This window comes from Eubalaena glacialis, chromosome 18 (genome assembly GCF_028564815.1).
Source record: "Eubalaena glacialis isolate mEubGla1 chromosome 18, mEubGla1.1.hap2.+ XY, whole genome shotgun sequence".
NCBI classification, from domain to species: domain Eukaryota; kingdom Metazoa; phylum Chordata; class Mammalia; order Artiodactyla; family Balaenidae; genus Eubalaena; species Eubalaena glacialis.
This window is the reverse complement of record NC_083733.1, coordinates 32,180,022-32,324,200: the sequence shown is the minus strand read 5'-3', so window position 1 is coordinate 32,324,200 and position 144,179 is coordinate 32,180,022. Positions and strand designations below refer to the sequence as shown.

The 144,179-nt window shown below is 39.9% G+C and overlaps 1 protein-coding gene across 2 annotated transcripts; it reads right to left on the bottom strand.

Moving 5' to 3' along the window:
- Positions 1-37,121: 37,121 nt before the first annotated feature.
- TOX3 (TOX high mobility group box family member 3) lies at positions 37,122-143,597 on the bottom strand. 2 transcript variants are annotated; one of them, XM_061172902.1, is made up of 7 exons: positions 143,272-143,597; positions 69,288-69,353; positions 64,961-65,215; positions 48,874-49,143; positions 44,555-44,782; positions 42,845-42,925; positions 37,122-38,873 (listed from the first exon to the last, which is right to left on the bottom strand). In XM_061172902.1, the coding sequence occupies exons 1-7, from the start codon at positions 143,356-143,358 to the stop codon at positions 38,145-38,147; spliced, it is 1,716 nt and encodes a 571-aa protein (XP_061028885.1). In that variant the 5' UTR covers positions 143,359-143,597; the 3' UTR covers positions 37,122-38,144. The 2 variants fall into 2 exon arrangements, with proteins under 2 accessions (XP_061028885.1, XP_061028886.1); XM_061172903.1 differs by having other exon boundaries at positions 64,961-65,212.
- Between the last annotated feature and the right edge of the window lie 582 nt (positions 143,598-144,179).

The following is a 144,179-nucleotide window of genomic DNA, read 5'->3' as shown; positions in this document are numbered from 1 at the left end:
CTATAATATATGACTTTAACAGTGTCCAGTTGGACCTAAAATAAGTAACAATATAAAAGTCTTGAAAAGCTAAGTGTAAGGAAGATCAGATCTTGAGGGTAAACATTGAACTGTTCTCCCCAGCCACAGAGAATTTTTCTTCCCCCTCAAGCACACAGTGAATAATTTATGAAAATTGAAGATACATTATTTCACAGGAAAAAAAATAATAGTTTCCATAAGATAAAAGGAATACAGATAACATCCTCAGAACTTCTTTCAATAAAACAAGAAATTGACAATAAAACTAAAAAAACGGGCTTCCCTGGTGGCGCAGTGGTTGAGAATCTGCCTGCCAATGCAGGGGACACGGGTTCGAGCCCTGGTCCGGGAAGATCCCACATGCCGCAGAGCAACCGGGCCCGTGAGCCACAACTGCTGAGCCTGCGCGTCTGGAGCCTGTGCTCCGCAACGGGAGAGGCCGCGATAGTGAGAGGCCCGTGCACCGCGATGAAGAGTGGCCCCCGCTCGCCGCAACTAGGGAAAGTCCTCGCACAGAAACGAAGACCCAACACAGTCAAAAATAAAAATGAATAAATAAATAAATTAATTAATTATTAAAAAAACCCCAAAAAACTAAAAAACAAGTCCTCCTCTCTCAAATTAAAAAACACTCCATTTAACATTATCAGGTGAAAGTTGAAATATAAACCAAAAGGGCATAAGTCTTCATGTTTTTTTGTTTTTTTTTGACCGTACTGCAGTGCATGTGGGATCTTAGTTTGCCGACCAGGGATCGAACCCATGCCCCCCTGCATTGGAAGGTGGAGTCTTAACCACTGGACCACTGGGGAAGTCCCAAAAGGGCATAACTCTTTAAAAATTAAATTACAGAAAATGCTACCTGTCAGAATCTCTGGGGTACAATTAAAGTGGTGATCAGAGAAAAATTTGTAGCGTTAAATATTTATATCAATTAAAATGATGCCATGAATAAATTCCCATCTCAAGAAAGCAAAAAAAAAAAAAACTGAAAAGAAAGCAGAATAGCATAATAAATGAGATAAAACCCAGAAAAACAATAAGTAAATCAAGTACAATTTCCTTTTTAAAAAAACAAGATACACAAACCACTAGATAATCTAATCATGATGAAAAGGCTGGTGGGAGGAGGTGGGTTGGATCCAAATACATAAAATAAGAAATGACATGTGGGAAATAGTGAATTAGTCCTGGACATGTTAACTTTGAAATACTTGGGGGAGATCCAGGTGGAGATGTCTACAAAATGTGGGTATGTGTGTCTGAAGCTCAGGAAAGAGGTCCAGGCTGAAAATAGGAACTTATCAGCCCACATAGGTGAGTGAGTGAGGTAGACTATTGTCTGGCTATTTCCTGTTCACTCTTAGGTCCATTCTTCGCCCCTTACCCTCTAGTTGTAGGACATTTCCCGAGTGTTGTTGACTACTAGCTTCTGCCTGGCTTCACCCAGTGGGATACCCTGGAGGAGACGAGGGCAGAGATGGGAAAAGTCAGGGTATTGGTGCCTCTGCTTACAGTCACTTCTTCCACAGTGGTTGCCTCTCCTTCTGTGGCTCTAACTCCCAGCTGGGCAGCCTCTGCTGTGACTCCAGCTTCCACGGGCAGCCCTGGCTCTGGGACGTAGGTATTGCCACCTGCTCCCATTATGCCTCCGGCCCTAGGAGTGATGGAGGTTTTCCACTGTTGCAACTCTCTGGGTTGCCTCAGCTCCCCCATTCAGCTTTGCTGTTCTCCCAACCCTTTTATAACCAGTTGCCCTTATTAACTTTTCTTCTGTTGGACTATCTGGTATTGCTTCTATTTTCTGAGTAGAGCTTGAGTGTCAACTTCCCACTGCTGAGCAAAAAGGGAAGAATTAAGAATCCAAATTGAGGAGCCCCAGCATTCAAGGGTCAGACAATTGTTCTTGTGATTCTTCCTCTTTCCCCCATAACAAAGTGGTATTTTAATTGGTGTCTCCAAGAAACAAAATGTTGAGTGCCAAAGGAGAAATGACAGGGAGATACTGGGGGGGGCTGCCTCTCAAACTCCTTCACAGCATCCAGGGCAGTAGCTGTCTCTTGGAAAAGGGACCCTCAGCCAGACAAAATATTCCACTCAGTGGCTGGACTGGGTTGTGTTTATAATCTTAATAACACATCAGCTACATCAAGTCAGCCCTACTACCTTAGTTATCATTTAATTGCCTGTGGTTTATATCTTGCATATTCAGTGGTTATGTGATTGAAAACTTAACCATTAAGCCACTTAAGTAAGAAAGAAGACAAATATTAACACACACTGCATGAGAAACTCGGATTAAATAGAATGATTTTACATCTCATCAGATTTTTTTTCCACAAACTACTGAATAAAGCTTGAGCACACATGCTGAGGGCGAATTCTCTTCAACCTGAGCTTAACTATGATTTTTTTCCCATCGATAGATCTGCTTACAAAATCATCTATCTAAATGTGCCTCATTAACCTGGATTTAACTGTGTTGAGTACCTGGGGATCCCTGATGTTTCTGGAATTGATTATCTCCCCCCAGGTGAGTCTCAAAGAGCTCTGGGCCAAGGAAACTTTAATGGATCTGTTGACGTTTCCAAAGATTTTAAATTCCAGTCCCTCTTCCCTGACCACTAGTGCCCAACCATTTTACTTTTCCTGAGGGAGTTACAAATCACTTTATCTTTGCCTCCAAGCAGAAACTATGACCTAACAGGGAACTTTGACCTTCCCAGAGCTGCCCCAGAGCTCCTGCAGCCCATCAAAGGGGTCTGGTGGTCTCAATGATAGATGACACTTACTGCAGTCAGGAAGTGAGTAAAAATTAATTGTGCTTTCAGGAACTGTGCAATGTGGTCCCTGAAGGATGAGGAGCAGGCCCTTAAAAGGCAAAGACCATAGGACACCCACTGGCTCTGTTCACAGCTGCCCAAGCTTCCTGGGCAGTGCCCACAGGTGCCTTGGTGGTGGACGCTCCATGAGGGCAGGGGCCCATTCTGCTTCAGTGCTTCCAAAGCCTGGCCCATAGCAAGTGCTCAAAAACTATTTATTGAATGGCTGAATGAATGAATCTCGAGCAACACTAATGTTACTTATTTAGAATGGCACATAGAGACACAAACTTTCAAATCTGAAGACACTTAGAAATCGTCTCATTTCCTGCCTTCCCTTTGGAAGCAAATACGGCATCATAACCAGCCTCTGGAATCAGATGACCACTCCACAAGTAGAAATGTTGACTCTGAGTGAGTGACTAAACTTCTCTAAGACTCAGTTTCCTCATCTGTGAAATGGGATAATAAATGTAGGTACATTACAGGGCTGTTGTAAGAATTAGATGATACACCACACATTATTAACTAAGAAGAGTGGCCAGTCCTCAATATATATTAGCTCTCATTACTTAGGTCAGGGAATTTGGTTTAAGTTTAGTTTATATTTTTTTTGAAAAATGGGAACTTTTTTTCCAGACAAAATATTGATAGAAACCTCACTAATATATAGCAGATTGGACCCTGGTAGACTCTGATGGGAGTGGGGAGTCACAGATCTCTAGTCAGTTTTCTTCTTGTCCCCGGAGGTGGCCCCAGAGTCATTTCCAGTAAAACCTAAGTTTGTGGAGAAAATCTTATACTGTATTTATCTGGATCACACTTCTCATTCCATAGACAAGGACAGTACCCTCAGAGAGGGGAAGTGACTGACCCAAGATCACACAGCAAGTCTCTGACCCAAGTTTCCTGGATTTTCCTCTCTGCTTTTCCACTGCCTCCAGACTCCAGACCAGCAGGACCCTTGAGAGTAAAGTAACTTATTCCTTTCCCTCTATAAATATCCCTTGTTGGTGTTAGACCAGCTCATTTAGGTTTCTCCGTGATTAGGAGTCCTAATGCTATTTGCCTGCCTGCAATGTCCACTCATAGTTAGTTATTATTTCAGTGTATTATACCAAATAACCTTCTGAGATGCATAAAGACAAGGTAATACCTCGCATTTGGCATTGAGGACACATCCAGTTTCAGTGTGGTCACCTGCCCTTTTCTGGACTTTGTAGTTTTGAAAATATGCCAGAAATGTAAGAAATCTTTAGGAAACCTCACAATAATGGTGACTTACAGAATGCTTTCCTCTAAGATCACAAATAAAATAAGGATGCCTGATACCACTACTTCTACTCAAAATTGTAATGAAGTGCCTGGGTACTGTAATAAGGCAAGAAAAAAAGGTTAGGAATTTAAAAGGAAGAAATAAAATAGTCACTATTTACAGAAGACTTAATTTCACATAAGGGAGATTTTTTTTTAATTGACAAAGCATTAGAATTAATTAGTGAATTTAGCAAGATCTCCGTTCGCAAGGTTGATACACAAAATTCAACTGTATTATTAGCTACCAGCAACAAAGAAAAAGAAAATAAATTTTTAAAAATTGACTGAAAGCTTCAGGATTTAAGAATAAATCTAATAAAAAATATGTAAGACTCCTGTGGTGACAACTACATGACATTGAGAAATAGTAAAGATAATCTAAAAACAATGACTTAATGAGTACTTTGATGTTGTATGCCAGCCACTCTGGTAGACTGAGGATACAGTGGTAAGTGAAAATTAGACAAGTCCGTATGCTCTTGAGCTTGCAGTCTAGTGGGATAACCAATAACCATTAGATAACCATGCAAACTAAATTTGTCATATTGCAAATGTGGGAAGGGCTACAGAGGATGGTACACGGTGTCTATGAGAGCTTCAGAGATCTGCCCCAATCAAAGAACTAGGGAAGAATTCTCAAGCTGAGCTCTAAAGGAAGAAAATAAGTTAAATAAGTGAAGAGAAAAGAACATTCCAAACAAAAGGAGCAGCATGTGCAAAAACTTTGTGCAAAGAGCAAATATGAACCATAATTGAATCAACCATTCTTGGTATTGATGGTTATTTAGGTCATGTGGTAGACTGCCAAAGAGACTGCAAAGATTCCCCTCCCTTGGGTAGTACTCTATTATATGGACTCTGGGCTACGCCATGTGACTTGCTTTGGTCAATGGGATGATAGCAAACGCTGATACAAGTGGAGACTTAAAAAATGTGGTACGTTGGGGCTCTGTCTCTCTTGTTGCACTTAGAACCCTGAGACCACCATACGAACAAGCTCAGGCTAGCCTACTGGAGGTTAAGAGACTGCATGGAGGAAAGAGTAGCTATCTCAGCTGACCATCCAGCCTGCCAACCTCCAGACATATGAGGGAGGCCATTCTAGGCCATCCAGCTGCAAACTGCCAGCTGACCTCAGACATAAGAAAGTCAAAAAAGTGTCAAAAGCCAAGTCAGCTGAGACCAGAAGAACGACCCAGCTAACTCACAGAATCATGAGCTAAATAAAATGGTTATTATTTTAAGCCATTATATTTTAGAGCAGTTGTTAGGCAGTAAAAGCTAACTGATGCAGGTTGCCTGCAGTTTTCTGTTCTGACCAGCAGTGCTTTAGGAAATGTCTTTGCATATACATCTTGGTACACCGGGCACATAGTAAGCCCCTAGTAATTGGTACTATTATTGTTATTTAGATAAATTAGGGAGTTGCACAGATGAAGAAACTGAGATAGAGCTAAAGTAAACTGAAATACCAAACTCATACATGGGGAAGGAGATATTTGGGATTAGTAGCCAGGTCTTCAAATCCAATTCAACATTCATTTAAATCCATCATCGTCTTATCTTGCTAAGTGGAGAAAAAGCAACACAAATTTCAAAGTCAAAGATCAAAAAAGTTTGAATTCAGTTTGCTGGGTTTCAACCAGTCTACATTTTTTAAAACGTGTGCTGTTTAATCCTGACAGCAAACCTTTCTTGTCAGGAAGAGCGTTCCAACAAGAAAGACCATTGGGAAGGTTGGCTTCAGTTTCAACAGAGAAATATTGCTGTGTCCGGGGAAGGAAATGTAGACAAGCATTTCCCCCAACCTGATTGGTCTAATGGTAGCCACAAATCATGAAGGGTTAAACAAAAATAATGAATTCTCTTCTGCAGGGAATGGTAAAGTTTATTTTTTGTCCAGCCTGGGGAATTACAAAAATATTATTTTCCTGGAACTTGGAAGGAGAGTTCGGCAGACAGTATGAACTTCAGGAAAATATTTTTGCCATTAATGATGTCATAAGCAAAAGAGTAAAATAAACTGTTTATTATCACATATAAAATACTTTTGATCAGTCAACTGAAAAACTAATTTCATTTTCTCATTACACTGCCTCAGGCATCCTTTAACATCAATTTTTATTATAGCAAAAGCAAGGAAATTAAAATGATCAGTTAGGGTGCTGAGAGAAACATTTGCTTCAGAATTTTTAAAAGTAAGAATAATAAAGCAATGAACCTCTTTATCATTCATAATAATCACAACTCATCTGGTGAGGGAGGAATTCTGCTCCAAGGGTCTAGAATACCATCCCACTATAATCCTCTCCTTGAGCCCTTGGAACCCTCAGGGTTGCTCAGCACTGAGAGAGATGGCAGGGGCCCTGTTCATGTATCTTGGAGAGACTGTGTTGAACTTCCAGCCCAACTGGCTTGATGTTTCACAGATGGAACCAGGTGGGAGGGTGCTCTATTTTCACCCAGAGAAGCTATGCCGAGGACTGGGGAAGCACGAGCTTGGTCTCAATCTTTTGTCCCAGAAGCTGACATTATGGAAGAAAAATAACTTGATAAAAAATAAGAAGTTAGGAGACATATTTTCTGAATGTGGCCTTGCCCCTTACAAACTATGTGATCATGGGCACCATTCACGAGCTGAGTGTCCTGACTCACCAAGGTGTTAGAAAGCATTAACAAGGTATGTATGTGAAAGCACTTTGAAAGTAATAATCGAAGCCCATTTTACAATGGTTGTTGAGATAACAAGGCCTTGGCTGGGGTGGACCTGGGACTTGGCTGCTTCTAGTGGAGGATCATTGAATATGTACAGAGCTCTTGCTTTTTGGCTATAGAGGATGAAGTTATTCTGGTGTAGCAATGGGATGAGAAGGGAAGAAAGAAGGCCTTGGCAATGGAGTGATGACAGAACCTCTGGCCCCTCGTCAGCTGAACAATCTGATTGAGGGCCCCATGGAAAGACAGACAGGGAGACACTAAAAGAGCCATGGCTCCATGAGACTTGCGTGAACGTCCTGGTCCAAGGTCTGGATAACAAAGCTGTTGAGGGGTCTCGTCTCTGACCCACTTCTCCACACACACAGTGCAGCGTCAGCAGTCAGATGCCGTTACATTTCAGGAAACACAGGTGGTGATGCAAGCCTTGGCAAGATGGCAAAGGCAGAAGGAAATGAGGAGACTGGCTCTTCAGTACACATAGCCTTCTCTGCCACCCAACCCCCCCAAACCTAATATTTCCCTTATTATAACTGCTGTGGCTGGTAAGAATCTTAGCTAAGGCAAAGCACTCTGGGTACACACAGGCCCAGTGGAGAAGCACTGTCCTCTGAGAGCTGAACAAACATCCCCATTTTCCCAATAGTCAAGGCAGAGATAAATTTTGAGCCTGTACAGCCTAAGCAGCTCTGTATGCCAGGTAGGAGCCAAAAACAGGACAAAACCCTGCCCTCGAGGATAAATCAATCTACTAGGGAGTCAAAACTGGGGCGTGACATGACTTCAAGAGCAAATAGCAAATATATAACTGTGTGTTTCCTGTTAGGAAGGATTGACAATGCAGAGTAGGGGACGGTATCTTCTCAGAGGAGGACAAAGCACGCTCCAATACATGAGACCTTATTATTGATGTCTCCTTTATTTTACTTTTGTCCCACTCACCTCTGAGAAATGTGTGTTGGTTGTACTCCCATTATAAACTCCAAGGAAGGACTTGCTGATGGATCACTATGTCCAGATGCTCAAACAATATGGCCAGTGAGGTGTCCTTATCTCTCAGCTTTGCTTTCCTCAGCACTGGCTCCATTCTCAGACATACGCCCCCATGTGATTGGCTAACCAGGAGTTCCAAACTTACATCCTTCTAGCATCATTCCAAACTTACATCCTTCTAGCATCAAAGAAGACTTCAAAGCAACCCAAGTGCCCATCAACAGAAGATTGGTTTAAGATGTGAGATATATATATATACACACACACATATACATAATGTGGTATATATATGGTATATATATATATATATATAATGTGGTATATATAATGGAATATTAGTCAGCTATAAAAAAAGAATGAAATATTGCTATTTGCAGCAATCTGGATGGACCTAGAGAATATTATGCTTAGTGAAATGTCAGACAGAGAAAGACAAATACTATATGACATCACTTATATGTGGAATCTAAAAAATAATACAAATTAATCTATATACAAAACAGAAAGAGACTCACAGATATAGAAAACAAACTTATGGTTACCAAAGGGGAGAGGGAGGTAGGGAAGGACAAATGAGGAGTATGGGAGTAACATGTACAAACTGCTATACATAAAATAGAGAAGCAACAAGGATTTACTGTATAGCACAGGGAATTATACCCAATATCTTGTAATGGAATTTCTATAATGAAGTATAATCTGCAAAAAAACAAAACAAACAAACAAGCAAGAATCACTATGCTGTACACCTGAAATTAGCATTAACACAGTGTTGTAAATCAACTATACTTCAATTAAAAAAAAAGAAAAGAAAAAGAAAAAAGAGAAGGCTTCCTTTTTCTCATAGTTTAAACTCAAATTCTAGAATTGAGTCTCTTTGGCCCTGGATGGCCTGGCTTGGGTCAGGTGCCCATAAGAACCAGGACAATACGGTATTCTGATTGGCCAGGTTTGGGTCACATAACCTTTCCTGGGGCTGAGAGAAGGGTGGTTTCTCAAGGTAAATAAGGTGCCCTTACTGGTAGAGGATAGCATGAAGGCAAAAATCAGCAGATGGCTCTGTAAGCACCAACAATTATGCTTCACCCTTTCCAAGTTTTCATTAGGGCTCGGTGTAGAGCCTGAAGTTCATTCAACAGGCACAAGCAGGTACGGGGCAAGGACAAAACAATCCTGTTTTTCTCCAGCCAAGATCGCCCAACCTGATGAAAAGGATGATTAATCCAGCTGCCTCCCAGTAATCCACCAGCCCATTTGGGAACCATCTGTCCACAAGGCAGCCCCAATTAAAGAGGCCTGTATTTGTTTTTTTGGAAAATGTTATGATTTTTCAAGTAAACAGTAGAAACTTCATAAAGCCATGAGATTTATTGAAACTGCCAAACTGTCTGGACTTGATCAAACTGGTTTATGCTGGTTTCAATGTGTGCTCCATTCTCTCCATTTTATTATCATAAACAACAATTTCTATTTATTTACATAGGACCAGAACTTCTCTTTATGTTTTTCACATATTATTTCATTTGATCTGCACCAAATCCATGTGTGGGTAAGTACCATTGCCGAGCCTGCGTGACCAAGGGGGGACACTGGCAACCTAAGTGATGAAGGGTTTCCAGAGCTCAACTTGGTGCCAGGCATGTGCTGCTTGGAGCCCAGTTCTCCCCACTGAAAACCACGTTTGTGCTGGTGTAGTCTGCTGTGCCTTGTAACACCACTCACATACCCTCTGGCCTCATTCGTCACCAGTACAATATTAAAAAGAAGGAATAAGTGAAAGAAATACTTGCTCATTTTCCACGCTTGGGATTTGTGCTACTTCAGATGTAGACAGCCAAGGTCATCATTATATTTCATTTTAATCAATCAGCAATTTATTGTTTTTATGGAAAAAAAAAAAAACACTGTCCTAAACACTCTGGTAGGATACACAGATGAATAAGAAATACCACTTATCCTCAAAAAGCTTGATGCCTAGTTGTGGACACAAGACAAACTTGAGAAACATTTATATATGCTTTTGTAAATTTTATAAAAATTTAGATAGATGATAGACAGATGATAGATAAATAGATAGATAGATACGGACAGGTAAAAATGTTTGAGAAAAAGTAAGTGAAAAGATGGCCCTACACAACTCACAATAAAAATTCGACACAAACTGTACAGAGGACAAATGAAAAATGGGTTCAAAGAAAAAATGGCATCTAAAAAATTCACCCTTTAAAGACCCTTCTTGCCAAATCAAACCTGTTAAATGACAGCAAATTGCTTGTAGTTCAGGGTTTCCCCCAAGACCAGGTCAAGAGTTGGGTCCTCCTAAAAAAAAATCACAAACCCTATCCCTTAGGCTGTTTATGAACAATTAGACATTGTATTTTAAGCAATGAGTTAATGATGAACTGAAACTGTTCTCAAATTTGGAAGTGCACGGGCTTGTCTTTATTAGTTAGTCATAAGCCTCGGGAAGACATAAACCTTGTTTTCTACCTTTTTCTTCCCTCCTCACCATGCCCAGAAGGAGTCTGTATCCACAGCAAAAGCTAAATTCTATAAGACTGGTATTGAAATAAATCTAATTCAGCTAATGAGCTCTAAGTACACGGCTGCTTTAACCATGCAGTGTTTAGGGAAAACATTCCCTGAGAGGCTGGCAGAGCTCAGAGCTCAATGGGAAGCACACCATCAATTTCAGCTACTTCCAGTAGCCTGACTCTCATTTGGTCTCACCTTGAATTTTCCACCTAGCATACTGTGGATTACCTTAAAAGAAAGGGAGAGATGAGTAGCTTGGTTGACGAGAGGCTTACTCTAGACCCTTGGGGTGGGGAGATATCTTTAATCTCGGTGGTCCCCACCCTACCCTTAGACACCTCTCATTCATGGTCATTTGAATCAAAAAGGGACCTATTTCCCATGGACAGCAAATTCAAACAGATTTGAGCACCAAGGACTATGGGAAGATGCACCCTATTCATGCACGGAATAAATAAAATAATTGGACTCTTTTTATTAAATTCAATGCTTCAAAAACTTCCATTTTTTTCTCCTCCTCTACCCTGTTAAATGCTTCCACTTGTGCTTGTAAGATCTGTGCTGAAACTGCCTTAATAAATTATATCTCTTCCGAGCAATGAGTTGATCCAGCCTTGTTTGGTACATCTGTTATAACACATCACAGCCTCCCATAATTACTCTTTTATTTAATTCTACACATTCTGATTAGCTGTGTCGGTTCCAGGCGAGTACTAGGAGTGTGGTAAGTGCCCTTCATTCAAAAAGAGTTCTTCAGAACAGTGTGAAGTGAAATTAAAGTAATTATTAAGTCATAGAAACTAAATGCAATTCCACAATCGGCAGCAGGGCTGGCAAATAGCTAGCACGCCACAGTAAGAAGTGTTCAAGGCCTCTTTCTGCAATAACTCCTAGTATCTGGTTCTCGACAATGACATGCAGTGAATGAAGAGGCAGGAAAACATAGAGTTGAGGACTGCTTGAAGATTTAAAAGGAGCCTTCTCCCAAACACTGATGGAAACCAGAAAAGCAGCCGTCTCAGAGATAGAGCTGAAGTGATGTGTGTGATACTGTGGCTGGACAAGCCTGCCTTCTTTAGCCCTTCTCTTTAGTTTCATGAATATTCTGTGCGCCAAGAAGCTTTTAGTATAGAAGAGACAATTAAATTCAAGCTTTTCACCATTGTATCTCTTGCACCAGAGCGAGTAATAGGGCACAGGGCAATAGACTGAAATTAGATTGTAGCAGAACATGTGTACTGACCTTTTCTCAGAGCAGATCTATTTACTTTGTGCTGCAGCTCCACTTGTAGGAACTGATGTACTCCTAGCTGGAGTAAAGGTTAAGAAATATGTGCATCTTAATTCATCTGGATTTCAACTCTGCTCTAGTCCTCTGCTTACCTTGTAGACCAGCATGGATTGGCTTCAGTGAACCTGAGCATGCAAAATTGTTTTGAACTTAGTCCTCCTCTGGTTCTTCTGTTATTGTGTGCAGTGGTTCTCAAAGAGGGGTCTTCAGAGGCAGCGTTAGTGTTACCTGGGATCTTGTCAGAAATGCAAATTTTGAGGCCTTAGGCCAAACCTATTGAGTCAGAAACTCTAATTCCACAGGCACTGCCGGTGATTTTTTTTTTTTAATTAATTTATATATATATTTATTTATTTTTGGCTGTGTTGGGTCTTCATTACTGCGCCCGGGCTCTCTCTAGTTGCAGCGAGCGGGGGCTACTCTTTGTTGCGGTGCGCGGGCTTCTCATTGCGGTGGATCTCTTGTTGCGGAGCACGGGATTTAGGCGCGCGGGCTTCAGTAGCTGCGGCATACGGGCTTAGTTGCTCCGCTGCATGTAGGATCTTCCCGGACCAGGGATTGAACCCGTGTCCCCTGCAATGACAGGTGGATTCTTAACCACTGCGCCACCAGGGAAGTCCCGCTGCCAGTGATTTTGATGCACACTATTGTTTGAGGACTCTGTGTGTGTGTGTGTTTTAACCCTTCAAGTGCTTTTAATGTGCAGCCACTGATGTAGTTCACTGTTTTCTAAAATGTGGAATGCAGCAGGTACCACTGGTGACACACAAATATTAAAGATAAGACGCTTTGGGTGGTCTGGAATATGTGATTTCAAATGACACTGGAATGCAATTTTAAATAATATTGAATCTCTTAGCAAAAAGTTAATCCTTTTCAAGCCTTCTCACTACTCAAGAAGACTCAGTTTAGTACTAATAGGCTCTCTAATATCTCTCTAACACTTGATAATCTCTCCTTTAAATAAAGACGTACCAGGACTCAGGCTCAGAACGTTTAGCGTTCAATAGTATCAAGAGAGAATATGATTAATATCATTATATTTTATTTGGGTTATCTGTGTAGGTTGCTTTCTATTTATCTCAAATGATACCAGTTTTTATTGTGATATAAATTTCCCTTTCAATTATTTTTTTCTGAAAGGAGAGTAAATGAATTTAAAAAGAAATACTAAGTAAATCATTTAAATAATAGAGTACGAATGACTCTCAAGAACTCACTTACAGGATAGGGAGGGCAGGCAATTTCCAGGGCTGTACTCCATCAGTAGAGATTAAGCCTAATTTCCAATACAAGCTCAGCCTGTATCTCCAGGCCTTGACCTTCAGAAAGATGACCTAAAGCCTGAGACATTTGCCATCAGTAAAGAAAAATTCCATTCTGGTTACTACACAAATTACTAAAGTAGAAAAGTGACTCACATATTTCAGAACAATTTCTAATCACAACATTTGAAATCAAAAGGGTTCTGGATTACCCAAAAAATTAAAATATCAGCAACAGTCAATTTCTCCAAATTCAGATTAATTGAATTTGGGTTGGTCTTGAAGAGAAAACTTATGTTTTCTAATTTTTATAAAAGCTACAAGTTTTTCAATATACACCTTGGAAAAAAACAGAAAGAAGAAAAGTATCACATCATCTATATAAGTACAGATGTCCCTAAAAGGGACTATTAAGATTTTGGTCAATTTCCTTCTAGTCTTTTTTTCTCCATGAGATTGTAGTACCAATATACATATAATTCTGTGCGTGATGGTGTAACTTTTTCTTTTATATTTTAATGAGGATTGTATTGTGTGAATAATAAAAGAATAAATAAATGACTTTATAATAAGGGTTTCTATGTCTACATTTTCTGTATATAAAGTATATCTCTTAGCTTTGCTTTGGGCTACAAATAACAGAAAACCTATCTCAAATTGGCTAAAACAATAAAGACGTTTATCAGGTCACATAACAGAAAGCCCAAAGTAGAGCAGACTGCAGGACTTTGACATCAAGTATCCAGGTTCTTATGTCTTCCGAGCATGGGCTCCATCCTCAGACTCGTAGTAAAAAGTTTCAACAGTTCTAGGTATCAAGGCCAGCTTTCCACGGAAGAAGAAAACAATCTCTCCCTTTAGACCTTTCTTAGGAAAAAGAAAACTTTCGGCAGAAATTCCTCCAATAGACTTCTCACTTCTCATGAAATGGAGTTGGATTTCATGCCCACTTTTGACCCAGTCACTCCCTGGTCAAGGAAAAGGGCATACCCTGATTGGCTCACACCAAGCTTCTTGGGCAGAATGTATTTTGGTGAATCAACTGCCATTCCCTTCAAAAAAGGAAAACAGGTAGGGAGGTCTTTTTAGTATATTGACATAGCAAATAGTGTGGTGCAATGTTTAAAGAAGATATTTAACCTCTCAATGGCTAATTGCTTTTGCAAAGGGCATAAAATTTAACTAGCCTCTAGATAACTTTGAATCCCTCTCTGCTTTGGTCCACTCTGTTTCTCTAGCTTTATTTACTCACCATTTCCAAGATATTTTTACATTCTAATCAATGTTTATTCTCTCTTGTTCCGTGAACACAGCATTTTCTTCCCCGATGATGTCCTAATCAAGTTTTACTTCAACTGCCACTCCATAACCAACCGCTTATACTTACTCATATTTATAGAGCACCTCTTAAACAGCAACGCCCCCGTCCTGTACATTTGTTGATTTACCTCCTACAGCCATGTCTTACATTTTTCTATCCAATATCTACTCTCCCATGTGTCTTGCTGATGGCACCCTAAATTTCCATGGAGAAATACCCCTAACCAACTGTCAATCCATGTGACTCTAGCCTCTGCTCAACAGAGAATAAGGACCAGGCAGCCCCAAAGACTACTTTAAAGAGGGACACATGACCCAATCAGAGTCCATTGGGCTGAATCTCAGAAATTTTGGAACTGTTTAGAAGAGAGAATTTGCTTTTTGTTGGGATTGCTGATGAGATTTAAATCTGGAAATCCTGGCAGGTATCTTGCTACCAAAGAGACAGCCTGTCTGGGAATGAAGGCAAAGCAGATGTAAATCAAGAGATGGAGAAGATGAGGGACTTCCCTGGCAGTCCAGTGGTTAAGACTCTGTGTTTTCCACTGCAGGGGGCATGGGTTTGATCCCTGGTCAGGGAACTAAAATCCTGCATGCTGCGTGGCAGGGCCAAAAAAAAAAAAAGAATAGCACTGAACATCCAGGATCCAGCTATGCCTAACACACCTAACACCTCTGGGCTTTCAGCTGTGAATCAAAGCATTTCCTTTTTCACTTACCCCAGTTTGAATTTGATTCCACCACTTGCAAACAAGACAACCATGGCTAATATGGCCCCTTCTTCATCATTCTAATTCTGTCCATCCTTAAAGCTTTAGTTCAAGTACAGTGCCATCTCCTCCAAGAATTCTCCTCCATCCGTTCTAAGCTTCACTTTTCTCTCTTCTGAACGCGTAGCACCCAACCCAGAAACAGTTTCAGCTACTTATGGCCTATTGTGCCTTTTATTAAAAAATGAGTTTTAACCCTAAGTAAAATATTGCAGGCAAAAGCCATGTTTCACTGAGCTTTTGTATGCATATCATGACTTGAAATAGAGCTTAGCACATAGTAGAGACTCCCTTATTTACTGTATGACATTTTTTAAAATAAGCTAAAGATGCTAACTATGCATACTTGAGAAGAGACCAAGATGTTATTGGACTTTTCAAATATAATGTGAGTTTCCTGCTATGACCCAAGAGGACACACCTGTTTCAATCTCAGAGGGAGGTCCTTGAAAATAGAGGCCCCAACCACAGCTGGCATCTACGTAAGTTGAAGAAACAAAGAAAAAAGATGAAGGCCAAAACATCCCTCTTATGAAATTAATGGAGACCAAGGTGGAAGATGAGCCATCAGGAATGACAGTCCCATGAGTTTACTAATCCTAAAGCCCATATCAGAAAGAGTTAACTATCTAGTCTTGGCAGCACTGGGCCAGAGAAGCTTCCCTTGGAGTGAAAGGAGAAGCAGGGAAATCATGCTCCCTGCGGACAGCTCACCCCCAAGAGGAATAAAGTCAGATTTGAGCCTACCGCAGCCAGTTATTCCCTTCATATTTACAATCAAATATGTCACTCTCCCTCCCAAAGGAAGGGATGGAGAGGAGAAAGCCAGAGATGCCACATCTGAAGCGTTCCCTCCACCTTGAAGGAAACATCAAGGGCAGGGAAGAAGCATTCCCAGCCCCAAAATGTGCTCATAGCCACTTACCTTGCTCTAACCTTAGGGGCACGTGACTGATGGTTGCTAATGTCTCCTCTTATATTCCTAGTGGGTGAAAAAGGTTCTCCAAGTGATTTTGTGGAACTAGTCTAAGAGACCGGGTGATACCAATGAGGAGAAGTAGACACAGTGTCACTTCATATGAAAAATTTCTCCTCTTTCATTATTTCCTGGCTTTTTCTCCTTCAGGGTTTGCTTTCTAAATCTTTCTTTTCCATGTTTTTGGGACTATGCTGAAGTGGAATTTTATGCTTCAAGAAGAGACTTGATGAATCATGGAAAGTGTAATTGACAAAGAATTGGCATGTTTTTCACTCTTCTTTTTTCTGCATCAGCTGAATAAGATTAGTGTCTTACATGGATTATTTTTTCAATAATAGGGAAGGCTATGTTGGCAACAAAAATTGCAAAACAGCAACATCATAAGCTTGCCTAACCATCCAGTGGAAGAGAATTTCAACTTGAAAAGCACTCTTGGTCCAGCAGACCAAGGACCTGAGTAACAATTACAACTGACATCATTAAACATTCACTTTTTTTCCTATGGAAAAATCAGATCCTCTAGGATTCTTAGAGGGAAAAGCAGAAACATTAGGGGAAGACCTTACATAAAAACCTTTCTGTAAAGCTTGGATGGCACACATGATTTTGTGAGACATCCGAGTCACATGTCATTAATCAGAAATGACAGTCTTTATTCACATATATTTGACTGAAGCTGCATAATTTTAGACTCCAATAGGTCTAGATAAATGACCCTAAGTATTGTACTTTTTCAAATTGACAGTGATTGATGATAGAGGAAAAAAACAAATGCTGAAAAGGAACCCTGAAGTAAACATTGAAAATCAGTTACACTACCTTGGGGGAAAAAAGTTTGGGGATTTTCTTCACGACTTTTCCTCTTTCTTAGCATCCCTACCTCTTTAATTTTCAATTTCATCATTTGCGCATTGCCAAATGATCCATATTACAACTCAAATCTCAATGAAATACTGTGACTGATTTAGATATGCTTGTTGAAATAGGAAGGAAAGATAATGACTAATAAAAATTCATCCACTCAACAAATATTTCCTGGGACTATTCTATATACTAGGGATTCAGGAGTAACTGAGAAGGATACAGTTTTAGTTCTTCGGGAGCTCACATTTTAGTGGAGAGAGACAGGCAATATCCAAGTAAACAAATAAATAAATGAGATCATTTCAGAGTGCTAAGTTGCATAAAGAAAATAAAATAGAGTGATTTAACAGAAAGTGATGTGGGATTTTGGCTGAATAGGAGCCAGGTTTTTCAAAGAGCATATTATGCAGAGGGAGTAGCAAGTGCAAAGGCCCTGAGGCACAGACAAGCTTAGTACTTGGAAAGACTAGAAAGGAAGCCAGCATGGCTCCTTTAGTGAGTAAGATGAGAATGGTAGTAACTCAGGATGGAGAGGTGGTCAGGGTTCAGATTATATAAAGCCTTTTAGGTCATTATAAGGATTTTGGGTGTTAGGCTATGTGAGTTTTTAATAAAGTGGAAGGAAGACTCAATCCTATTAAAATAATATCTATAAACCATTGGACCTTTATATGCAAGGCATTGTGCCAGATAACACTACATTTCCATTATTGTATTACCTCCTTGCAAAGAAAGGGTTATCATTGCCTTTTAAAGATAAGGAAATAAGCTCTGAGTAAGATCACAGAGCTAGTAAGTAATGAAGGCAGGATTCATATTCAAACTTCAATCCATCTAGTTCCAGAGTCAAACACTGCCCACTACCCTACACTGAGTCCCATCATCTGTATTTTCTTATTTTCACAGAAATATTAAGGAACTAATAACACACATATACCATATTGTTGCCCTTAATTAATATATAAGAATGTTTATGGACGTGGATAGAGTTCTCTTTATCCCCTGAAACTAGTTAATAATTATTTACATTAAACCTTCCCAGTTCAAATTACTCTATGGCTTCTGTCTCCTGACTGCACCCCGACTAATACCCATACCATTCATAGCCACATCCCCCATCCTGCCTGCAGTGTCATATTGTTCACTGGTGTAATAAAGGCTCTAAAAAGTACCAGTTCAATTTTGTTTAACTATCAATAACTTTCCCAGGTTTATTTGACCATGAGACCTTTTAAATAGCTGAATACTTGTTACTCAAGTACCTTAAAGTGCACAGTATTCCACAATTCAGTTTCAGAAATGCTGCTTTGGGGACTCATCACTAATCTAATTAATGTTTCCTAAGAAGGTAAAAGTGCTCACAGCCTCCAAAGGTATTAATTTCAATTTAATACATTACTGAATATCTAAAATGTTCAGGATACAGAAAGCTTAACAATAAATGGAGATGGAAATGTGAAAGGTGAATGTGAAAAATGCCATAGAGAATTTCTGGTGGAAAAAGAGAGGAGTGAGCAATTCATCTTGACTAGAGGAAATATCAGGAAAACATGCTTTTTGGAAGCAGGGATATGTGAACTCAATAATAGAGGATGAGCAGATTTTGACAGAGATGCATACAATGGATTGGGAAAGGGAAGAAAAGCTGACATATGAAACAGGATGAAAAGAGGTATAAGCACTAGTCAGGACTCTTACGCTACAAATGACAAAACCCAACTCAGTGGCTTCAGGAGAAAAGGGAATTTATTGGCATGAAGACTTGAGAAGTCCAATCTATGATGCAGGCACCTGGATCCAGAGACCTACATCATGTCACCAGATTCAGGTTGACTCTCCCATCTCTTGGTTTTACTTTCCTTGGCTGGACATCATTTTCACCCCTGGAGTGTCTCTCCTAGAGTTAGCTGCAATAAACTTATGTTTGTTCCTGAGCAACCTGAGTTAACAAAGAGATTTTTCCAACCCTAGAGATCTAGACTGTGACTGAGTCACATGCCCATCTCTAAATCTAACCCTGTGACCAGTAACATGTGATGCTCTGTTTGGCCAGGGCTGCTTCACATGTCCATCTTTGGGGCAAGAATGGAGTCACTAACACCCATACCACATAGAAAAGGAGAACCAGAATTCAGTTACCAAAAGAAGAGGAATAGCTACTAAGCAAGCAAAAAACCTTACAGATTCTACTTCACTACAAATATAGGAAAGAATAGATGAAATGATGCTACATTTGATACTGAGGCTGATGACCCAAAAATTAAGGCGAGTCTTGTCCATACGTGAAATCATGATTTAACACGTGAAAAATAGAAAAGTCATAATTCACTCTAAGGCACACATCAACTTTCTCAAACTACCAACAAAACTGGGGGTGGGAGGTGGGGGAATCCATAAACGTAGATCAAAGACAGTTTCACGACAGCAGAAGAGACATCGAGATTTGAAGCTTTTCAGAAGTCATGGGGTTAATTCCACTCTGGTATTTTTTTGAGCAACTTTGACTGATGACACTTTTATGGGGAGGATGATAGGGACTTAAAAGTAGGACAAGATGATACTGCTTCCTGACAGTGGGTTCATAAAGCTGATATTACATATGCAGGTGCAATACAAAAATAAGGACAGCAAATATTGCCCCATTTGAATGTTCTTTCTCAATTCCTCATTACCCAGGAGCCTTAATATTAGATTAACAAACTAAAGCTGCCACAATGCTGATGGGCCCTGGTGAGGAACTGCTAACAAGATGTGAACACGCTTAATAAAATGACCAACTCTTGCTGATATAGAGCCAACTAATTACCTGCCACATAGCCAGGCTGTGTTCTCCTGGCTGGAATTGATAGCAGGCTGTCAGTGTGAGAGGGGACAAAAAGGCAGTTCAGGGCTGAGGAATAAGAAGAAAGGGTTGATATATTACAGTGGACACTGTTACTTTGTATCAAATTATCTTGGTTTGCCAAGAGCCACACTGTCAGGCAAGTCCAAACTGGTATTTTTAGGGAAATCTAGAGTGACTTAGAATCCAGCCACATACCAAATATTCGAGAGGGGGTGATGAAAGCTACTTTAAAGTTTGGCTTTCAGGAACAGAGAAAAGAGAAAGTATACTAGTGCTGTAGAACTCAATTCAAGAAACATATCTTTTTGCAGATATTCTGTACTCTGGGATCCTAAAATATGCATACATTACATTCCTGGTATAAAGAGATTCCTTCTTGCAAAAATAATGTCCATTTGGGAAACCTCTGCTTGTTGCATTGCTATTAATTTGAAGATCACTGAGTTGCAAATCTTCTAGTGTTTAAGACTGAAGTTTAGCTAGAGATTTCTGGTTAAGTAAAAAAAAACTAGCCAAGTAACATGACCACTGGAGTTTGCCCTTTGGCAAGAAAATCCATGTGCATTTAGTAGACTCACCTCACTTAAGTAGGCAGAAGCTACCTCCCAGTGCCTGGGAATTAAGAAACTTTGAATGAAAACTGAACAACCCACTGACTATGTGCTCAAGTCAAGGCATTTGGCCTGCTGGCCTTTCTTGACCCAGCTGTCAAACAGGGGATCATGGTGCTTTTTTTCAGCCACATGTTTATCTCATACATCAATGTTACATCCAAAGATGAACGTTCATTCTCAAACAAAGGGGATATTGACCAAGAGAGCCTGGGGCATTGGCAACTTTCTGAAAATAAAATGATAGGAAGCAAAATAAGGCAGCAGACACATAATAATAGTTCACATAGGTCTGCAAAACAATAGCTACAGTTTGTTCATTTGCTTAAAGGGTCAAAGTCCCTCATTTATCATGTTTTTCTCCTTTCCAGGGCAAATGAATGGAGGGCATACTGTAGAACGGAATCTTCTTTAATCAGCTAGTGGGTTTATTCCATTAGCCCATCTACTTCATATTCATCGGTAACGTCTTTCCTCCTCCAACTTCAGCATGTAATACCCTTTGGCTGGTCCCTCAAGACACGGTATATTTCCATATTAGCAGCCTTTCATTGTAAGTAGTAAAAACTAACTCTGATCAATTAAAAGACAAAGGAGAATGCATTAGGCTTATTTATGGAATGAAGTGTTGAACATTCACAAGAATTTGGCAAGGAAGAACCAAGCCTACTATGGAGATCCCATAGAGGAAGTTCCAAGACCTTCTCTTAACAAGTGTTTTCTAAATCAACGTGATGATAGGAATCACCTAAGATTCCTTGTTAAAACTATGATTCTTGGGTCCAATCTGGACCTCCTATATCAGAATTTTTCAGGGAGTAGCCTGAAATCTGCATACTTAACAGAAAAGACTAAGAAACACTGAAAAGTGGTAATATGAATTCCACTCCATTGGCCCTCTGGCTCTGTTCCAATTGGCAGTTCCAGGAAGGGATAATCTGATTGGCTCACCTGGGGACAGGTGTCCCTGATCCATCAGCTATAACCAGAAGGGCTGTGTCAGAGGACTCTGTCCTATGCATCAAGAGGCAGTTCCAAAGAAGGAGAAATCGCGAACAGCAGGGAAACCACCACTAAGTCATTCTACCACCAATAAAATAAGCCGAAGTGTGTAGAAATTCCTTATCACGTCTTTACAATGCATCCAGAGTTCTGAAATATTATATCAACAATTTTTAAAAATTATGAAACAGAATTGTGCTGGAAAGTTGGAGGAAATGTCCCATTTGCAAATCCAACCTGGATTAGGAGTTTGGATAGAGCAAGTGGAAAGAAATCAAAACATAGAGACTTAACAGTGACAAATGCAACATCGGGGACATCATTTATGTTATGTAGGGCCAACCCCTCTCCCCAGTCCCCAGGCCCACACCCTGAAGTGTTCCCAAATAGGAATGCCTCCCTACTGCGCTGTATGGAAAGCATCAAGTCAGTGGACAAGCCTGGGACAGACCCAACACCCCACTCTCAGCTGGCTTTAGGGATGTTACCTTCCATGTCTTCTGCTCTTCCCCCAGGAGGCCCCACAAAGACTGATTTTGCCAATAATGGCAGCTTTACAGTCTTCTTTGTCCACAAGGTCTTAGTCACAGTGAACATTCAATAGATGGCTTTGCTGCAGGCGTACTTTCAAATGCCAGAAAAGCATCTGACGATGTTGGATGTTTGGAGAGCTATTGTTTGGAAGATTACGTGCTGTCCCATGTTCAATCATTTATTCGACAGCCAAACAGGGAACCTAATGGGAGGAGGCAAGTGAGGCCTGGGTGTTTCAGTGGATGTTGCAGGGAAGAATTTGTCTCCTTATTTTATACGTAAAACCAAGGACAGGGAACCTGAACAATCTGCAGGTTATGTGGCCTCACTTTGAGGGACAGGCTACTGGAATAGACTCTAGGCAAAGCCCTCACTTAAAAGGCAGGCTGAGGGCAAGAGGCTGAGGGCACATTCCCAAAGCCAGAAAACTAATTTTGGCACACAGCAAAAGCAAGTGTACCCTTTCCCTGGACTCCTGCTGGATGCATTGTATCAGCCAACTTTCTGAGAAGAATTTCCTTTGCAGAAAGTATTTTACGTGCACTGTTCATGCCATCCAGTGTGCACTCTCTCCTTCTGGCAACAGTACTCTGGTTTTCATAGGGGAAACATCTCTCCCTGTTCTCAGTCCATGTATTGATACTTCCAGGGGAGTTGAATCTATCCTCTCCAGGGATGAACAGGTGACTTGAGCTTAACCATTCAGAGCAGGACATTGCGGTAGTCCACAGTGATTGGTTTATGCTCGGGCACAAGACCCAATCAGAACCAAATTAACGCAGTGAGATTTTCCTGGGATGGTGAGAGGGTACGTCTTTTCTTCCGTTGAGAATGCCAGCAGTAAGGATATCGTGAGCTGGTACTTCCAAGACTCAGTGAGTGGAACCTGAGGATGCAGATGGCACAGTAGACGGCAGAGCAAAGGCACAGAGAAAATGAGCCCTGACTAGTCTATGACTTGTTTGTGCTCTTGGCACCAGCTGAGCCTGAAGCCAGTCCTGTCCCTGGACTTTTCATTTACTCAAGCAAATAAATTCCCTTATTTTCCCTTGGCCAATTTGATTTTGGGTTTTTATCTCTTGCAACTGAGAGTCCTAATTAAAACAGGAATGAAGAGAATAATGCACTTTGTTCATCCTGTTTCTTTTTTATTTTTTTTTTAATTTATTATTTATTTTTGGCTGTGTTGGGTCTTCGTTTCTGTGCGAGGGCTTTCTCTAGTTGCGGCAAGTGGGGGCCACTCTTCATCGCGGTGCGCGGGCCTCTCACTATCGCGGTCTCTCTTGTTGCGGAGCACAGGCTCCAGACATGCAGGCTCAGTAGTTGTGGCTCACAGGCCCAGCCACTCCGCGGCATGTGGGATCTTCCCAGACCAGGACTCGAACCCATGTCCCCTGCATTAGCAGGCAGATTCTCAACCACTGCGCCACCGGGGAAGCCCAATCCTGTTTCTTTAAAAACTATCTATTGAGCACCTGTTCTGGGTTTCTAAAGAAGTAGAAGGCATCGTCCTTCCACCAAAATTTGCTTCGTCCCTGAAGGAAAAGACAATGTTCATGCGTGCACAAGGTATGGGGTCATTTCTACTTAAAACAATGAAGAGGGTCAGTATACCAAATGATATACCAAGGGGTTGAGGTGCTACAAAGAGAAAGATCAACATGGAAGGTAAAAGGAGGTTTTCTTGGAAGTGAGATAAGCTGGGTTTCTTCCCCCTTATGGGCCTGGCGGAAAGGGCCTAAGTTTGACATAGCATTAAGTGCTTTGCTCAACTCTGTAATCCTCTTTGGTGCCACTGAGAAATCTAACGAATTCAGCTTCCCCTTCTCATGTGCTCTTTGGTAAGTTGGATTTGGGGAACCATTCCAATGCTCCAGAGGCTAGTTCAGATCAGCTGAAGTCATCTTGTCATCCCTCTGCAATAACGGTTAGGGAATGAACTATTCTTAAATGTCTTACTATTGATTTCTCATGAAATTATCCAGAAATCAGTCAACCAACATCTTTAAGCATTTTTTGTGGACCTAGCACTTTCCTTGGTGGTGAGGGTATACAAATGGTCATGTGTAAGACATGACCCGTGTATTCCCTGCGATGTAAAATCACTAGTGACCTACACAACAAATTAAAAGAATCTTTAGGTGCTTATTTGGTATTAACTAAAGAGCAGAGGTTGGTTCAAGGAGAGGGAGGTCAAAATGTAAGCTCCCTAAAGACAGGGTTTGCATCTTAGGCAACTTATTCCCACTCAGTACAATTCATGGCCTTACAGAAGGCACACTCAGTGGATGGATGTGGATTGAACAAGGCTTATTGAAGGTTTGCTGAGAGTAATATTTGGAAGATACAAGCCAGGACGATGGGAAATGCTCCACTTCTACTTGTGAGATTCTGTCACATGGGAAAATACGCTAAACTGTCATTGAAAGACTGATTGGCTTGGCTGAACTTCCAAACCATTCTGTACATTCACAAGTGAGTGAAAGATGGTTTATGAGATGCTAAGTTTCTCCCTATTGGACTCCAAAAGCATTTCTTCTTTCTAACCTTTAACTTTGCCCTTCTCATTAAAGATCAGAAATAGGGCAAAGATTGTAAAAGTAACTGGGACATAATTGCCTCAGGTAAAGGAAGTCAGAAGTCTTAAAGGACAAGTGACTTTCTCCTGCTGTGGGAATTTCCCTGGGTCATCTTACACTCACGTACTGTATTCTAGCCAATACCTGAATTACCATTACCCTTTCACAGTAAATCATCCCAGCATATTTTGGAATGTCCCTCGTTGTCCAGGAGTGGTTGGGTAGAGTGAGAATATGTGTGCTCAGCCTACCTTTCTATGTGTCCAACATTCTACTACAGCCCTCACCAAACTGTTTCATAATTACCTTTGTCTATAATTGCCTAGATCTCCTTGCTTCTGCCCTTGCTGCCCTATAGTTTATTCTCAACCCAGAATGATCTGTTTCAAACATAAGTCAGATTGTGTCATTCTACTGCTCAAAATTCTCACTCCCTTTTTCACTCAGAGGAAAAACCCAAGTCCTAATAATGGCCTAGAAGATCCTGTACCAGTTATTCTCAGGGGAATAGGAAATTAACAAAACCTAGGGAGGCTTAAAATAAACAAACAAAAACAACATCTAAGCTGTACCCCAAACCACTTACACCAATCACTGGAGCTGTTATTTGTTTTTAAAGGTTCCCCAGGTGGTTTTTTTTTTTGTTATTATTACGGTGAATTTTGAACGTACACAAAATTAGACAGAAAGTATACTGACATCCATAACTCAGCTCCCACATCTCGTAACCCATGGCCAAAGATGTTCCTTCCCCATCCCCATCCACTTCCCCCATCTTACATTATTATGGAGCAAATCCCAGACATCATCTCATTCTATCTATAAATATTTCAGTAAGTAGCATGAAAAGCCAAGGACTCATTTTTTTCCAACATAAGCACAATATCATGATCACACTTGATATTGTGTGATCAGGAAAGAAATTAACAGCTATTGTGATCCACTGTAAGGACTGAGAACCATCACCCTACACGGCCTGACTCCCTGCGTCCCGCTTGGAGTTCATCTGCTTTCTTCCACACTCATTCCCCTGCAGCCACACTGGCCGCCTTGCAGCATCTGAAACACACCAACTGTCTAGAGCCCTTGCACTGGCCATTCTCCCTGCCTGGATGCTTTTCCCCCAGATGGACATCCATTTTTTCCCTTGCCCATCATCACTCTCTCTGTGAGGCTTTCTTTGACTACTCTATTCATAACTGCCGTCCATCCTCTACTCATCCCTTGATACCCTCCCTATCCCCCTTCCCTGCTTCTCTTCATCCACTGCATTTGATACCCAAATTCTTATTGAATTAATAAAACCATATCCCCAACACAATGTAATTCCATGAGAGAAGTCACCATGTAATTATTTGTTGAACAAATGCACGAGTGAATGACTCAATTGGGTAATATTGTACCTACCTGTGAACCAATGAGATGGTGGGATAAAAGGTAAGAAGTAAAATAAATACTCTACTTCATAAAGATTAGAGAAAACCCATACAATTTGTAAACATGAAAAGGTAAGACTGATTAATAGGTAACGCATTCACAGAGAGCTATTAATGGAAGGTAGGGTGTTGGAAATAAAATCCTAAGCTCTGAGGTTAACATCAGAAAGGACAGCTGTTCTCTTTTATTAACAGTCCCTTGGGCTGCTTATACCAGAGAATTTAGCCAGATTGGTAAAAAGGGACACCACACAAGACAGTCATAAAGAAACAGTTAGGACTTCCCTGGCCGTCCAGTGGTTAAGACTCTACGCTTCCACTGCAGGGATCACGAGTTTGATCCCTGGTCGGGGAACTAAGATTCTGCATGCCGTGCAGCCAAAAAACAAAAAAACAAAAAAACAGCTGTGATATATTGATCAAGCTTAGTAGTACATATGCACGTGTTGTTATACGTTCTACATAGAAATAAATGGAGTGTGCAAGACCGGGTTCAAGTAGGCAAAACCCCAGCATCCTTGTTCACTAAGCATTCATATTCTCTTTTGCAGGAGAACCTGATCTCAGGGCTCATTGTATGGGCTGCTGCTCTCATGGAATCAGGAGCATTCCTGGCCATCTGCCAGGTGTAGGAAACAGCAAGACGGTTGAGAATTTCTGAAAGGTTGGGGCTGCACACAGGCATAATACAGTACTAAAGCCATACTTCACTACCTTCCTCTTCTAGGGCCAAGGAGGACGATTGGAAGCAGTCCCTTTGGAAACCATACTTAAAACAGGTTGTTTCAGTCCAGACTTGGAACATTAAGTATTGGCTGCCGATATAACAAGAGAGGTAACGCTTACTCTCCCTGGCTGCTAAGGCACAGACGTCATGCTTGTTGGTACCTGGTGGGTAAATATTCAAGGGCACCATCATTAGGGCAACAGGTGGTGGAATTGCACGAATAATGGTCTCCCGCCTGGCACCCACTCCTCTGCCTTAGGAATCATGGAAACTAGAGGGGTGTCCAGACAGGAAAGATGCTTCTCACTTCTCAACGATAACATGGTGCACCTTGGAAACCTGTGATCCTACTGTAATAAAGACTCCAATCATCAAAGCGTAGCAGTTACCTTTGAGAGTCTCAGGCAAAAATTCAGCAGTGGCTGCCCACCCATGAGTCGGAGAGAGGGGCAACGGGAGAGCTGTATTCATTTCCATGCCCAATACACATGTGTTGGAAAACAAGTCTCTCACCAAAGTCTTTTGTTCTGTAATTTACTTTCCATGCTCTACTGTTCCATGCAAGAAGAGCCGCCGAGTTCTTTGTAAATGCAGGTCTGCTTTGTAAATGCAGTTAAGAGGAAATGAAGTTTCTCTTAAAACCCTAATGAATTTTCTTTTTGGCTGTTTTGCTTAGGGGTGATAGGGACCTAGGCTCATCATTTTTTTCCTTTTAGAAGACATGGGTGTTTATGTATATAATGATGGGATGTCTGTAGATTCACTAATTCCATCCAGAAACATTAAAATAAGCATTGGGCTGATGTGCAATGGCCACAATTTGGCCCAACAGAACTTTCTTTTGCTGGTTTGGAGAAAGCTGAAGAAATGAGTACTTTCCACAGAATAGACACATTTTTTTTTTTTTTCTCTTCTTTTACCTGTTAAAATAGTTATTTGCATCCACCCATTCACCTGGGTGGCCTAATGCAGTAAGCTCCTGAAGCCCCGTGGGTGACTAGAAAGTGAACTTACTGCTGGAGGTGAGTTAGGGTAAGTGGGTCTCCCAAGGATGCAAAAAAGAGAACCTGGCCTTTTATATTTGCAATTTTGCCAAACCTTGTATAAGTTTGTAAACATCATAAAATATGTTACAATGTTTATAGCATATGTCTCTTATTGTTAAGAACTATTGTGAAAGTAGGAGCAGAGTCTACTTCTTAAAATATTTTTTATATAATAGTTATGGCATCCAATTATACAATAGTAATTGTGAATAATTATACCAAACCCCAGTCTGTTTTATGACTACTTCTCACGCTGAGCTCGTATACTCTATATAAACACCATCTGTATCAAACATAAAACTCTTAGTTGTTCTAAGAACACAGGCTTACAAAACGTAGCTTATTAGTTCTGGAGCCAAGTAGTTTCATGGCTATTGCCCGGGTGCCCACAAACCCCATGAATCCAATGATCTCCTTCTTCTCAGGCTCCGTTCTATTTTTTTGACTCAGAGCCTAGTTACCTATGTGCTCAGGATCCTTGTGGGAATCGTGGCCCACGTGCCCAGACCACTGACACGCTCCCGCAGAGGTTTTGCTTATCATTGAATGTGCTTACTTTGCTCTGCAGAGTTCTGTTCGTTTTCTATATATGCGGTGGTGATTTAAGCACTTGAAGTTGGTCAAGAGCAGTGCTTCCTGAATTTCTCTTGGTCAAGTGGTATCGAGGTCTTTGGGTGCCAGACTGTTCCTCCAGAAATCTCCAAATGAAGGTTTCCCCTGAAGATGCTCCTCATGATGTAAAAAGTTTTTAACAATGAAAGGGAAGAGCAACTTGAAAAAACATGACTCTGGGCTCTGAACAGTTTTTGGTTCAAGAATTTAAACCATAAGATCCAGCAATCTCACTCATGGGCATATATCTGGAGAAAATTATAATTCAAAAAGATACATGTACCCCAATGTTCATTGCAGCACTGTTTACAATAGCCAAGACATGGAAACAACCTAAATGTCCATCGACAGATGAATGGATAAAGAAGTTGTGGTATATATATACAATGGAATATTACTCAGCCATAAAAAAGAATGAAATAATGCCATTTGCAGCAACATGGATGGACGTAGAGAGTGTCATACTGAGTGAAGTAAGTCAGACAGAGAAAGACAAATATCATAAGGTATCACTTATATGTGGAATCTAAAAAAATGGTACAAGTGAACTTATTTACAAAACAGAAATAGAGTCACAGATGTAGAAAACAAACCTATGGTTGCCAGAGGTGGAAGGAGGGGGAGGGATAAATTGGGAGATTGGGACTAACATATACACACTGCTATATATAAAATAGATAACTAGTAAGGAACTACTGTATAGCACAGGCAACTCTACTCAGTACTCTGTAATGACATCTATGGGAAAAGAAACTAAAAAAGAAAGTGGATATAAGTATAATTGATTCACTTTGCTGTATACCTGAAACTAACACAACATTGTAAATCAACTGTATTCCAATTTTAAAAAATGAATAAAAATAAAATAAAATACTAAATTAAAAAAAAGAGAAAAGATAATGTGCACCCCAGTGTTCATTGCAGCAATGTTCACAATAGCCAAGACATGGAAGTAACTTAAATGTCCATTGACAGAGGAATGGATAAAGAAGTTGTGGTATATATATACAATGGAATATTACTCAGCTGTAAAAAAGAATGAAATAATGCCATTTGCAGCAACATGGATGGACGTAGAGAGTGTCATACTGAGTGAACTAAGTCAGACAGAGAAGGACAAATATCATCTATCACTTATATGTGGAATCTAAAAAAAAATGATACAAATGAACTTATTTGCAGAACAGAAACAGACTCACAGACTTCAAAAACAAACTTATGGTTACCAAAGGGGAAATGTGGGGTGGAGGGAGGGATAGATTAGGAGTTTGGGATTAACATATACACACTACTATATATAAAATAGATAATCAACAAGGACCTACTGTATAGCACAGGGAGCGCTAGTCAATATTCTGTAATAACCTATATGGGAAAAGAACCTGAAAAATAATGGATATATGTATATGTATAACTGAATCACTTTGCTGTACACCTGAAACTAACACAACATTGTAAATCAACTATACTCCAGTATAAAATAAAAATTAAAAAATTTTAAACCTCTTGTAAATCAAGTACACTTCAATTAAAAAATTAAAGAAAAAAAAGAATTTAAACCTCTATAGACAATTACCTAACCACTTCAAGAATCTGACCTTCATATTTTGTCCAAAATATGAACAATGTACATATTTTGTCTCCAACGGACAAATAAGTTGTTATTTGGCAATAGACAAACTTCAGACATGACCAACAAATAAACAGAAATTTCTTCACAGTAATTAAGCCCAATCCCAAAAAGATCATTTGTTCCCACTGTAAAAAGTCATTGTGCTTTGACTGGTAATTTGTGTCCAGCAGTTAAATGAGCCCCAGATGCACATTTCTGGGCTCTTGAAGATCTAGAAGCAAATATTATTGCCACCTTTTTAACATACTAACGTCTTGCAAATTTTCCCTGATAGAAAGTCCTGATCTTCTTGCTAAGATTTTAGAATTTATGCTGCAAGAAAATGTAATAATTTTTTGGTAAGAAGTTTTCTCCAATTAGCATAAACAACGATGATTTTATTTTCTACATGCAAAAGGATAGTGCATTTCCCCTATGGAATTAGGTTCTGCTTTGGAAAGAACTGTAGTTGTACTCACATTCCTTGACCAAAATATTCTGAATATCATTAAAAAGTTCCATGCTACGTATGCCAGCCTTTGGACACAATTTATGAAAATGGTGCAAGTCTTTCCAGGTAACTGTCCAAATGGCCAAAGATGGATATCTTAATTTGGCATCCAAAAAAGCACACAAGAGGTCAGACTGTATGTAGGTAATTTCCTCAGATGCTATTATTTGTCCTCCGGGATTCCACATACTCAATATGAATTACAGAGGAGAGGATTAAGAGTGGGCAGAAAGGGTGAGGGTGGAACAGCAGGCCTGAATGATTTGGCCAAAGATCTTGTATCAGATTTGCAAATTACCAATGAAGACAGGTTTACAGCATGACATCATTTTTGCTCATTGTGACAAACTGGAAATTAAGGCTCCCTCTGCAAGTCAGAGGAATGACATTTAACAAGGAATGTTATCAAAAGACTCTTACTTGGTAACAATAGATCCTTGGAGGCAAGGCAGACTGACCAGAAAGAAAAAGTAGGCCAAAAATCTGAAAATAAACATAAGACCTGGATCTCAAAATAACCATGATCCTGTTGACTCTGTATAAGTCACTCAAACACCTTGTGAATGAAAGCCTCAAAATATTCGTTCACCAGAATGCTGGCACCTGGTATTATGGTTGAATATGTTAGAACGTTATTCATTTTTATTTAACCTTAGCAAGTGATTGTTTTCAAGGTATCTTTAGAACTCTGTTCATCTAAAGTTAAGACAGTAATAAAATCTTGTGGACAGGGGACATAGGATTGGAGGTCCTTACTCCCATATTTCCTTTGACAAGTGGCGACCTGTAGTAAAACACACCCTACTTAGCAAGGGGCCTTGGAAATGAAGAGATAACTTATGAAGCAGGGCACAGGGTCACTACCCATAATCCCTAGGGAGACGCGTTCCCTATCCTGTCATTGATTTCCCGTGTTCAATATTGATTCACCAGATTCCTTAAATAATGCGTAACAATGCACACCTACCTGGTGTTTACCCATCTCAATCTTCCCTGAAACCTGCTTTTTCTCCCTTTATAAACACATAGAGAAATATTATGCTTTGGCACTTTTGTGGCACCTCCAGCCCTAACATTCGAAGCCCACAAGTCAAAGCTGTTTGCCCGAATACAAAATAATTACAGAGAGATCTTGGTAGGGAAAACAATCAGACTGGAAGGTATTCACACTGAAAAAAGTGCCATGTGGCATTATGCCCCATTGAGAACACGGGCTAGGGGGCATTCACTTTGGTTTACTGCCTGACTAGCCATGAGGAAAACATGGATTAATTATTCTCTTTGGTACTGTGATGGATTTCTGCCATCTATCTATCTATTATCTATTTATATTTATCTATCACTCGTCTATTCACACACACGTATTTATTTACACATCCTACATACAAATATATGACAGTTATAAATACATGTCAAATATATACACCATACCTATACAAATATTAGAAGGTAAATGAAATAACAGGTCTAGAAGGAGAAGATTTCCATTTCAGTTCTGACTGTGTCTCTTATAAGCAAAGAGATACTGGAACAAGTCACAACCCTCTCTGTGCCTCAGTTTCCTTTTGTGACATGGGGTTCACTCCTGTCCTATCTAGGGAGGGAACTAAATGAGAGAATACACAGAAAACTGCTTTGAAAAGTACAGAGTACTATATAAATGCTGGGGATATAATGAGATGTTTTACAAAAGAACATTATTCCTCTGCTAAGAAGTGTACATCCACATTCACGTTTTCTATCTGTGAATGTTCTTCTTTGAAATTAAATTGGGACCAGAACCAACATCCCTCCCAGTGCTGCCTGAGGTTTTACTCAAGCGAAAAAGCAAGGCCTTCTTTTTATCATTCATCGCATTTGAGTTCAAGCACCGAGAGGTACTTTTTACCAGTGGTGAAAATAGCTTTCTTTTCACAGCAGAAACACAGAAAAGGATCTCCCTCTGGATGCTAATATAAGGATGAGGCTTATTCTGCAGTTGTCACCAAAGATGCCTTGATTCGGATTTGTCGATGGTGTGTTCCTGCACCAGGAAGTTGGGAGTGGTGTGAGAGCGCGCGTGAAGCCATCACTTTATTTATTTATGTGAAAAATTAAAATATTGAGATACGTTTTCAAGTGGGTATCTTGTTCCATTTTTCATTTGGCTTTTAGTGCCAACCTGATACTTCCTTCTCAAAAGTGAGTTAAGATAAAATCCTTCGTGCATTCAGTCAACTCTGATCCTACATTCCTTACTCAGACACCTTCAGTGCTTTTTGAATTAAGCACAAGTCCCCGGCCGGGCGTACAAGAACTTCTACAAATGTAATCCCAAACCTCCTTTCTAGCACTTTCTCCCGCTCACCTACGCCCAAAGCACTGTGTGTCCAATTTGCTGTATTCTCTCTCTCTTTTGTACTTTTGGCCTCACCGTGTGGCTTGCGGGACCTTAGTTTCCCAACGAGCCCCTGCAGTGGAAGCGCAGAGTCCTAACCACTGGACCGCCAGGGAAGTCCCTATTTGCTATATTCTCTACTGCTGTTTTGATGGTGACTGTGCTTTCAACCCAGGTGGCTCTTCTCCTGTTCCCCCTTGTCTGGAGATGCCTCCTTCTTCTACCAGGATAGGACTTCCATCTCGGCCTGGTGAAATGCTACCTAACCTTTAAGGCACATCTTAAATGCCAGTAATCCCATGCAGCTTTTCCTAATACCCCTAACCAGTTGCAATCTCTTCCCTTTCTAAATAAATAGTGATTTTCTCAGATTACCAAAAAAAAACACACACAGAAAAACAACCCACATGCGTTCTATATTGGCACACTGATCATCGACTACTGGGTGCTTTCCCTCACCACAATGAAAAAATAAAAGCTCCTAAAGTTACGGATGGCTTTTATTTTATTTTTTTTAAGGTGTATTATGGAAAATTTCAAACATATACAAAGTCAACAGAAGGCCCTGTTTATTTTTGCATCTCCTTCGGGACCTATCATAGTGTTTTTGCATGTAGCAGAAGTAAATTTAAGTAATTAGGGCCTTAGGCAAAGAGAGCTGTCGGTCTGCAGATCTGACTCCATGTTTGCTGGATGGTTAAGCTTTTCCTCGGTAACACACCAGCACATACAACCCACACGCCTGTAGGATCACAGTCAACACGGGTTAAACCCATTCACCAACTTTCAAAATTCAGGGTAAGTGCTTATTCTCAGGGTTATGTCAGAGAGTCAGCAAAGCGAACTGTGTCTGAGAGGATGAGGAGAAAAACTTCGACGGTTAAGAATATTTTCTAAGAGAATTCTAATCTGGTTGTGTATCTGTGTGATTTTCCAGGTGAGGCACATTTCTAGTAAATGTGAAATATTTGACAGATAACCTACAAGTGTTAGGGCTCTCTGCACGTGTCAGTCTTAGCCTTTCTTTTTTTTTTTTTTTTTTATAAATTTCTTTATTTATTTATTTTTGGCTGTGTTGGGTCTTCGTTTCTGTGCGAGGGCTTTCTCTAGTTGTGGCAAGCGGGGGCCACTCTTCATCGCGGTGCGCGGGCCTCTCACCATCGCGGCCTCTCTTGTTGCGGAGCACAGGCTCCAGACGCGCAGGCTTAGTAATTGTGGCTCACGGGCCTAGTAGCTCCGCGGCATGTGGGATCTTCCCAGACCAGGGCTCGAACCCGTGTCCCCTGCATTGGCAGGCGGATTCTCAACCACTGCGCCACCAGGGAAGCCCAGTCTTAGCCTTTCTTTACCTTGCATTATTAACTGACACAAAATATCATCTTGAAGAATCCTCCCTTTTCCAAACCCTCACCTCAGACCCTTAATTCTACTATTTTAGACAGACTTTTAAAGAAATTTTGTGCCTACTTAGCCCATTAATTTTTGCTATTACTGTGCGTGTGTGTGTTTTGGGGAGCAATGAAATCCTCCAAGCAAACCAGAATTCTAGAGTGATAGCTTACATGCCCATGCTGTGTCATCTCCGGTTAACTCAAATTGACTGTACACTTTGTTCTTCTGTGAGTGCATGGAAGATCAATAAATACGGGGAAACTCCAGCCCAGCTCCCCACTTTCCCATCCGATGCGAGTAGGTCTAGGCGGATCACACTCCTGCGATGTGTGTGCCACAGCTCAGGCAGGCAGGTGGTGCGGGGACACCACTCAAGCTTGGCCTATTCAGTCCCGAGTCCTGTACCGCGCATTCATGCATAGCAAAACACCATCTGGTCCTATTTTGCCTTTAGCAATCACAGCTGACCAAGAACGATAGTAACAGCTGTTGCAAAACAAAAGCCAGACAAAGGGGGTGGGGACGGGGGCGAAGGAAAGGTTAGATGGAAGTCCAGTGCTGAAAAATGCTCCATGAAGTGAGAAATGGGAAAGAAACCATTCAGATGTCTGAATGGACACAGCAGAGGACTGCTACTTAAACTTGAGATATTAATCCATCTGTCTAGAACGCTTTCAACCCTCCGTCGGGTGGTAATATATTGCAGAAATTATGCTGCACGAAGGCATTTAAGCTTCTGTTCTTTGAGTCGGGAGCTAATGACCCCGTGTCAGCTAAAAACGAAAACTCCTTATCTTCTTTCATCATAAGGCAGGACCGGTTAATGCAAAAAAGAGAGTCTGTTTAGCCAGAGTAATAAAATAGTGTGCACATGGCAGGAGAGAGAAAAGGTGTGCGGTGGAGGACGGGGTGAGGGGGGGAGCCTCGTTAATGTCTGTGGACCACTTAAGAGGGAAAGCAGTTAGGCCGTTTAGGTGTCCCGCTAATCAGATACCACATTACTCATGCCTATTTTTCATTACCCTGATTCATTTCTGACCTGTAAAAGTACACCACGTACTTACTTATGTCTCAGAAATAGGAACCAATCTTGTGTACAAAGTGAAATACAAGTTGACTCATAATGTGCTTTATCGGATCCTGAGAATAATATGGTAACAAGGTTGGGGAATTCTTTTCATGATTCAAGCTTTTTGACATTTTCAAGACATAGTTTTGCCTGGTGATTAATTCTTTAAACTGTAGTAATTAAGCTATTTTTTTTTCTTGAAATTGACCATCAATGGCTTAGCAGTATTTAATCAGATGTGATAAAACCCAAGATTTATAAAAATCATTTAATAGATGATACAACACCTGCTTCTAACTGCAAACAGTTGAAAACAGACTTCATTTGCAATTCACTCTTATCACTAGTGACATTTTTTTTCCGAGCAATACTTCATGGGTTTTCAAAATGACAATTACAGAACTAATACACAATTACTGTCACATGTAGTTTAGCAATTAATTTTGAAGACATTTGTCTAAAGGTTTCACAACAGAATATAAAATGGTTCTTATTGTTATGTAATGTTAGTTTCAATTCACAGAAAATCTTTTACCATCAGCTCTGCTTCTGATGGGTTTGATGCAAGCAGCTCATTTCTTTGTGGAATACAATTGCTCCCTTGTAGATGCGATTAGGCATCATTCTTAGACTGTTTGAACACTGGTACCTGTCAACTAATACATCTTATGAAAAGCTTCAATTTAGACATAAATTTTCCTACAGCCAGAAATCTATAAATTTATAATTAGAATCTCTTGCTGTTCAATATTTGTACATAATGCAGGGGACGAGAAGATTATGAAATATTGAAAGCTGAATTCATTATTCATAGCCCACAACATACAGTAAATATTCTTTGAAATACAACAACTTTGAGGAATCCATATTCCATTATTTTTTGAATGTCTTGCACACAGTAGCCATGGATACCCCTACTCACACCCTCATTTTTTTCCAGATTAGAATTCTGGTCAGGGTTGACACTTGCTGTTTTTAATTTTCATTTTATCATAAGCAGTTGAAGACTGTTGCCAGTGGTAATTTGCAATTTTTATCAAGACCTCTTCATTATAGCTTCTGACAGGACAGATGCTGTAATTAATCATGCAGGACAACTGGGGATAGTGGTCACACTGTTCTCAAAGAGGAGTCACTACAGAGCAGGAAAAGGGGGGAAGAAATGGGCACCGAAATAATTATTTTGGCTTAAGAATTAGCATTCACCATCTATTTTAACAGCAATAAAAACACAGTGCCAGCTAGTCCGAGCCCCAAATAGACGACACGTGCTTTTTCCTCTATACTTACCTTGCCCTTGCATCTTAACAAAATGATAATCATAAAAAATTTCTAATGGTTCTATTTCTTTTCCTTTTTTTTTCTTTTTTGGCCGCACTGCTCAGCTTGCGGGATCTTAGTTCCCCGACCGGGGATCGAACCTGCGCCCTCGGCAGTGAAAGCGAGGAGTCCTAACCACTGGGCCGCCAGGGAATTCCACTAATGGTTCTATTTCTAATGGTTTATTTGTTTTTTTACAGGCTCTGGTTTGGGGCCATGCAATCCACATTCTTGGCTATGAATCTCTTATTTCCAGTTGAAAATGGAAGAAGATGCTTGGGCTCAAACACAGGTTGGTATGGGACCTATTTCCCCCATCTTCTACATACTCAAGGAACCAAAAGTGAAATTTGACATATTTTATTTTGAAAAGTGAACAGTAGTTGCCTGGTTGTTGCATCAAAATACAGTCTGCAGTTTTTACTGAAATGTGTTTATTCTATAGCAAGATAAAAGCATTTTTGTTTTAGTTAAGCAAAATACAAACAACTTAATTGCTGCTATCATAACTCATAAAAAAGTATAAAACAGCATAAAAACACAATAAGCAACGTAGCAATGAATGGTTTATGTCACCAGTGTTTACGTTAAAGCCTCGTTTATGAAAACTTTACAACACATGATATGAAAACTTACAACTTTGAAAGAAAATATTTACATTGATTATTCAGATGCGGTGCGCCTTTTAAATATTCTACCGGTATTACATCATAATAAAAACTCTTGCTCTTTTTTTTTTTAAATCTTAACTTTTGTAATAACTGTCTCCATTTAAGTGCATTTCCCTTTTAAAAATACAGTGTTTTTCATTTTCGAAACTTGTCACTCAAAACACAGAATATAATATTCACATTCTTTTCTTCTAATTGGAATGAATATAATGGGCTAACAGTGGTCATAGATATTGTTACAACATATACTGTGGCTTGATTTGGAGAAGTCATGGGTAAAAAGTGAAAAGGAGTCAATAATTGAAACTAATCACTTGCATTTTTTTTTTTTTCTGGAGAGATTTAAGGAAAAAAATAAGAGCTTTGGCAAAAGTCTGTGATTTACGTTATTTTTTTCATGACAAAAAAATGCCATCAACGATTGACGTCATACAAATGTTTGTATGAAACTGGATTTTCGTATTTCAGGTAGTTACGACTGTGCTTTTTATTTTTAGGGCTTCGGAAGTTCCAATCGCCTTGAAGTGTGGTTTCTTCACTTCGGGAGAAATAAGGCCATTTGCTATGACTCAGAGAGGCCAGTTTATTATAATCATCAGTATGTCCCAGGATTCATTAAACGGTTTGATTCACATATTGTAGGTAGAGCCTGAATAAATAAAAAAAGGCATCACATAAAAGAGCACAGCTTTTCTTGTTTAAAAACAAAGTGGTTTAGAGTCAGCTAGAAGATGATTTTCAGCTACACTGTAGTTCTTATTGCCTATCTAATAGACACTTGAGAGGACCGCGTGATCTTTTACACATTTCTGCATAACCAACACCGACTCACGAGTTGCAGCCACACATGGTTTACTCTCGGACGCCACTCTCCTCCAGATGCGCAAATCCGCCTGCCACGTGCGTCTTCAGAAAATACTGACCTGCGATAATACTTGAGTCTGTGTCTGAGACTGTATCTGTGACTGGTGCTGCTGAGAGGCTGGCTGGGGGCTCCCGATGGCGGGGATGGGGGATGTAATCTGGGAGGTGACAGGGGAGTGCTGCCGAGGAGAAGGCTGGGATTGATGCTGCATGTGCTGCAGCTGCTGCAGCTGGAGATGCTGCTGCAGCTGCTGCTGCAGCTGCTGTTGGTTGATTTGCTGCTGGAGGTGCTGCTGCTGCTGCAGGTGCTGCTGCATGTGGTGCTGAAAATGCTGCTGCTGCATCTGCTGCTGGATCTGCTGATGCATCTGGTGCTGCTGGAGCTGCTGCTGCTGCATCTGTTGCATCTGTTGTTGCTGCTGCTGCTGCTGCTGCTGCAGCTGCATCTGATGCTGCTGGGTCTGCACTGAAGGGCTCACTTGGGTGGAGGACGCTGAGCCCACCATGGAGCTGATCAGCGGAGCCCCAATGTTCGATGGCATGTTGGCTGCGATGGTGACCGAAGTGACGATCTGGTTCATGGGGAGTCTCATGGTTAAGGGTTTGGGAGCGATTGACCTAGGGAGCGATTGTTGGAGAGTCTGAGGGGAGGCCGACACTGTTCCGTGCTGAGACAGCGGAGGGTTGAGAAGGAGGGAGGAGGTCAAATTGGTGGACGCCAGGGTCTGCTGAACAGAACGAATGGTCTGGGCTTCTGCTGATTCGGCAGCAGCCTGCATTTTGGGGGAGAAGGTTGGAGGTATTTTTAGTATTGTAAATTGATGAAAAAAATGGCCACCATTATTCATGCTTCCCTGAACCCAAGCACTTTGTCACGTGACTTTATAGCTCCTTCCAGAGGTGGAGTGGAACTCCCCACCCTTTGAATCTGGGCTGGCCTGGCACCTTTGCTCTGGTCAACAGAATGTGATGGAAGTGAGGCTTCAAAGTCTGTCTGTCTGTGTCTCTCAGAACCTACCACCTCGTGATGACAGCCATGTGGCCCAGTTACCCACTCAAGAGCCAGCTCACTGCCATGTAGGTGTATGAGTCCAGCACCAACCCCCTGATGCTGACTGCACACAGACGAGCAGGACTAGCTGAACCTGCCGAGTCTTGGCCTAGACTTAAAGACCCAGCTAGTTAAATGGCACTTTCTGGGATAAATGCTTATCTTTTTAAGTCATTGGGCTTGGGGCTGGTTGTTACACAGCACTATTGTAGTAAAAGGTGACTGATACATATATTTAAGAGTAACAATTCTTTAGCATTTAAGTCTGAACTAATGTCACCACCAAGAACCATTTTGAAAGACAACAGAGTATAGACTGCCTGAGTTCAAATCTAGCTCAACTACTCAACAACTCTGTGGCTTGAGGCAAGTTAATTCACTCATCTGTTCCTCAGTTTCCTCATCTATAAAATAGCATTATATGGTATTCACCTTGTATAGAGGTTGTGAGAATTAAACCACCTCATATTTATTAAGCATTTAGAACAGTGCCTGGCCTACAGAAAGCACTTCGTAAATGTTAGCTATTTTCATTAATTAACAATTACTACTACCAGAAAACAACTGTTACCAGAAAACGCCAAAGCCCTGTATATAATAATCAAAGCCATGATTATTTATAACAGTGCTCACTTGAGTATAAGAAAAACATAACTGAATTCTTTAGAGACACTAAATTGAAGTACTTTACAACTTTAGAAACATTTTTAGTTTACCAAATATTTTCAAAGATTTCCAAAATTCATCAAAGGAGTCATACATAAAGGGAGAAAGTTCAGCACTCATGTGACTGCATAACCTGTTATAAGATAAACAGATGACCTGGGGCTCAACATGGAGAGAAACTGCCTAATATATTTTGTACTAAAAACACATAATTACCTCCACAAAAATAAATTATTTTAAATGCAACTGGGATTAGGAATAATTCCTCTTAAAGACTATTTTTTTCCTCTTATTCTTCATAAAATTTGGGTTTTTTGTAGGGGGGTGTGTACGGGGGGGACCTTGGCGGCATCAAGCTGCCATCCACTCTCTTTAATGATTCTGAATGTTTATTTCTAGATTTTTACTACTCACATTTATAAAATCTACTATTAGAAGAAACCTGAGGAGTGACCTTACATGGAGAATCACTCAAGGTAGAAAAAGCCATGGCCGATGGCTTCTGTTCGAACACCTGATCAGTGTAAAGCTCCGTCCATCGGTGGACAGTTCTCTGGTTTTGTACAAAAGCTCAGGGGGCGCTGCATGTTACTGGAGGGTCGTGTTCTGAAGCCTTTGGGTAAGAAGAAACCTGCAAATACTCATAATTATCTTTTAAAAAAACCATTAAATCACCCACAAAGTAGAATACACACAGTCTTCTACATATAAACATGAACATTATTTTTATATACTCTAATATTTAAAAATCGCCAAGCCAGTCTTAAGGAAGAAACTACAAGGAAAGTCTATATTTAAACACCTGGGCAATCACACCATTATGCCTATGAGATGCTCCCCTAGTGGAGAATGGAAAAGGGTGGATGGCTGTGAAGAGCTCCTGCTCGCCTGCCGGGTCTACTCCCTCACGGTTGAATATTAAGCTTCTATTAATTTTGTTGGTTGTTGTGAAGATTAAAAGTGATAGCAGAGGCACATCTTAAGGGAAAGTCCCGGGCTCTGATTGTAGAGACTTAAGTTAAATGCACATGTGATGTTTATTATTTCTAATGTTGAGGCTGAAATCTCGCTCCCTTGTAACCTCACTCCTTGGATGAGTTCTTCCATCCAGGGCACAGAGATCAAGCTTAGGCTTCCCTTCCATGATGGCTCTTATATTGGAGGACCAAAATCATACGCCCCCAAATCTTTGCTTCCATGATTCTTTCAATTATTAAGTATTATTGGATTTTCGGTCCTTACCATCGTGGAGGCAACCTGCTGGAGGGCCTTCAATTGGTCAACCATTGGGAACCAATTCTTTAGATGTGATCTAATCAGCAAGCTGTACAGTCAGATGCTGCTTCCTGTGAGATCACCATATTAGCAACTATTTCACACTTTGGGTTCAGGTTGAAATTATTCTAAATTTATACCTCAAGGACTATTTTAGTTGCCTGTCATGCCTCTGACTATAAATTTAGGGTGCTCTCAACTGCACTTACCTAATGAAAAAAACAAAACAAAAACACCCCCCCCCAAACAATCTGGATTTATTCTTTTTAAATTCCATCCTATTGAATAGTTTTTTAGAATCAAAGGAATCAATCAATCCATTCGGAAACATTTCCGAATCGGATTTTAGTATCCAATGTAAAACGTTTAAGTTATCCCTTCTAAGTCAGTCACAGACCTGATCAGCCCAATCATGGATGCTATTTCCAGAATGCCTTTAGAGTTACTGGCTCTTGGCTTAAATCCATGTATGATCAATTATTCATGCTCTAATGCACAAAGGTCACCTATACCTGCTTCTAGGTAAATGAATGAATAAACGATCCACGTAAGAAGTACATGCACATTGTTACTCTATTCATGTCACTCCGTCTAATTAGCCATCAAGTACACCTCAATTCTTAACATCTGTGGCCCACACATTCTACCAATGTGCAAATCTGCATCCAGAATAGGTTTTCTACCAATGTGCAAATCCCCATCCAGAATAGGTATATCTCTCAATGTGCACCTTCCAGAGTCTCAGAAAAAGCTTTTGCTATGGACCTGATGAATGTTTTCTCTTTCTAATGAAGTGGGAAGGGTCGTAAGAGCTATACCTACGAGGTATAGGAGTACCTCTCTTGATCTGGTTCTGAGCAGCTGCCGACGGTAGATCTTACAATTCCGGTGAAGACGAGAAAAGAGGGCTAAACCCTTTCTAAATGGCTCTGCCGGCAGCACTGACCATGCCCTGAGGCCCTATGTTGTACTCTGAGGCAACAACAATGACAAGGAAATGGGATCTCTGCTTGCCAGGGGAAATACATCACGAGCAAAAACATTAGTTCACATTATCCACCCCAAAGCCTCTCTAAATTCTAGGAAGGCTAAGGACAAAGTTAATTAAATGTTAAAAATATAAGGTAACAGCTCATGCTCCTTTTGGATCAAGGTAATAATAATCCAGAGTGACATTTGCTTTGGACTACTGTTGCATTTTATAATACATCAGGGCCCATTGTATACTCTATGTATAATACATGCATACATGTCTTTTTTAAAGTACTCGGAGCATAATTTTATTTTAAATAATCGTGAGCCTTATTTATTTATATGATGTGGAAGAGTTTGGTCAAAAACGCAACATTCTCTATTATATTATATCCTCTATCATGCAACCATTGGAGAATTTATGACCTGATGTCCAAAAATGCCTGACAAAAATACTTCTCAGTTTAAATAGAGGACATTAACACAGATCTCAGTCCCCGACGGGAAGAAAGGGGCTGTTTGAAATCTGTCTAAATAGCTTCAACATACATATATAGAGATCAGTGACTCTTGGAAACAATTTGGATTCATCAGCTTGAATGAACACTTATTTTCCAGGCCATCCTTGGGGTGATCTCTAAAGGGAACAAATAAGTTTATGAGTTGTTCGAGATGCTATTTTTTTTTTTTTAATCAACTCGAAGAGGAGTTGCATTTATGATTTCAATGCTCCAGGGCTCCTAACTCTCTCAGACACTGGCCGCCCCTGTCCGGATTTACCTTAGAAACGAGGCTGGCCCTATATGCAGCCAGGGCTTTCAGGTATTCTTTTTTGGCGGCTTCCGTTTTCCTTTTATAGACCTATTAAAAGACCACAATTAGCACCACCTTTAGCACACACATTCTCAGCCATAAAATAACTGCTGGGCAAATTACGTTGCAACAGAACTCACATAAAAAGTTGGTCTCCCTGGGTTTGATTTTTAAATGTAGAAACACACACACAGATATTAAAACAAAATGAAACCCTGCCACCCTCACTGGGGCCCAACTCTGATGTTTACTATGGCAAACAGAAAAAGATTTCAGGTTGCAGCACGGAATTCATGAGAGTAACAGCTAAGGGCCTCCTGTTTGGGCAGTAAATAAGGTAACAAGGATGAAATTTGTGGCAAATGGTTTAAATTATAGAAAGTTAACGAGCTTCTCCATCCATGTCTTCTTTCCTTCACACCCATCTCTAAGCTGAAACAAACCAGAGGATGAAAAACCAACAATAATAGGGAAAGTGTGTGAAGACAGAAGAGAAAAGATGGAGGCCTTTCAACCTGGGTTTTCTTTTGGAGAAAAAAAAAGAAAAATCAGAGATAGTGAAAGATGAAAGATTTCCATTAGTGAGACCAGTGAGTTCCATAAATATATTCCAGTATGTTAAACCTCATTTGGGCTTCCTTTTCTTAAACCGTGGTGTCTGATGGCTGGCTGTTATACCAAAGTGCAACTATCCTTTTCTCCAGAATTTAAAAGTTAGATGCAGCAGTTTGCCAGCCCCCTTAGGATTACGTTTCTAGGGTAGAAAATCAGTCTGCCGCATAGAGCATGAAGCTCAGTGCCAACAAACAGGCAGATTCTACAGTTGTACCATCCCAAGGTAACCAGTTGGTAGGAATGAGAAGAAAGAAAGGAAGGAAGAAAGAAAGAGAGAGAGAGAGAGGGAGGGAGGGAGAAAGGAAGGAAGGAAGAAAGAAAAAGAAAATCAAGGGTTTTCCACTCCTTATTCCTGAAACAATTATTCTGGTTTATTACTAATAGGGGTCTATTCTTGTGAGGATATGGAAAATCAACGCCTATGAATGGTCACTGGAGCTTCATGCAAGGAGCCAGGGGAGGACTGAGCCCCAAGGAAACCATTCTTCTCTCCATTTGTGTGGAGGACTTGCACGAGGAAAGATGGGAAGCTGGACCCCAAGGAAGTGTCTCCCACCAGCATGGCTAATCTCTCAATGCCTCTCATACAGCCACGCTTTCAAATGAACTTGGAATAAAATTTCAAATGCCCGATGACAATAATGAGACACGCAGAGTCAGCTTCAAAGTTTGGAAACCCCCCAGGAGAGCACAAGAGTTCAGAAAGATGATCAAAAAAAAGGCAAGCAGGATGGACCTAATCCCTTTGTAGTGCCTTTTTTGAACAAAGGGGGGAAAAATTCCACATTATTTAAAATGAAAAGATTATCATCAAAAGTTTATGCTTGCAGGATACTGCCTGGATCTCCTCCAACTCTCTTCTGAATGGGTTCTGAACACAAACCCTTAAGGGAACTGAGAAATTCATATAACTGCAGAGTGGTTTGGGTTTATATGTTTGTGTTTTTTAATTCCATAGCTTAGAAAGGCTTTCATGAGAAGCAATCATATTAAGTGGATGTATTCACTCAGAAAAGGTGTAAAGAATAATCTTGCAATGACCATGATGGATCTTTGCCTCACCTGCTTTTGTTCTTCTCCAAGGCTGTCCCACATAGATGCTACGATTTTTGAGACCTCTCCAAAGGTTGCGTTAGGGTTTTGACCTTTAATTGCAGCCTGTGTGTCTCTGAAAAACAGGGCATATGCTGACACTGGCTTCTGTGGCTCATTGGGATCTTTCTTTTTCTTTTTCTTTGGAGTCTTGGGCTTCTTGCCAGAATCTGGAGCAGCTCTTTTCTCTCCAATGGCCTGCAAAGCAGGAAGAAAATTCACTGCCTAGAATGTACTTGCAGAGAATGCAGAAAGACTTACTCAGGTCCCCAATTGTTCTTTTAAGGTTTTGTTAAACGTCATCAACAGATGAATTACCACCAAATGTGGGGGAGGGGTAAATTTGCTTAGAGTTAACTGGACAGCAGAGATTAGCATTTAGAACATTGATTAATGAGACCCAGAAGTATCTTCAATACATTCGCAACATATGCTCTAAATAGCAATTATGAATAATGAAAAACAGAACGCTCTGTACCAAGTAATGCCATATATATATGGGCTACACATGTACCCATAAACAAAATATTTTACATTTTCAAAGGTTTTAGAAGTAAACCTAAATACTATTCAGGATGTTGATCATATTCAGATATTTTATATAAGGTCCCTTAGCCATAGAGGCATACCATATGTATGATCAGTCTGAACTGATTTTTTTGAGGCTTGGTCTTTTATTTTACCAGAATATGACTTTGCTAATGGTCTCCGGAAACTCAAATGGAAATTAGTTCTAATCCCTAAGCTTGCACAATAAGGGAAAGGTCACTTTTATTTTCTAAAACAATAAAAAAACTTCCTAAAGAATAGGATAACAAGAAATGTAAAAATGTCAAAACTCTAAGTAGAGCTAGAAAGGAAATTGATACTCTTCATAAAATTAAAAACCTCTAAAACAGCAGCAACAGTAGATACTTAAAATCGCCAAGGCTAAAAAGAAGACTAATAAGATGATGTTTATTATTACATATAGTAAGTAACCCTGCCCACAAGAATTCTGGCCTAGAGACGCTCACACATATTCACAATGAACTCTGAAACTGAAACCATAGAGATGATATGGGTACAGTTCCCCAAATTTATATACCACTGAGCTCCAATACGCACCTGCTACCATCATCTAATTTCAACAATCATATAAAATACTCATCAGAGAAGCAGGGGAAATGATTTATCAACCTTGTTTTATCTCCCCCTAGATTATGATATGACTAGATTGGAGATAATTTTGCAGTTAACTTCATCAAGAATGCTGAAGTGTTTGACAAAATCTGTTTCAAAAGCCAGCCTTGGGCAAGATCAACAGAGATAGATTCAAGTAGTAACAGATTGGCTTTTAATGGCCTTGAGTCTTGAATCTTAATTCAAATTTTCCAAGAGTATTATTACTTTCTGAAAGAGGGTCATTGGGAACTTAATCCAATTACTAGCATTCTTAGGGAGGAAACTGATAAGCAACTTTTCTTTGAGAGCTCTGAACCCTCTAGGTGTTAGGAAACCAAGAGCCTACTTGTTGGTAGGCCTCTTGTTTGTACTGAGTGATAACCACACCCATACTTTATACAAGTAGCTTATGCACTTCAGTAGGTGTTAAGCTAGATCTCATCTCTCCTCCAAAATGCCATCTTTCATAACTCACACAATTAATTCAATAAAATTCTGTAGACCTCATAGTCTTTTTTCTAAATCCTCAGAATAAGTGCAACTTGTTTAATCTAGTTAATGAATCTGAACTTGCAAGGGAGTCAGATGTCTTTTCAATTAGAGCTTCAATTGGAGCCAAGTTTTCCTTCAATGAAAAAATATTACGTTAAGTCACATGAAAAAAAATATATACAGAGAGTTTTCTAACTGAGTCAAACAACTCTATTCTTTTCTTGGAAGAGAATTTGGCACTGTTTGCACCAACAATACCCTGACCAATGGCAAGATGAAAGTTATTTCCAGTAAAGCTTTTTCCAAATAAGAAGAGTTCTATTTCACTCTTTGTAAAACAACATTCAAGTGTTGACAACCTTTGATGTCTTTCTTGGACAACCATGACTTGCCCTAATCATCATTAGCTTTTAAGAATAAACCCGAAATGAAGAATCTCACAGTGTAAATAAAAGCTCAGAATTAATTCTCCTAAAGAAACTTCTGCATAGTTGACTCAAAGGGCTGTGAAAAAATGGAGAAATAGCTTTACCCAAAAGACATAATCAACAATAATGTTAATCTTCCTTTTTCAGCTAAGTTGCTTAAGAGATATACTGGATTCCTTGTCTTTACACAAAACCTAGACCCTGGCTTAAAATGGAACAAGCTAAGAGTCACATAAAAGGTTCTCTTTAGAGGTGACAATTTCAGATTGATACAGAGGTAAGTATTAAGATCAGCTGGAATGTGAACCAAATGAAAGGACTCCATTTGAACTGTGTAATAGCCAGTTGTAACTCAGCTGTATCTTATACACATCCCTCGAGTTTCTTTATTACTTCCCACTTCATCCCACTGAAGTCCTTGTGAGTGTGAGCAGAGACTGCTAAGTGCATTTCCCCACCTTGTGTCCAGTGGGGAGTTAACATAATGGGATAGACCAAGCCCTCTTTCTTAAAATCCCTGCAACATTTCTCCTCTTTTCAGCTAACCTCCCTCCTCTTTTCATCACCCGCAATCTTTTCCAGCTCCTCTTCTTCCATTTCTATTTAAACATAAATGATGCTCAAGGTAAAAATAAATGATGCTCAATGTTCTGGCCTTGTCTTGCTCCTTACGCACGCTGAGAAATCCTGATTACTTCTATGTGCTCACATCTATGTGCAGATGGTCCCCAAATCTATAGCTCCATCTCCAACAGACTGAGTTCTAGACTCACATGGAAGCAACTCAAATTCAACCCCCTACCATGTCAAACTCTCATCTTCCCCGTGGGGAAAAAAAAACAACACTCCTCTCTTCCTAGGTTGAGCCTCTCCATTTACTGATATCCCCGCTGGCTCTCAAACTAAAACCCAGTGTATCTTTTATTCCTTCAAATTCCAGGGGATCACCAAACCTCAATAGATGATTCTTTCTCTTGAATGTCTCACTAATCTGGCACCTCCTGTCCATGCCTTCCTTTGCTAAAATAAAAGCAAACCCTTCATAACAAAAGGACGTTTTAATTGAGTTCCTTCTCTCTGGTCCCTCTCTTTATAACACATTCTATATACAGCCCAAGTTATCTTTCTAAAGCATAAATTTGCTTATGCCATTCCCCTATGCAAATAATTAATCAGCTCTCAACTACCAACAGGGGAAAGGCTACCACATTTCAGTCATTTCTTTCTTCAACTCATTTCTTTCTTCCCCCATGTCACACTGCTCACGATACCCATAAATGGACACGCAATTTCATTGCTCTTTCTACCAGAATGCTGGCCTCTCTCTTCTGCCTCACAAACTTTTATGTATCCTCTTAGACCTAATTCAAACATCACCTTCTCAATAAAGGCTTCCTCAAATCACTCTCCCAAGCAGAATCGATGACCATCTCAGCACACCAGATACATCAATTATACCTCTAATCACATCTGGAGCTAGTTTTAAACATTGCTATTTGTTCCCAGTGGGAAGTCCCAGGGGCAATAATTCTCTTAGAAATCTTTGTATCACCAGAACGAAGTAAAACGCCAGGCACAGAGTAAGTGTACCACACATAATTAATAAATGAGGAATGAGTAATTGTGTACCTACAAGTAAGTTCAGTGAAACAGAATACTTTTCTAGGCATTCAGAAAAGTCATACCTGCAACTAAGTTTTTACTACACCTTGTGCATATTTGAATCATGTGTCATTTCCCTGACAAAAGCAAAGATGTAAAACGACTGGAACTTACTACGTGATAAACCTCGTCAAAGGTGCAAGACTGTCCAATGGGGCAGCAGTTCAGCCAACTAACCAGATGCAACTTCCCTACCTGGACATTAACTTAGAACCAGAGCAGTTCAGAATTTCTGGAAAGTCTAGTGCAAGCCTTCCCTTTTGCTGATTTAGGAAAATTAAGCCTACAAGAGTTAAGTGACTTACTCAATGCCTTACAACTAATAGGAGAAGTCAGATCTTCCAATTTTCAGTTGAATACACTTTCCACAGAAAATAAGTAAATATAAAAGAGTGAAGAAAAAAATTAAACCACCATAAATTCAAATGCTACTCCAAATCCATGAAGCAAAAGAAGGTACTACTGTGAATGAAATTCAAACACATGTGCATAGGGTGATTTCCAATTCTCTGGTAGGTTATATACCAAAGGCAATTAACTCACTCTGTTGGATTCATCAGCATCCTCTTCATTGATGGAGCTAGAAGGGGAGGGAGTCGCCGATTTGCTCGCTGGAGGTGAAGGAGACGTGTGGGGCACACTGGCACCTCCCAAATTCAACCCCAACTGGGTGCTGAGCTGAGACTGGTTGATGGTGGTGAGCTGGGCAGGAGGCATGATCCCAGAGCGAGCAGCATCCGTCATGTGGACGATGGACCTCATGATCAGGGAGGGATCCTGACGGTATTGTGAAACTTGTGTGTGGCTCTGATCCTAAAGGGGCAACAGCAAGGGGGGGAATTCTTAGTTTTCCCAAACATCAATGAGCTTACAGGGGTTGGGAACAAAATGGGGAAAGGGGATCAAAAGGTACCAACTGCCAGTTACAAAATAAGTACATCATAAGGATGTAATACACAGCATGGTGGCTGTAGGTAACAGGACCGTATTGTATATTGGAAAGTTGCTAAGAGAGTAGATCATAAAAGTCCTCTTCACAATAAAAAAAAAACCCTTTTCTGTAACTGTATGATGACAAATGTTAACTAGACTTACTGTGGTGATAATTTCGCAATATATACAAATATCCGATCATTACATTGTACACCTGAAACTAATATAATATTAGATGTCAATTATACCTCAATTAAAAAAAAAACAATGAACTTATAATGTCAGCAGTTCCTTAGATAGGTTTGACTTGTAATTTTGATAGGTCTGACTTATCTCAGGATAGCTATTAATTATCTAGTTATTATCTAGTTATTAATTTATTAATTAGAAGGACTCATGCCAGAAAGCTGAAAGGTCAAAAGCACAAAGCCCAAATTATCCAGCCTAGTCTATTGCACCAGAGAACTATCACTGGATGACTTAACTAAGTGATAACAAAACATTACTAGCGAAGGGAAGAGAAACAGCCGCCTCTTGCTTCGTACTGAGGAAACTGATGACAAGGAAAGGGTGGAAACAGAGGTCTAACCCTTTCAGGCTCACCAGTTGGTTTGCCATCCTTCTCCGGCACAGTTCTGGTTCTATTACCCTTTCCCCAGCTCTGCAAAAGGGGAGAATCAGTTCTCTATTTTATCCTCCCAGGCATGCCTATGCCATATAGAGAGGATGGGCTAGAGAAGCACAGAGCAAGCATCCGTTTGCTTCAGGGCACCCTCCCTGTAAAACCCTCTGTGGTTAACCAGAGGGTCAGTCCAATTCTGAATTACATTGTCAAGGGCATTTGGAAGTCATTCCATGTCCTCAGGATTGGATATCACTTTTTTCATCTTAAACCTGCTTTGTTTTCTTCTGTTCAACCCATCTGATTTAATGTACTAATGAATTTTTAAAAATATGTATAAGGAGGAGGTAAAGACAATCAGAATTAGCTTCTCTGAAAGTTACTGCCGTCACTTCAAACGTAGCCTTCTCTGTTTTTGGGCAGTCATATAAAAGGCTTTAGAGTTGCTTCTTCTTCATCTTTTAATTCCAAAGAATCAAAAAATGAAGACATGCTTTTCAAATGACTTACTTTAAGACTTGTCATTTAGAGTGAGTCTGTGATTTTCTTGAAACCAAATTCTCCTGACTCACAGTGACCCAGAATCTAATTTTATACACAAGCCTATGAATTCCTCTTTTGAATCTTTCTGATAAGGCTTATTTTGCTCTTTAAAGACACAAATGAATTTTAACTTGGAGCATTTGGTTTCTTAATCTTAAATATTATAATGCCACTAAATAAGAAGCCAGAGCTATCAGTAGGAAACTAGTTGAATAAATCATGATCGACCATACTACAAAGTATTATGAAGCTTTTTAAAATAATGAATTAGATTTATGTGTATTGACCTAGAGAAATGATTCTCAATTTTGGCTCTAATGACATTTTGGACCAGATAATTCTTTGCTGTGGGAGCTGTCCTTTGCATTGCAGGATGTTAACAGTAACCTTGGCCTCCACCTACTAGATGCCAGTAGCAACCTCCCTCCCCTCACCAGTCATGACAATCAAAAATGTCTCCAGACATTGCCCCCTGGAGGGCAAAACTGCTCCCAGTTCTAGAGAACCACTAATCTAGAGTGATATGCAAGATACAGCAAGTGAAAAAGCAAGTTGCAAAATAGAGTACAGCCCCTTTTTGTTAAAAAAAAAAAGTGTATAAACAATGGTTGCATTATATCGGATTGGATTGGAGGGGTAAGGAGGGGAGCATCTTAACTTTTTCCATTTACAAAAACACAAAACAAAAAAACAAAAACTAAAACACTCTAGTTAGGAAAAACTAAAAAGGGGGCTTCCCTGGTGGCGCAGTGGTTGAGAGTCTGCCTGCCGATGCAGGATACACGGGTTCAAGCCCTGGTCTGGGAGGATCCCACATGCCGCGGAGCAACTGGGCCTGTGAACCACAACTACTGAGCCTGCGCGTCTGGAGCCTGCGCTCCGCAACAAGAGAGGCCCGCGCACCGCGATGAAGAGTGGCCCCCCCGCTCGCCGCAACTAGAGAAAGCCTGCGCACAGAAACGAAGACCCAACACAGCCAAAAATAAATAAATAAATTAATTAATTAAAAAAAAAAACTAAAAAGAAGAGACAAGTAGTTAAACTAGTCTGTAGCTAATTGCTAGGGTTTAATATTAAACATACAAATTTTCCACTTCTTAATGATTTCTGAGTTACCAAATTCCTGTGGAATCCTGGAGAAATGTGTCACTCATATCAGAACAACCCCAACTCTTCTTTGTCTCACTGACAATATCCTTTTCCACTACTCCTAAAATATTACATTCTCCTGGCAGGCATCCTTCTGCAGACTTGTATGACAAAAGTGGATTTTACGCTATCAGTTTGTCCTAATTTCTTTTTATTAGCATTCTTCACACATTTAGCTATTTCTCTTCAAAAATCTGAGCTGACTGTCCACTCTTCTGCATTCTTTTAAAGTTCCACCATTTCTTGCTTACATCACTTCCAGCCCCCACTCCTGGGATTTAAGCTATCTTATTCTTTTCTTTTTTTTTTTTAAACATCTTTATTGGATTATAATTGCTTTACAATGGTGTGTTAGTTTCTGCTGTATAACTAAGTGAATCAGCTATTGTATACATATATCCCCATATCCCCTCCCGCTTGCACCTCCCTCCCACCCTCCCTATCCCACCCCTCTAGGTGGTCACAAAGCACTGAGCTGATCTCCCTGTGCTATGTGGCTGCTTCCCACTAGCTAGCTATTTTACATTTGGTAGTGTATATATGTCCATGCCACTCTCTCACTTCTTCCCAGCTTACCCTTCCCCCTCCCCGTGTCCTCAAGTCCATTCTCTACGTCTGCGTCTTTACTCCTGTCCTGCCCTGAGGTTCTTCAGAACCATTTTTTTTTCTTTTTTTAGATTCCATGTATATGTGTTAGCATATGGTATTTGTTTTTCTCTTTCTGACTTACTTCACTCTGTATGACAGTCTCTAGGTCCATCCACCTCACTACAAATAACTCAATTTCGTTTCTTTTTAAGGCTGAGTAATATTCCATTGTATATATGTGCCACATCTTCTTTATCCATTCATCTGTCGATGGACACTTAGGTTGCTTCCATGTCCTGGCTATTGTAAACAGAGCTGCAATGAACATTGTGGTACATGACTCTTTTTTGAATTATGGTTTTCTCAGGGTATATGCCCAGTAGTGGGATTGCTGGGTCATATGGTAGTTCTATTTTTAGTTTTTTAAGGAACCTCCATACTGTTCTCCATAGTGGCTCTATCAATTTACATTCCCACCAACAGTACAAGAGGGTTCCCTTTTCTCCATATCCTCTCCAGCATTTATTGTTTGTAGATTTTTTTGATGATGGCCATTCTGACTGGTGTAAGGTGATACCTCACTGTAGTTTTGATTTGCATTTCTCTAATGATTAGTGATGTTGAGCATCCTTTCATGTGTTTGTTGGCAATCTGTATATCTTCTTTGAAGAAATGTCTATTTAGGTCTTCTGCCCATTTTTGGATTGGGTTTTTGTTTTTTTTTTGATATTGAGCTGCATGAGCTTAAGCTATCTTATTCTTAATTTTAGTCTCCAAATACATCTTTCAGAAGGCTTTTTAAAAGTCCTTTCAGACTTCTTTAAATCTAAGTATTTTAAAATATCTACAGGCCACTCTAGAGTATTTTAATTCTGACTGAATAATAATAAATTAGTTAACTGGCATGGTCATGAAATATGAGGATACGATTTACACAGTTTTCTCATTAACTGAGGAGTCTGTTTTCTTTACTTCTATGCCCATGAACATCAGCACGTATAGGTACTTGACTGATGCATCCCAGACCTACAGTATTTCAGAGGAATCTCATGGTCACACAGAAGGCGAAGGAGTTAGTTTTCTTGGCTTTATCAGCTCTTCCTGAATTCCACCTGCAATTTATGCCTTTATGATGGACCTGGTTGCCTGAGAGTTCCTGTTGACAAACAGCCAAGGTTCACAAACAAGGAACATTGACTGTATGTTTACTCGGGGCCAGGATTTGTGCTAAGCTTAATATGCATTTTCCAATTCAATCCTCTAACTTTCTGAATTAGATACTATTATACCTATTCTTGGCTAAGAGTGATTCCCTAGGCTACCGAGCTGGCTGGTGACTGCTTGATGGAGAAACTATGCTCTAGGGAGCCATGGTGCCACCACAGTGGAAGCACGTACTGACGGAGAGAGAGATGAATGGGGCTCTGAGCTCTGCACTGCCACCATCCATCCCCCTTTAACAAAAGCAATTCAGTTTTCATTTGTTTTATAAATTGAGATTCCTCACATTTCACCAAGAAAAAATGGGTTTTCCTGAAGCGGGACAGTGTGAAAACCACTCCTGAAGCATACTGGTGGTGGGGCTAAGGTCTTGCCAAAACTTAGAGCCATCTACATGGTCTTCAGATCCAAAGAATGCTGGCCCACCTTTTCTAATCTCCCACAGGACAATACACCAAGGACCGTTAAAATATTGTCAAGTAACCTCTGAACCACATAATCAATGCATCAAATTGTGCTAGCATTTACCACAGTACACAGCTCTCCAATAATGACTTCCTATGTGTAAGGATTACAGTATAAGATTAATGGTGAAAGTATCTCTTTAGAGAGTCAAGTTCCTTTAGGGCCACCAATTATTAACAACTTCCTTGGGGAACCTGGCGATCCCGAAAAGCTCCAATCATTTTCTATTTAAAAAAAAAGGTAACCTTTAAAAGACACTTCCTTGGATCTTAGGATTTCTACCTAAAAAGAGAAAGATGTTAGCTCAGTTGAAAAGTGTTTATTGAGCACTTACTATGTGCCATGCCAGGTATCTTTGAAAACTAGAAAATTACCATATGATTCTTTTAAACATGACTCTAATTTAGAAGGGACTGATGAATTTACTATAACAAAGTGTAAGCAAGAATAATTCATATATACTCCTCCAAAATAGCTCACCATTTTTCCTAGTAGTACTGACATGAGAAGAAAATGTATAACCATGGATATAGCCCAAAGAACTTTAATGCGTTTTTGAGACTTCCCTGGTGGCGCAGTGGTTAAAAATCCGCCTGCCAATGCAGGGGACACGGGTTCAAGCCCTGGTCTGGGAAGATCCCACATGCTGCGGAGCAACTAAGCCCGTGCGCCACAACTACTGAGCCTGCACTCTAGAGCCCACGAGCCACAACTACTGAGCCCACGTGCCACAACTACTGAAGCCCGTGCACCTAGAGTCCGTGCTCCACAACAGGAGAAGCCACCGCAATGAGAAGCCCGTGCACCCCAACGAAGAGTAGCCCCCGCTCGCCGCAACTAGAGAAAGCCCGTGCGGCAACAAGACCCAATGCAGCCAAAAATAAATAAATTAATAAAAAAAAAAGATATTACATAGATATAGACTGTATCTCCCCACACTGTACATTAAAAAAAAAGAAATTTAACGCATTTTTGTAAATCATTACGTTTCACTTATTAAAATTAAGCCTTGAAAGATTTACCAATGATCACTGAAAGGCAAAGCAACTAGTGGGTTATAAGAGATTGCTATTAGCGCATCCAACAATAAGGACTGAATGCTGGTAGCTTCTTCAACTCCTTTCACAATTATGTTTCATATGGAGAGTTTACTTGTATCACTTCCTAAACTGTTCATCATTTGGAAACAACTCATTCTCTCTTCTTATCTCACTCTGTCTTCTAATTGATAATATTAGATAAGAATTTCTCAACCTCTGCAGTATTGACATTTTGGTCTGGGTAATTCTTTGTTGGGAGAATGCATCATATTCTTTGCTTACAATGCACCTTGAGCATTGTAAATGCTTAACAGCATCTCTGGTCTCTACCCGCTAGGTGCCAATAGCCTCCCCTCCCCCACAGGCTGGGACAACCATATGTCTCCAGACATTGGCAAATGTCCCCTGATGGGCAAAATCCCGGTTTGAGAATGACTTTATTAGACACATATAATGGAAATCATCTTCTTGAGGGGGAGGAGGAGGGAGTGTCCAAAGATTAGGTTCTGTCTGTGAAAACAGAACACATGTTCATAAACAAGATTCAAACTGTGATTCTGTGAAAAAAATAAGCTATACAAAAAAAGAAATTATTCTGGGGAGGGTAGCTACATTTGATTAAGTCAGCAAGAAAGGCCTCTCCAAGCTGACTTTTGAGCTGATACCTAAAGAATGAGGAGAAGCCAATCAGGAAATGAGGAGAAAGTATGTTCCCAGCAGAGGGAAGAGCATATGCAAAGTCTGAGGTGGGAGAGGGCTTGGCACTCTTGAGAAATGGAAAGGAGACCCGTAGAGGTGGGAGCCGGGTAGGCAGGGTGAACAGTGAAATGCAATGGGATTGGAGAGATGGGAATGGGCCAGATCATGCAAGGTGGGGAAATCAGGGGATGCTTCCTTGCAGAGGTGACCCACTGGGCTGAGATGTAAAGGAAGAGAAGAAGCTAACTGAGCTAGAAAAGAGGGAAGAGCATCGTATGCAGAGAAGAAGAACTTGTACAAAGTCACGTGGCATAAGGAAGCACATCACGGATAAGTAAAGGAGAGGTCAGCATTACTGGCCAGGAAAAGCAAGGCTCGCTATGAAGCTGGAGAGGCACGTAATGGCCAAAGTAACAGGCCTTGTAATCCATCCTAGATTTTATTCACGATGTAGAAGGATGCCACTCAAAGTTTAAAGGCTTGGTACCTATCCAGTGATATTACTCATTCCAGTAAGTATTAACTGATCAGGGGACTTCCCTGGTGGTCCAGTGGTTATGACTCCGCCTTCCAGTGCAGAGGGTGGGGGTTCCATCCCTGGTCGGGGAACTAAGATCCCAGATGCCTTGCAGCCAAAACACCAAAACATAAAACAGAAGCAATACTGTAACAAATTCAATTAAGACTTTAAAAATGGTCCACATCAAAAAAAAAAAATCTTAAAAAAAATATTATCAACGGACAAAGGACTAATCTCCAAAATATATAAACAGCTCATGCAGCTCAATATTAAAAAAACAAACAACCCAATCCAAAAATGGGCAGAAGACCTAAATAGACATTTCTCCAAAGAAGACATACAGATGGCCAAGAAGCACATGAAAAGCTGCTCAACATCACTAATGACCAGAGAAATGCAAATCAAAGCTACAATGAGGTATCACCTCACACCAGTTAGAATGGGAATCATCAGAAAATCTACAAACAACAAATGCTGGAGAGGGTGTGGAGAAAAGGGAACCCTCTTGCACTGTTGGTGGGAATGTAAATTGATAGAGCCACTATGGAGAACAGTATGGAGGTTCCTTAAAAAACTAAAAATAGAATTACCATATGATGCAGCAATCCCACTACTGGGCATATACCCAGGAAAAACCATAATTCAAAAAGACACATGCACCCCAGTGTTCACTGCAGCACTATTTACAATAGCCAGGTCATGGAAGCAACCTAAATGCCCATCGACAGATGAATGGATAAAGAAGATGTGGTACATATATACAATGGAATATTACTCAGCCATAAAAAGGAACGAAATTGGGTCATTTGTAGAGACGTGGATGGACCTAGAGACTGTCATACAGAGTGAAGTAAGTCAGAAAGAGAAAAACAGATATCGTATATTAACGCATATATGTGGAACCTAGAAAAATGGTACAGATGAACCGGTTTGCAGGGCAGAAATAGAGACACAGATGTAGAGAACAAATGTATGGACACCAAGGGGGGAATGCGGCAGGAGGGGTGGGGTGGTGGTGGGATGAATTGGGAGATTGGGATTGACATGTATACACTAATATGTATAAAATAGATAACTAATGAGAACCTGCTGTATGAAAAATAAATAAAATAAAATTCAAAAAAGAAAGTATTAACTGATCATACTTCATGGGCATCCATCAATTGTGGACAACTTGGATTTAATTATAAATAGTATAAATATATAGCCTAACACCTCAACTTATGTTTTGAAGAGTACTCAAGGATTAATTTTTGCAATCAGAAAGGTCATTCAGAATGGGCAGGCCATGGACTTCTAACAGGAAGCACATTGCCTTCTGTCTATAAGTACAATTCAACGAAGCCTTTGCACAACAATGCCTTGATGGTTTGTGTATGTCTTGGTAGGGGGAGTGCTCAGCTGAGGCTTGCTTCTCTCTCTACCTGATGAAAGAGCCTCTTTGTCTTTTGTTTTTTTAAAACAGGAAACCAAGGAATGGGGGATTTGGAGTAGAGGTCCCCCGTTTTCTTAAATTGCCTGAAATCCAGTCTATTATTGAACGTTAATCGTTTGAGCGAACGGTTAAATATCTGAATAATTTTATATTAAAAAGGAAACTTTACATCACCAGCATAAATTAAAAACTGGAATCATCATAATCAATGGAATGCCAGATAAATACTAAGTAAAGGAAGTATTGAATAATTCCATTACAGTCCATCTAAATATGCAGATCTGCCTAAGGTTCTGAGCCAGAGTTCTGCTTTCTCTTTTTTAAAAAGGATGAAAGAGAGATGTGAAAGACTCATTAGCCCCAAACTGAGACTTCTTTCTTGACTTAAGACTGAAAGAGAATGGAAAGGTGAAAAAACGTCCCTACTGTGTAAATCACTGTGTTATATTACCATGTCCATACTTCATATAAGATATGTGGGGTTTGGGGGGATGGGAATGGGTTGCTCTTATTTCTTTAGCCAAGAAAACTCTCCCTCCTCTACATATTCAAATCTTTTTCACTCCTACTTTTGGCCTGGGAGCAAGGACCTGTCCCTCCACGAAGTCCTCTCAGAGTGAATTTCCCTTTCCTTCCCATGCCTGGAATTTATCTTTGTGATGCATACTTGGTGATACATAATCACACATCCTCCTGTTTTGCGTATTTGTTTCTTTTACAAATGTAAGATATAAGCTTTCGAATAGATTTTAAAATTTTAAGTATCACACCTTATTCTATTTTATTTATTGATATTTTTACTCAGTTCAATGATGCTTACTTCCATCTGAGTTGATTTTATCACAAAGGATTTTTAAAAATCTAACATGCAAATGTATTTAATGCACCTTCCATCGACATTTACAAGTAAATATTCTCTGTAACACTGCAACGTCAGGTTTTCATAATAAAGGGTAACATCTAATTAAGAAGCAGATAACCCAAATATATTAGAAAGTGCGACTAAATACATTTTCACTATGAGCTTTTTTAATCAATATTTCTTGAGAAATGGAGTAATTAATTATCAGTAATAAAAATTGCTTTGTATTAATAAATATCAGAGAACTACAAATAGGAAATCCAGTAATTTTATGCTCAATTATTTAGTTATGTCCTATAGCGAGGTTAAAATTTTATTTCCGAATAAACAATCAATCAACATTTACGCGTAGCGAGTGCATTCCTAACCCAAATAGAAACTGAAACAAACACAGTCGTGCCAAATACACCAGTGATAATTACAGACCTGCATACCCTAAACGTTATATTTATCAAAATATCTGCACCGAAATAGATACTTTTTACTTAATAACTACTCTCAGGGTTATAATCAAACATACCTACACATGAAAGTTTTGTGACAACCAGTCTTCCCCAAAGTTAATGAATAGTTTCTTAGCAAAATAAAAATTTCAAGAGTTTATCATAAAACAATGGTATTTTCTTATGTACCCTCTAACTCCTTTGTTTTACCAAGGAGTCAGCCCTGTGTTGATTTTATTCAATCCTAAATTAAAATTTTAAAGAGGAATTCCATTTTTACAGCTGTTGATACTTTTTTAAAACATTTGTTAAAAAAATTTATTTATTTATTTATTTTTGGCTGTGTTGGGTCTTCGTTTCTGTGCGAGGGCTTTCTCTAGTTGTGGCAAGCGGGGGCCACTCTTCATCACGGTGCGCGGGCCTCTCACTATCGCGGCCTCTCTTGTTGCGGAGCACAAGCTCCAGACGCGCAGGCTCAGTAGTTGTGGCTCACGGGCCTAGTTGCTCCGCGGCATGTGGGATCTTCCCAGACCAGGGCTCGAACCCGTGTCCCCTGCATTGGCAGGCAGACTCTCAACCACTGCGCCACCAGGGAAGCCCCAGCTGTTGATACTTTAAACCTCCTCCCCACCTCCATTTTTATTTAGTATTAAAGTACGCTCTTAATAACAAATAAATATTCTTTCATTATCCTTTCATTCATTCACATATCCCACAAATATAATATTTATTGAGAGCCTCGTGTATTCCAGCCCAGACACTGTTCCAGGCCTGAGGATGACAGTAGCAAACAAGACAGATGAGGGGACAGGACAGGCCGTAAACAAGCAAAGGAGACCGTTTCTAAGGGTGACAAGTGAGGGCACAGTACAGGAGTAACTCTCATCCCTCTAAAAACTGTTTGAGCCATCAAGCCAGTTTTATTTGGGAATCTGAGTGATGTAGAATGGTGTGTCTTCTGTCCCTAACCCACAGGGAAATACTGCCAATGCTATAGATTATAACTGTAGAGGATATATGTTAAAAACAAGATACAGGGAACTAAACCATAGCCTAACTTTTTAATAACACGTTTCCTTGAATGGGATAAATCAACCAAGTAATCACGTGTTGCCCTTCACAAGAGCTAATTGGGTTTTGTAGAAGTTTGGAACACGCCCTCCTTTAATACATGATCCTAAAGTTAACTCAACCTTAAAGACAACACTCATATGTTCGGGGTGAGTAGGCATTTCCAGGCCGAGAATAAAGAATATTTCTTTTGAGCTGTGTATGGTACAAGGCTATTTGCTCTACCGAGAAAGGCAGCTCGTAAAATGTCTGTGGCTTGGGTATTTTGGGCAGACGATTGTCCAGGTGTAGCAACAGTTAATTAAAGTCGACTTTGGACAACATGCCTCTTTGAAGCAGTCATCAGACTCCGAATTTTTCTGTTACATGGAAGAGACACTGCTGACCAAGAACTCAGTTTGATAAATGATCAGTCGCTAATGATTAAGAACAATATATAGCACCTAGTAGGTGCTCAGCAAATGTCTGCTAGAGTTAATATGGTTTTAATTATATACTTTGGCCTTGGAACAGATAGGTCCCATTCCACTCAAAGTAAGTTATTTTGCTTATATAAGATGTGTCTCTTCTATTGTTAATTTACCATAAGAATACATTTCGACCATGACCCGACCAAAAATAAACATTACTGAGTTAATCGTTCAATTTGTATGAGAACTTGTTGGTCCCCCCAATGGCTAAATGGTAATCGTCCTGTGGAATTTAGCTCTGCAGCCTCTATTGACAATGGCAATGAACCTGTCCATAACAATAATAAGGGCTTGTTTTAATAGAATGTTCCATGCATTAAACACATTAATGACCCATGAAATAACTGTTTTATCTGTAACACATTAAGCTACATTGCTAAAACGATGTATTAATTGAAAAGTCTGCGATTTCTCTTAACGTAAGATTTTGGATAGTACAAAAATGGCATGAAAGTTATTTTGTGAAAATAAAAATAATTCAGAATTAGACCCCTAGTAAATGACTGTACGAAAAATCGAAACTTCTAAAATAAGCCTGGTAATTTTAGGAGTATTATTTTGATACATTCTTATTTTTCTGATCAAAAATGATGTCTGTCTGGATTATGACATAAGAGCTTTGTGAATATTTTAAAAGCTGGTACTTTTCTTCTCTGTGTGCATACCTTCTGTAGGACTTTTTTCTCTCTCATTCCCTTTCCTTAACGGGTACAGAGACTGCCATACCCAAATTTAGCTCCCTTACTTCCATCTTTGTCAATTTTCTAGTACTATGTTTGATATTATCAGAGCACCAGTAGTGTTTTCTATAAATATGTGCTATCGCAATTAAGTCCAAAGCAATATCAAACAGGAAACGTCGCTCTTCCAAACACGAAACATAATGCACGAAGAAAAAGTATGTGAATTATCAGTGTGTTTTATAAATTCTCTTTTGCGGGGCATACAAAATATCAGACTAGAGACAATTATTTTACTGTCTGTTTCTTGGATATCAAAGAGAATTTTGAAATTCATCAAAGCTAACCTTCTGTTATGTACAACAGGCTAAGCTGAAAAGAATGTTAACAAGTTCAATTTTCATTCAATCAGCACTACTGCTCTCTGAAATGTTTCATTGCAGGAAAGAAATAAAAATAATCTATATGGTAATTATGAGGATGAATCCCCCAGTAACTTTCAGCTACATGAAAGGTCAGTTCTATTCAAGATATTTTATCAGTCCCCTGCACATACTCCTGTCCTGTCATTTTAAATCTGAACAGCATTTTATTTTCCCATTTACTGCTACCTGCAGAATTAAGTACTTAAGCCAAATAAGAAAAAAAAAAAAAAAAAAAGAAATGTTGAATGCTGGCAACGGCTATAATAGCATAGAGATAAATCGTTCAGCTGCTCTCTCTCAAGCCTCTAGGGCTGCAGATTTTTCTTCTCCTGGTGCACTGTGGGTATTCAAAACTTGTTCAACATGATTTCATTTCATTTCAGGCACTGCCTGAGAAAACTAAATTACAGAATCAATCATACAGAAGGTCAGAGTGAGACTTCATTACAAGTATTGCATGCTTGCATGAATATCTTTCATTTATGACTGACCCAATATGTCACAATAGCTGTCTAGTAAAAATAATCCACTTTCTGAAATTGATGTACTACTGATGTCAATGCTACTCAGCAGGCTGGGCAGATTATAGAGAGGTGTTAAAAAAAAAAAAAAGAAAGAAACCCTTTGGAGCGCACGTTGTAGATTTTTAGGATTGCAATCTTTTGTAGATTAAAATAATTTCCAGATGATCATCTGAACTGACAATAATGCTTAGAGGTAAAGAATTTTTAACCAAACTATGACTGTTGATTTCAACTTGCCAGCGACATCCTGTGTGAAAATACACATATCCACAACAAGCAAATCAAGGTTGTTCTTTGAAGTCACAAATGCATCGACTTTCAATTTTTTCAACAATTCGCTTTTGAATACCAGGGCATTATTTGCATATTTTGAAATGGGAATGCTAATTATTAGACTCTTTTTAATCCTCCCTTTTCTTTTTTGTTGCTGCTTTCTGTTTTTTAAATATAATGGCAGAAACTTAAGGAAGATAAACATGTTGTGCTGGTTGCCAACAAAAATGCAGCTAATCAGTAATGTGACAAACTGTCACTCTTTCTAAAGGAAAACCAATGAAGCTCTGAAGAAAAGCTGGTTCAATACCCCATAAACAAGCTGGCTTTTCATCTTATATGAAAGTCTTAATTCACCATAGCAATCCTTAACAGACAGCCATATTCATTTGGATAATAAAACTTCTTACTTGCATAAGGTATGATAGCCGGTGCACACTGGGAAGCCGAGTGCATGATGTATAAAGTATTATTTATTATTTTTCTGGTGACCTTCCTAAGGGAAATCTCCGAGGAGCTGCTGTGGAGCATTATGATGTCGCCAGCCACCTCGGTACCCGGAGGGAAATATAGAAGAACCTTGACATAACCTATTTTTAACCATGCCTCTGGCGATTCTGAATTCAAGTTTATAGGTGAACATGTCAGGTAGTACATAGAACAAAGCCAACGACACATTGTATTCATCATAATTCTGTCCTGGTACATTTTATTTTTTCCAACATTTGTGATTTAAAATCCCATGACATTTCTTCAAGGTGAAATTCTACTAGAATTTTCAACAAGATTAGTTTGTTTCCAGCCAAAATAAATATCATTCGGGTTCAGCAAAACTTCAGAAAGGCACCAATAAATGTGATGAGGTCCACGTAAATACCATGACACCAGCTTGCACTTGGCTAAAGTACTCATACTTTTAAAAATCAATGAAATAAATTCAACGGCTTGAGTGATTAGCAATACATTACACAAGAAGCATTAAAAATTGAGTCCTCTCTTCCAATGCCAGTCCGTGAAAGCATTGTTCTTTAAGTGTATGTGAATATCATAATTATTTTATGATTCCATCTTTAGTTCTTTCCAATATAGTAAATTCAATTGACCATGAAATGAAATTTCATAGTCAAAATGCCTCCTTTACACTTTTTTTTATAGCAGCAATAACAGTTTTATAGCTTTAAGGCAAGGTAATTCATCAGATGTTTAATTTAAAGGCAGATTCTTATATTATTAATAAATATTTACCAATTTAATAAAGCACACATTTTAGCATGCATTATATGGTCTTTTAACTATTTCCCTAACTTAAATGAGCCTCGCTGAGCATCTATGAATAATGGTGAACCCTGGGCAAACTCTCTTGGTGACTAAACACCCTTTTTATTTTTATTATTTTCCAGGCACAACACTGCAAGGCTGATTATAGAGGAACAGAGGACAGAACCCTCCCTTCCAGTGTCAAAGGGACAAAAATGTAAGAAAGTCCAGAGGAAACAATTATTTGTGACGGCGAGGAACGTTTATGAATACTTAATGACCATTTCCCGACTGTTCCCTGCATTCTTTTCTGACAAAAAAGTAAAAATAAAAACCCTGATGTTCAGCTCAAACACAAAAGATCACAGGCAAAGAAAATTATGTTACCGCAATCCTATTTGGGAAAGTAATCTTATATTTCAGAGAGCACACTGAATCTTCGCACTGCTAATCCACTACATATTTGGCAATCATCTGTTGTTATCTGGGGAATTAACAATGAAACCAATAAACATCGCTGGCATGGTCATAATGTGCACAGAAATATGTAAACAAGCAATAGGAATTGTTTTTTGTTATACCAACACATCTGTTTCATTTTATCAGGGTTAAAAAAAAAAGCCCTATAAACTATTAATCTTGTTTTAAAATGTCTGCCTAGTACCTCACCTAGATAGACACAAATGCATTATATACTATGGTAGAAAAAAAAAACAATCCCAGCAGAAGAGTTTAAAATACTTAAGCAGATTTACTCTGGTGATTGCTAACTATAATTGCACACTAAGAAAAACAGAACCAAAATTATTGCATTAGTAACCTTGGCTCTCTGGAGGGCCTTACTTGATGTTTACGACAATAAATACCACAATTAGGTATATTTCACACAATAACCCGCTCTATATTTTTCTCTGCTGGTTATAAGCAATTATTCTTTCTCCCTTTCTCTGTACCACAGTTTGATATTTCATCTCAGGTAGGAGCAAATCATGTATCATAAACGTGATGCTTTAATCCAACAAATGCGAAAGACCCCGGGCACTTGATAAGGGCTTCCATTTCTAAAAACTCTCCTGGCCAAACTTTCAACTCAAGTACACCTCTTTGTCAAACCAAAGGCAAGGGAAGATGGGCTGCTTTCAAACCAATGAATCAGACTCCTCAGAAACTCATTTCAAACCAGAAGGCTCTTGTTGGGTCCTCCTCTTTCAAGTCAACCAACCCTGCGCTCTCTTGTCCCACACCAGGGATTAATCCACTACCTGCATTTAAATGGCATTGGGAGGAACAATCCACACGTCCACCGGTGCATAGGCACGAGCATGTTTTAGAACATGGGCTCTCAGATTTTTACGCTGAGAAGTACAAACAATAACTAAAACACTTTCAAGCAGTAAATTTGCTGCCTACCATATGCAACCCACTGCTATGAAGCACGCCATCTTGTTCCACGAGATTTCTTGAGATTGTAATGGAAGGAAGATCCAGGCTTTGAGGGGGAAACTGGGGCGTGAATTCACTTCCCTGGGAAGGCAACGGATCGCTGAGGCCTTGAAAAGGTAGAAGTACATCAGGCATGCCCAGAGCGGGGTCCGACTCTGGAGGCGGCGTGATCGGGGGTATTTCAAACTCCTCATCCCCGAGGCTTGGTGTATGGAACGTCTGCTAAAGGAAACAAAATACAGATATCTTCATATTCTCTTCCTATATCTTATTTCTCCTTGGAGGGAAAAAGAAAGATTTCGCATGAAAATACTACATAGCTAGGCCAAATATTTATTTCTCAAATGAAAATATCTTAAACACAGATTTCCATATATAAAGTTTTGCTGATCATTCTGATTAAAGATTTGAGTCTCATTATCATATGATTTTAATGGAGTATCAGTATTAACAGTTTTTTAATGCGTACTTAATTAGCAACATCTGTCTTTGTTGTTAGTTGCAGCACCAGCGACATTAGATTTGGCTATATAACAAATTGCCACTTTATTGATATGTTAGTGAAACGGCTCAAACGCTTACATTATCCACATGCTTCATCAAATGCTGACGATTTTGTGGAGCACACACACAACATTAATCCAGAAGTGAACATTACACATATTTACTTTCTGCCACAACATATAAAACAAGTGATATTGAATGTATGGTTTGCTTTTTAAATTTCCTTATTGGTATATTCTCAAGTGCAATGAATGCTTCCATGGAAATTGTTACTGTCTGTAATAAAGCATTTCATATAAGGATTATCAGAGTATATATGTCTAGGGCTTTTATTTAAATTGTAAGGAGAGTTATTTTCTTTTATAGGAAGATTTCGATATGTATTTATCAGAACACTTTTCTTCCAGTCTTCAGCTTTTAAAGACCATAGAACGAGCATAGAGATATATTGATAGAAATGTTCTAATTCCATGGATGTTGCTCAATTACCTAGACAAGTGTTATTTCTCAAGACCTAAGTAAATAATGCATTGTTTTCTTCATGGCTACTTAGATTCTTAAAGATAGTGTTTTCACATAGGGCCTTGGGATGCAAATCAGGGCTGCCTTGCTGAACCTCATGAATTATCTTTCTTAAAATAGAACTTGGATTTTGTGGGGAGAAGGGTCAAGGTCTAGAATATTTTTTTGGTAGGGTGAAGGGGTTTGGGGACAGCTCAGATACTTTTTATTCCTAGCTCAGAGGGTCAACATTATAGTTCATTTATTATTAATAGTATTTTTTGAAGAATGAATTGGTGCCAGATAATTTGAATCTGTTGTAACTGGTTAAAAGAACTAATTAAGAGCTGAAAATCATCCTTCTTCAAGCTATCAATGATGATGTAACTTAAGAACCATTTGAGAGAAAATAGAAACAAACGCAAGGGGAAAAAAAAAAAAAAACATTTCTTGCCTATAGAACCTGTCAACTACTATTTGTATCTCACCAGAAATAAAGAGGTCACAAGCTATGGGAGTCTATGGCAGGACAATTGAACATCTTGAGGTTCTTAGCAGATTCAATAGATGCAAAACATTAGAGCATAATAACACATTTGAAAGCTAGAATGAAATATTAGATTTTCTGACATTTATTCTAATAATGACCCCCCAAAGGATGTCAATTTCTGACTGTGGTACCCCGAGTTCTCAAACACAAAGGGATGAATTGGCCACAAGCGTGGTTGGCTAATGAATGTAACCCTATGGCTTCATTTGCCGTTATTTTGGCACTAATGTGGTCTAGTAACAGATGCAACTGTAATTTGTGACTCATTTGCTACCCCATTACTGCTTAATGAAATCTAACATATCACATTAACAATACGGATAAACACTCATTCTTGATATGTGGCATTTGGCTGTTTTCATTACCACTGTAATTAACACTTGAAATATTATTTCAATAAATATTTAAAGTACTTTAAAAATGGTCAGGGTAATCATGACACAGACAGAAAACATAAAGCAAATGTGTGAATTTCAAACTCAGAGCATCCTGGTCCCCGTAGTGTTATCTACAGGGCGATATCTATGGGAAGGGAATCAGTTTCAGGCACAATTTCGACTTTACAGCATCAAACCTAAAGTCTTCCTGAATTAGTCTGTACTCATTAAAATGTTAAAAAAACAAATAAATTTACTTTTAATGCAGTGATTGGGAAATTAGGCACATACTATAACATAGTGCATTAACATTTACTTGGGCTTTATTTTTTGTTCAAGAAAAGATGTACAGTGAAATAATTATATAAGATTACTTCTTAAATTCTAACATGTCTTAAGTGAGGCAGTTAAAATTAAGGAGGTTGTCATTTTTATTTTTGTTAAGGAATAAAGAGAGATCTTACATATTATGTGTTCCTCCAGTACATTTTTTTAAAGACAAATTAATTTTGAGCTAGAATTTAATATATTACTATTTCATAACCTAATAAAATAATACCATAATATTATATTATATAACTAAGAAAATGCTAAAATCTTAAATGACTTTTAAAGAGGGGTAATCCATTAAATATAAAGTTAAACATTCCTTAGAGAAAAGAGTAATCACAACACTGGTTATCTGAGATAATAAAAATAACCAAGTATGGCAGCAACCAAAGAAAAAGACATTGACTTTTGCAACTATGCCATATGACCAATATCAGATTAATCAGTTAGAGTTTATATGATTACTTTTTACAGATATTGACTTTCCAGTGTTTACCTTGTACATGTTAAAGTAGTATGTACATGATTAAATACCATCTGTACTGAAATGTTCAAAACATTTGTTCCTTTTGATAAAAATGCAAATCTGGAGAACTGTTGTATCAACATATAACAGCCAATGTCTGACACGGTGAATTATCACAGCTGGAATTAAATTGTCTCTGAACAGCTGCTGGCAGTAGAGCTTTCATCAATGTTTGATTCAAATGTAGGGAAAAAAATCCTACAGAATGAAACATCATGTTGTCCTTACAGATGGGGTTTGTGCTCATTATCACAAACAACACAGCAGCCAGTGCCAAACAATATCCCCTTATCTAGGCAGTCTCCTTGGTTAGAGAGATGATGGTCACTGCAAAAATGATTAATCTACGGATACCCTTAGTTCTCGATTCCCCAACTTTTTCTACTAATTTCTCCAAGTTAATTTCTTCCATACCACTTGCTTCCCTGTAACTGAGATCATTTACGAAGCCATTATGATTTTCATTCTCTGGGGTCAAGCTGGTCCAGTTTCCTATATTTGAATGTATTTGGAAAATGAAGACTTTTTATTACAGGAATCACAAGAGGAAATGTTCCATTTGGACCAATTTCACTTCTGCTTGTTCTTGTTTTAAAATCTTAAATCTCACACGGTCTACCATTTTTAGGAAACCATTTCTTTTTTTAAAAATTTGTATTGGAGTATAGCTGATTCACAATGTTGTGTTACTTTCTGCTGTACAGCAAAGTGAGGCAGTTATACATATACATATATCCACTCTTTCTTGATCTAATCAAGATGGAGGTTGTTCTGGAGGGCAGGCCAATGAGACCAAGACAGCAGCCTTAAGTCACTAAGTAGGGAAGGCAGTGAAAACAGCAACAAAAATATGTTTGTTCCATGGGCACTGGTAAACTGCAGACAAACTCAGAGCCACCATGGTGTTGCATTTCAAATCCATCGATTGATTTTCCTAGCTATAGCCGAGTCTTGGAGCATGCCCATTCATTCATTCATTCATTCAATACATATTTATTGAGCATCTACTATGTGCCAGGCACCATACTCGGGTGTGGGAATCTAACAAAAACACTCATTTTACACCACTCTCACTGAAGACCCCAGAAATTGTAATACTGTTCTGCCACACTGTTCCCAAACCATGTCAACTTAATGAAATTATCCCCAGAGCTGTGTGAAGTTTAAATATTTTCTATTAGGAGTCCCTTCCATCCTAGTTTCCAAATATAGTTTGGATAGATATTCTATCCTTTCTTATATATTTACTTTTGCTTGCATCTATATTCTTTTCATCAAGAGATGTGTATGTGAATTACTAACATTCCTAACAGCCTATGGACGAGTGATAAAGACTTGTCAGGTTATTTTCTCTTCCAATAGGTTTTTCTCGTTTTTCCTCCAAAGTCGTTACCTCGTGCCACGTAATAACAAGATAAATTCAATACTTGGCTTTTCCCTTCAAGCCTGTTAAATGATCTAAATAACACACAAAACATGAACAGATACCTTAAGGCAGACACCTACCTCGCTGGCTGCAAAGAAAGCGTTGTTTGCTTCAGCCATATTCATGTAGTTATTGTTATTTCCAAACTGAAAGAAAACAGATCGTTTTATGTTAATATGCAGCATCATAAAGAATTCTGGGGGTTTACTTACTGCTCAGATGGGATCTGGAAAGAATGTTGGTGTTATGAGATAAAAGGGTGGTTTCACTCGGACCAAATGTGAACTGTGACAGATTGCACTATGCTATATGCTGTCGGCTGGTTCCCTCAGAAAATAAAGCACCGACTTAAGCTAACGCGATAATTCTAGAAAATAGTGTTGTTTCTCATCGAGACTAATAGCAAAGGGAGACAACTGTAAACATTTGGCCAACTGGTCACTAGTGGGTGTTGTTTATCGAACTAGCATTTGTCAGAGGTTAGCAGGAAAAGAGTTTCCAAGAAAATCACCCTGACACATTTTTAAAGCATGTTGGGATTTCATAGCTTACTTTTCAAGAACAGATGTCACAAGTGTGGGTAGGTTAAAATGTGAATTAAAGTGAATAGAATTCAATTCCCAGGACTCAAATTCTATTTTCCCGTGAATGGGGTGTGGCATGAATATAAATAAATAATAAGACTAAAGAATATTTTTTAAATCTCCAGAGTTTAAAATGATATCTGTATCCATCAGAGCTGTTGAAAACAGTGGTATTTAATCTCTCAATGTAACATTAAGTGCAAAGAGGTTTAAAAAATAAGCGGGAGCCTATGAACACAGCAATTTTTATTTAATTCCCTAACACAATAGCCCATTCAGGCCATCACAAATAAGACTGTATCAGCATTTCAGACATAAGCTCTTTCCTTCTAGAGACCTGTTATCAAAATGTAAAACTTGGATTTTGGCAGAAACGTATTTTCAGGTTCAGATGGTCTAAGTAGGAACGTTTTGTTGCTTTAAACATTCTCTTATCAGTCTGGCAATGTGGAAAGGCTCTGTGAGCATAATTATCCAGAGCTATATTATTTTCATGATTTTTAAATGGTAAAAGAATGCCCTTCTTTTTATAAAGTGTATTATTTCCTTCCTTTCATGCATCAAATAACACATAGGTTTGGTCTCCACAGGATGAAATGTATATCCATTCTCTATTATAAATAGAGCTAGTAATTATTTAAAGTAAAAGGCACAATTTTCCCAAAGAGATAGGTACACAGATAGATACAAACACACAGATAAATACAGAGAATCAATATAGATACAGACACATAGATATGAAAGACCCACATAAACCTCCTCCCAATAAACCCACAAGCACTTATTTCTGGGGGGCTCTCATCCTCCGACTCTGAACCTGTAGGATTCGTGCACAGAAGTGGGACTGACACGCTGCCCTTTCTCATGTCAGGGATCCAAGAACCAAGCAGGATTTATACGGAAGGCTCTAAGGGATCCAAGAACCAAGCAGGATTTACACGGAAGGCTGTAAGGGATCCAAGAACCAAACAGGATTTACACGGAAGGCTCTAAGGGATCCAAGAACCAAGCAGGATTTACACGGAAGGCTCTAAGGGATCCAAGAACCAAGCAGGATTTACACGGAAGGCTCTAAGGGATCCAAGAACCAAGCAGGATTTACACGGAAGGCTCTAAGGGATCCAAGAACCAAGCAGGATTTACACGGAAGGCTCTAAGAGATCCAAGAACCAAGCAGGATTTACACGGAAGGCTCTAAGGGATCCAAGAACCAAGCAGGATTTACACGGAAGGCTCTAAGGGATCCAAGAACCAAGCAGGATTTACACGGAAGGCTCTAAGGGATCCAAGAACCAAGCAGGATTTATACGGAAGGCTCTAAGGGATCCAAGAACCAAGCAGGATTTATACGGAAGGCTCTAAGGGTTCCAGAACGCTGTTACGGTCTACAGAAGCAAAATCCCACCCTGTAAAATCCCACCTAAATACATCCTCACACAACGAGCCCTCAGATTCATTTGGATAAGTATCTTTATAAGGATTTATGAAAGATGTATTTGTTAGCACTTAAGAAAGCCCTTTATCTAGTTTCTCTGAAAGCATGTGATATCAAAAACACATGGTGATGGCTTCACCAATGTATACTTATCTCCAAACTCATCAAGTTGTACACATGAAATATGTACAGTTTTTTTGTAGGTCCATGATACCTCAATAAAGAGTTTTTAAAATAATTTAAAAAATAAAAAGAAACACGTGAGCAGGAGAGCATGAACACACACACACACACAGTTTTCCCCCATTTTTTTTTACAGCGTTAAATATATGCAAGAAAAGGGATAGGTTTCTATCTTGGAATTTTTGATGAATGAATGATTTTAGAATTAAGATCTCAGGCCTCCATTTAGAATGTTCTTTTTGGAGATTTATGAGAACTTGGGCCACGATGTATATTCCGCGTACCAATTCCCGACTCAAACCTCCCAAAAGCCTGTATCACAACTTTACTGTTATTTAAATGTAGGTTTTGTTGGGGAATTAGAAATCCATTTAAGGCAAAGAGCTCATTATCAGAGAGCATTTTTTTAAAGATTAAACTCACTTATTATCTAATAGCACCTAAAACAACAAAGAAAAATAAAATGGCTATTAAACGAAGGGCCTAAACAATTCAAAAAACAAATTAAGCTTAGAGTGAAATAAGAACTGGGTTAGAAATCCTCTTCTGAACAGTTAGTATGCGAATGTAATTACTGAAGAAACCACAGCTAATCAGCTGTGAATTGTATCCATTAATTAGTATTTGCCCTGGAGAAATGAGAAAATTCAGTAACAACGCTGGCACGGTGGCGTGCTGATGAGCCACGAGACGGCTCCCATCGTGGCTCCTCAAGCAGGTGGCTCCAGTGGTCCACGTAATTTGAAAAGCTCTCACCTGAAGTACTGAGCTGGAATTACAAAGCACTCCTCACATATCTTTTGTATCTATAGAAGGCCTTAATTAATGGCTTTTAATTTGGAAACACTCAGCGATCAGGCAGGAACAGCTATAAATCATTTCAAATGGAAGCAAAGGTTCCTATTCTGTTTGGGGTAAAATATCTCCTCTGCACAGATGGATTCAAACGTTGACTTGTTGCAATCATCTTTCTTCTGTGCAGGGGGCTGGGTCCCTGGTTTCGAGAGGAAGGGTGGTCAGAAAAAAAAAAAAAATACAGGATGCCCAGTTAAATTTCATTTTTAAATATACCACTTTTTATTTTAGTATAAGTATGTCCCTTGCAGTATTTGGGATATACTTATAGAAAAAAAATTATTCTTTATTTATGGGGGATTCAAATTTAACTGCATGTTGTATGTTTCTATTTGCTAAATCTGGCCACCCGACTGCCATGGTGGACCTGATCAGGAAGAAAGGGATCCCACGTTTCCCTGGCTTTACCTTATCGAGTAATGCTAGCTTAATTTTATTTATTTTCTTTTAAAACATGACCTCTGAATGTTGTGTTGCTTGTTTCATGTAAGAACAGGTTCAATTCTGAGAGAAAAAGTGATCCTTTGGGGCGGATCTCTAATATAATGACCTCAGAACAGTTAACTTTAACTGAATTGTGTACAATTAAATTTATGTTCTAAGAGACCATGACATCGGTAAACACATTATATTACAAAAACCCTAGGTCCACGAGGGAAGGGGCCTTAACCATGTTCACTGCTGTCTCCCCCAGAACTAAAAACAACGCCTGGCATATGAGAAGCCCTCCACTATTTGTTGAAGGAAGGGAGAGAGGGAGAAAGGTTGATCGCATTTTAACTTCAGTGTATCATAATCAACCATCCTAAATGGAGCAATTTTATCCCTCACTTTTTTATGATGATAATGATAATAAGGGTTTACCCAGTGAAGTCCTCTACATAATTTCATTTAACTTTCCAGAGTGGGACCAAATGTAATTTATTTTCCCAAGAACCAGTTAGAGAAGTATAATTACTATCCCTATTTTACAGATGAACACACTGAGGCTTTTTGGGGTCAGGCAACTTGCCCAAAATCACAGATACAAGCAATGAAGTCTGACATCCCTCCTGCTGCATAATCTGTATCACTTAGGTTCCAATCGCAGCAAAAAACTTGAATATTTCACTCAGTGATCAATTTCAAAACTTTATTTTTAACGATCTTACTCAAAGCTTGAATTTCCCAGAGGGTGTCTCGTTTACTAAGTCTAGTAAAACTTTCCTCAAGAAAAGGGTTCCAAAGTCCAATAAGTCTGGGAAAGGCTGCGGATCACCGCCCTCTCTTGGATGAGTCACAGTGCTCGCTGTAAAGTTAAAGGCTCTGAGAAGTCCTGCAGTTCACCCTTCAGCAAATATTTCTATGCCTACAACATGCAAGACACTGGAGACAAAATGACGCAAAAGATGGCAAGGTTCCTACTTGGACACACCTGACTCTTCTTTAAGTGGGAGACGGTAAACTTCCCTCCCAGGTTCGCTGTGGAGCGCTTCCTTTTCGTTTCCCCCATGACACCCTGTGGGAACACACTCTGGGAAACCTTGTTCCAAATCCTTTATTGACAGTACTTTCTTACTCTCCCTGGATCCTTCTTATAAAAGCTAATATCGTAATTTTGCACCATGGTAAAGTTTATGCATTTTGCGAATCAACTAAATGCGAATTTCTAAATTATGCGGTTCTAAGTCACCTTAATTTGGCCTATTTCCAAACTTTTTCGATGGTAACTCTCCACTGATGTTCCTTCCAGGATCCCCTACCCAATGATATAAGGTTCTTCTATGAGATTTCAAGAGTCAAAACAAAATATTTCAAATAAATTAAAAGAAACTCAGGTGAAACAGAGAGTTAACCACTCTACAGAGCATTTAAAAACATTATGAAAGAAACAGGCCGATTCCAACTGTTTTAAAGACCTCATATATATTGGGAAATGGTCATTGTGAGGCAGGGGCATTTATGAGGTGCGCTGGTGATGATCGGTCCTTTCCAATTTGATAGGCTCTAATAGGTGTGATCCCCAAAGATACATTCCCAAAAGTTATAATTATAAAGCAGAGCTAAAAAAATTACTCTGCGTGTCGAACTTCTGTATCTTAATAATTTCACAAAAGAACATCTTCATTGTACTTGGAGGTAGGTTTGCTTTCACTGCTTGATGAGTAATTATAGCTTTGGCAAACACAATTTATGAAGGACATCAATTAAAAAGGAGCATTGCAGGATTTAAAAAAAAATTATTAAAGCCCATGGTGTTTGTAGCCTGACGAGCCATGTGAAATGCCAAAGTAAATTAATGGAGATTGTTAAGTCTAGCTCGTCCAGCAAAAGGCTTGGAAGACAGTGAAACAGCAGACAATAACCCATCTGTAATCACAAGACGAAGACTTCAGCCTGATGAGTCCACACAACATCATTTTCACTGAAATTATTTTGACACCCATGTGAAGAACTGTATGGGCTTCTAATAAAGCAGCATTAACTACAGGGTATCAAACAGCTAAACGGCACAAATTTAATCCTAAAAAAAAAAAAAAAGATAATCCTTTGAATTCTCTTTCTTTTTTCCCATTAGATTTGTTAGCAGACACCATCCAATTTGATGCCTCAGTAAGGACATCTGTCAAGTTGCTTACACAAATGAACTGTGCCATCGTGGACCAAGTGTGCCAAGCATGGTCACATGATAGAGAAGGCTGCACTGCTAAGTTCACACACTCTCGAAGGCTCTGTTAACTGCCCCGCGGAAAAGAACTTACCAGAGATAATCAAGTTTTAACCATTTTCAGCAGTGGTAATCTGTTTCAAGATAGACAGCCCAAAAGAGTGAACACAAGCCCAATATGGCGAATGATAATAATACTGATGATGATCAGGGGTAAATCTGGAGTGCCATACCAGGAAACAGAGAATGACTTGGTCAATAAAGTCAGTCTGTACCAAAGGTTAGGGGGTCAACAATAGGCTAGAAACAAAAAACTGCAAACAATGGAGTATGAGGTATAATTAGCAGAAGAACATACATACATATACACACATAATCCTGCTAATTATACAATTATATATTGAGAGAATTATGCACACATTACATACAATTATACACACATACATATATACATATGCACACTTACATTAACAGGTTCAAGTACAAAGCAAGATTTTTTTTAAGGAAATAAACTTTCAAAAATATTATTTACCTTTGCATATGCTAAAAACTCCTAGATAATTATCTCCCGAGCACCAGACTCATATATACAATTGCCCACAGCACTTCCCCTTGGTTGTCAATAGGCATCTCAATCATGCGAGCAAAACTGAATTCCTCCTCCTCTCCCCAAACCACTCCACCCGCAGCCTTTCCTCGTCTCCTTTGATGGGGAAGTGACTCAGTTCCGGTGACTCAGGCCAAAAATCATCCTTGAATCCACTCTTTCTCTCTCCCTTCCCTCATCAAATCATCAAAGGACTCTGTTGGCTCATCTTTCCAATTATATCCAAAGCTGACCGCTTGCCACCCCTCCACAGGATTCAGGCAGGCCCCAGCCGTCCGTTCCCTCCTGCATCCCTGCTGCAGCCTCCTGGCAGGTCCCACTGGCTCTGCCATGCTCCCATCACAGTCTATTCTCAGCACAGAGCCAAAGGAATCCTTTGAAAATCCAAGGCAGATCACATCGCTCCTCTGCTCAAAACTTTGCAATGGCTACCCATTCACCCAAGGGAAGAAGCCCAAGTCTGTACAATGGCCCCATTTCTTCTCTGACCTTTGCCAATGTTCTCCCCCCCTTGCTTATCCTACCCTAGCCCTGCCGGCCTCCTTGCTGTTGCTTCAAGACCCCGGACACATTCCTGTCTCAGGGCCTTTGCACTGGCTGTTTCCTGTGCCCAGACTGTTGTCCCTCCAAGTGTCCCCATGGCTTGCTCACTTCCCTTCTTTTGAGTCTTTTCTCAAATGTCACCTTCTCTCTGACCACTGTATAAAATTTCTTTGCAGCCCTCCTCCACCTCTAGAACTCTACCCTTCTTTCCCTACTCGATTTTTTCCATAACACTTTTCAACATATTTCTTGTCTTTCTCCCCCACTAGATTGTAAACTTAATAAGAATGTGTTATCTGTTGTTTACACTGATGTCCCAGTGCCAAGAAGAGTGTTTGATAAATAGTAGGTGTTCAATAAATCTCAATTGAATGAACAAACAGATGAATTAATTTCTAGATGTGAAATGATGGTATGTAGAATTGTCCTCCAAGCCAAGCAGGGCACAGAATAAGCACTTGAAATTCAAATGAAGAGGAGAAACCAAGCATCTGTCACCACAGGTCCCTCCAAAAACCACGCCTATGGGGAAAAAGTTGTAATAGGAAGAATTACACATTCTAATAAAATGAATATTTGCAACACTAGAGATACTTAGCTTGAAAAAAATGCTTTATTCTAGCAAATGCACTTACCTTTTTCTAGAAAAGGTAAAGAGGCCTAGGTGGGTGGGGTTGGAGTGTTAAGGATGGATGCCTTCAGTGGCCAAAAACAAGCTGCAGTGAAAAAAGAGGCAAAAAGAAAAGAGAAAGCCAACAATCTAACATCACTGGGGCAAGAATTTGAGCATTAAATTTGATAGTTAATTTTCTTCTCATTGAAAAAAATCCTGTTTTTGGAAATTTTTGCTTTGTAGTCTAGGTCAGAGTTTCTCAAAGTGTGGTGCTAGAGACCACGGAGTAAGCAGATGCCTGGTAATGGTGCAGATGACCTGATCCCCACCGTGGATTTACTATATCAGAATCTCTAGGCAGCAGGAAACTAAAAATCTGTATTTTTTTTTACCGGCTTCTCAGGAACTCTAAAATACACTCATATTTGAAAACGATGAGCCTGATTAATTTTAGGCTAATGGGTAGAAATTTCTTTTTTTTTTTTTATCCTTATAAAAGACGTCTACAGACAAGTTTATTGACCTAAATGGAACATTTTAGAAAAACATTTTCTAAATGTTTACTGTAATGTATATTTAAATTTCCAAATGATAGTTAACCCAGGATTTTACAACTAAGCCTAGAATTTTGTTACCAAATGTAATAAAAAGCTTTTAAAACCCTTTAACAATCAATGGTATAAGTTTCACATTCTCCTGAATATATAAATTTGGTATACTTCACTTCTACTGATAACATTTGTATTGTTTCTAAGAGACCTTAACTTTTAATTTTCTGGAACATATTATCGTTTTTAAAAAAACCTTTCCATATATCGGATGCTGATCTTCCCGAAATGCTGATATAGCACAGGCTGTAGTGTTTACAGTAATAAAGGCTTCGTTCAATTATTTACAATCTCTTATTACCTTTCTTGCTTAGAGGAAAAAGTAATCACTTGTGAGGTGACCTCTCTCCCCTCCCCTCATGACCAGGAGGAAGCACTGAAACATCCTAACTTGGACCAAGTAGGAAATGCAAGTTCCACTGTTAGATTTTTCAACACGTTCTGTGGACCCACACAAGAAACAACAATGCCTAAACATATGGACTCTACCCAAACAGGGAGGCCTTTGGATTTTCATGATCTGGAAACATTTGAGCCTGTGAATTGCATAGCCATCTGGACTAGTTAGAAGTAGCAAAAAAAAAAAGAAAAAGAAGTCCCAACAATTTCTGAAACCCAACTGCACTTGTTTAATATCAGAAAAACAAATATAAGTAGAGGAGAGGGTACTAAGCTTCTCAAATCAAGTTTTCTTTTTAGCAAAAATGGAGCAATCTTTGGGACTGGCCCAGCAACCGAGCATCACCAATGTTCAGAAAATAGGAAAAGGCCTGATTTTCCTTAAATACACACCAACAGGGGCCAAATATGCTGTGGAGTGACCGTGCCTTTTGTGTAATTATAGTTTATCTCACTTCCTCCCGAAAGCCTTACCAACACTTCAGTGAGTACCTATTAGATGCTAATTAAAAGGATATGGTTGGGGCTATATCTACCTTTCTGAAGACGTCAAGAAGTAGAAGTAGAAGGCATGATTGTTGGTTTTAAGGGATGACAATTCAGTTAGGGTGATAGGACAAAAATAGTTATCAACCGAAGGGCCAGGTGAGTGAGTGACACTGACAAATGGTCTGCAAGTTTAGGAGATGGAATCAAAAGGGAATGGCCTTTCCGAGGAACACGTCTTGAACCAAGGGAGAAGGCAGAAGGAGGGGGTGTCCCAGGCAGAGAGGATGGGGTGAGAGAAGCTGCAGACCTCAGCGTGTACTGGCTTCTTTCCAGGAACAAACAGAGACCTATCTGGCTGCAGGGGAGGGGCAGGTATGGAGGGAAGGTGAGGTCAGCTGGGAGAGATGGTCGGCAGCCAGGCTCTGGAGGGCCCTGAAGGTCCCTGAAGGCCAGTCTAAGTATGTTGAAATGCACTGAACAGGAAGGTCCAGGAAGGATTTTGTTGGAGGGAAGAGGTAGCGAGAGAGATGTAAAGCCCGCCCCTGAGCACATAGCTAGTGGGAGGTATGCAAGATTGGTATCAGGAAAGACAGAAGCTGGGAGACCAGTTAACACAGCAAGCCTGGCACAGAGTTGCAGATGCCAAGACTGGGCAGAGGCAATAGAAGCAAGAATGAAATACAGACAGCACTTTGAGATCACGAGTCAGACTAAGTGGCTTTGTGCTCCAATGCTGCTGGGCTAGTTATGGGATGGTAGGCAAGTTACCGAACTCATCTTAAGGACAAGTTCAAACCCCAGCTGGGCTACTTGCTAGCCATGTAATTGTGCACAGGCTAGTTAGCCTCTGTGGCCTTCAGTTTTTCCATCTCTAATGCTGGGATAAGAATACCATTTGCCTCATCCTGGGGGTGTTGAAAACTAAATGGGTTAAAGCACAAAAAGCCACCTTTTCTATCTGTACTCATGGCTAACTCCCCATTTAGTTGTCTGTCTCTCATCTTACTAGAACGGAGTCTGTGGTGACAAGGAATTCGTCTGGTTCAATGTGGTTTCCTCTGGTCCCAGTGTAAGTATGGCTGCCCACAGTAAGTATGTATCAGTATTACCAGTGGAATGCATGAGTGAATGAATGAGCCAGAAAGATCCAAGTTCAAATCCCAGCTTTACCACTTACATGCTGGGTATCATCAGGTATGTTGCTTCATATTACCTCTCTGAGCTTCTGTTTCCTCATTTCTAAGGAGGAAAGGATAGAACTTTGTGGGACTGGGCTACGTAAGGAGAAGTAACATAAGACAAAGCCCCCAGCAAAGGGTCTTATATGGAAGAGGCACGAGATTTAAAAAAAAAAAAAAAAAGAAGTTAAGAGTGAGGAGCCTGGAAAGGTAGGAATTTGGTAATGTGGGAAAAATAAATGGATCATTGAAACATTTCATGCAATATTTATTAAGTGCCTACAATATAAAAGACAGTAGATATTGGGTAAAAAATATGTGAATAAGACTCAGTTTCTACCCAAGAAGAGCTCTAATGGAAAAGATAAGTAGGACGCCACATGACAGGTGCTGCACTAGAGACATAAGCAAAGCACTCCCCCTGGGAAGTCAGCAGAAGTTTTCAAATAAGAGGAACCATTTAAATGGGGGTCTTGAAGGATGTGTAGGAACTTGCCTATGAGACAAGAGCACTCAGGTAGAGAAAACTACTTGTCATAAAGTTGGCCTGGCAGACAAAGAAACGGGGATGCGTGCATTCTTGGCAGAGAGGACAGAGGGAGGGTAGATATGGGAACCAGTAAGTACAGACTGCTCTTTGGAGAGGTTTAGCTCAGACATGCTGTACGGATAAAAGGACACTTGCAGACGTTTGCAAGTAGAGGAAAGACTAAAGACAGAGGAGAAGGAATATCAGCCGACAATAAGCAGAAGAAAAGATTCAGAGTATAACTTCCAGAAGGTAAGAATAATGTTTTCTCTGTGTGTCTTCCATTGTATTTGGCAAACTGTGGGCATCTTTTATATAATGATAGCAACTTGTAAATTAGACGTGCTTGGTCGGTTTTGGTTTCTTGAAAAGTACTGAAATGGGAGCTAAGAGTAGCCATTAATCTGGAGAGAAAAAGTGGCTACTTTCTTTGATGTCACTGTAAGAACCTGTCCCCAAAAGATCTGACATTCACATGCAAATTTCTGTTACCGGTAGTTCATCACTTGGGTTTAGAAAGGGCTGTGTCTCGTAATAAATTCTAATATCCCTGGGAGGAAGAACAACTTAGTTCTCATCTGTCATGGGCACTTTAGTGTGGATTCGTTTATAATAAGTAGATCCACTGATGCACACAGTAGGTATCATCTACAAGGATGCTCAGGAAACAACACCTTGGAATGCGGAGAAAAGGAAGGGAACCCTTCTGCACTGTTGGTGGGAATGTAAGTTGGTGCAGCCACTATGGAAAACAGTATGGAGATTCCTCAAAAAATTAAAAATAGAACTACCATAAGATCCAGTAATTCCACTCCTGGATATTTATCTGAAGAAAACAAAAACACTAATTTGAAAAAATATATGCACCCTGATGTTCATTGCAGCATTATTCACAATAGCCAAGATATGGAAACAAGCTAAGTGTCCATCAATAGATGAATGGATAAAGAAGATGCGTATGTAGTAGTATACAATGGAATACTACTCAGCCATAAAAAAGAAAGAAATCTTGCCTTTTGCAACAACATGGATGGACCTAGAGGATACTGTGATAAGTGCAGTAAGTCAAACAGGGAAAGACAAATACCATATGATTTCATTTATATGTGAATCTAAAAAACAAACAACAAAAAAGAACAAACATAACAAAACAGAAACAGACTCACAGATACAGAGAACAGATGGCTGCTAGAGGGGAGGTGGTGGGGGGAGGATAGAAATAGGTTTCTGAGAGTAAAAGGTACAAACTTCCAGTTGCAAAACAAAGTAAATGAGTCACAGGTATGAAATGTACACTGTGGGGAATATAGTCAATAACTATGTAGCATCTTTGTATGGTGACATATCATAGTGATCATTTTGAAATGCATAGAAATGGCGAATCACTATGTTGTGTAACAGGAACTAACACAGTGTTGTAGGTCAATTATACTTCAAAAACAAACAAATTCATAGAGAAAGAGATCAGATTTGTGGTTACGGGGGGGGAGGGGGAGAAGGAATTGAATAAACGTGGTCAAAAGGTACAAAATTCCAGTATAAGATAAATAAGTACTAGGGATGTAGCATACAACATAATAAATATAATTAACACTGCTGCATGTTACATATGAAACTCATTAAGAGAATAAATCCTAAGAGTTCTCATCGCTTGGAAAAAAATTGTTTTCTATTTCTTTAATTTTGTATCTGAATGAGATGATAAATGTTCCCAAAACTTATTGTGATAATCATTTCATAATGTAAGTCAAATCATCATACTGCACACCTTAAACTTATACCATGCTGTATGTCAATTATATCTCAATAAAACTGAAAGAAAAAAAAAGAAAACACCACCTTGGAAAAGCCTTCCTTGGCACCACTTTGCCCACCCCTGGCTGCACTGGATTCTCTTCTTCCAAGCTCTGAGGCAACCTGTACGTCACTCTACACTGTGCTAAAATGATCCATTTTCATGTCTCCCTCGAGGGCAGAGGCTGTATGTGACCCACTGGCCATTGCAGCACCATGGCCTGGCCCACAGGAAATACTCAACTGTTAGGGCCTCCGTATCAACTCAGGGGTCCTTGCAATTGGCAGCTTCGGTGTGTAGCTAAGCCATTTATTTTTTTGGGCACATGACTCAGTCCACTTCAAATTCAGGTGAACCACTGTGAGGGTTTGCCAAAGCACTGCCAAGTCTTAAAACAAAATAGAAATGGAAAGTCATCTAAGATAAAATCTGAGTTATTTTCCTTGTACTGCCAGACTTTGTAGTTCATGCTGCAATCAAAAGACTGAGGACCTCAGAGACTTTCCACTGAAAGCAAACTTTCAGGTCTCTAATGACATGACATATTTATACTGAATATCTTCAATCAGTCTCCTGGGCCTTGCTTCTCACACAACCCTATGAAATTTCAAATGTAAAAACGGAACCACACATTAAGCAAAATGTTCCTCAGTATTTTTAAATGAAAACATTTCAACTAATTACAGCATTTCTCTAGTTCAGTAACCAAACTCTACCAACCAAAGGTAAAACAACGTATTCTCTAATTTCAATCAATCCCTCTAATTATGAGTTAGTATGAATTCCGTCAAAACATCAATGATTTTCTACATTGTCTTCCACTCTTTGATCGCTAAAGTATAAAATTTAATGCTCCTAAACTGTGTCATGTCATGTTTGGGTGCCTAAAACAAATATGCTCACATAGAGATGCAGATAAAGCTATAGATATACAGATACAAATACACAGGTATACGGATCAGTGGTTCCCAACCAGGGGCAATTTTGCCCCCCAGGGGATATTTGATCCTGACTGGAGAGAGTTTTTATTGTCATGACCAGAGAGTGTTCTGGCATCTAGTGGGTAAAAGCCAGGGATGTTGCTAAATATCCTGCAATGCACAGAGCAGCTCCCGCATCAAAAAATTATCCCGTCCAAAATGCTAATAGTGCCAAGACTGAGAAATCCTGATATAGATCAATTCATACATTAAGCATAAACAAAAGCTATTTAAAGTATTTTAAAATACATATTACAGGATTATTGCTTCTACACTACCCAAACACAATCAGTGTTCTTTCTTCAAGTGGGCATTATGCTGATTTTGGATATATCTACTTATAAGATTATTGACTGCAATTAAGGATTATCTTAAATGTGTTTCAAATATGTATCAACTAGTTGGTTGTCAGCTCTGAAGCTTTCCATTTATATAAATACTCAGTTGCGTGTTTTTTGCCCTGTTTTGAATAAGTCAAGAAGTAGAAATAGTTTAAGACGTTATGCTAAGGTTAACATTTTAAAAAGAGCAATAAACCTATAAATTCTTCCCGAAGAATGATAAGTGACTTAATCTGTTTATTTTCCAGTCTCAGTCATATTTGTTACACCAAATACTGGAAGCCCACTTACCTCAAAAATCATCAATGATAAGAGTTGGCCAGCATATATAATACATAATCATTTAAATCAAACAGGATTACATATGATGTCTATTAATTCACATCTATCATTTCCAAAAGCTTAAAAACAAGTCTCAGATACTTGATAAGAAATTGTAAGAGTGTACGAGAACCCTGGTTCTGTTCTGGCTACGGAAACATGTCAAGGCTAGTGTTTTACAGTGTAGGGCTGGGAGTTTTTGCTCACAGTGCAAGAATATCTTGATTACATACATTTTTCTGTGATTTTATGATTGCTTGAATTCTGCAGGGACAACTTTTTACCAGATGGGCGATCGTATAGCTTTCATTAGTTCTCTGTATCTTACCAGTTATGTTTGCTTATTTATCTAAAACATTTTACTAGGAAAGGGCTCACACGAGACTCTAAATCCCACTTCTGATAAAGTCTCGGGGCAGGAGGGAGAGAAATTACATTCCTCCCAAACAGCTATCCCGAAATCCGTAACTTAAGATTTTATATCTTATATTTATTTTTAAAGGAGGTTCCCCCACCACTTCTAGGCCTATATTTCAATTAGTTTGAGTATGAGGCTAATGGTTTTTTAAACATAACCATAAAATAAAATCCCTTCAAAGTAGGAACTGTTGGCTTTCATCTTGAAGACAAATAATGGAATTCAGTCAAGATGTCAGTGTTAATGTGGTGTATAGCTCAAACTTATTTTAGCATTTTACATAAAATAACCATGAATTTAAGTATCCCTAAATAAGGGAAGCATTTTATTCTTGGAATCCCAAACAGTCGTTGCATACCAGTACATTCAAGATTACCTTAACATTTCTTTGCATGCATTTAAAAAGATGTGATTATACAGCAATTTATAAGCAGCTATTCTTAAATCATATATCAAATTTTACTCACTTCAGCAAAATCCAAATTCTATTCCAGAAGAGTGACTCAACTATATGAAGGCAAATTATATCAAGTTGTAAATGCAAAAGTTACCCCAAAGGAGGTAAGACATGTAAAAATCTTAAAACAATCACAAAGGGATATTAGCTAGGCTGCATGTTAAACTAAAAACAGTATGTGCATCCTATCTAAAAATGTACTCATTCTCCTGCTAGCCAGAGTTAAAATGCAACCTATTAGGGGAGGAAATTTTTGCTCAGAAACTTCTTAAAGAAGACAAACTACTTGGCTTCAAAGTAAAATGTTAGCACCTTATTTACAGTGACTCTTATAAAAATGTACATATTTATCAACCTATACTGACTCCACTTATTCCTAGAAAGAGATTTTTTTTCTCATTGCTACTAGGAAGAATATATATGGCACAAAGGAAAAATTACTACACATTCTACAGTGCTGGTTAATAACAGAGGAAAAAAGTAAGATCCATCTATAATGCCTATCTATAAATTTCTATGGCCATGATAAAAATAATGTAGGGTATGAGTTTTTAAAGAACTGCAGCTGTCTTCATATCAAGATTAATATTGAAAATAAACCCTGTATAATAGGGCCCCTGGGATAAGGAACAGATTCCATGAGGGATGTCCATCTGGCACTGGCCATGAGCTGTTCCCTTCACTGTGCTGTCTAAACACTCCATACCCAAAATAAGTGCCCACAGAAAGACCATGCTCTCAAAAACCACACCTACCGCCCAAAGTGTTTCACTTTCATCATGTTTTAATGACTTTCATCAGATTATAAAGAGGTGAAGCTGCATATCCTAATGCACAACTAGGGGGGAAAAGGTACATATAAAAGGGAAACTCTCAACATAAAAGATCAGACTTCTACATGGGAAAATAAACCCTCCAGAGATAACAGGAAATGTATTCTATTAAGTCAAAGTTCTTGACCCTTGCATTGACCAGAAAAGAAGGGCTGACAAAACACCAAGTGTTCATCTCATTCTGGCATTGAACAACTATCAACTCCCTGCACGTGCCTTTCGAAAACAAGAGCTACAAGGAAAGCCTCACCTGCTTTCTCTCCACTGTTGGGCAAAAGTTTTTAAAGTTGCTTCCCCTACTAGTCAGGGCAGTTTTTAACACAAGGAAAGTAACTTGACCAAAGAGACAAGATTTAATTTCTAATGGCAGAACCTGAAGTGGATGCTGTAGATGGCCATCTGGAACTATATCAAGTGTTGATTTGGGACAGATATTAACCAGGGAATGCTCACCCTGGTCTTGAGAAATCTGAATGATGGAAGGTCCAGATAACAACATGGAGTTTTACAAAGTAGCAGTTGTACTGAAGTAGAAAACTATCTTTGACAATAAGCAAAATGTCACATATTTTAAATGGAGCCTAACAGTCATCAAACCTTACACACTCCAACAGTTCATAACTCCATTAGCTAAACAAGGTCTTCCCAAGAATGACACTGCATCAAATATAAACATTCTAGAAAGGCTGTATGTCGTGGATTTTATTTTAAACAATTCTAAAGTGGTTTTAATGTCATAGGAAAATGGTCATGGTTTAATAGAAAACCATGATTCAAAACCATATACAGTGTGAAATAATTTTTTCTTTTTTTTATGCTTTCTAAAGTTAGCACTTACTAGTTCTGTAATCAGAAAAACTATATATCTTCAATGGAACTGCTCCCAAGAAGGATTTCTTTAATCTCTATCAGCACAAAGCACATAATAAATAAAAATATTGAAAAAAAGAAACAGCAATAATCAATTTTTACTGTTCATTCATTTACCCATTCTTGCAACAAATATGTTCTGACAACATCTATGTGCCAGGGAGTTTGCTTAAATACTGAGACTACGACATGAGCCAAAAAAGATGGTTCCTGACTCCATGGAACATATAGTCCAGAGAAGAGAGATAAGATAGCAATTAAATGATTATAGAAATATTTGGTGAGACTTCACCTGGGAAGTATGCCTTGAAGAAGGACAGAGGGTACAGAATGGATTAGAATAGATGCTGGTAGACCAGAAGGAAGATATTGCAACAGACGAGATGAGAGGTGATAGTAGCATTAACTAAGGTGGGAATGGTGGGGGTAGGGAAGTGAAGATGGGGAAAGTTGAAGAGTGGATGGAATCCAGGGATTTCCCCGGGACTCCATAATGAGTTGAGAGGGGTGAGGGAGAAGGGGCTGCTATCAAGGAAGATGGCTAGGTTTGGGGCTCGTGTAACTGGAGGGTGGCAGTGCCATTCATCCAAACAGAGGAAGCGGAACAGAATCAGACTTGGGGTTGGGGGGTGGGCTGAATCATGCGTGCATTTTAAATGTGTTGAGATTGAGGGACCAAGAAACATCTGTAGTTTTATAATAGGCAAGAACAAGCGACTCCATATTAGATCTGTTCTACTGGCTTAGTCATGCTGGCTTTGCACCTTTTGTAAAAAAAAAAAAAAATGTTGCCTACAGCCCGCAATATACAGCGTAGCCTAGTCTCAGGGCTCTGACATTTAAGAGTCCATTCATATAGAGATAAAAAGTTGCAGGACAGAGAATAGCATTTGTTCTGTTGGAGGTTTACAGGAACGTGTGACCTGATCTGTATGGACAGCTACAAGAACAAAGGATTCCGAAACCAAGAAGTCTGCAACAACAAATCACACCTCTCCCTCACCTTGCCTTTAAAAGTGCTTTGCTGAAACCCTTAGAGGAGTTCAAGGTTTTATGGGCACAAGCCACCCATCTCCTTGCATGGCCCTGCATTAAACCTTTCCCTGCTCTAAACTCCGATGTTTAGGTATTGTTTGGCCTCACTGTGCATTGGGCACACGAACTTGTGTTTGGTAACAACTGGGATTGAGGGACCAAGAAACATCTGTAGTTTATGGGAAAGGTCTGGAATAGAGACAATTTTTTTGTGAGAATCTTTGTAAGACTCATGGGTGCAGATGTTCAGTGAAGCCATGAACATGAATGGCAGTGGAAAGAGAAGAGGCCTAGAACAGAACCCTGAACAACTCCAATATTTAAAGTCCAGGATGTTGACTCAGCAAAAGAGCCTGTGAAAGCGTGGCGAGGGTTGTAGAAGTGTGGCCTAGAGAGAGTGGCATTCCCAACGTCAAGAGAAACTACAGTAAGAAGAGAGGAATTGGCCCTGTTAAATACTGCGAAAACTTAAAGTACGATGAAGTATTTCAACGTCTGTTGGATTTAGTGACACCAAGACACTTTGCTGTTCACAAAAGGCACTCAGCAGAAAGATAAGGGAGGGGTAGTACCAGCTGCCCTCAAGGAGTTGTGAAGACAATATAGACACACAGGCAATGACACGGAACCACGTCCAAAAGAAACTCTAATACTCAACTCCAGTTTTGGTGGGAGAAGAGAAAAGTGGAGAAGCAAGAGGGAAGGTTGTGGCTACAGAAGATTTTACTTATGTAAAGAAAATATGATGAAACTTATTTAATGTTTTAAATCAATGTTGTAATAAATGAACAAACAAACTAAGTAAATAAATGTGATGAATGCCTATCCTGCAATCTTGATTTATTTTGGGAGAAAAAATAATAAGCATTATGCTCTTAGCATATAAATTATCCCTCAATAGATAAACAGAGTCCAAAAACATCTTTAAAGGAAAAACCCTTACAACAAAGGGACAAAACAGATTTTCTTATAATAAAGCAGAAGATGCATTTTCTGGGATTAGTGAAAAAGCCTTGTTTGCCAATGAGCTGGAAGAGCTGTATGGCCCAGGAACTGTTGGTTTCGGGCCATGATAAGCACACGGCAGTGCCATGCTTACCCCTCCACCTCACATCCCTCCCCACCGGAGCAGCTGAGTCATAGATGAAAGAAAAGGAAAAAGGAAGACATCTGCTTCATCATGAGTGGTGGCAAAAGGGAGAAAAATGAGCTTTCCCAATACCCTTTCACAGCTAGGAAATGTCATATGTTAAAAGGTATTGTAGATTGATTTCACCGCAGTACTTAATTCTAAAATAGGGGTAGCTCAAAATTAAACATACATGTAATGGAGCAAGAAATACTTCCCCTCTCCAATTTTATTCACCCACACCCTTTAAATATGAGGAATTATCCAGATGTGTTCAGAAGGAAATGACATCTAGAAGACACAGGGTTAAAAGGATTGCTTCTATCTCTAGGACAACAAATTTGGAAGCCTGAAACTGCCACTGTCACATTATCTTCTCAATATTGTTTTAAAAACAAGAGAATCAGACTAGATTTTGTAGTTAAAGTTAATGCATGAAATATTAACTGGAAATTGGAGGAAATTTCTAATAAATTTGAAACCACTTCTTACAAAGCAATTTGGTTGTGATAAATGTTGATGTTGGGGCCCTTTACAACTCACAGTTTGTCTATGAAGCCATCAATATGAATTCTTACAAGTCTGTAATTTTTGGAATCAAAAATTTAGTGACTAATAGAGAAAAGTAAAATTTCCCCCAGATTCTGATATGTATAAAGAGTGGAATTCAGAAATAATGCCATTTGCAGCAACATGGATGGACCTAGAGATTATCGTATCAAGTGAAGTAAGTCAGACAGAGGAAGACAAATATTATATGATATCACTTATATGTGGAATCTAAAAAATAGTACAAATGAACTTATTTACGAACCAGAAACAGCCTCACAGACATAGAAAACAAACTTATGGCCACCAAAGGGGAAGGAGCAGGGGAGGGATAAATTGGGAGTATGGGATTAACAGATGCACACTACCATATATAAAACAGATAAACGATAAGGGTTTACTATAAAGCACAGGGAACTATATTCAATATCTTGTAATAAACTATAATGGAAAAGAATCGAAAAAAATGTAGATATATACATGTATGTGTGTAACTGAATCACTTTGCTATACACCTGAAACTAACACTATACTCCAATAATAAAAAAAACAAGAATGAAATTCATCCACCTTGAATCTTCCGCCTTTCATCTGAGGTCCTGTGAGCTCTATTAAGTAAGCAAAAGATAAACTTCCAGGTCCCCGAACTTGAAAATGAGTAACTAAATGTACTTTCTCCATCTGTAGCCTCCTGGTGTATATTTTCTTTCTTGAATACATCCCACTCTTTCCCAGCTTCAGGCCACCTCCTCCATCTGAAACGCTGCTTCTCTCCACCCCCATCCCAACATACTCCTGCCCCCAGCTAATGGCCTCCTGTTGAAATTCCACGCTTTCATCAAGATGCAGTGCAAACACTTCCTCTCCTGCAGGACTCCTCCCAGCTCAGGCTACCAGAGTTGCTGTCTCTTTCTTTGGAATCTTCAAAGCCCTTCCTTCCCACCTCTTTTATGATGCTCAGCATGTGCTGATAATGACGAATTCTTCCTATGCTTTATCCCACCGCCCACATCTCCTACCACACTGGAAGGTCCTTAAGGGCAAGGACGATCTTGTCCCCTCTGACTCTTTTGCAAGACAAGCTATCTACAATGCGTTATCCATAGAAGAGACACAATAAGTATTTGGATTTACTTTTTCACTCTGACGTGAACTTTTTTTTTTTTTTTTTAGTGGAAGAGAAAATATCCACTGAAGAGAAAGAAAACCAGGGTCACAAAAGTAAAGCATAACAAGGAAAAGGGATTCAAATCTTGACATATGACTTGGGTCCCAAGAAAGAGACTCCCCCAAATTGTCTGCAGATCTACAACGACTGACTCATTTATTCAACAAATGTGTACAGAGCCTTCATTACAGAATAGACACACACACACACAAAGGACTATGGAAACACGAGCACCAAAAATATGTATCTCCCAATAGGCATGAGCTCTATATTATTAGGTTTGTGATCTCAGCAGAGCCCCTGCAAACACTCAGCAGTCCCTTGTAACTGTTGATCCACTTCCCAGAGCATTTCTGCTGAACCTCTCCCCTCCCCTCCAGCTCTCAGCCAATCCTCACCTCCTCCTCCACTAGAGGACTTTGTCCCTTACCAAAGAAAGCAGAGGCCATCAACTGAATTCTTCAACTGTCTACCCCAAACCAGCACCTCAAATCACCCTTTTCCTTCCTTTGCCAAGGAGAACGTGTTCTTCTGCCTCTACTCTATGTCCCATTCCCATCTAGACTGACTCTATCAATTTACCTCTCGTTTGATTCTTAACTTTTCCCACTTCACTGCTTCCTCCCTAGACTTATAAAAATATTCAAATCCTTGGGGAGAAGGGGAACCAAAGACCACTGAGACCACTGAGCCCCTCTCAAATTAATCTCCTCCCCTCCCCGCCATCCCCACCAACCCAGATTCCACCTCCACACCTTGATCCTTCATTCACTCCTAAGGCTTCAATCTGTCTTCTTCTATTTAATGAACTGCTGTTGTTGAGTCTACCATGGACTCCTAATTACCAAATCCCAGGGACACTTCCCTGTAGTATCTCTGTCTCAAATAATCACTTTCCCGCCTCTGACACTTTCAACCATTCCCTTTATGAAAGAGTATTTTTCATTTGGAAACTGTGACTCTCCGCCAGTTTTCTTATCCCCCTGAAGATTTCTCAGTTTCTTCTTAACACATGCTCTGATAATTCATCACGTCCAATGCATCAGTCACCACCAACACTCTCCAGGCTAAATATCTGTCATTGTACTGAGTTGCAATTTTCCAATTCCTACTGAATATTGCAATGGATGTCTTATCAACTCAAATTCAACACATGCAGTGCAGAACTAATCTTTACCAATCTCAGCCATATTTCTCTCAAGTAACCATCCCAAACAACACCTTTGATCTCCTCTCTCATCTTCCACATAAGGTCTGCAGCTCTGCCAACATCTTTCACATCGCTTCTTCTAATGGCACTGCTAATCCTAACCAACCCTCAGACTCCAGTTTCTCTCTTTCTAATCCATCCCCCACATGACATCTAGAGTTACCTTTCTCTCAATTTATCTTCTAAACAGCATTTTTATTACATTATTAAAAAAATGGAAGGTACTGAAAAGCATGACAAACAGAAAAAGCCTTTCTCATAACAACACGATCATTCAATCTTTTGGTGTAATACTTTCCCAATCTTTTCTGGTTTGCCTTTCCACAATATATATAATCTTTAAAACAAGATCAGGATCAAGGTGTATATTTAATACACTTTTTAAACTTAAAGATATTCCACAACCGTTTTCCTCACTGTTACCATCTAGGAGGTGATTTTGCACAGCCATGCTGGATGCCAAGTCATGGCTTCAGCATCATTTACTTTATCAATTCTCAGTGGGGTTAGCCTTCCAAAATGGAACTCTGATTGCGCATGCCCCTGTGGGGCTTAAAATCCTTCAAGGCTGCCCACAGCTTACTGATTACAAACTTTCATCAGTAGGGAAAAGAGGCCATTCACAAGTCCACATCACCTTATCTATACAGCCTCATTCCCTTCTGTTCCTCTTCCCTGCTGGCAACCTCCCTCTTTATTTCTATGATCTTTCACTTCTTTGGTTCTGCCAGTCTCTCTCCTAGAAGTGCCCTTTCCTCTTACCATCCAACTGTCCCATCCATGCCCCGGCTGTCTTTCACACTAAGTATGACTGCTTCCTTCATCCTTCTCCCTAATTAGGCTTTAAACCCCTCCAGAAGACTTATCATCTTATCGCATAGCTAAAGACTTATAGCAGCCCCTCGAATTTGTGTTAAATACGTGGGGACAAAGACTTTTCATGGGGGTACGTTACCAGTGTAGGACTTCATATGTAATATTTATAATAAGAGCTCAATTTACTGAACGCTAAGTATGTGCCATGTCAGCTGTTGTTTGAGCTTCAGAGTTGCAGTTGTATATGTATTTGGATAATTATTTGATGGATGTGCTTCACCCGCCCATTGACTGTAAATGTCACAAAGGAATTGCATCCCTTTTTGCTATTTTGTTTTGAGTACTGGATACACTGTGTGGCACTAGACAGCTGCTAAATAAATATTTCCTGAAAAAATGAATAAATGACTCTATGAGGTCACTGACAGTGTGATCGCCATCCTTAGAGAGTGGAAACTGAAGTACAGACACTTTAATTGATGTTTCATATCAAAAATCAGAAGATGACACATCAGTACGCTTCAATGTCCCATAATAATTTTTCGGAAGGTTTCTTGTTTCTCGTGAAAGAAGGCACTTTCAGCCATGTGCCAAGCTGCTTTCAGGGCTACATGCCACGTTGCTGGGAGCAAGAGGAAGTTTGGCTTTTGAAGGGCTCCAATCTGAACAGTTCTGCTGGGCCCCCTTGACACGACAAAGGCTGACTTTGAAATATTATTCCCTCAGTTGTTGCAGCCTTTATAAATTACATCTCTTTCTCAAAATGGATCTGTATAATGAATCTTGGTATCAAATTACTTTGGCAATATTTTTAAAACTTTTTAATGGCGCTGCTGTTGTCAGTCACTTTTAAAGCTACACAAAAATTCCTTAATTTTCCTTTTATGTAGAAAATTCATAAGCAACTGAATTTTCACACACTGTATCTGGGACCTAAGACAGATGGCCAATCAAAATAAAGTCACTCTTCCCCTTCCCTATTGAGTCAGGGCTCCAAACGTTACCAGGTGTTATCGGATATGACGAGAAAAATGAAAGGCCATATCTTTGCTTCTGATTTGCAGAATGATGAAAAGCGTCTTTATTTTTTTTTCCTCAAGAGTAGACTCTTTCAACTCCCAATTTTGTTTTCATGAGAGGCACAAGGTAGATCAGACAACCCAACTAAAAAAAAAAGTTCACCCCAGCTTTCTTTCTGAGAACAGTCAGATGAAAAGAATTTTTCTAAAGGCAAAACAGGTGGATTTTTCCCCTTTATACTTACAAGTGAAACAAACATGTACTTTGTACTTTCACTGAACACAGAACAAGTGGACAGAAGCAAGCTTCCCTCTGCTTCGTTAATACTCACACCTGCAAAGGACTCCTTTCCTGCAAAAGGCAGAGGCATGTGAAACTAGTGACTTAAAATTGGGGCAAAGGAAACAGGATCTTAGTGCAGTATTCCAGACAACACGTGAAGAATAATGCACAGGGGAGAAATAAATGTGAGGTAATGTTAAGAAATATTTAAACTTGGACACACAGTCCCCTCCCACCCCACCCCCCCAAAACACACACTTATACGCCCACATGCACATCCACCCCCTTTTTCTCAGAAACTAGCTCTCTGGAAAAGTGAGAGCTACAGTCTTTATTCAAGTTCCGCATATTCATAAATTGGACCATAACATAAAAGTAGTAACGGTGAGTTCCCAGGAGAGGTTAAAAAACAAATGCACAAATAAACTACAGGGTGATGAGAAGTCATAAAGCCCATTTTATACCAAATATCATCTCAAGAGAATTACTTTCTGGCAAGAAGAGAGGCAATCAGTTATAAATATTTGACCACCTTGAAGAGTCTCTTTTGTCCTTCCCAACCTCTCTTTTTCTCACGAGAAAATTTCCTCAATTTCTTTATTTTCACCCCAGTCCATTTCAGAATCTTCTTAAAAACTGTGTCTTGTTTAGGGAAGATGCCTTTTCATCCAAATACTCAGCACCTTTGCTTCTATCTCTTGAAACCCCACCTTTCCTACAAAGTGTCCCCCTTCATATGGAAGAAAGATGGTAATTATTTCCCAAAGTCCTAGCCATTTAAGCCCACAATCATCCAGACAGCTCTTCTGTCATTGCCACACTCCCTATATTCAGTGTCAATACTTCAGATGCTTTTTCAGTGTTTATAACTCTCCCTGTGTTTAAATGCTCTTTAAACATTTATCTTCACCAATATTGAAAGGCTTGAATTTTATACCTTAGGAGAACAGATATTTATTTTCTGACTGATAATCCAAAACTCCCCTACAACCCTTCCACCCACAATTTTAAGAATAATTTTATAATCTCTTCTTCCAACTCCCCAAAGAATCCTCTAATACTAGCAAACAAATCTGCTTGTCATGTGTGGCAGCTCCAGCTAATTATTTTCTAAAAGTCAGGCTCCTCTCTCCATGGTATAGAATTACTGGCTGTTTCTAAACCCCTTTTGGCCGGGCCATGCAACTAGCTCTCACCAGTGCTCTCACCACTGCAGAAGGAATGTGTGTCACTTCTGGGAGAAAACAGTTGAGAAGTAAGTGTGGCTTCTCCACCTTCTACTTTCCTTTCTATCCCAGCTGGTTGCTGGCACTTAAAAGAAGATGACAGAATCTCCACCAGCCTAGCTTCCCTGCCAACGGGACCAAACTTGAACTGCATGGGTGAACAAGAACTACACCTCTATTATGTGTACCTCGTTACACATTTGGGGCTATTTGTTACAGCTGTTAGGCTATTCTGACTGTATCACCATCTCCTATTTGCTCATTTCTAATCTTGTAACTTTTGAGGCCATCTCAATGGTCCTACATGACTCATTCGGTGTCCATCTTGACCTTCAAAGCTCTGATCAAATCCATCTGTCTAATAAAAAGTTCCACCAAAGACCACCCTCTCAACACTTGTACATTGTTTGTATTACCCTCACTTGCATCTGGTCAAATGACTCTCAGTCCCTCCATCAATAAATATTTATTTAGTACTCTTACGTCAGATGCAAAGTTATCTGTCAACCTGATGATATCATACTGGAGGAGAGAGGAAGTTTTTTTTAGTGTGCTCGCTTTCCTGAGACAAACCGTTTACCTGTGTCATACACCAGAAGGTTCAAGAGTTTGTGTCAAATGGCCAACAGGGTTTCATTAGCTCATTGACGACAGGACCCTCCTCAGCACCATACAGGAAGGGCTGGTTAACAGATCTTCCATAAAGAAGTTTTTCTCCTAACAATAGGATGACTGCCTGCTGTAGCTGAAGAGGACATAGGTTTGCAGCCCGCAGCACCTGGGTTCAAATCCGACCCACCAGCTGGGGTTATATAAGCTCTTTATAAGTTCCTTAAATCCTCTAAGCTCCTGTTTCCTCATCCAGAGGACAGAGATAACACTGACCCAGACCTTGCAGGACTGTCGACCCTCTGCTGATAAGAGACGTGAAGAAACCCCTTTTACCTTTAAGATTTTTTTAAAATATATATTGTGATTTAAAAAAATTTTTATTGGAGTATAGAGTTGTTTTACAATGTTGTGTTGGTTTCAGGTGTACAGCGAAGTGAATCAGTTATACATATACATATATCCACTTTTTTTTTTAAGATTCTTTTCCCATATAGGCCGTTACAGAAGTATTGAGTAGAGTTCCCTGGGCTATACAGCAGGTTATTAGTTATCTATTTTCCTTTAAGACATCTTTACCTTTACATTACCTTCAAAGAAGTCAGGAGTTCAGAAAGTACTTTTGGAAACAGAGATCTTCCTATCTCCTCAAAACGCAATTCCCTGATACCTAATTTTTGTCTTCCAAACACGCTGCTTCAGAAGATATGAAGAATCGCCATGTGACCTTCCTAATAATGATCAAGTAACTATCAAATACTTGGCTGGTGAAATGAAAGTAAGTACTAACCACTCTGGACCCGCTTTCCCAAATCTCACTAGTTCTAAAACATCTCACAGACAGACCACACTAATAGTAACATTTATTGGCATTGCAGCACATTTCACATGGGTCATAACCCTAAATGAGGGAAGTACTACTGTCTCCTCTGCTTGCAGATGCAGAAGCTGATGCTCAGAGGAGTTTAGCATCTTGTTCAAAAGTCACACGGTGCGTGCACGTGTGGTGGACACAAGATTTGAAGCCAGGCTGGATCCTGCCAGATGGCGTGCTCTCAGCGACCACCACAGTGTTTATACACACCCCTGTCCTTCCACTACACAGCTGGCCCGTTGATAATCTCCAAATTCTTGCAGCAAGGCACTTGATCCTGAAATCTCCCACCCCAAATTCATCTAGAAATGCTTGAACTGACCATGGAGGGAGGGTAAAAGAGGATCTATAAATGACTATTTCAGTAGAGTGATACCTGAGTATTACATTTTCTTCCAGTTATTCTCACTAGAAGTTTGGTCTGAGAAACTTTGAAAACGACCTCCACCACAACAATCAAACCTTATCACCACGAACCACAGGCCGTAGAAAGAGGTGCTATATCCAGTTTTACTAAATGCTGTTCACAGAAGAGTATGGAATTCTACCCGTGAGATTCTTGCATTCTTTTCTAACTAAAGACTAAAAAGCCTACACAAAATAGTAACTGGGAGCTTTTAAAAAAAAAAAACCTGTAAAATACCATATAATCAAGATTGTTTAAATGTATAAAACTGTCAAGTAGATTATCCTTTATGCAATTCAAATGAGCCTTTGGGAGACAGAATTAACTGAGGGCAAACAAGAGCTTAACTTTAAAAGACAAAGACTTGGCTTATATCAAGTTGACAATTCCAGATAAGATACTGCATTATACCAGGTTATACACTCGCAATAATAATTTTTGATTGGCATATCATTTGCCACTAACTACTGCTTGGCTTCCACGGAGCACATGCAACATACTATAAACTGTTATGAAAGATGTCTTTGTATTGTTCAATATTTACAGGGTGCATTATTTTATAAATGCTCGAGTTGGCATCAGCAAAAAAAAAAAAAAAAAAAAAAGGCATTAAAACATTTCAGATCAAAATGATCCCCTTCGCCTTACAAAAGAAGTACTTTCTAAAGACAGGTGACAATTCTGTTCAGAAATTTTCACACCAAGGCTAAGTAAATGTTCAGCAGTAAAAACAGAATTGCTTTGTTCAGCTGCACAAACAGATCTCTCTATCGCCTCTATTTGCGTTTTCCTGAATATCCTCTTTCAGATCCCACTTTTATGGGAAGCAAAATCAATTTTCTTTTGGACACAAAAAAAAGTGAGATCTGGTCTAATGATCTTCATCTTTTAAATAAACATGAACTGAACTTGGAGCACAAGCTTTTCTCTTAAGAAAAGATGTTTGTTGTCCAGAAAGATCTCTTTCAACCTATGAACGGTTAATGCCAGTGACAATCTAACCTGGGAAAAAAACGGAAAACACGTATTTATACCCCTGTTCTTTTAAAAGAAATAGCGAACGTTTAAAAACACACACACAAAAACCCTGCAACCAAATTATCCTGCCCCAAATGTAGACTGATGTTAAGTTTAATTTTTGAAACCAATTAGGTTCCCCAATTCAATGTTAAACAAATAGAAAATGAGAAACAGAAAACTATAACATAAAACTTTTATGGCTACTTTGCTAAAAAAGCACACTCATGTTTATGAAATAGAGTCTCCCTCAGCCTCCAAAGGGGAATTATTCTGAAATTCGGCAATACTTCAGGATCCTCACAAACACCCGCCCAGAGTAGCTTTTCCAGGCCTGTTTCAGCCCTGCTAATAGTTATTGTTTGTACAACTGTAACTAAGTACATTACCAACCAGTTGTTCAATCTATATAAATTTAAGAAACACACATTGCCAAGGAGTGACTCATATATCAGTCTATTATATGCTACAGGGCTGACTGTTTTAAACAAATCACTCTGCCTACAGCTGAAGAATAGAAGCTATATACAGAGCAGAGGTTATTGTCTAATTTAAATCTTGGCTCGCTTCCCAGTGCTGTACAAGATTCCAATTTGTGGAAATGTGCTCTTTGCTACTGCCAGAAAGGCTGCAGAAAATGGTATTGGGAGCCTTCCAGAAATATGTCTGCAAAATGCCAATCAACAAGTCACTAAAGATTAACAGTATGACTGTACCAAATTAATTTAAATTATAGAAACATATGGCTAGGATGTTTCCTTTGCACTTAAGACAACACCTACCTCACAAAGAGCTAGGTTTGTTCCACAGTATAAAATAATATCCCAATGTTCAGATTCCTGCAAAATGTATCAGCTAATAAATCGGGATGTCCCTGCAGAGCCAATCTTTTCGAATGTTTAGGGTTTTATCTTTAATATGTTCAAAACATAGGAGAAAATAATTTGTGTAACAAGGTATTTTTCTCCCACAAAGATAGAAAGAAAAAAATCAACATTATTCAGTGACTGAAAACAATTTGCTCTATAATGTGACGAAAATTCTAGCTTTATTGAGATTCGCCGTAGAACCCAGAGGATGATGCGATCTATTGCACATTATTCCCAATTCTAAAATATGATATTGGGCTAAGAATTTAATATATAGCCAAGAGAAATTCACCAATTATATGACCAAATCAGGAAAATCAAAAGACAACACAATTTATACCCCGCCAGCTGCTCTCAATATATATTATATTCATGCCGCTTCCTCATTATTTTCATGGGAATCTCTAATATATACAATCATGTCATCAACCAAAAGGGGGGAAATCAATGGCACTTCAAGCCGTAGTTATACATTAGTGTACGCTGTATTTCAACTGAATAGGAAGGGAACTGTTTTATGATTCTCTCCACTGCTTTTCTATTATTGCCTAGCTAATGGAAATACATCAAACAAATGTTCTACAAGAGCAATAAATATTAACGTTGACCTATCCATCTGGGAGAAATGAGAACAATACTGCTCACTTTTAGCCCAAATATGACACTGATAAATGAAGCGATGAGATTCCATCACACTTTCAACAACCTGGGCTGGGAGCCCCCGCGTGATCCTGGTACCGGCAATTTTCTTCATTCATCTTCATTAGGCAGTCACTTGACCTGCCTCCCAACATCCCTGTCAAATCAGAACCTTTGGGGGGCTTGTTGTACTTTCTAACAATGTAGCCTAAAAGTGTTCTTCAAGTTGCCTTTTTTTTTTTTTTAAGCCAGAGGAAGGCCTGGATGAGCGTGAAAGAGGGCGCAAACAATTCCTCTGGAAGCAAAGAGACATCAAATGTTACTCATGATTAAAAGGGAAGCCGCGGTATAAAACTGGTCATGCAGCCTCCGGCTCGCCAGCCAGAGCATCACCCTGGTGGCAGGAAGGCCTCCGAGTGTGCAGACCAGCCCTCCCTGAGCCATAAAAAGACAATTATGTATTCAAATGAAGAATATATGCGGGACCTTATCACAGATGTAGAAATGCTTTCCATTTCCTTCCTCAATCACAGTTTCAAGTGAGCTGGAACAAGAAAGGAGGACATTCTTACCCTAACACAATGAGCGAGTTTCATCACATTAGCAGTTTTACATTACAGTCCGTTATTTTCTATTTCAACAGCATAATAAGAGAGGTGCTGATTTGATTATTCCGTAATAGTGAAAATGAATACCAATGCAATATAAAATTGCTATTACAACACAAAGCTACTAATATGATTCACAAGACCCCCTGGAAATTAGGTTTTATAACTATGATCACAGGGGAAAAATTAGAAAGCCAGTAGGCAAGAAGGGAATTAGGTGCTCCCACACCAGTCTTAGCAATGCAGAGAGCTGCTCAAAGGAAGCCAGGCGGCATTTACTTGGGAATGACACGTAACACCCCATCCTTGTGAATTATTTGAAAGGTATTCCTTCGTTTTGCTTCATGGCGTGTGTTCCAAATACACATGATGTTAACTAAAGCTGTGTTCACCTATACTATTGATGTACGGTTTCTGATTCAAAAAAAAAAAACCCAAAAAACCATAACATAACCAACAAGGGACCTACTGTACAGCACAAGAACTATACTCAATATTTTGTAATAACCTATAAGGGAAAAGAAGCTGAAAAAGAATAGATGTATATATGTATAACTGAATCACTGTGCTGTAACTAACACGATATGGCAAATTGACTATACTTCAATAAAATTTTTAAAAATTAAAAAAATAATTAAAAACCATAAACGAGAGGATTCTAAACAAAGGATGAAGAATCCATCACTTCTGGAATCAGATTTTTGAAGACCAGGGTGATTCTAAAAACCCAGGATAAACAAAATGATGAAGTAAAACTGCCTGAAGGCTTTTGGTCAAAGGCCCTCTTTTCTCCCTGTCCCCCAGCCCAAATAAAAAGGATGTAAACTTGGCTGGATTATTTATTTCTAAACCAATCTCCTCTCTAGCAGTCTGGAAGGATCTAAGACCCACCTCAGGATACTCTTGGTATACGGCAGGGCACACACCTGGATTAGTGGTTCTAGCGAGCTGAAAATGTGCTTTCCCTATGGTCTCAAATATATACCTGCCCAGACAGGTAGAGGGTGAGCAGAGAAGCACTGAACAGCAACTCTAGCATCACCCTAGGTATGAGGGAAGGATGCATGGCCCTTCACAAAAGCTTTTTCCAAGTCAGTTCTCCGTCAGTTTCTGAGAGTGTATAAGATGTCTGGGACAAACAGAAAACCATGGGAAGCATCAATCTTTGGTTTAAACATAAAAGTCACTGGCTTCAAAGTGATAACTATGAATTTCTGCTCTGGCTCCATGTAAGAATGGATACTATAATGTAGGTCAGAAGTTTTCCATCTTTGCAAAGACAGGGCATTCTAGAACTGGAAAAGGGTTTGCTGACCATGGTTTTCCTCTCCAAATAAAAGAGAGTATGCTATATTTAAGAGATTTAAAAGAAGTAACTCACTAGTTGGCCTAGAAAGTCACATTGTGTCAAATTGTACCCTGTATCTGCACATGTCCTTCTTGTGTTTAAACATCTCAGTTATCGGAGGAGGTGGCAATATGACAGGAACAAACACCAAAGAGTATGTAACTAAAACGTGTACATCCCGTGCATATCAACTCCTCAGCATAGGCCGTAACTCCTGACATAGCCTTATATTCAACAAATACCCAGCTAACTGACCAGTACTGGTACTACCTCATCAGCATTTGATCATATGAACCAATAGTATCACACAGGATGTTTCACAAAGATTTCTGGAGAACATTAAAATGCTGCCACATTTCTCAAGCTGGGTACCATAGAAGCATTTCCAAGTGTGTGAAGGCTGAAATCTATACTCCCACTAGGTATCAAGAGCTGATCTCCAAAAACCTTCCAACGACTGTCACTGAATTTTGCTTTCTCACCTCCCTTTTAGAATAATCCATATGCCAATGTGTCTTAATAACAACAGTTAATATTTATTGAGCACCTTCTGTATGTTAGGCATTCTGCTAATCACTTCCCATTAATTATCTAATTCATCCTTCACAACATCTTTACGAGGTAAAAAAAAGATATTTTATAAAATCTAGGACACCACTGATTGTAAAATACAATCCGACTACAGACATGTTAAAATGTGAATAAATGTGTGCCTTAGTCAATGAAATATGGTATTTGTATTATTACTATCCCCATTTATAGCTAAGGAGACAAAGCTCAGAGAGGTTAAGTAACTTGTCCACAATTGCACAGCAAGAAAACCTGAACTCAAACTAAGAACAGCCTGATTCTGAAACCTTAAATTCTAATTAAGTAGTCTCCAATTATTTTTTATTACACACCTCTACTAAAAATATTCTCAAAAATAATAATAGCTAACACTTTCATATTACTTACCAAGTTACCAGGCACAGTTCAAAGCCCTTTCCATATGTTAATTCATTACTTCCGCACAACAACCTCTGAGAAAGGTACCATGACTATACCCATCCTACGAACTGAGGACCTTGACCAAGGCAACCTGGTGATGCAGAAAGCGGGCTCCACACTCTTGAGTCACTGAACTGTCTTCCTAAAACCACTGGCATCCACTGCCAACATAAGCAGGTTTATTTAGTTATAATGTATACACCTAATTACCACCATTCTGACATATTAAGCATATTTAAAAACATATCAAAAATTGTAATTAAAAAGGATGAGAAACACAGAATTACTAATATTTTCTTCTCCAATCCTAAAGTCACTCCCTGAGCTATGTGAGACCATACTGGGGAAACTCCTGCTAAACAAATTCCTTTTGACAACCCTCCTTATCTAGAATGATCTATAAGAGACAACCACAACACCAACTAAGGCTCCCTCTGCCTTCCTTCCTGGGGTGGCACAGACTTGTCTCACCATCCTGCAATTACTTGAGGGAAGGAAGCAACAGAAAAGGGAAGGAAGATATCAGTTTCCTGTAATTTGAATACCCACCAAACAAAACATGGGTATGTCAGTGAGTCCTGTCAGTAAAGTGGCCACATCTTCCCAGGTGGCTTATCAATGCATGGTTTTCTGGGACACTGCAACTCCACTTTTTCCTGAAAGTTCCTTCTAACCCAACAATATGACAAATAGTCAAGCATTTCCTGAGCGCCTACTGTTTGCCAGCCCGTGTGCAGTACCAGGAACACACACACACACACACACACACACACACACACACACACAGGCTGCAGCCATAAAAAACAGGAAGAAAATCTAACATGTCTAGAAAAAGCTACACTCTTTCATGCTTCAAGTTTAACTCTTACTTCTAAAATGTCTTCTCTTGTATATTGGCCAGAAGGCCAGTTTCCCACAGGATAAGCAGTAGTAAATATTATGCAGATCAAACCTACAAGAATGGGTCTTCAAGAAAAGAAAATATTTTCAGTTAAAATGTAGAAGCCTATTCTCAACAAAAAGGACAGATTGAGAAACTGTTTCAGTAGCAAAGAAGGAAAATTACTATTGATCCTGGCTGCCATGTCTAACGAACACACTAAGGTTTTTAAGGGTAATCTTTAGTAGTGAAGTTCAACCACATAAATTGATTATGCTGTAGTCAAAACAAAGAATTCCAGAATGAGCTCTTAAATATCACTCTTAATAAAACTAAAAGCAGAGGAAGTATTTTACAATTATTACAAAATTTTCTTGAGAGACTAAGATAAGAATTCCATAATATCCTAATGAAGACTGAACCTTGGTAACTCAGTTTCTAGGAATTTCAAAATATTATCAAACAGTACTGCTTCTTGCTTTAAGTATAACATTGGCTTGCTGGTATAATATTAATATGAATAATAACAATAACAATGCATTTTTACATGTTACAGAGATCAGCAAACTTTTTCTTAAAGGACCAGATAGTAAATATTTTAGGCTCTATGAGCCATCTGGTCTGTATTGCAACTACTCAGCTCTGTCTGATGGAGCATGAAAGCAGCCACAGAAGACAGACGTTTACATAAATGAATGAGTGTGGCTGTGTTCCAATAAAACTTTATTTACAAAAACAGGTGACCAGCCCATGGGCCATAGTTCGCCAACCTCTGGTTTAAATTATTACTTGTATCTACTTAATTTTTTTAAGCTTGAAGTTTATTGGGATCATTCCACCATAAAAATTATGTTTGCTCATTAAAGAAATTTAGAAAGTATAAACATGCAGAATGAAGAAAGAGCCTTGGGCTATGACGTCAAACAGGGCTGGGTTCCAGGACAGCTGTGTGACTCTGGGCAAGTGACCTACCATAGCAAGGTGTCAGTTTCCTCATCTGTAAAATGGAGATGATGACAGTCCTGACCTCATACTGTCATTCCTTGTGAGGACCAGACAATGAATATACGTAAAGCATATTCCTTCTACCCACCCTATCACAACTGTTGCTATCAACTTTCTTCCAGCTTATCTCTAATGATATTAAAAACCCAGCACAATGCCAACATACCTAGTTACTCATATTGAATGCATGAGCAAATGAAACAAATGAAAGGGAAGGAAATGGCAAAATGTTACCTTAGTTTCCAAATCAAAGTATAACCTGGATCTTCTAATGTTTTACAAGAGAGAAAGGCAACAGAAAATAATAGTTAATATTTCAACTGTATTGATAGATTTTCCAGAGCAAATTCTATATAATTTGTTTCTCTCCAACTTTCAAAGAATAAGAAATAAAAAGTAAATGAAAAGAGCTGTTATTTTACAACATTACTTGAACCAAGGGATGCATTTATGGGAACAACACACATATTGTAAATTAACCAGTTTCAACACTACAAAACAATACTCCAAGGACAGAAGTGTGCGATAATTGCACATCACTCCAAAGCCTGATTTATTGTTGTTTTTGAAATCAAGTAGTCATATTCTGGTATTTGTTCTCTAACAGAATCACTACTTTCATATTCACTACAGCATGAGATGAGATATTTAATAAATAATAGGTCTTGAAAGTCCAGGGATTAAGTAGTTTCTTTTAGCAAAATTGAACATCAGGGCAGCATATGCCAACGATTCTTAGTTGTGCAACAATTTTTGTGGTTGGGTAAGGACGAAAAGGCCCGGCGTATTCCCTTAAGATGCTCATATTCTAAAATGAAGAGAATGAGAAATGTCTGTGTGTACACAGGGCTACACACACACACACAGGCGCACATACACACACACACACACACACACACACACACACACACACACACAGGTTGGAGAGCATAGTCATGGCTACATTCTTTCCCGCTCACATGACAACACTGCAAAGCACAGGTGAGATTCAAAGGATGGAAGGGATGTTGTTTGTTACACTGTTGGCATAAAGGAGCCTCTTAAAGACCTATTGGGATGAACAAGTAAAGGATCAAGCATGAGAGACAGAAAGGCAAGGCAAGGGACTCGATCTAGGGAAATGGAGAGTGGAGATGAAAGAAGTCCGACAGAACAGCAGTGATATATTAAAAGGAGAGAAACTTTTAAAGAAGCAAGATAATGAAGATCAGGTAAGGAGACCAATACATGGGAAAGAAAAAGCCTGGCTAGGAATCCTTGAATCTTACCTTTTTGCTACTCTCATTTTAGTCATCAATGCAGTTAAGATGTAATGATTAATTTATGCCACCAATAGTTCTGATTTACTAACTTCTCATTCAAATAACAATAATAACTGGCTAATCCATTTTTTTCAGAGGGATTACTTGTTTGCTTGTTTCTTTAGCTATAATAAATTCTGAATGCCAGGGTCTCCAAACTAAACATTAAACAAACTGATTGACAATTTGGAAGCACAGGAATAATTACAGATTATGCTAGACAATGTAACTAAATTGAGTTTTCATAAAGCTGATGACTGGATTTTGCCACAAAAATCACCAACTGCTTTGGCGTCCAGAGAACGGCCTCATGGATAAGCCCCAAGTTCCTTCTGGAGAATGCAAAACAGTCAGAATCACAATCAACTAGCTAATAATTTTATACCACAAGAAGAATTAAGAATCTCTAGGAGAATCTCAATTTTTATCTAAATCTATTTGAGACCTCAATGATGAATTTTATTAACTTAGCCCTGAATTGACACTCCCAGTCAGAATTACAATCACCAGAGGAGAAGGGTCTCAATATTAAATTCCAAGTCTATTTTATCTACATCCAAGAATTATGGGAGCAGTGCAATTAAAACTCTTCTCATGCTAAAAACAATGCACAAAGTGCCTCTTGGTTTCAAGTCTTAGCAGGCACATGCCTGAAACATACAAACTGCTCAAGCTTCATTACCCATGTGCCCAAAGGTCTAACTACCGAAAGGCATGAACAAATACAACAGATAAAGAGGAGCATTTTCTCCAACTGCTAGAAGCCAGGTCCAAGGCGAGAAAAGAGGAAAGAACAAGAAGGTAAACAACCTCCCATAGGTAAGAATTCAAAACACATAGTCATCAGAGACTTCATCTCAACCCAACTCACCAAGTGATGCGTCAGATTGAATGGTAGACAGATTAGAGGCATTATGAAAGGGCTACAGTGCATGACTCAAGGGTCTTGTGGATTCTTGGCCTTTCTTTTGAAGCTCACAGGGTCATGGTAGCCAGCCCCCTACCATAAGTTATTTATCGCAAACATATCAGTCAGGTTCATAAAGTAATCAGAGACTGAAGGCAAGGTGCAGGTAAGAGAACTTTCATGGGGGGTAAGGGGAATGGAGTTATTGTGGAGGCCTCCAACGATGAGATACCACTTATAATCATTTAAAAGATTCAAAAACATGATTAAATCACACGTTAATATTCTCCTCCTTAGAACTCTGACTTCCCTTAGGATGTCCTTCTAAATTTACTTCATCTAAGAAGTGCTACCATTTATAATGTAGAATTGTTTGTGTCGAGTTCTCAAAGAGGTCATCATGGAGACTAATGGATTTAAGTGGTTGGAACCTGTGACTAGAGTCCTCCACAGAGATCTGAATTCTCCTCACACTGTTCAAAGGCTTCCAACAAAGTGGTCATTGGCTCTCAAGATGATGAGATTCACATAGTTCATATTTAATGCTAAAATGTGTGGCACCCCACTATTTAACTGGGGTACACAGCAGACATGTAGGATATACATAATGGTGTTTTCAGAGTTACAGAATGAAGTTGACAGTTTTCCAGATAATCAATTTTACTCAAAGAATGTGGTGGAGGGGGGAGTCATGACTTTTGTATTATAGCAAACGTGGAGAAACTACCTTAAAAAATTGCAAAAACTGTGTTAAAAATAAAACAAGAGACTTTAAAGAATTGCTGGCAGCTAAGTGACCTTGAAGAATGTGAGTTCTCTGCCTTCTTTGCCATTGGGGGGCTTCTGTGATAAAGTTTTAGGAAGGTGAACCTTAAAGGAGTCATGAAGTCTTCATTTCAACATTTATGCTTAATTGTTTGCACACATTTCAGTAAGCAAAATAAGCCACAAACAAGAAAAGAAATATTTAGGAAAACATTATGTCAAAAATAGAAAATGATGTATACAATTATTTCCGTATTAATAGAGCAAGGAAATGCCATAGGTGACCCAAAGTATCAGTTCATCCAGAACTGGTACTAAAGTCCAGAAGTTACATACTGAGGATTTGATTTATACATTAGATCATTTTTACAGTTTATCTATGATCTTAATTACATTTTACTAGGGCTAATACTATCTTTTTCCCTTTCTTTTTGGTATCTAGATTATATTACTTGAAAATAGTGACTTTCAATCATGTTAGGTGGTAGAAGAAAGCCCAGGAAGGAGTGAAAGTAAATCAGAGGACTCAACTCTTATCACAACTAAGCTATGGAATTTGCATAACTATAACAATATTATGAATGAGTTTCAGGCTTGTTGCTGAATGTATTTAATATTTGATCAAAAATACTGAGCACTTTTGACTAAGCACTGTAATCAAAGAATTATGCTAACATAGCAGAACTCCTATAAGTTTCCATTATACAGGAAAAGTTTCCCTTTGATTTAATTAGATAATTAATTAATCATACAAGTATCTGGAGACATTAATACAAAGGATGTTTTGGAGGAGACGTCTAACATCCTGGGTGGGAGTGTAAATTAGTACAATCACTCCGGAAAACAGTTCAACATTATCTAGTCAAGCACAAACCCTACCCTAAAATCCATGAGTTCCACTTCTAAGCAAACACATGAGAGAAACTCTTGTATGCTGCACTTCGGTACAGATACAAGATGTGTGCAGGGATACTGTTCGTAATAGCAAAATGTTGGTAATAAAGTCAAGTGTCCACTGACAGAAATGGTATATCCATACAATGGAATAGTGTACAGCAGTGAATACCAAAAAAGTACAGCCACATGCATCAACTTAGATGATGCAGAGTATAATGCACAGTATAATTCCATTTATTTAAAAGATTAGAAACATGCAAAATTAAACAATATGTTGTTGAGAGATAACTAGATGTATGGTAAAACTATAAAGAAAAAACAAGGGAATGATAAATGTAAAATTCAGGAAAGTGACTGCCTCTGGGGGTGGGGATGGAGGGAGTTGCAACTGAGAATGACATGGAGGAGGTTTCAATGTTATTGATAACTTTCAGTTAAGTTGGGTGTTGGGCAGATAGGTGATGGCTTTATTATTATTCTTGAAACATACTCATTAATTACACTCTTGTATGTGAAATATATTAACTTAAATTCACACATATAGTCATATATACACACATATATCATATATATAACAATTAAGAGGCTTAAAATGCACTAAAAGAGTGAATAAGTCCAAATCTCTTGCACACTGACAATCAAAAGATGATTGTTATTGAGGAAGTAATTCAAAAGGAAGCATTAGAGTATTTCCAGAAATACTGGTTCTTGTGATGTTCTTTCAACCCAAGATAATAAAGTTTAGGAAAGTTCCACTTTGTGTATCTTTTTTATAAGCTGAAAATATGAATAAATGTTTACTTGGAATTATCTCTATAACTATGCTTGAAGCTAATGTTGCAAGTAAAGCTATTTATATAGCCTCATCATTGGTCTGAATGCTTATCACTGCAGTTTTATTATAAAGAACATCTAATAGACTTCTTTCCAAGCTAAGAAAAAAACAGTACTATAATAAGGTATCGTACATTCGTGGGTAAAAATACTCCTTTTAGAGAACATAACATAATTAGTTTCTATTCCAAGTCTGTCAGTGTGCACTGTTAACCTCTGACAACTATACATGAACCTTTTAATTAGTATGTTATCTTTGGCGCAATTAATAACTTGTACCTCACGTTATAGGCAAATTAATGTTTTCCCACTAAAGCCAAATTCTTCAGTGTAGTTCTAAAAGTGTTTTGCCATTTAAATGAAATTTTACCATTCAGACTTCTTGCTCCCAAAACACATAAGCCATTTTTTCCCGAAGCTAGACAGCTTTTCGCTATCAACGTTCTTTCAAATATTTTACTTAAGACAGAGAATCTCATATTAAATTCAATTTCACACTTGCCAATCACACACACCTACTCACAATTCCTCTAGATGATGCAATGGGGCCTAACGTGTATGTGTGTGTATGTGTGCACACACAAACACACAATGCTTTAATACGTATAAACACATTAACTGCTAGGTATTGGTTAAAACAGATTTTAGCATATCATCTTATTATATATTGAACATAATGGTTGATGTTAGCAGTTCTACTAATATAATTAACTTTTAAACAGGAATTGGCAAGTCCAAAGTCTAAGATCCATAGCAGTATTTCTCAAGCTGGTGCTATAACAGCCCAGTCATGATATTTGCGAGATGCATCTAAAAGGATCCCCAGTCCCACCTCCATCCCCAGAAACCAGAGCTATTTCCTGCTGATAATGGTGAGGAGGGAGCATCTAAGTACAAAGTCAGCTATATTCCTCCAATCCCTCGAAATCCATCCCCCCCTTATACTCAAAAAAATATCTGTCGCATTTCCAAGAGAAACAACAAAGACATAAGCCTTGGTAAAAATGATGCCACTTACAAGATAAAATGCAAGGCTCTTTTTCACGTCTTTCCCTTTTCTCTTATGACAAGCATGGATAATCTCAAAATATTTGTGTCAATAAACTGATTACAATAAAGTGATGGCAAGACATTAAAGATTAAAGAGGAGAAAGGAATAAAATTACATAATACTTAGAGGACAAGGGCCTTAAAAATCTAGACTAGGTCTGCTGAGCAGAAATATATACAAAAATTGTATATTAGAACAAAATAAAGATGGATTTAGTAATGCTGGATTTAAACTGGAAATAGCTATTTGAACTCCTGACCTTGACCTTTTCAGTGCTCACCCTACAATGACCTAACAGGGGAGTCATTTCTTCTTTCCAGAGGCACTTGAATGGCACAGCATCCAAATTTTAGACTCTAATACTATTCTCTACTAAAAGGATTCAGAGCTCCTTGGAGAATAGCTGATTCCATGTGTTGGGATAGGAAAAAAAAATCAAGGTCAACTGGAACTCGTGGTTCTCAGAAAATAAAAGTGCTTTCAGGAATGCCTGGGGTGATGCTGAGAGGACCAAGAAGGAAGCTTAAGAAGACTCCCACAGTTCATGCTGCGACCATCTGAGCATCAACCTGAGAATACGAATCATAATTAATTAGAACAAGGACAGCCTATAAAAAGCTCTGAGTTCAGGATGCTAGAATAGAAAAGTTAATGTAAAGTATACCCAAAAGAAAGATATTTGTAATACAAAAGAAGAGTATGTGAAGATATCTTAAAATCAATTGTAATAGGTGGTGAAGTGTTCGCAGATTTGGATGTTCTGTTTCTATTAGGCATGTGCTTCCTTATAAAGTACGGGTCTGCATTTTTCCTTATGTGTGTTTGTAGGAAAGAATGAATACGGGAACTCTGAGTAACACAAATAGTCCTAGAAAAGTACAAACTATTCCAAGGAAACGTGAAGAATCCCAGCAACAGTTGGGAGAGTGAGTCTTAAGGTCTCAAGAAGTTTGAGAACTATTAGCCCATACTCCAATGACTCAAAAATTGAGTGTACTTGAAAAAAACCTCTTCAGTGTAAAACTGTGTTTGACTGTAAAATTTCAAAGAATGCTCAAAACCAAGCAAGATAGTTAAGGCCTAACTGGATACATTCAGGACTCCTGAGGAAGGCAGAAGAACACACGGAGAAGTGAACTTGGAATCAGAGAGTCCAGGTTCAAGTACCACTTCGCCTATTTTCCATTGTTTTCAATTGTTAATACCTGTCAGACCTCCCTCCAGGGTAAATATGAGGATCAAATGTGAGATAATATATGCAAAGTGACCATCCCTGTATCTTGTATTTGTTTGTTCATATATACAGAACCATCTGTATTTAGTGGTTCATCTTTAAGACAGTTTAACTATGAAAAGAGTAAGATATTTTTTATTCCTATATCCCAGAAATCAGGACACATTCTGGAAAAGACACAGAAATATGGGCTCCAACTGATTTTCTTTCAACTGAGTCAAGGGAATAAAAATTTGCCTTAGAAATAGTTGCCAAAACACCATGAAGGTTTTTGAAGGAAAAACTACAAAGCTGATGGATTGTGTTCAACCCTCTCAAAAATGATCCCAACCCCAAATGCTCTATAACCCAGAACTTTACTCCAGGGATATTCCAACCAACATGAGCCTCTGTTTCCTATTTACCTAGAGCATAGTTACTGCTCAGTACATCTATTTATGCATCAAAGGCCATATTTATTATCACTACTCTATGTGCTTAAGATGCAGCTAGCAATGAAAGAGACCAAGGTCCCTGCCCCTGATGAGGGGCGACAGACAAAGATAGGTGACAATAAATAAGAATTTCAGATGAAGAAAATAAAATAAGATTATGTTACTAAAAAGGCCTTGTGGGAAGGATACTTTTGAGAGGGGGAAGAGGAAAGGCTTCTGGGAGGAGGTGACATTTTGTGCTAAGACATAAACAATGCGAAGGAGCCAGCCTTGCCAAGAGCTGGAAGAAGATCCCTTACAGAAGAAAGAACAAGCAGAAAAGCCTTGAATTAGGAATGTGCCTGGCATGAGGCTGGAAGGAAGGAGAGAAGAGAATAGAAAAAGGAAGAAAAGAAAGAGAAAAAGAGATAAGAAAAAAAGAAAGGTAAGCTAGCTTAAGCAAAGGGAATGCCAGGGAGGATTATGACATGAGCTTGGACAGGATGGAAAGGACTGTAGAAAATGGTGTGAGCAAGGTAAGCAAAAAGAATAAATAGCACCCCTCATAACAGTCAATAGTAGATCAATTCTCTTTCTGCAATTCAGAAAACTATACATGTACATAACGCCATATTATGCACCATAGCAGTGGATCACAAGGAAAGAATAGCTATAATGCAAACAGACAGCAACTGATTCTTTGCGGGGCTTAAGAAAAAAGAAGTGGACACACCAACACAAAAGGCTGAGTAAATCACAGCTCTTCCCAAAGCACAATATTAAGGCTGTATGCTGTAGAAAAGGCAACTGGATCTCCATTTTCATTCCTGCCCACTGAGAGCCATCACTACCGGTAGCACCGTCTTCCAAACAACTGGAAATACAATGTTACCTGTGTTCCAGAAACACTTTGTGTTCTGATACCTGGTGATGTATGATATATTTATCACAAAGATGATAAATAACCATTTCCTCTTTGTATATTCAATGTACAGAAATATCTAGGACCAGGCCCATACTTCACAAACATTCACATAATTAGAACTGTTACAAGGGTAAAGGCATGAGTAAAAATTACAGAAGCCTAGATGAGAGAGAAATTGGAAACGTACCGAAAACTATTTCTTTCATCATTAAAATGGGATAAGAAATGCCAAGATCCTAGCAGAGTACCTAGGGTCCTATAAGGGCTCAGTAAATGTTGGTTTCCTCTCCAAAATAAAAGTGACATGATTTTTCTGTGTTGCTTCTATTCTAGTTCTAAAACTAAAATTCTACAGAGTAAAAGCAGAGTGACCTAGAATTGGGATGGAAAGGCCAATCTAAAATTGAAAAATCTAAAATGTAGAACTTTTACAATAAGGGGAAGTTCACTACTCATAAAATACTTAAAAGGAGGGCAGGGAATTTACATATATTTTTCTACACGCTTTACATTCATTAAGACTTACAATGGTCTTGAGTAGGTATTACTATCCCCTTATTTCTGAAGAAATCATGGTTCAGAGATATAAATAACATAAACAAAGGAACCAAGCTAATAAATGGTAATCATGGGAGTCAAACCGAGGGCTATTAGGCTCCAAATCTATGTTTTTCCACTATATCAGACTGTTTCTCAAATATAATACAAGTTTAGCAAATTCCAAATTATTGAGGCCTAAATAAATACCTTTTTAATTAAACATTGTACATCTTCTCTTCTGTTTCTGGGTATCATTTCAGCCATAATTCAAGAGCCAATGCTTACAAATTTAACTCCACATGACTGGTTTTGAGCAAGATCCCAACTGGTACTTAACCACTAAACTACTCAGAGCATCCTTCATTCATCTTTAGAAGAGCCATTTAAAAACAAGGAAGATAGGTACTGTTTTCTCAATATGGTTGTAAAAGCTGAGATAAGAACAGTATTCACAAGTTCAATTATGCCAGAAATAGAAGGCTTGCGAAAACCAGGGGAGGGTGAGTATAGTGGACGAAGACCGGTGAGTTGAGAATCTAAGAGGGGGTATTTATATGGAAGATAGGAATTACCTCGGAGGACGAGCTAAGCCCCAGAAGAAGAGAAGGGGCATATAACTTTATAAAAGAGCTAACTTTATAAAAGGACCCAAGAGAATACAAGTTCCATGAGAGTGGGGCTCTGCTCTGTCTTGCTTTGTCACATAGTAGATACTCAATAGGTAATTGCCAAATGAGTAAATGAAGCAAATGGAAATACTTAAAAGCACAGCTATGAAGAGTTTACCAAAAAAAAAAAAAAAGTTTTAAGAGGGAAGAGGCATGCCTGTGTCCCTGTCCTTGGTGCTGAATAACTGTGTTTGGCTAGGTATGACAGTATCCGGAACCCAGTTCACTGGTGTCCAAATTCTACTCATGTTTCTTTGTTTGAATTTTCAACTTTATTAAATTTTAGAAACAGTCTGATTTTTTGAGCTGCAGAACAAATCATTTCATGACTTCTGTTCGGAGTTGGCATAGCTGACTGCGTGTACTTTCGACAGTTCTACCATGTTTGACACTTATATTTTCCCTACTCCCATTGGGAAGTTAAGCATTATGTGTTTCTCATCCTTCCCTGATGTTATACTTTAGTTTAAAAATAACAGTCATTATCACTCAATTATTCAGTGATCAAGTGTAACACCAGGTGCAAACAAACGTTCTGACAACACTAAAACATGCCCTTGTTACTGCAAAGGATTTGAGAGCTTGGCATTTATGAAGCTAGTGATCATGTTACTCTAAATTTGAAGGAGGTGAAACAGAAGAACAGAATAAGCTGATTTTTTTTTTCTTTTTGCCCTTTTAACTTCCTTTTTCTTGATATTAAGGGTACCTATAGCAAAATGTTACTCTTGTAAATCAACTATACTTCAATAAAAAAAAAGTTACTCAGCTTTACTTCATCACTGTTCTCATTGGTATAATCAACATATAGAATGTCTATTTTAATGATCTTTACAATCTTCTGAACATGATAGCTCTAAAATAGTTACAGCTCAGTCACTTTGGTTTTTCTCTTTTCTTTCCATTTATAATCCATGTGTGTGTGAATCTGTATACACACACTTATACAGACACACCTATACACACACACATAAATCAAACACGCACACATATATTTGTAAAAAAAAAAAAACTCAAAGAGTTATATATTTCAGAATTGAAAAGTCATTTGAGCTCATCTGATTAAAGCCTTGGTACTGCAGATGACCTCAAATAACTTTCAAATTCCACACAGATATCCAACACGGTCATGGATATGATACCTAAGAAAATCAACCAAAGATGAACATTAATGTACTTAGATTTAAAAATCACCTCATTTAATATTTTTAATCAATTTTCAAATTTCAGGAAGGAGGTCTATATAGCCCTGTGGATCTAACTAACATTATCAAAGAAAAATTACGATATTTTTCCCATGTAGAAATAGACACACAGTGAAAAAATTTAATTGCAGGAGAAAGGGACCTGGATGCATCACTTACATGTTTTTAGAAAAATCTGTCTCATTCATCAGCAAAAATGAAGCAGAAAAGTTGGCAACAGAGTCAATTATATTATTTTCTAAGTAACAAATAATTTGGGACTTTAAAAAATCCTTTTTCTTATAATTGACATAAAATTTTTACTCAAATTTCTGACATTTCCTCTTTCTGGTAATGACTCAACATTACCAAAATGTAGCAAAAGATTGAAAAAACAAAACATTTATGCTAACCATAAAGGTTTGCCAATATGGATATATCTAAACATTTACATACTTACTGATTTAACCTAGTTCTCTTAAACATAAATGCATATCATAAACACCATGCAGACAGAGAGCGGACCAGTGGTTGGGGGTACATTGTGCTAAAGGGCACGAAGAAACCTTTCTGGTGATGGAAATGTTCTACAATCACGGTGATGGTTGTTCACAACTGCATATATTCGTCAAAATTTAAACTGTGCACTTAAAAGTAGCAGATTTTATTGTATGTAAATTACATCTCAGTAAATCTGACAAAATAAGACCCCAAACCCTAAATGTACCATGACGCCTAAAGAATAATTTCTATCGAGTACCTGCCATGTACAGACAAATATTAATTATGACCCAACATAATACCACCAAGAATGCATTAAGTAAATAGTGATTCTCCTATTAAATACACACACACAGATTATATGTTAAGGAATAGTAAGTACAAAAATTAGGTTAGACAATGTTAATACAGAGCAGAAAATGGATTTCCTACCCCCTGCCCTAACTATCCCTTACCAGTGCTCAGTCTAATTTAGGATAGAGTTGGGGGAACTTCCAGGGTGTCTTAACTCACTTCCTCTAGACACCACCACTCAAAGCTTCCCTTGGACACTTCAGTCTAGTCTCATTGACAGTCATCATTATTTTGACCAGGAAAGAAGAGTGGCCCACCTCCAGCTATGCCTCTGCCCCTATACAGAAAGAATTAGAGAAAGAAACTCAAATCCTGCAAAAGGATGTAGTGGCAAGCTAGGGTGGTTTGCTATGGCAAAATCTTCTCCTCTTGCCACGCTGAGAGCTCCCTTCACCTTGGCGGTGCCCTAGCCAGCCCCCGAGAGTGTCTATAAATATGCAGGAGAAGAGAAAAGCACTAATAATGATGAATGTTACATAATTAAATAATTTATGAAGGATAAAATATTGGTGCCACGGGAGCTGTGAAGGAACAGATAGGCTACATGTATCTTATCTGCAAGTTCAGTATTTAAGTCCTAACTGTCCTCTGCCATCACACCAAAAAAAAAAAAAAAATTGGGAACGACCCAATCTTTTCCATCAGATTAAACACACCAAGACCGCTTTGAAAATATATAGGACAACATACAATTAAGAACAAAAACGATATTTAAAAAATATAAACTATGAAGAGTATGAAAAAAGTTTCTATTTATTCCATCTGTGATCCTTCTCCCAAATCCCCAAGCAAAGGAGACACAGATTTCTGCTTCCAAAAAATGATTTCTTGCAAACCATATAATACATATGCTTTCAATTTTATTTAATAAAAAGTAGGGCAAAGTAAAAAACAGGTGCCTACAGATGGAGTATGCTAAACACATGTAACACCTCTGATAATGCTGAATCCCACCCTCCCTTTGGAATTTAAAACATCCCTAAAAACCTGCATGTCAAATATTACCAAATATTTAGAGTCTAAAAGGATGAAGTTCGTTATTTTGCACAGTAACGCATCTTCAAATAATATTTCAGTCTCATTTTGAAGAACTGCAATTGATATCTTTTCCATATATATTTAACCTCCTACAGATTTATTTGATTCTCAATAATTACTATTCTCTGGTAAAAGGCATATGTTATTACAGTACACTATGCTCCCACAAGCTGTCCATTCAGTGTATTTTAATAAATCTCTGCCAGAGCTGTATAAATTTGATCCTGTTTAAATTTAATAAGGATCAGAATATATCAAAGCACAAATACCCATGGGAGAAATAGATATTTTGCATAGTTATTGAATGGCCTATTCAGGGATACAATATGTAAGACCCAGACCATCAACCTTGAATTAAAAAGAGAGATTAATGTGCTTAAAGCCGGCTACTTGTTAAATAACATATGAAATTAGTATTTAATAAAACATCTTCTCTATATTGCTGCTAATGGTATCAGTCCTAATACAGCTTTAATATCAATATTCCCGTACAGAATTCTAATATTTACAAGAATTGCCAGCAACATATTTCTTAAATATCTACATTTACTTTTATAAAACACAACACCATGTGGCACAGAGATGGAAAGTACCTTATAGTAACTTAGAATCGGGGGATTTAATGTCCATCTGAAGAATATAAATAAAAAGAACAACTGCTTTACTTGATATATTTCTCACAGATTTCAAGCATGATGAACAATGCACTGTTTTTCCAAACATGCTCTTCTATGGTAGGATGGGATGTTTCTGATTTGAATCATATTTCAATGATCATTAATATTCTGCAGTTAAGTAAATCACTTCAATTCTTTGTTCTACCAAAATTTACACTTGAGTGTAAACACCAAGGACAATGACGAATGAGCCTGGGTTTAGAACCTGGAAGAAGTTAGAGAAGGGCTAAATGTCAGTTATCAGGAAATCCTTCCTCGCAGTGAGGACGATTAGGAGACAACTATTGCCAAGAAGATCAAAGAGAAACAGTTATCACTCAAGGCACGTAAAACCAACCTTTTCTAGCACTAAATGTCCTTGGCAGATGGATGGGCTAAAAACTGTCTTGAGTCATCTACAAACAGTTTGGAGGCTACAAATTGTTTAAAGCCCATGAAATCTACATCAGCTCATGCATGTTATATTGAAATCTACACCTCCTTATTCCCAAACACTTTCATCTTATTTAAACTAGAAATGCAAGGATCAGTTCACTCATCACGCAAAGTGAGAAAATACACTGTCGATTGGCCCACCAAGATCCATTAGCCAACCATACCAGAAGATTAGGTCTTTCAATGGGACAGGTGGTTATCAGGTAACCAAGGCAATGTGGCCTGCTCCTGAGCCAGGCTACCCCCAATCGCTTCTCACTGTATCCTCTGTGAGCCCCTGAGTCTTCCTTCTCTACCACTGTTGTCTCTTCTCTGCTGGATTGGGCTGCATGAAAAGAAGTGAATCCTAGCTGAGCAAAATAAAAGGATGTGATGGTTGGGCAATCAGCCATTTTTCACACTGAGAAGACAAGCTTAAACACCAGATATCACTTCTTACAAGAAGTAGTAAAATGACCTACAAATACCATGGCCTAATGGCCGATGGAAACTGGAATATGGGTCTAGATATCGCATGACAGATATGCCCAGTGTTATGAAGCACTGGTATATAAGATCCAAACATAAAAAGCAAATCCATAGGAGTAATTAGCACATTAAAAAATCCTGAGATAGTATCTCTAAATCCATTTAAAAACTGGCTCTTGGTTGAATGTCTTCAGGTTGCCAATGAAAGTGGTGTCATTTATTACAAGTTTCCTGAAGAGCTTTTATTTTAAAAGATCAGGCTTAGCAGCAGGACTAGCACCTAATCTTACGCAAAATACAGTTACAACAAATAGAGATGCAACCACTACCAACTGTTAATAACAAGCCAAAGCTGAGAAACACCATTAAATCTTATGTTTGTTCTGCTGGTGCTAATACACTCACCTCAAATTACAGTTCTTCACCCTAGATCAGTGTCTGTCAAATTTCAATTATTTGTATACCACCTTTATGAATTTTTCCATTTAAAGCAGGTCCACATTCTTCCTTCTCCAAAATCTTGGGGCCAGATGGGTTTTACAGTTGAACGTTTTTAAGGTTTAGAAAAGTAATACAATGCATATTCCATCTATGACATAATACCTCTAGTGGTCTGGGGCGGCATCCCATAATCAAATAGACAAATATTTCTGCAGCAAAATGTCTGAATATTCACACAAAGGGAGATGAATAGAGAATAAAAACAGCCTCGCCTAAGTTCGGTTCAGATTTTGTTGCAAATGTGTTGCCATAAATTTTTTTTTTAAAACTTTGTTTTTCAGAGCTTTCAGAATTTGGGAATTATGGATACGGCATTGTGAGCCTTTATTTCTCTTTAACTCAGCCATTTGAATAAGAACAATTGTGCTTTTTTGTGAACAAAAGGAAAATTTATATCATAAGTGGAAAACCAGTATTCTTTGCCATAAATAGAACATAACCACCAAAAGTAATACAATAAAAGAACAATGATGAATTTCATTCTAGCAAGCCATTAGCTACAGAAGGTTTGTGACCAAGTCCTGTGTTTCCTCCCTGCCTCCTCTTTCTCTCTGCCTCTCTCTCTCCCTCCTTTATCCCTCCTTCTCTCCCTCCCTCCCTCCGCTTTTGCCTCTCCCTCTTTCGATCTCTCTGTTAAAAAAAAAAAAAGAGAGAGAGAGAGAGTAGCAAGTATTAGGTGTTAAAAACATAGTGGCACCACACTGAGACTTTTCTCATTGATGTAATAAGGAAGACTGAAAGGGAAATGGAAAAGAAACCCTTCCTACGTAATTCAGTGTGGTTTAATGACACATCCTCTTAGCTAAGAATCAAATCACGTCCCACCAATGGTAGAAGCTCACCACCACCTACCTCGCTTTAGTCTTACACAAACTCATCCCACTGTTTGCTCCCGTTCCCGGCCAGCCCTACCTTCTCTTGTCAGATGTTTGGAAACACACGGAGGTCTTCAGTATGCAGCTGCAAAGAAACTTAAGTTGTGTAAGACCACAAGGGTCCAGGAAGCGCTTCATTTTACGTGAAACCCACTTTATACCTGTTAGATGTGTTTTTTGCCTTTGTCTATGGCTGCCTGTGTGGAAGACACTGTAATTACCAGAGTAGGCAAGCATGACTGGAGAGATCAACTGTGTGTACACAACTCCGGTGGCTGCGAGTATATTCTCCTCGATGGTCCCTGGTCCCTTCAGAGGCCTCGGGATGGTTCAAAGCAGTGGTTGCTCAGACTGAGATCCTGTGACAGCGGCATTAGCATCGCCTGGGAACTTGTTAGACATGCAAATTCTTTGGCCCCAGCCCAGACCAACTGAATCATGAACTCTGGATGTGAGACCCAGCAATCTGGATTCTAACAAGCCCTCTAGGTGATTCTGATGTTCATTAAAATTTGAGAAGCGTGGGGGAAAGGAGCACAGGCTCTGAACCAGCCTGCTGAGTTTGAATCCCAGATCTACCCCCTCCTAGCCTGTGACCTTGAATAGGTTATCTAATCTAGCCATGCTCTATTGCCTCATCTGTAAATTGGGACCTTAATAGTACTTACCTTATGAGTTGAGGATTAAATTTATTAATAGATGTAAAGTGCTCAGAATAGGTTTTGGAAATATTCCACAAATATTCATATTCCAAATTTCCACATAAAACCTTTACTTACAACTAACAATGATATTGCTTTTCTCCAAACAATAAAGACTTTTTTTTTTTTAAACAAGAAAGCGTGCTATCGGTGTATTCTTTTTTTTTTCTAAAATGGTAAGTTACTTTTTTTAAAATTTATTTATTTATTTATTTTTGGCTGTTTTGGGTCTTCGTTTCTGTGCGAGGGCTTTCTCTAGTTGCGGCAAGCGGGGGCCACTCTTCATCGCGGTGCGCGGGCCTCTCACTATCACGGCCTCTCTTGTTGCGGAGCACAGGCTCCAGACGTGCAGGCTCAGTAGTTGTGGTTCGCGGGCCTAGTTGCTCCGCAGCATGTGGGATCTTCCCAGACCAGGGCTTGAACCCGTGTCCCCTGCATTAGCAGGCAGATTCTCAACCACTGCGCCACTGGGGAAGCCCCCAATAAAGCCATTTAATAACTATGTTTTCATCTCGTGCTTAAAATTATGGTTCACAGGCCTTGTCTCCTAAAGAATTGGGAGCTCAAGTCTACTTCAGCAGAGGTAGCCAAATGACGGCCCACAGGCCATACACAATCCTTAAGACGGTTTCAAATTAGTTGCCAACATTTAAAAATTGAAAAATACCACAGAATCAAGATTTTTGGATGCCCTTGAAAACTGGAGCTCAGACAACGCTGGCGTCTAACTCCCTAGAGCCGTGGTTGGCCTGAGTGGAGTTGCACCCACGCCCTTTAGAGGGGCCCGTGTTCCGCTCGTCACGGTCCCCAGCCACACACAGGCAAGTCAGCTGCAGTCACGTGTCATCTTCCTGGTGTCTATGACAGGTGGGTTTGTGAACCCTGTCCTCCTGCAAACTCCAGAAGCTTCTGGTATGTTCTCTGTGCACAGAGTAACCAACCGTCCCAATCTACCTGAGACTGAGGGGGTTCCCAGGACATGGGTCTTTCATGCTAAAACTGGGAGAGTCCCAGGAAACCCGCGACGAGTTGGTCACCCTATCCGTGCTTCTCACTCCCAAATCCACATCCCAGGAGCCTTTCCTGATATTCTGGTCCCCATTCCCCACTACCATGGAAAATATTTCCCCTGCAAACTCCACGTTTACCTGAAAACACACTTTCTTCGTTCATTTGTGCATTCCACAAATAACTTCTTGAACGTTCCCTCTATAGCAGGCACAGCTCTGGGCAATGGGGATAAAGCAGTGAAGAAAAGAGGCAGAAATCTCTGCCCTTACGAGGTTATGTCTTAGCACAGGGGAGACGGGCAATCAGTAAAAGAAATGCGGTGTATGTTACAAGACCAGATGCGTGGAGAAAAATGAAGAGGGGAAGGGGGATGGAGAATATCATGGAAGGGGAAGGGGGTTCATAAAAGGGTTCCCTGAGTAAAGGACATTTGAGAAAAGACCTTAAGAAGATGAGGAAGGGAGACATGAAAATATCTGTTGAAAAGGGGTTTGGGGCAGGGCGAAAGGCCCTGAGATGGCAGTGTGCCTGGAGTTTAAGACTGTGGCAGGACCAGAGTGAGCCTCACCTAGGAGATGAGGTCAAGGAGATCACGGCGGCCACCCAGTTAAGACTGTTTAGGCCTTTATGTGGACCTTGGCTTTTAGTCTGAGTGAGTCAGAGGGCCACTGGAGAGCTCTGAGCAGGGGAGTAATAGGAGTAATAGGACCTAGCTCAATTATTTTTCTAGAATAGTCATCAATATATAACAGTTGTTTTTTCTTCATATCCAAGTAAGTCAGTTCAAGGAAACTCCTGTAACTTCAGCATCTTTCCTGTTAAAGACAGGAACCCCATTTAACATCATGGGGTCCTTAGGCAACAAAGATTGATGTAGAACCAGACAGTGAAAAGAAAGACTTACCTCAGTTCATCTACTGAGATTTATGGACTTCAAGCTAATATGCTTTTGCACAGGAATATTTGTGTTTATGAAGACATTCTGATGAATGATACTTTTTTCCCGTTCATGAAATTTTCAACATAAAAGAACCCAGAATTCCTGTTTTGAAATCCATTGTGCCATTTTTATTCTGCCTGTATTTTAATATAGCATCAATATTTAACTACTCATTAAATGAAGTGTGACTTTTATAGTGAAAATGTCAGTCTTTGCAGTTCATTAAATTCATTTAAAGTATAGCTGCTTGATTTTTTTTTTCCCCTGGAAGAATAAAACGACTACGAATTGAAGGCATAAACTTTAAATTTAAGCATGTGTTTTCTTCAAAATTAACATTCAGGATCTGTAACATTATTCATAAGACCAAGGGAGTGTTTGCATCTTCCTGCATTTTACTTAGTGACTGTCGTCTTTATAGAGTACGGAGCTGTTTATCACAGTTGGATATGACCAGTGGAATGTCACTGTGGACATTAAGATGTCATAAGCTATTATGAATCTCTGGAATTCTGCATGTAGTATTAAAAAAACATTATCTTGAACTATGGCATCAGAAAAAATACACCCTGGAAGATGTGAAGTTTAATAACCTGCTGAATCCAATAGGCCCTAAAAGTAGTCTATTTCAGTTTTTAAAAATAATTATGATATGACATTTGATCACCTGAAAGAAAAGGATATATTAGAGGTGGAATCTGAGAAATGAATTCTAATGAATTTTTTAGATGTTTGTGATTCCTTCTTCCTAAAATGACTATACTTTACACGTAGGGGGCAGTAAAATGCAAATGATGTCAGATCACCACGGGTACGTGTTCACGATGACAAAATCTCTTAATGAGATTTCAGAAGACTTCAGCATTTCTGAACAAGACATAAATGAAATGAACACCCCCAGGTCCACCTCTTCCAACAGAGGCTAAAAGGGACCCAAGTCTTGTGACAAGAACACAGCCACACACACACACCCCCCCCACTGCCCTGTTACCCTCCCCTCCCCAGGCCAACCCTCATGCCAGGTCCACCCACCCTCCAAAACAGAAATCTAAGCACAACCCTTGAAGCAAAGTGCCTGAAAGATAAAGCTCAAACTCTGAAGCGTGCAGGGAGAGACCTTTCGAAATCCAGCCTCTGCCTTCCCCTCCGGGTGTCCACGAGAACCCCCGTCCTCTGCCTCGTCATGGCTCCATGACTTTGCCTGATGCTGCGTCCTCCCCCCGGATACCCACCCTGAAGTTCTGTTAAGGTAAAATTCCCAAAACAGTTTCCTTACCTGGAATGATAATTATAAAAGAAAATGTTTACTTTGTTCTATTCTGGTTTCAAAAGTCTAAAAGGCGTTATATTTGAGAAAAAAACAAGGTCTGGGGGGTTGGCTTTTGAAAAAGAAATATGCAGGACCTGACTGCCACTGTATCTGCTAAACTCACTACACCTAATCAGCTACAGTCAATAAAATGACTGGAGAATCTTTCTGATGAACTCAAAGGTTGATGACTGGAGGAGGAGGGCTATCCATGTATTTGTTAAAAATGTAATGATCCACTTGAAGAAGTTTGTGGGGTTGTTTTCTCTTTAACTTCTGCCGTTTTCCCTGAAGCCCTCCTACTGGAAAGGAAATGGGAAAAAAAACAAAACTTATCTGGAGTCCAGAGCACCTACCTAAATTACTAAGACGGTAGAACACATACAAAATAAAATAATAAATCAAATTCTACTTCAGGCATCTGGCCGCTTGCTAAGAAGCATGCAGCCTGCCATCAGCAACTTTACCAGCTACACCTAGAGGGGCAAACATTAATTTCAAATCAGTGGCTATTGTCAAGCATGTATGAATGTATTTCATTGCTTCTTGTGATCAGTGACAGTGGACTGGGTAGGTTACAAAGGCAGTAACTAAAGGGAGGGCCTCTTCTCACGCCTCTGCTGCTTTCCACCACTGGGAAGTCCATCCGAGTCCCATGGAGTGTAGTACACATGCATGCGCGCACACACACACACACACACACACACACACACACACACAGACACACACACACCCTTCCAACATTTCCCAAAATTTTTGTATTTTCCCCGCTCCCTCCCTTCCCTGTTATAAGTATTAATACTATATTAATTTATAACACAAACCTGCCAGGTAAATCCAAAAGGAAAAGAAAATGAAAAAATGTACGATACATCCCATTGAAAGACACCCACAACTGAATTATTTGTGCCTCTCTTTAAATAGCAAAATTTTGGTCTGCCCGTAAAGAACTAAATGTTCATTTGTTTTTATTTAGATCTTCCAGGATTGGCTCTCCAGGAACTGCCCATGTTGGCCAAAGTAGCTACTTCTTATAAGCTACTGCTGCCTCTAAGACATTCTCCCACATTCCCATTGGCTTAAGTATTCTCGTACTTTTCTCAAATTTGTAGCTGCCCAAGTTTAATTACCCCAGAACAATCCAGTCATCGACAGCTAACTAAAAGAGTGTGGAGTTTTTCTTCCCCCATAAATCTATTCATTGAGATTCCACCAAGCCTGGAATGTCCAGGGAAAGATTCAATAATCAGGGGAGAAATGAGTTGCAAAAACTCAAAGAGAACAGAATAGCCAAGGCAGGAGATTACAAAGCCAAGCGATGAGGACTCACTGAATTAAACATTCTTAAGCAGACTTACATACATAATGAATTGGTCAATTCTGTCCAATGTTTCTGAAAGAGATTACCCTTCCAACAAGCCAAACGAGTGTTCAAGGATGGTAGCTCGGATGGATTCCCGAACAAAATAAGTGTTAATCACTTTATCTCCCCCGATCTTTTTTTTTGTGAAGAAGAGCAACTTTTCATTTCCATAAAGCCTTGAACTCGTTGGCTGGTAGGGGATGGGGGTGGAACTGCGGTTGAGGGAGGGCTGGTTCGAGGATGCGGACAATGAAGTCCCTGAAAAGGGGGATTTCCTGACAATAAAACCCTCCTGATCAGGGCAAGAGAGGGGACATTGTTGTCTGCAGCGCTCCCCCTTTCCTTTGGGAATTCCAAGCGTGGTAGAGAGGGGAGGGTCATGGTGACAACTGCTCTGGGAAGGATCAGCCAGGTAGGCTTTGTGATTTATTGCTTACGAAACGCTGGACCACCACAATACATTTTTGGAATTTGTTCTTTTAAACACATTGCTACGGGTTCCTTAAGACATCCTGTCAGTTGTTCAAGGAATGTGTAAAGTAATCAGCCTATAAAATCTTTAAGCAAAGGGATACCGACAATTAGCATAAAACCTTCCAACTAGTTGTGACTGGAGATTTTTCTGTACACCAGACACAGTGCTGGGTTCTGAGGACAGAGCATCCAATAAGACAGACGTGGTCACTCCTCTCAGGAGCTCACAGTTTAGAAGGCCGACACTTATTTCTTAAGCTTCTATGCGCGCCATACCATACAGAGTAGCCACTGCAAAATATTTGAGGGATGAATGAAGAAAAGACTTCTGAGCTTGGGGTTCATGTGGCTCAAGACTAAAAAATAATAATAACATCTAACTAGTAGATAGACTGGGAATGACCAAATATATGAAATAATCAACTTGAATGTGCCCCCCAAGTTAGAAGAAATGGGATGAGAAACAGAAATAACCCTGACATCCAGATCCTATCTGTTATTTCGTGCAATCACTGCACAGAACCAGTCATCGGTGGTGTTTTAACAATTCACTCCAAATAGCTTTGTGACTGACTTACTTCAAGTATCTAGAGACACAGGTGAACCCTAATTGAGCCAAGTCCCAAGTTCATGAACAATTATTCCAATTATTCCCTCTAGTGAACACAGACCTTCTCTTCTCAATCTGCTATATCACACAGCTTTGCAAATTCAAAAGTTATTTCTGTTAACCCAGAGAGATCCCCAAACGAAAGAGAGAGAAGGAAAAAGAAAGAAAACAGTTGCCAGATGTCAAGACAAGTGTTGATTCTTTTACCTGGTCCAGGGACTTCCTTCCCTGGTGACTCCCCCAAAATGGACACTGGCCTTCTTAGCTATTCCGAGGCACACGCAGTGAGGGAGCCTCCTTTTAGCTCCATCAGGCCTTAGAGAAATAACTGCCCTATATTTAGATAAATGCCCTTTGTAACGAAGGAGTAATTCATCCCAGTTAGCACTTTCTAAATGACAAAACCAGAAAGTTTTCCAAAATATTCCTCTAGCTCAGTGGTTCCCAACCAGGGGCGATTTTGCCCCCCAAAGGATATTCGGCAATGTCTAGAGATGGTTTTGGTTGTTTTACTGGAGGTGCTACAGGCATCTAGTGGGTAGAGGCCAGGGTTACTGCTAAACATCCAAAAATGCACAAAAAGCCCCAAAACAAAGAATTATCTGACCCCAAACATCAATAGTGCTGAGGTTGAGAAACCCTGACCTAGTTATATATTAAGCAAAGAACAGAGGGTCCACATATAAATGTTTAAGGTGTAAAGTCCTCCAAATAGTTCTGTTCATATGTCGGGATATTCTGGGGCAAGATTCTTTTCCCACTGTCTATGTTCCACAATCTATCCGTATCTTAAGAAATTTACCTGATCTTCAGCTAAAAATAATATCCTAGAATAATAACAATGATAATATGTAATATTAATGAAGTGCTTAGTATATAGAGAGTTACAGTCAATATTTACAACAACCCTACGTTATAGATGCAACCATTATTCTCTACAAAGTAAGCTTATTTACTGCACACAATGATCCCACATAGCAGCTGGGTTTATAAGCCTCTAAAATGTTAGTGCTACGGGGCAGGATTTTCTCTGTTTCGTTCACCAATGTCTATCCACCACCCAGCAGAGTAGAATCACCATTTTAGAGATGCGGACACTGAAAGGCTCAGGAGCAAGCTGGAGATCACAGAGCCCATCCGTGGTGAAAAGTGGCTCAAACCTGGCCTCTGCCCGCACACCCTGCCAGCCTGCCAACTGCTCGATATTTGGAGTCATTAAAATCCATTAGACCTCTTGGGCCAACCTTAGATAAACAACCTAAGGAGGAATGAGTCAGGCTGCTTTCCAAAGTTACCAAAATAAAGTTTTCCACTTTTCAGGAAGCTGATTAAACAAAACAGTGGCCCCAAGACAATGGTAAAGTACATCTGCATTGCCATGAGTCACTTTAAAGCAATCTAAGAGGGTGGCTGGTTTTATGAGAGGTTAACTGCTTCTCTTAATTTGGGCAGGGCTCACGTGGCATCAGGAAGGCTTCCCCGAGCCAAGACAGCAGGGTTTTCTCAAAGATCAAATGCCCTGGGTGTGCGGAGAAATGCTTTCCAGCCCCTAGGGAGCCAATTCGTGGACCCTAGGATGCATGTGTGGACCAGTCTCCACTTGAAAACTGGTCCAACGGACCCCCAATGCTGGGGTAATCTTAGCAGTCTTCAGGTAAAATTAAAACTACATCTACTCAATTAAGATAGATGCTAATGATGGTAGGATGTGAACATTTAGGAATTAGTACTTTTTGAATGATAAGAGAGCTCAAACACTGATTTGAAGGCTCAGGGACTATCCCAATTTCCCTGTTTTCATCATTTCAGTAGATTCCCTAACTCTGGGGGAAATATCCTAAAGGAGATGAACTCTGGCAAGCGCTATAAATTGAGAGTTATACTCGTCCTTATAAAAAGACCAAAAGGGGAAGGGATACGTTTGTTTTTTATTTTTACAATATTGACACAACCAGTAGACTTTAATTTCCTAAGTGGAAATTTCTCTTGTAGAAAGATACTCAAAGTATTCTTGACACTATGCAAACATGCTCATTGTACTTAGAAGTATTTTAAGTATTTATTCATAAGCTGCTTTTCTCCATAAAAGAATTGGGTGACTTTTTTTTTTTTTTAAATGTAATTCTCTAAGAGCTACATTATTTTTTTTTATATATAATTTTTTTTTTAATCTCCCTTTCTTCACTGTTAAACAAGCTTCATTCATTCATTCATTCATTCATTCATTCATTTATTTATTTATTTATGGCTGTGTTGGGTCTTCGTTTCTGTGCGAGGGCTTTCTATAGTTGCGGCAAGTGGGGGCCACTCCTCATCGCGGTGCGCGGGCCTCTCACTATCGTGGCCTCTCGTTGCGGAGCACAGGCTCCAGACGCGCAGGTTCAGCAATTGTGGCTCACGGGCCTAGTTGCTCCACGGCATGTGGGATCCTCCCAGACCAGGGCTCGAACCCGTGTCCCCTGCATTCGCAGGCAGACTCTCAACCACTGCGCCACCAGGGAAGCCCAAGAATTGGGTGACTTTTAAAAGTACAATTGATTCTAAAGAGAGAGGTAATATTTCTAAGAATCAAGGCAAAAAAAAATTAAGAAAATAATAAAGCCAAGATGACTAGCACTCAGGAATGCACATCCTACTCTTCTGGATAGTTACTAAATAAGTTTCATGCTGGACTCCAAGGTTCTTGACAGCCAATGCAAAGAAATGAGAATAACAAGATTAATAATACCCATTAGATAAAACTAAGTGATATTTTTTTCCAGCTCTTCCTGATACAGTAACCTAAAAAGATCCTCTGGTAAGTCATCCTAAAAAAAAGACACTATGAATATGTAATGGACTATAATTAAACAGAACCCCAAAAAAAGGATGTTCATGAAACTATTATTCATAATTCCGCTCAATGCAAAGTCCTAGCAGTGTGCAATTAATACCTGAGAGAGACCCAGTGAAGGCAACTGTGGAGTGGGGTGTACAACAGTGTGTCCTAAGCATTCAGCTCTCAGGCTGGCAGAAGCCTCACATTAAGTTAGGTTATCTGGATGAATGGATGCACTGTATCTTTTTCAGGCCATTCTCCATAAATATATTATTTCTTAAAACAGTTTTTAATAGGGACTGAGCACCAGATTTAAGGGACTTCCCTGGTGGCACAGTGGTTAAGAATCTGCCTGCCAGTGCAGGGGACACAGGTTCGATCCCTGGTCCGGGAAGATCCCACAGGCCGCGTAGCAACTAAGCCCGTGTGCCACAACTACTGAGCCTGAGCTCTAGAGCTCGGGAGCCACAACTACTGAGCCTGTGCACCATAACTACTGAAGCCTGCGTGACCAGAGCCCGTGCTCCCCAACAAGAGAAGCCACCGGAATGAGAAGCCTGCACACCACAACGAAGAGTAGCCCCTGCTAGATGCAACTAGAGAAAAGCCCGCGCGCAGCAACAAAGACCCAACACAGCCAAAAATAAATAAATAAATAAATAATCCTTTCAAAGAAAGGACCATCATTTCTGATAAGAAACTAAAGGACAAGAATTCTGCATCAACCATCAAGTATGACGGCCAAACATCATCAGAAAAAAATTTCCCAGAAAGTTAAATTCTCATATATCGGTTATGCTACGCTGGGAAATTTTAGTAGTCAAGCAATGAGGTGTTGTCTATGGTCCAAAAGTTATCTGTTAACTTAGGGTTGAACTGGCCTCTTTTTTAAAAAAAAATATCCGTTTCTTTTTCCTCTCCACATCTGGACACTGTTTTTTGTCTCTCTTTCTAGATAAGAATCTTCTCGATCACTCTCAACTATTGTCACTCTTCTTGTCTTCTGTTGTCACTCTTCTTACTTTTCGTATTAGTCTATCAGAATTCCTTTAACCTGACTTGGTTTTCCTTCACTTGGTTTCTGCCCTGGACTTCCACAAGTTTCACCCTAATAAACACACAGTCTCAAGAATCGTAGGGAAGTGGGATGGATGCCAACTACAACCCGCCATCTTGCACCTGCTCGAGGGCCAGTGTTTTCAAAGTGTCTAACCATGAAGAGATGTTCAGATGATCAAAATGGTATATATCACAACTACAGTGTTTCCTAGGAATCTAGGATTAAGACAAGCCATAAAAAAGGGAATGTGTAGTATAAAATTTAGCCCACCGGCAGTTAAGAAACCTGTTAAGCCAAAGCCAGAATTGGAAACAGTATTTGAAACATTATTAATGCAGACAGAGCAAGGCTATTATGCCACCAAGAAAGTTATTTACTGTGAACAACTGGGCTTTGAGGGTCAGCAAAAAGAGCTATTTCAAATTAATATTTTCAAAACAACTGATATGTCTAAGCAATGCACGAAAATATTAAGACAGGCAATCCTACTTTGTGGTGCTGATCTATAACCACTGAAATGACCTTGAGCAGAACTCTAATGTTTAATAAAATTCAACAATCTTTTTCTAAGGAATTTTGTTTTTGCTTAATGTGGTTAACTTTGATACTAGATATGGAGGGCCTTCAATGTCAAGTTGAGGACAAAGCAATTTATCTTGTAGGCCAATACTCCCATATCTATTATGCATACTGGATTAATTTAATTGATATATAAATGTTTTAATTTTAATAGTTTTGCATTTATTGTATGGGTAATTTTTACACGTTGCCAGCAATACAAGGTTCCCTTATGCAATAGTGATATAAGTTAAAAAGTGAGTCAATGTAAAAAAATTTTTAATAAATAATACTGGTGGTATGTAGATACGGCCAAAAGGAGGTGGCAAGTCTGAGAAAGCATGGGTATAAACAAAGACGAGCCATTGGAAGTGCTTTTAGAAGGAGAATGATGCTTAGACTAATATCCTTTTGAGGATCAAACCGAAGTGGAGTGCAGATTTGACTGCAGGTGGGAGAAATTTAGAAAATACAGAAAGTCAGTGAGGAGCTTGTGGCTATGGCAGAGGCCTTGGCTAGGACACTGGCAGTGGAAAGAAAGCAGACAGACACAAAAGAGGTCATGAGAAGAAAAATGAAGACGGCACGAAGAGTTATTGCCTTAAGGGAATGAAAGGGGCCAAGTAATCACAATTAATTTTTTGTATCTGAAAATGATGAGGGCATGGAGAGAAGTGGTGAAAACTTGAAGGGGAGCTCTGGGGCAGAGGGATGCAGGTTGCCATATGGCTTATGTTTGATTTAAACTGATGGCAGGCAGGGAAGTGGCAATATCCTATAGAGAGCTGCCATATAGGGGATGAGAAATGTAGATCAAGACAGAGGTGAAGATTTGAGGCCTTGGGGTAGACTGCAAAAAAGGCCCCAGTTCTTCCACCTCCCTGTATCCACGCCCCTTTGTCATGTGATTTTGCAGCAGCTCCTTTCAAGAAATGGAATCTACCTCTTCTCCCCCTGAATCTGGCTTTGGGCAGTAGAACGTGGTAGAAGGAACAGAATTTCTGAGCTTGAGCTCAAGGGCTCTCTGCACTTCTCAGAATGCTACTACCATGCAGGCACTTGTGTACATCTTGGTACGCTGGAGGGGAGAGACTACACGTATGTGCAGGAGAAGCAAGGGGCCCCAGTGGACAGTCAGCCAACCTCCAGAAACAAAGCCTCATAGCCAACCTGCCACTACCCACAAACACATTAGAGAATCCAGCCAAGATGAGAATAACTGCCCCACTGGGCCCAGACTAAATTACTGACTTGCAGAATCACAAGCAAAACATGTTTTTTGTTTTAAGCCACAAGGTTTACTTTGTTACACAGCAATAGATAGCCGATACAAACAACATCAGAGAGGGAATAGCTAAAGGCAGAAAGCAAGATCCACATACAAAGTGAAAATAATACAGGGGCAAAAGAGCAAGAAGCCAAGCTTTGGGAGGACATTCCCACTGCCTGGGAAGAGGAGGGAAAGCCGCAGACAAGACAACAGAGCAGGAGTACCCAAATATGTTTGGGAACCAGAGACATGGGAGATCACAGGAGACAGAAGGATAGTCATCAGAAAAGCATAGCCCCAGGGCTTAGAGCAGGATCTAGCCTAAGTAGGCACTCCACATTCTTGCATGAATGAATGAAGTTTGATCGGGCAAGGCAGAGCTCACAGGAGAAGAGGAAAAAGATAGTGTCAGTAATGCAAGGAGGAACAGAAGCAGACTGCAGGGTGTTGAGGTGGGACTGAGTGGGAAAGACATGGAACCCCAGGGAGAGATTTCTTGTTTGCGCCATTGTTCGGAGAGATGTTGAAAAGGGGGTCCACAGAGTCAGATAAAAGAGTCGATGTGGATGGCCCTTTCTCTAGGACTCACAGCTACCAGCATAGACAGACCAGCAGCAACAGCATCACCTGGGAATGGGTTAGCGATGCCAACCCTCTGGCCCACCCAGACCCGCTCATCTGCATTTTATCCTGACCCTCAGCTGACCTGCATGCATATCCCAGTTTGAGAAGCACTGCTCTGCGAGGTCCAGAGACAACGAAGAAAGAATGTTTAATTACATCTTGAGAAAGTCATTCTGTTTTGAACTCCTTTCAAGCCCCCAGATAAAATCAAAGCCAGAGTCTCAGTCTGGTGCTAACACATCTTCCACACCTCCCTAACACTTGCAAATCCCCCTTTTCAACAAACAGAGAGCAGAGCCTGAGGCCAGCAAGGTCTCCAGTGAGCTCTCCAGAATACTGTTTACTCCCCTGGTATTTATCTTTAGGATTTTCTTCTATGTCTGGGAAGTGATAGGGTTTTCCATTTGTGATGGTCTTCATTTCACATTAATTTATGTAAGGGAAAAAAGTGACTTAAACAAAACCATGACATGTACTATAATGTGGATAGAATGAGGAGACAGCCAAAGCTGTGACAAGTGAGGTGGCCCTCAACAAACTGAAGATTGGAAAATCTGTAGTGGAGGTCAGAGGACATCTGGGCACATTTGAAAGTAGAAAAAGGACTAAGAAGGGAAAGATGGGAGCTGTCCGCAGAACCAATATTCAACAATCAGAAAGGGAACGACGCTGTTGGGGGAATTCCTCCCAAAGAGTAGAAACTGCTCTCCTCTGGGTCTGGATAAAAGAGAGAAGCGGTTCCTACACGAGTGAGGATGACACATGAGCAATCTCTAGCAGATAATATCAACGTTCCTCATGAAGTGAAAGATGAGAGTTCCCTCCTAAGAGTGAGGGGAGAGCTGGTCTGACTGCGACTTAAAAAGAGTGGAGAGGACTTGGACTCTCCGTTTGGAGAATGTCCAAGAGAATAAACAGATAAACAGAAGGACCCAAGTACACTCAGAGAGCTTTCGTTTTTAGTAAGGAAAACGGACACCGTGTTCAGTTACCCTAAAGTTGAGAAATGAGGCTGACCAAAGGCTGACACAGCCTACACAGCAAAAGGAGAGGGGGCTGAGGAAGCTGCCGTGTCTTTGCAGTCGAGGTTGCATGATCAAGGGTAAAAGAAAGGGGCCAGAGGGTTAAGTGAGGAGAAAGGGCGTAAAGAACTGCAGGTTTCTGGGGAAGAAGATTTGGTGAATGTGTGGATATGATGAGTCACAGGTAAGCTGGCTTTGATCAAAAAGGAAACGCATCAGTTGAAAAACAATCTAGTTTTAAAAAACGCAACTGAAGATTGACTCGTGTGCAAAACTCTATTACCCAGAGTTAGGACTTGAGAAATGGCGGTGTAAAAATTCAAGAGGTATTTTGAAAAGAGAAATTTGGGCTTAAAATATAGGTAATCAATTAATATTAGGACATCGGATTTGCAGTTCCTACAAAGACGCAGATCAATCGTTGGGTATTTTAAGCATGCCCAAAATAAAACCCCAAAGCTGAAGAAAGGATTGAAAAGATAGCACAGTGTATCTCTTTCACCAAAAGAGGACCCTCCAAGGAGCAAATAAAACCTAAAATATTGAATGAAGTTTAGCAAAATACAATATTACAGTTTGTACACAAAATCTCCAACTTTGAGATACCCAAAAGGGTTCCTTGGACCTCACCCATCACTCACTCATAGGCACTCACCCCTGCATGCAGTAACTGAGTGTTCCCTGGGCACGTGGCCAGCCACAACCTGGCAGTCACAGGTGTGGCCATGTGTCTCAGTTCTGGCCAGTGAGAAATAAGCAAGTGTCCTGTGGCAGCCTCTGGAGACCTCCCTTGACCACATTTCCTTCCTGCCGGTTGGACCACGATGATGACTGGCACTTTACCCTGGACCATAAGGACAAGGGTCACATGAAAGTTACAGACAGCTTGGATCCCAGATGTCTATGAAGCCCGCATAACAGCCCAGTACTACTTACCTCTGGTCTTCATTAGGGACAAGAGAAAATCTATCTCATTTAAGCCACTGCTTCTCAAGTGGTTGGGGGGGTGTTTCTGTTTGTTTGGGGTTTTTTTGGTTTGTTTTGTTTTTATTTGGCCGCACTGCACAGCTTGTGGGATTTCAGTTCCCCAACCAGGGATGGAACCCAGGCCCTTGGCAGTGAGAGTGCAGAGCCCTAACCACTGGACCACCAGGGAATTCCCTCAAGTTTTTTTCCTGTTACTTGCAGGTGAACCCTAACTAACAGGCCCTTCTTTGCCTGCATTGAAGTTTCCCCTTCCTTGACCATTTCTGGAACACTTTCACCAAACCAACCATTGGCTTCTGCCTAGAACATCTCCCTATGTACATATATTCACACACACACACACGCACACGAACTTCATGAACACTCACATACGCATACCTGCTCTCCTACCAAACTAGAGGTCTCCTGAAGGCAGACCACATCTAATCTCAGCCCCTCACAGGAAGTGCATTCCTAATAAATGCTTGGTAAATAACAATGATGACATTTGCATTAAATAAGCACAGGCTATTTCTGGTTTCCACAAAGAATAAGAAATATAGACAACTCAAATCCTCAAAAATCGTCAAAATCGTCAAGCATTTAGCAGTTTAAATGGACTTTTTTTTTTTTTTTACTACCTCATGCCCACTTCCCTTTGCTGTGACATCAGCGTTTTGCTCTCCCTCTGAGGATCCATTGCTCCCAACTCTTGGCCTATGTGGTTTCCGTGGGGCTGCCAGTATGCGCCCCTGATCCTGAGATGGGTATGTGATGTTGGGCCTGGGCACGTGACCCAAGTCTGTCCAATGAGACTCAGTGCAGAGGAGGTACAGAAACAAGCAGGGAAGAGAATCTCCCCTTCTTGGGGAAGTTGAGCCGTGCAGGTATGACCTGGAGCTGCTACTGAACATCTTCCCACCACCCAAGTATAACCTGACTGAGAAAGAAGCCGAACAGATGAAAACAGAACTAATATAAAGGAGTCTTGACGGCATCCCTTTGTAACACCTGGATCCAGCTATGCCTGAAGCAAAACTTACAACCCCTTTTCTATTTAACTCAGTTTGAGGACTTTTCCTCCCTTGGAGTCCAAAGAATTTTTACTTATACAACAGTTTAACCACTTCTCCATTAAACACTGTTGTTAGAATTTTTTGAGTAAGCCAAATAATGAGTTGAGTTTCTCCCTGGAAACAGGCATAAAGGAGTAGCAAAACAGATCTATAAACAAAGTAAAATTAAATTAAGATTAAAGATAGAATGTTAGTCATACAAGAAGGGCCATTTTCCAATGGCTGATGTGTTTTACACCAGAGTGGAACATATCTAAAAGAACATGGCCTCCCAAAGGAAGGGATTAGGATACAAACCTAGGAAACAAAGAAAATAAAATGACCTACTACAAAGAGAGAAGATAAAACCTGTCAGAAGCTCATGCAGACCTTGAATAAAAGCCTCTACTCCTTTTATTTTAATAGGGTTTTTTTTAAAGAGTGCTGAATCCACCTTTAAAATACACTGAATTTATAAGCATACTTAGCAGAAATCCTGTCCTTCCTTATTAACCACACTCAAAACAGATTCCCCAAGATACTTATGACATCACGAACATGTCACAAAATCCAGTCTGAAGTTGCATCTCTTACACAAAGAAAAACACATGAAATGTTTTAATTCATAAATGGCTGACGTGGTTGTAAAGCATGGTATTGCAAATTTTGCATTATTCCCACTTGATGATAGCCATTTAAGACTGTTTCTTTCCAAATAACTGTTAAGATAGAAAAGATAGATCATCACACACACACACACACACACACACACACACACAATCCTTTTTTATACCATCCTTGTCATGGTACAGTAAGATTTCTAAATTTTCTGAGTTTCACGTCTTACGTCCTAAAATACTGCCTCCCTAACTGGGAAGTTGGATTACCAAACACCACACCAGCTAACCCTCAAGACCAAGGATGCACCCTTGCCACCCCGTCTCCTCACTCTTAGAGAAGTCACTTCTGTTTCCAGTGCTTTATCACTTACAGGAAGCCCCTGACTTTGGTTCTCCAACCCTGAGCTCTCTCTCTGAGTTCCAAGGCACGGGTAGGTTCCAGGGCACCTACTTGACATCTCTGTGGGAATGTTCCACCCAAATATCCCATATCAGCGTTATCTTTCCTTCAACCCCAGCTTCTCCTCTGGCCTCTCTGCTTCTGTTCGAAGTCCTAACATTCATTCAGGTCCCCAGTTCAAACACCCTGAGTCGTCTCCGCCTCCTCTTTCTCCTTCCTAAGCTACAGAGATGCTCTGTTCGGTGCCCTCCTCTCCTTCACATCCATATTCACATCTCCTTAGTTCAAATCCTTCTCGCACCTTTATCTCGACTGGCTAGTGGCGTCCTCCCTGGTCCCCCCCGTCCGCCACCTCCTGTCGGGCCCCAGGCTAATCTAGTCAAAAAGTCAGATTCATCTTCACAAAATTCAACCCCAACCACACGCTAGCCCACTCAAAATTCTTCAAACGTGCACAGCAGCAGACACGGGTGTCCTTCCAACAGCCTCCTTCCTTGCTAACAGAGCGTAACATCAATTATGCTCATGTGACAAGTGTCCAGCCCCAGGGGATGACATGGGATTGGTCTACGCTGATCACAGCAATCCCCTTCTTCTTTGCCAATGACTGGCCTAGGGTGGGCATGTGATCCATTTCTGAACAGTAAGACGAAAGAGTCTAGTGGAACTGTTTCCGAGAAAGCTATTCTTTCTTAATAAGAGATGTGTAGAAAGAGAAAGTGCTCCTTTACTACCACTCCCACCCACACCACTACGCTGCTTCTCATTTCACAAGCTATCGTGTGAGGATGTGACGCCTAGAGCTACAGCAGCCAACCTGTGACCATGAGGAGAATGTTGAAATTCCAAGGATGGCAAAATAAAGAGAAAAGTAAAGGGGGTCCTTGAAGACATGACTGAACCATCCAAAACAGCCTGAAATGGCCTACCTAAAGACTTACTAGTAAACAAATGTCCTTAGGATTTATGCACTGTTTGTTGTTCATTCTGTTACCTGCAGCCCAAAGCATTCTAGCTGATAAACTTACAAAGAACAAACTACTTCCCTTACCACTGAAGGCCCTCTGTGCCATGCTACTCACAGCGTGACATCATCACCTGAGAGTCCCACCCTAGACCTATGATTCAGAAACTCTAGAGGTAAAGTCCAATGGTCTGTGTTACAAAAAGCACTCTGGGTATTACTCATGTATGCTAAAGTTTGAGGAGCACGGCTCTATAATATGATCACAAATTACTCTTTTCCATTTCATCTACTATCCTACATACCACAAGGAACACTGGGTCTGTATTTCTCCGATGACAGTGACCTCATTTCACTAGGTCTGAGCATGATTTGATGCTCACTTAATTTCATCTCTTTCTAATCAAACTTTTCAAACTCGAAGCCTCCTGGGACCTGAGAGGTATACAGAAGGCTAAGTATGAGGAGCAGGGAGTGGAGAGGACCACGGTGAACTGTGGAGTACATAGCCATCTGAATCAGGGCAACTGGCAGATGATGCCACGCAAGGGTACAGGTCCAGTATTTATAATGAAAGAAAAACTGGAAATCCAGATTTATATGCAAAGATTTTTAGAAACAGACAACTAATTTATTTTTTTAAATACTGGTGCAAAGTAAACAAAACAAGTCCTCAAGTGGATTCAGTGTGCCCCTGACAGTTTGTGACCTGGAGTAGATAGTTCTTGAAATAACCACACATACTTTGAATGCTGTGGCCACGTACAACCATTGACTTCACCTGAAACGACTAAAATTAACATTCTTTGGCTAACTGTATATTAGGCTTCACTGAGCACAGGGTTCTCATCAATATTCCACTGGCTGACGTGGCAAAATGGGGAGTTTCTGGACCTCAAGTTTGTGTCAGCAGGACTGCTTTACCCATTAGTCACCATAGACGGGACACCTAGAGCTATAAGCTCCTCAGGAGCCTCCAGAAATGTTTAAAATGTAGAAAAAAGTAATTGGCCACACAGCACAGAAGCAAGCGTGCGTGCACGCACACACACACGCTACAAAATTAAAACTAATAGATGCTCAATTAAATGCCTACAAAATACAAACATAAGCCACCTAATCAGCATTAACTCAGATATGGTATCATGCCATATTGTATTAAATGCAGGATGTGGAGGGGAGCCCAGATCAGTAGGGCTTAGGAATTGCCAAGGGCCTCAAAAGGCCCTGAGTGCCAACCAGGAACCAACCATTCTGTCCTAGGTCTTGTCTTCTTTATAGCAATCACAAACTTCGTACCCAGTTTTACTGCCCCTGGACGTTGCTCACTTCAGGATCCTGAGCCTAGAACAAAGTTTCCAACCATAGCTGCGTGTTGGAATCACCTAGTGAGCTTTTAAACACACTGCTGCCTGGATCCCATCCCCAGAGATTCTTACTGAACTAGTCTGGGGTAAGGCTGAGCTTGAGTATCTTCTACAAGCCTCCTCCTACCCAACCACGGCTGAAGCCAGGGCTGAGACCTCACTGTTCTAGAAGCATTTCCAGAAACATTCTCTGAGATAGTCATCTTTCCAGTTAGGCCATCTTGATTTTCTTTCTACTGCCTTGGCCTGGAACAAAGGAAGATCACGGTACCATCAGTGGACCGATTATCTAGAACAGGAGTTGGCAACCTTTTTCTATAAATAATAAATGTTTTAGGCTTTGCAAGCCATGCAGTCTCTGTCACAATGACTCAACTCCGCCACTGTGGCATGAAAGCAGCCCCAGACAAGATGTAAACAAATGAGTGGGGCTGTGTTCCAATAAAAGTTTATTTATGGACACAAAAGTCAATTTCATGTAGTTTTCACAGTCACGAAATATTATTCTTCTTTCAAATTCTTTCAACAGTTTAAAAACCAACCTTAACTTGCAGACCATGACCTGTGGGCTGCAGTTCGCCAACTCCTGACCTAGAATGACTATTCCATTGGCTTGAGACCATGAAACTAATGAATGATAGAATCCAAATTATTAGATTAGAACTACACTGAAAGTGGTTAAATTATACCTCCTCCATTCACTCAACTGAATTATCCACATAGTCGAACACTGTAGTAGAACTGCCCACACAGTTGAACGTAAACTAGAAATGATTTGTTTAAAAATGATTTTTGAATCCTCATCTGCCTATGAGCTTGTTCAGACAAAAGTTGCAAAGGAGCAGTACACAGGCATGCTTTGAGGGTCCCACATAATGATTTCAAGTATTTGTTAATTTGCAGCCAATACTTAAAATTCAGGATATTTCCCATAAAAACCCAGATTATCATTTTCTTGAAAAAAAAGAATTGCAGAATGTAGAGATACTGGGTCAAATGTTGGCATGGCAACAATCCGCTAATGGTGAGCAAGGCTCCCCCTTTAAATGGGGCACGTTCTCCACGTGACCACAACCTCTAGCTTCATGAAGGTTAACTGGCTGTCCCTACAGACAGAGTTTATGACCCTTGCTCGAAGGTCCCTAGAAAAACCTTTTATTTCTTTCACAATGTGGTTTCCACATCTTGGTTAAACACCTGCCATGGAAATCTCTCAATCTACTCTCAAAATTCAACACCCCCATATTCCGGACCCTAGAAATAAAATCATGAGTTCTCACGCTAGTGCAAGGTATCAACTAAAGGAGAGTTTCAATCAAATCCCCCTCCCCTCTCAATATGTTCTCAACTTGAACCATGGTCTCCAATAAGATAGACCAATGACAAACCACCCTTCAGGTCCTCTTATTCTTCAAGCTAGCCAAGGTAGAGGCCCATGAGGTGGAGGGAAAGTGCTCACATCAGAACATCTTAATTAAGCAGAGTGATCAATAACACATATAATAATTAGAAAGCAATGTTTGGGACAGATGGAGTTACAACAGCATAGGACTATTCTACATAGGGTAAGAAGTCAATAGCCATATTTTGAAAGGGGGTGGGGAAGCCCTAAGAGTATGCAGAAAAGCTAGTAACTAGAGTTTAGTCCAAACTCATTATTAACCCAATGCGTGATTTTACCTTGCTTACACCCACATTAAATGTAACAGTGTATTTGGGGGGGGTGGTGAGGAGGGCAGACTTCTGACCACTACATGCCGATTGATATGTTGCATATTATCTTCTTACCGGTGAAGACAAATTGAACCCAGGGAAAGAAAAGTTCCAGATATATAGACAATGGGTCACTAATTCACTTGAATAACATAAGGCTTTTTTTAAAAAAAAGATATAGGTGTTAGTTTAATTTGTTAGCTGCATCAGAAAAAGAAATGTTCAAACAGTAGATTTTCCACTTGAAATTAAAATGGAAATTAGCCCTGAGGAAATAGAGATGACTTTAAGTTTATACATCAGTGGCTGGTTCATGAATTATTAACTGATTTTAATGATCCTGGCTATATTTTATTTGAAGTTATTCTCCTACTTGCAATGACTTTTGAACCCTCAAAACTCTTTCATCCATTCTCCATAGACAAGAGTACACACTTTCATGAGCGCTGACATTTAAAAAGGATCCATATACTCACAGAATGTGAAGATAATACACATGCATATAAGTTATACAAAGGACTCGGGTCATTTGTTAAAGAGAGAAATGAATGAAACCCTATTATTCACGGTTTGTAAATAAATTTAACGATAAGCGCTAACTTTTCCCTTGTTAAGCCTGGAGCGGAGGGTTCTGTATTTCTTCTAAAGTTTCCCAGATGGTCGTTAAAACAAGAAAGGGCAGAAACAGACTTTCTTTGAAAGCCATCACTTCCCATCCGGAAAGATAACGCACATGATCAAAAGTTAAGTCTTAAAAGATTAATGATTACAGGTGTTTTCAAATAAGATACATGCATGTCTTTGTACGCTGGTTTTTACATTTTCAATATAAATCTATATTGAATAACGTCACTTCAGACACACAAGTTAGCTATGAAATGAAATGCTATAAACCTTTAACTAGCACTTGCTGTTTTATACCCATGAAGTTAATACTTCTTCTTCTACTGCATTCTCCCCATAAGGAAAAATTACGGGGAGTAAGGTTGGGTTTTTCACTTCTGAAATTAAGAGTAGGAAAATACAGTATCGTGGCTCAATTGAAAGATTATTGTATTTTTATCTGCAAGGAATGAAATGCGAACATCCCTTAAAATAAGTACAATCTGATTTCTACCAATATTAAGCACTAACTTTCATAAGTTGGGTACACAGAGCACTTAAGACGACAGATTGCTGAATAACTAAGAAACCGAGTTATTTCAGGCGAATCGCTGCATTAGGAAAATATGACAGCAATCCAACTTGCATCCTCACTCCTGAAATTGAACAAGCATCTCAATAAATATTGTCTGTTTTTAAGCCATCTAGACGCTCTCAGAAGTCAATGTTCTGAGTTTAAATTGACTCGAAATAGCCTTTCTCAAAAAGTAAAAAGAGACACACACAAAACACCCACAATTTCCTCTGGTCCCTTGAAGTACCCTTGGGATCCTAGTGAACAGAGAGATTTGCCACGCATTGCAGTGACTGGATTAGTACAAAAGGTTTCTATTTTGGTGTCATTCGAGTGTTGCTGATCTTAAATCAGAGAAAGAAGTAGTTACATTAGGCAAGGTAATGGCTTCCAAAAATAAGAGCATGCTCAGCTATACAAGGCTTGAATACACAAGGCTAAGTTGTAAGGAGATAAATATTACCCCACTGGAACAATTAGGTGGATTCTCAGAAACACTACATACTTAATTAGGCTGCCTAAGTCCCTAACTGAGCATACATGGGAGACTTTTTAAAGCATTTAATAACTTGAGTAAATCCAAAATCAGAGGGCCGAAACTAAACCTTAACTCTGGCTACAGGGATAGGCCTTTTCTTGCTTCTCTTTCAATGCTTAATGTATCACTCTAGGAATTTTGAGACCATGAACGCCCACCATCACCAAAGGGTTAAAACACACTGAATGGTGTCCCTTCCTTCTATACTGGTTGGGAGGCCACTCCGTGCCAGGCGCAGAGCCGGGTGATGATGACACAGGGGAGAGGGGTGAGAAAGAGAGACCCTAATGGTGTTTCACAAACTTCAGCACTGGAGTTGGGAACGGAGTATAAACAAACAGAAAGGAACACGAGCCTCCATCAGCCACGGGGCACAGCAAACTGTTCCTCACGCTTAGATACAAATCCTCCTCTTCCTGCTATGTATTCATTAGTTTTGTATAGCACCTTTCTTTCTGCAGGCTCCTTATTTCCTCCTCTGTTATCCAAGCAATCATAAACAAACTGCGATTTGAAAGAAAAAGGAGGGGAGGAGGGAGGAGCAGGGGGGAAGGAGAAAGAAAAACCACATTCAAAAGGCACAGGCCATCCAGAGCACAGCTCTTTCTCTGAATATCGCCCTCGGGGTGATGTTTCCTCTAAAGCTTGGCCTTGGGGGCTTCAGGAAAGGATAGAGAACGGGAGTCCGCGCTGCGCTGGCCCAAGGGCCGCGGTTCTCGCACCGACTCGCCGCTCCGAGCTGCGGCCAGCTGCCCTTCTGAGATCCACCTTTGGCCACCTGAAACGCTGGGTCCTCGAAGTTGGAACAGGGGGAGGTGAAGGAGGTGGGGTGACCCAGGGCGTGGTGTGGAGGTCTCCAACCCTGATCTCCCCGAAATGCCAAACTTACCCCTCCCCCAAAAATGAAAGATAAGCAGCCACTTGTGCTAACCAGGGAGGGGCGGGCACCTCCATTGCATGGTCCAGAGCGCCCTAGCGAGAGGGCAGCAAAGGCCACCTGCGGGGGTCCCACCACTTCGCGGCTCCCGTCTTCCCCCATCCAGGGCACGTTGAAAAGTTAGTTCCTTTCCTTCGCTAAGCGGCCTTGGGTTCAGCTCTCGGGGGCGTGGGGGAGGTGAGATGGGCTGGGAGGGGGGCGGCGAAGTCATCAGACCACGAGATGGGGGACTCCTGCGTTGCCCCCTTCCCCCCCAAACTCAGGGGGACTGCGATCGTGTTTACTAATAACAACAACAAAGAATCACACGCGAGTCCCCCCTTGCAGTAGTTGGGTTGCTCTTCCCTTCTTTGGGGCAGCCAAAGAGAGTCGGCCGGGGAGGGGGTGGGGGGGAGAGACAGTGGGAGGAGAGGCGGAGGGGAGAGGGGAGCGCCGGCTGAGGGACAAAAAGGGGGGTGGGAAGGGGGCAGAAAGAGTAGAGCGGGAGAGTTGGATAGAAACGAAGGCGCAAAGGAAAAGGAGCGGAGAAGGGAGAGAAAAGTGCAGCAGGCGGAGATCTGGAGCGCGGGGCGCGCCCGGGATGGGGAGGTGGCCCCCGACCCGCAGCCCCCCGGCCCCGGCCCGGCCCGGTCACCTTGCTGTAGCCGTAGTACCCCAGGCACTGCGCGAAGTCCAGGCCGGCGGGGTCCCCGGCCGCCGCGGGGTAGAATCTCACATCCATGCCGGAGCCGGGCCCGGGGCCGGGGGCCGGGACTGGGGCTCGCCGGGACCGGTGCCCGCCTCCTCGAAGCCACTAGATCCACCGTCGGGGGCGCCCGGCCGGGGTTGTCCGGGGGGCGGCGCGCGGGACTTGGGCCGGAGGGGCGCCGCGACCAGGAGCCAGAGGAGCCCGGGAGCCGCGGCCGCCGCACACAAAGGCGCGGCCACGCGAGCCGCGGGAGAGCGGGAGGCGGCCCGGGGGACGCGCCCCGCCGGGGCACCAAGGCAGCGCTGCGCACCGGCCGGGCGCCCGGGGCGCGGGGCGCGGCGCGGGGGCCCGGGGCGGCGCGGCGAGTTCAGGTGCGCGGGGCGAGGCTGGGACGACGGCGGCGGCGGCGGCGGCTGGCCCCGCTCCTCCTCCTCCTCCCCGGGCGGACTGAGGAGAGGAGCCGCGGAGACAAGGGGCCCGGCCCCTCCCCTCCTTCTCCCCCTCCTGCCTCCCTCCGCCGCCGGTCCCCTCCCCGCGCCGCCGCCGCTCCGCCCCTCCCACCGCGGGCAGCTGGCGCGCCGCCCGCCCCGCCGGTGCGCTCTCGGCCCGGACCGCCTCCGGGCGTGCGAACCCCGCCCCGCCGGCCCCTGCCCCGCGCGGCCCCTCGCGGCTCACCCCGCGCCTCGCGCAGCCCTCGATCGCCCCGTCGCCCGCGCCGCGGCCTCCCCCTCTCCGGGGCCCCTCTTCTTCCCACCGCGCCCCCCTTCCCTCTCCGGTCCTCTTTGTCCCCGCTGCCTCGGAGCGCTCCTCGCTCCCCTCCTTCCCTCGGCCGCTTCGGCCAGTCCCGTGCCCGG

Bases quoted from the DNA above. Each gene is read 5' to 3' on its own strand.
- TOX3 (XM_061172902.1), bottom strand. From the start codon at position 143,358: ATGGATGTGAGATTCTACCCCGCGGCGGCCGGGGACCCCGCCGGCCTG. The intron at 65,216-69,287 runs GTAGGTGTCTGC...TGTTTCCTTTAG, and splicing joins CTTTCTTTGCAGCCAGCGAG to CAGACGTTCCATACACCAAG. The intron at 49,144-64,960 runs GTAGGCAGCAAA...TTGCCCCTTTAG, and splicing joins ATAGCAGTGGGTTGCATATG to GATCAGAGCCACACACAAGT.